Here is a 113,327-nt window from a genome sequence, read left to right as displayed (position 1 = left end):
ATTTGGAACCACTTACACCTAATCTTCTTTGTGGGAAAACCAGCTTTGCCACCTGGAGTGTTTGAGCCTCATGAAATCTATGTAAGGAAAAGGTGGAGAGATGTGCAATACCTCTCTGACTTGTTTTGGAAGAGATGGATACGAGAATATTTGCCTTAACTCCAAGAGAGGCAAAGGTGGAATGAGAAGAGGAGGAGTTTGAAGCCTGGGGACGTGGTTGTTATCATGGATGCCTCAGCTCCTCGTGGTTCGTGGTCACTAGCTAGGGTACTTGAAGTTTGTCCTGATAAACAGGGTTTGGTATGTTCTGTGAAGTTACAGACAAAACCTAACTTTATTGAAAGACCCGTGACCAAGATTTGTTTAGTGTGTGAGGAATAATTCTTGAATGTATTGTTTTGTTTATCACATGGTGTTTTGCAAAATTTGTCTTCTTTTTGTTTAGTTTTTTTGTTTTGAATTGTTGTGTCTTATGGCCATCAACAATTAGGCACCAAATGTTGTTTTGTTAAAGGTTGGAATATCCTAGGTGGAAGACAGGGTGGCACATGCAACTGTTCAGGTATAAAGGTAGCAAATTCTGTTGGCAGGTGTTTGACCTGGAAGGGCAAAGGGTTTTTGACCGCGTACACTACGCCAGCGCTTACGGGACTGCTTGCACGAGAGCTTACACCAACGCTCCCGCAACGCCTAAAGGAGGACTGTTTACTGTGCTGCCTACTGCTGATCTAACTGGTGATATCTGCTATGTGCTGCATAGGAATAAATAGACATTTTGTATTTGACATTCGTTTAATTGCGTAGCGTATATTGGAACCGGAGAGTTTAGCAATGTTACCATCAAGTGCGTAAGCCAGGCCACCTGCGTCAGATACCTCGGTAGTTCAGTAATAGACCAAACTCCTTTAATACAGGTAATCTGAACACCCTGGGCTGGCTAAATGATCCCTCTAAAACATACAAGGCTTGGCGCCCGCCTGCTACACCTGGGTGTATAACAGTAAGAGTCCTACGGGTGATATGTATGGGCACACGAAAGTATCTCCAGCCCGACAAACTGAAAAAACACACAAAACACAAAACTTTGCAAGTACTGAGGAATGTACTGAAAACACATTCTAGACACTGAGGACAACAGACAAGAATGCCAGCTGCCGCCAAAATGATGGTGGAGTCCATAAATAAAAGTATGGAAAGACTTCTGGTAGCTCGAGGGAGACGTCAACCCTCATCATCTGAGCTAGGGGGGAGGAGCCTGGAACACACACAACATCTAGCAGGTGGGGTGGCACGACACATGAAGACTATAAGACATCCAAAAGGATAGGCAAGGTTGGCACAGGTCTCCTGAGGGATTTTGGACCATTCTTCCATTGCAAAGTGTTCTATCTCATCCAAATTGCATGGACATTCACTTGAGTCTCCTCAGACCAAAGCACAGACTTCTAAAACTCATCTTTACTTTTTAAATATTAACAGGCAAACCTGAGTTGACCTCTGATGTACCACTCTTTGAGTAAAGGGGTTCTTCTGGGATGACGAGCCCTGGTAACTGTTTTTCTTGAAACATTGACTTCAAGGACAGCAGCAATCTTCTTGGCTCCAGAGTTCTTGAAGGCAGGTTTGTTTCTTACAGAATTTGTCTCCTTGTACTTGACATTTACAGCAATTGGGGTGGTTCTAGATACTGTGGATGACTAGGAGATGGCAGTGTAGCCTTCCTTCTTGGCATGAATCTTCTTTCTGAGCTCCAGACTGATTTCCTTTGTCTTTGGCATGGTGAGCAACCTCTCATGTGTTCAAGTGCTCTGTTCCTGTGTGGTTTTACAGCTGATTGGTTCATTAGTGTAGGTATTTTATATTACAAAATGTTCCAAAAGCTACTCAATGTCTGATTATATCAAGTTTCATCAATGCTGAAATCATAGGGAAGGAAAATGTCCAATTTTTTTTTTTGGGGGGGGGGTGTGTGTGTGTGTGTGTGTGTGTGTGTGTGTGTGTACAGTACAGGCCAAAGGTTTGGACAAACCTTCTCATTCAATGTGTTTTCTTTATTTTCATGACAATTCACAGTGGTAGATTCTCACCGAAGGCATCAAAACTATGAATGAACACATGTGGAGTTATGCACTTAACAAAAAGTGGAGACCTGGCCTCCACAGTCACCGGACCTGAACCCAATCCAGATGGTTTGGGGTGAGCTGGAGAGTGAAGGCAAAGGAGCCAACAAGTGCTAAACACCTCTGGGAACTCCTTCAAGACTGTTGGAGAACCATTTCAGGTGACGACCTCTTGAAACTCATCGAGAGAATGCCAAGAGTGTGCAAAGCAGTAATCAGAGCAAAGGATTTTAATTTTTTTTTAGAAGAAACAAGAATATATATAATGTTTTCAGTTATTTCACCTTTTTTGTTAAGTACATAACTCCACATGTGTTCATTCATAGTTTTGATGCCTTCATTGAGAATCTACCAATGTAAGTGGTCATGAAAATAATGAAAACACATTGAATGAGAAGGTGTATCCAAACTTTTGGCCTGTACTGTATGTCAATGGATCCTTTGTCAAATAGTTTTGTTAGACTGGTACACGGAGTTACAAGATACATGTGATGGCATTGTGTAATTTAATTAAATAAATAAAACTTATTGAAACATTTATGATTACAATTTTATATATAGATATTTTTAATAATAGTATTTCCATTGCTTTGCACTTTTAAATCTCTTCCATTCAGTTCATTGTTTGGCCAATACCATTACGCTCTAATCCACATGGTGCTGGACGCCTCAGACCTTTATCCATTGCTTTTCATGAAAGTGTGCGTGGCCACACAGAGCTTGAGTTGTAAGTACTCACAAGAACAGCCAGCTAATTACGCAATGCTCTTGAGAGTTAAATATTCAATTTAGTTGTGTTGTTTTTATAAAATGTTTTTATTATGTTATCTTTATTAAACCGATCAATTATAATGATTAATTCATATTTGAAAGGAGTGTGATGGTAGTCAATGTTTAGTACTGCTGCAAAGGTAATGCCCGGTACTTTAAAATGGTTAACAGTTAGGATGAATAATGAATGAAAGATCAAAAAGTAAACAAATGTAATTAGGTTTTATACAGTTACTCTACTTTTATAATTTAAACTGGGAAATTGTAACAAAGGACATCTTCCCAACCCTGCCACTACAAACATATGCTAGAGACCAGAGAACTGTAGTGGATGAAGGCACGTCCAGCCGTAAGCATGCCAATTTGAGTTTTAGGGCTGATTGAAATGCCGAGGCGTCCATTCACTGTCTGTCTCCATCCGGATTGAAGACACCATCCTCTGGAGTGGAAGATCGTGTTCCTGAGAAATATGATGACAGTTTGTTTGTAATCCCACCGTTCCTTCTGTCACCGTAAATAAGATGGAATCATTTTTCAACCGTTAAAGTTGCAATAGTCACTCTCAGGAATCCTCTCAGAATGCATTTGACATTTTGACATCACCTACTTTAAAAAAAAATGTTGAAAATCTGAAAGGTGCAGCAAAAAAAAAAAAAAAAAAAAGGCACAAATGGCAAAACATTTCAGAGCACGAATATGTTTAATATTTAACCACAACAATAAGAGAACAGAGAGAGTAATGGATAACATACAGATCCACAAGGCAAGGAATCCCTCTTATCCACAGCTTCCCTCAGAGCAGCGGTCACCTGCTCTCCACAGAAGAGAGGAGGCTTCCGGAAGCCGTATCAGTTCTTTCTCTGATCTGCCTTTATTCAATCCGCCTCCTTTCATGCTGAGCCACCCGGCTCAGGACCAGTCTTCCCACAATCACTCGCCGTCCCAGCCGCTGCCTGTCACGATCTAGCCATAGATAACCAATGGCCTTGAGACAGAAACCGTTCCATAACTGGGATGCTTTGCCGCTTTCCAGGATTATTTGGATTACGTCTGTGCATCTGTAGGATTTCCCACATCTGGAGTTTTTTGAGAGTAGCAGGATTCAGAGGTGCTTTGGGATTTTTGGCTACATACAGGGAATAAGGACTGGGCGCGCGTAATTAGGGGGTAGTTGCCATGTGAAGAGGCTCTACAAAATGCCCAAATGCAAGTAGTTACAGAGTTTACATTAGGTACAGGAATTTGGGGGTATATTCAGGGCGCATACAGGGTGACTGTTACATGGCATAGTGGGGTCAGTACTGGGCATGGTGGGTGGTACACAAACAGTGCTTCAGGTGTGTTACTCGGGGACAAAGGACACCTGCCATACGATAATGTGGCTCCTCTCAGCTTTAGACAAGGAATTCTTCATCTGAGGAGCGCCACCTTCGCCTTCCTCTGTTTCATCATCCTCTCCATCACCTGGATCGGGGCAGACAAACATTCAACATATCATGATGTGATATGTGTGTGATTCAATATATATTCATATATACATATATATATCAGGTTGGACAAGTACACAGAGTACACACTCAGGAGAGAGAGAGACACAAGTAAAGAGAGTCATACAGTACATGTTAACAAGAAAAAGGAAATAATATGAATAGAGTAAATCTAATGCAGCCAACATGCGTTCAGTTATTTAGTTCAGTCGGTTCAACTTTTAAATACTTGCACTTAATACATTCCCTTTGTTTTGTATAGGGTAAAAATTACACATACAGGCTCAAATATATATACATAACTTTTTACATATGTGGTACAAAAGTTGTACATTGCCTTTAAACTTAAACTTCATTTGACCGGCTGATTACAAGATTGTCAATTCATATACAACTGATTGCAAATATAAGTCATTAAGAGGTGCTGCCACTTTGACTAGGTCAGGAAGATCCAAACTATGAAAAGTAAATTGCTTTTTTTTTTATGTTTGCAAGTGTACAATTATTCCATTGCAAATAATGTGTATGCAGAGATTTGCTTTAATACTTTGAATCAAGATATTTTATTTACATTACAATGCATATGATCTTGTCTAAAATCTTACAGGTACTCAAAGCCTACAAAGCGATCCTTACCAATCCCACAATTTTATTCCTACAGGTGGGCCCTCTGGATGTAGGGCAGTGCGCACTATTGTGGGTTAAATCCCGAACCGCGAAGGTGCCACTGAAGTATCGTCCCCACACACTGCTCTCCAAGGGTGATGGTTTAAATGCAGAGGACACAATTACTCTCACTCTTACCGATGCGAAAATCAATGTAGCCCTCTCCTCCACTCAGGACCAATACATTCTGCATACTCTGAGCTTCCGTCTCCGCCGGAGCCGAGGACCCCTGAGACTCCGAGGGGCTGTCCAACACGCTGCCGTTCAGGGTGGCCAGCACATTGCCTGAGTGGAGGGGAAATGGGTCAGGTCTAGGTGAAAAGTCTAGGTGAAGAGAGGATGGACATGCAGGAGGTCTAAACACACTAACCTGGCACAGACACAAAGAACTTGACAGCATCTCGGTGTCCATGGAAACACAGCTGTGCCTGAGCCATGGAGCAGTACGGAATGAAGCTGCCACTGTTCTTCTCCGAACTCTCGTCTGCGTAAACGTGGATCACGCCTCCAGATGACGTGGGAGACACCTTGTTTGCTGGGAATGCACAGCAATGAATTCCTAATGACAGCCGACAATCGCCATGGTCTTTGTGCATTCTCAAGCTATGCGGCACTCTACTGAATATCACATTTTTACCGCATTTCCGCAAAGAACCATGCTGCACATAGCACTACAGGCTTTACAGATATGTACAGGTTAAAGCTGCATTTGTCTGAAAATAAATCAAAGAAATAAAGGGGAGAAAGGAATTCATGGGCAAAGGGAAAGTGAGAGGGAGAGCTCCAACTTACCCCTCAAACCAAGGAGCTGTCCCCGATGAAGGACTACCGCTAAAGGAGCAAGGGACAGAGGAGGGAGGGAGGAAGCGTGGTGCACGATCAGAGATGAAGCAGGGAAGAGAGAGGTTGGACAATCAGCGTGAGAACAGAACATGAAGTGCGCTCACATTGCCAAATCTAAGCATGGTTCTTACTTTCAGTCAGTGGAATTGAAATAACCACACCATTCCCAGTCCCCACCCACAGCCTGTTTCCTCCAATCAGAAGAGCCGTGATCCGCACAAAGGAGAACCCCAGCTTTCCCGTGCCTGGTGAATTCAATAAAACAAGTAACAGGAGGTTTCTACATGTGTAAGTGCTGTAGACGACACGTAATAGAACATGAATAAAGTATAATAGACTGTAACTACTGCAGTGATAAAGAGTCTAACCCAGCATTTTGCTGACATAAGGCTCAATGTCAACGTCCTGCAGATGCTGATGCGTGAGGGCGTGATAGAGGCGCAAGGTGGAGTCCAGGCGGATGGAAACCCAGACACCATCGCCAATCCAGGCCAGCTGTCGGACCTGACTCTCCCTGCGAGGGTGAGCATCAAAGGATTTCTGTGGGGGCGAGGAAGACGAGGAGCGAATCAGGATGCTGCGATGGAATACCAGTCAGAAGGTTATTTCAGATATGAAGGGGTTACAGACTCGCCTCTATCTGCATGCTCTTTGGCTGAATTACGTGAATCTTGTTCTTGTAGCCACACCAGACCTTATCGTGGACGACAGCCATGCAGCGGATGGAGTGGTGTGGCCGGCCCAGATCCATCAGGTGGTAGTTGGATAAATCCCACTGGCCGTCTGCAACAAGGATAACACACACACACATGCACGGTTTCCAGTTTAACCTGCAATATAAATGTCACCATTTTATTTGGTTCAATTTCTTAGGCCAAAGTTTAGCAGCACCAATGTAACTTTGTGCGTGTTGGTTGTGGAATTTAGCCACAACAGTTTACAACTGGAGACTTAAGCATGTTTCTAAAACCCCGTCCACACGAGATGTCTTTTCTCTGAAACAGGTCTTTCGGTTTCTAAAAAGCTTGTGTCCACACTGGAGCGTTATCTGAAATGTCATCGTCCACACCAAGACACAGAGAACGTCCTGAAGACTGTTTTAACCTCCTCCAGGCCTGTAAGTGGCGCTGTAACTCCCTGCTCTCCTTGTTTGGCGTCTGGTTCTCCTCCATGGTGAGTTAAACATGTCACTGTTCTCCAGCCCCGTCTTTCCGTTAGAAATGTGTGGCGCAGAGAGGATTTCTTGTAGCTGCTCTATCTGGTGTTGTTGCCAGTGTTGTATGTATAACCCGTTTGGGGTTATAAGTCAGGCTAGAGGTTGGGCTAATACTTCAGCGCTTTCACAAAAGAAGCTGTCCTCGCGGATACGTGGAAAAGAGTGAAGTGATTGTGATACACTGCAGCACAGGACACGGTGCACACAACGAAATGTGTCGTCTGCTTTTAACCATCACCCTTGGTGAGCAGTGGGCATGACAGGCGCCCGGGGAGCAGTGTGTGGGGATGATGATTTGCTCAGTGGCACCTTGGCGGATCGGGATTCTAACCAGCAACCTTCTGATTACGGGGCAGCTTCCTTAACCGCTAGGCCACCACATTCACCCTTGAACCTGTTTTAGCAAATAACCGCTGAAACGCCGTTTCCGTGTGGACGCAAAGCCAGATCAGATAGAATGTTCTTGTGTGGACAGGGCCTTCATGTATTTTAATTTGTTAGTATCATGTATTGTAAAATAACAGCAGCAGATGAATGTATTTTTTCAGAAAAGTAAGGTATATGACGCCACTGTTTACAAATCACTCATATTATATGAAATTTCACGTCTTTTTCCCAGTGTACAGAATCATGAAAAAAAGACCACAATAAACTGCTATTTTAATATTGAGGTAACTGAGGCACAATTACGATTATAAATGTTTCTCTCACACACCTTCTGCTCTGTGGAAAATAGCCAGGGTTCCGTCCGCCAGTGCTACCAACACTCTGCCTTTAACGTGCCTACAGAACAGCGAAAGAGACAACACACCAATTTAAACACACACACACCATCAAACAGAGACATGCCATCTCTTCACACAGCACACCACATTCTTACACCAGGCTGAGAACGGAGTCCTTCAGTTTGATGGAATGGAGACACTTCTTCCAGTTGGCCACAGCGGAGTGGACATATAGCCTAAAGGACAGAGGGATCAGAAAATGATGAGAACAGCTTCTCGTGTTCATGAGGGTTTCAGTTGGCTGCATACCACCCACCAGCCATTTTGTGCTCCCAGCCACATTGTGGGGGCAACGCTGGTGGCCGCCCAGTCATCACCGCCCTCTTGAGCATCAGCAGGGGCAGAACTGATCTCCTTTGGTGCGCTGCCCCGGCTATTGGGGGAGAATGAGATATGGATCAGATATGGGTCAGACAGCTCTTGTGTGTTTCAAACTCAAGCAAATGAGATTGTTCTACTGTACCCCCCACCTCCACCCTCCAACCCACCCATCGAACAGCAATCAATCTAAATAAAATGTCTGTTTCAACACATCATATGTACATTAGGGAATTAAGTGCTGGACTTGATCGTGATGATTTATTCGATAAACTGTGACCAATATCACTTTTCCTGACAATTACCTTGTCTACATTGCAGCTTTTCTAACTGCAGAATGGAGGGCATTTCATTAATTCAACTATTGAAAGAAGAGGCCTTGAAGAAGAATAAGCCTTCTGGCCATAGCTTCGGATGTGTTACGAGTTTTCACTGGATTCTACTGTATACTCTTACTGTATAAGAGTAAATAATAAAAAAAAACTGCACTGTTTGTAATGGAACAGTAAATGCTGTCAGGAAATGTGGGATCACCATTGATGTTTCACTGCTGTGCCCCATTGTGTTTATTGTGTGTGTATTACCTCTGAGGGTGGTTGCCTGTGCTGTGTGGATCGGTAAAGACGTGTTCAGTGAACGGCCCTGTAGTAGGTGTCTCCTCCTCTCCTTCGGTTGTCCCTGCCTCTTCTGAGACCTCTGTGGCCTCGGTAGCCTCCTCAGCCGACTGGGACACACCCAACCTGTTGCTGAGCACTGGAGCGGTGGGAGCTGATTCCCACAAACACACAATGCATAGATGGACGTGTTATTCTTACAGCCATTTCTGTCGTTGTAAGATCACATGACCGCTACTACTAGTCTTCTGAGACAGCATTGAACAGCCTTGTTGTAATTGTTGACATGTGTCACAGTGAGGTTTACCTTGACCTTTGTCCAGCACGGGTGTGTCTGTGCGTGAGGAGCAGTTACTGCGCACTACACTGCAGTTGGTGGCACAGCCCACCAGAGTGATGCCCGCTAACATGCCCTCCACCCCGCCGGGCTGCTCCGAGCTGCCGTCCCCTTGCTGCTCCAAAAAGATCTCTCCTGCGGGGTAGTCGCTGTCACTGGCCGCTGTAAACACACACAATCATTAAATACCAATTATTAAATTAAACAGTTTTTTATGTCATTGAGAATGTGTCCCCTACACCCTGTTATGGACAGTGGGCAGCCATGAACCCGCAACCTTCCATAAAGTTGCGTTGTCAGAATTGTAATGTGCATGTATTTATGTACATGTGTGTACCCTGGTAACATGTGAGAGCTTATGACAGACTAACCTGGCACACTGGATATACACAGGACATGGGCGTTGCACACGTTGAACTGGTCAACCAGTGACCCTGGCTGATTGGCGTCGATGATGACCACCTTACTTCCAGAGTGGGTGCTGGTCAGAATCCACACACGGCTGCTCATCGAATCGGTCTCATGCAGCTCCTTGGACTAAGGAGATTATTAGATTGTACTTACTTTACTACTTGTGAGTTAACATAAAGAACCAAATAGGGGATCGCAAAAGGTACAACGAGGCGTACACAGTAAAGAGTGGAGCCCGTAGAGATGACTCCACATACACAGGTCAAAACAAGCACTCATATTTAAAGATAGAAGGTAAAAATCCATAAAGTATTAAGAAATGTATGTGTACAGGAAGATCCTGAAATGAAAATGCATGGTAATGAACTGAACACACAGCAAATTCCATTGGTCACCCCAGTAGACCAGCAGCATAGCTGACTTTTCCAGAGTCCTCCTGCTCTTTGACAGACTGAAATGTCTGATGTGGTCTAACAAGACAACATGGTTTATAAGAATTAGTCCACAAATCCATGAGTATGCATTTAAGAACTAAGTGTACCCTTTAGGCTTGTCAAGATACTGAAAACTCTATACTAATACTAAGAATACAAACAAACAAACAAAAAAAACACATTTTAAATATTTTTTCAAATAAATAAAGAATATTTTTAGATCTTTTTTCATAAAGTTAAAACACCATTTATACACTACATACATTTGATATCCAAAATTCTGTGCAAAGTATGTATTGGCCCTAACAAACACCGTGATAGTACTTAATTGTACTTAATTGAGCTCCAGTGGCCAAGAGTCGATGTAGTTTCATCAGTTCTGGACACTCAGGCGAAGAGAGTCAACTGTCAGCAGGAGGTTGGAGACACAGAGTTTCAATGGACCACAAAAGTGTCTTTGAACATTTTTTACTTGGTAGCTCACATTATTTACCTGAGATGTTACTCTTGCACTGCTTGTGTCCTTTGTTTGCACCTAATGTTGCACACGTGCATTTCATGTCAGTTCGTAACTTTGTTTAAATGTTACATGGGGCAGTGATGGCATAGCAGAAATCCCCAAATGGCCAAGGTACTGCTTTTGTTTTGCAGAGCAACCGTCTACAAGGAGAAATGTGACATTCCTGTGCAAATTGTTGTGCATGAAGATTCAACACCTCTGTTTCACATGCCTGTGTCGGACAGCCTTTTGCCAAGCCGAACGTGTGAAGTGTCGGCCGTCAGGACCGCCCACTCTCTTTGTCTTCCCCAGATGGGAGGCACCGGGGGGCGTGACATCAGAAACAACAGGTTCTGATTGGTCTGTGACAACTTCCTGTAGGCCAGTGACAACTTCCTGTAGACCAGGGGTATAAAGGTCTGCTCACATGTGGGGAAGGGACTTTTTTCTTTACTTTTTCTTTCCCAGCTGTCTTTCCATCGAAACCAGATCTTCTGGTTTTTGAGCCTGCTCTATCTCATTTCTCATGGCTCTGCCTCTTTCTCTCTCTCTCTCCCCCTTTACTCTTTCTTCTCATTTTTGTTTTCTCTGTAACCTTGGTACCTTTTTACATTCAATATTCACATGTAACTACAATAATTATTTACCGGTGTTAATAAATTAGAAACTTCATTTTTAACCTCTATTGTGCCATGCCTCTTTCTGCCAGGTAACATCAAGTTGGAGTGGTTGAATACAGTGCTTTTGTGTGGAGGGAGAAAGAGTTTTTCTACACTCAGTTCTCTTTACTTTACTTTACTTTATTTAGCAGACGCTTTTATCCAAAGCAACTTACAAGAGGAAGACACCAGCAATTCTCGTTCGATTTCTATAGAATATTGAGTTTACAAACTAAGAGCCCTGATAAGGCTCAGACTTGTCAGTGAAGAGCATGCTGTGGGGTGAGAGTTCTCTCACCTCACCCCACAGTCTTTTTTACAGTACCGTCCCCACACACTGCTCCCCGGGCGCCTGTCATGGCTGCCCACTGCTCACTAAGGGTGATGGGTTGAAAGTAGAGGACACGTTTCGTTGTGTGCACCGTGTGCTGTGCTGTGTATCACAATGAAAATCACTTCACTGTCACATGTAGCGCCTGGTTCCACTATGTACTGTCTAACCTGTATGTAGTTAAAATGACTGTAAAGCTGACTATAAAGGCGGCTGCTAAAAGCTGTGGCCAGAAGGCACCTGGTGCCTGTTATGGCGGCAACCCAACGACATGCTGTTGGATTTTCGGAGTGGTGGATAGAATATTTAGAGGAAAGCCGGTTTCAGACAGAATTAGCGAAGAAAAGCGAGTTGTGCTCCACGCACCGCACTTGCCACAGGGCTCAGTACAAAAAATAGGTGTGGTTTTCGAAGCTCCCATTTTCCTTTTTTAGAAATAACTTGCTATATTGCTCCATTTTGTCTCAGTGGGTTTTGTCTTTCCCTTCTTTTGTTTAGCGCCATACCCCTAAACTGGCACATAACACACGCAAAAATGATTCATGTCAAAATGTAAGAAATTTGACATGCAAGCCATAGAAAATAATGGGCTTCAGAGCATAGTGCAGCACTGAAACTCTGGAGTGATAACCATGATAACCATGATAAATGAAACCCTGGAGCCATGATAAACAGCGTAAATGTTAATAACTAGAGGAATGAATACGATGGACATTTACCTTTTTCTTCTCTGGAGAGCTGTGTTCACTCTTGTTCTCTCCTCCCTCCTCCGCTGTCAGGGGATCTGATCCATTGGTTAGAGGCTTCATGCCTGCCGGGTCCTGACCCAGTGCCTTCCAGCCGGTCAGGTCCACCCCTGCGGCACACCACAGCTGGAGGTGGTAGAGGGCGCATGAGTTCGTGAGATGGACGCAGTGATGCGAGTCACAGACCGATCTGAGTGCGAGTTGGGTCAAGTTTACCTTCCTGTTGGGATCTTTCTCCACGAGGGGGCGACAGTACACAGGCACGGGCACATTCTTCATGCGGTTATCATCCTTCTCATTGGCCTGCAAAGGAACACATATGCAGGATCGATTTTTTTCTTCTTCTAGAAAACACTAGAGCCCAGTACAGATGCCCAACCCCACCGCTGGTTCCAGGCAGGGGTCAGGCAGAGAAAGGAGGCGACAGAGAGCATTCATCAGAAAACAGCACTGCAGGGGTTAGAAAGGTTAAAGAAACATGCACAACAACCAGAACACACGAGAACGGCGAGACGTTGAGAATCTCTCTCTGCTATGCGGGCTATGGACAGGCACTCCAGAGCACCGGTGAACAGACAGCGTCATGCTCACAAGCCAAAAGGAACATGGCACTCGGTTAGTCTGACGGACATATGCCTTAATGACATAGCGTCCAACACCAGCCTTTTCTTAAAAGAGTCAGACAGGAGTTAGCCAGCAAGTACTCTTCCTCTCTTATGTTAGGGTTGGGTTTGAGGCGGGGAAAGAAGAGGAGCATGCTGGGAACTCTTTCAGTCTCACTTGCCTGCTGCTTCTTCAGTGGGCTTTCTTGAGTGCCATCCAACTGGGCCGCAGTCTGTGGGAAATCACAGTTAGAGCCACGGCGACCACAGAGTCACCTCGGCAACTGCTACACACACACACACACACACACACACACACACACACACCACACATCCATGTTGCTGCAGCAAAGGCACACCGCTGCATGCACACCACTGCCGGGGCATTCTCTGGACACCATGGCAACAGAAATACTTCGTTTTATATTTTAAGGAAAACCTTTTTCTTCATTGGGGTGATCTTTGCATAAAAGATGCTGGTGCCTATGGAGGCTTGATTTGGTCAGTGAGTGAGAACTGTTCTCACTCAAGCTCTACACACACACACACACACACACACACACACAGTCATGGTCAAAAGTTTTGAGAATGACACTGCAAAAGTTTTCTGCTTCAGTGTTTTTAGATCTTTTTTTCAGTTGTTTCTGTGGTGTATTGAAATATAATTACAAGCATTTATTGACAAGTTTATGCAAATAGTCAATATTTACAGTGTCGGCAATTCTCTGCAATTCGCCCCTGGCAGGCTGTCAATCAACTTCTGGACCAAATCCTGACTGATGCCGACCCGTTCCTTCATAATCACTGCTTGGAGTTTGTCAGAATTTGTGAGTTTATAGTTGTCCACCCCCCTCTTGAGAATTAACCACAAGTTCTAAATTGGATTAAGTTCTCTGGAGTTTCCTGGTGATGGACCCAAAATTTTTATGTTTTGTTCCCTGAACCACTTAGTTCTCACTTTGGCCTCATGCACGATGCTCCATCATGCTGGAAAAGACATCATTCCTCACCAAACTGTTCTTGGTTGGTTGGGATAAGTTGCTGTAGGATGTTTTGGTATTTATGGGTGTGTTTTGGGGTAAAATTGTGAGTGAGCCCACTCCCTTGAATGAGAAGCAGCCCCACACATGAATGGTCTCAGGATGCTTTACTGTTGGCATGAGACAGGACTGATGGTAGCGTCACCTTTTCTTCTCCAGACAATCATTTTTCTAGATGCCCCAAACAGATCAGAACGGGGCTTCATCAGAGAAGATTACCCCGGTCCTCAGCAGTCCAATCCCTACTTTTGCAGAATATCAGTCTGTCCTTGATGTTTTTCTTGGAGAGAAGTGGCTTCTTTGTTGTTCTTCTTGACACCAGGTACTTGACACTTGACACAAACTCTGCACTGGTGGCACCCTGATCCTGCAGCTCAATCATCTTTCTTGGGCGCCCTGAAGCCTTCTTCACAACATTTGAACCCTCCTTGAAGTTTTTGATGATCTGATAAATGGTTGATTTGGGTGCAATCTTAGTAGCAGCAATATCCTTGCCTGAGAAGCCTTTTTATGCAACACAATGATGACTGCATGTGTTTCCTTGCAAGTAACCATGGTTAACAGAGGAAGAACAATGATTTCAAGAATCACCCTCTAAAGCATCCAGTCTGCTATTCTAACTCAGTCAGCATGACAGAATGATCTCCAGCCTTGTGCTCCTCAACGCTCTCACTTGTGTTAACAAGAGGATCACTGAGGATCAGCAGGTCCTTTTGTGACAGGGCTGAAATGCAGTGGAAATGTTTTTTAAGTTCATTTTCATGGCAAAGAGGGACTTCACTTTTCACAACATTCTGTAGTATATGCAAATTGCCATCATAAAAAAGCAAGCAGCAAATATGGTGAAATACAGTATTTGTGTTATTCTCAGAACCTTTGGCCACGCAAATATATATATATACAGTACAGGCCAAAGGTTTGGACACACCTTCTCATTCAGTGTGTTTTCTACATTGGTAGATTCTCACTGAAGGCATCAAAACTATGAATGAACACATGTGGAGTTATGTACTTAACAAAAAGTGGAGACCTGGCCTCCACCTGAACCCAATCCAGATGGTTTGGGGTGAGCTGGACCAACAAGTGCTAAACACCTCTGGGAACTCCTTCAAGACTGTTGGAAAAGCATTTCAGGTGATGACCTCATGAAGCTCATCGAGAGAATGCCAAGAGTGTGCAAAGCAGTAATCAGAGCAAAGAAACTAGAATATAAAACATGTTTTCACTTATTTCACCTTTTTTTGTTAAGTCCATAACTCCACATGTGTTCATTCATAGTTTTCATGCCTTCAGTGAGAATCTACCAATGTAAATGGTCATAAAAATAAAGAAAACACGTTGAATGAGAAGATGTGTCCAAACTTTTGGCCTGTACTGTATATAGGACCATATTAATTCATTAAAATCTGCAGTTTGCAGATAATTAATGCTAATTTTCAGAGATGATCTGTAAAGTTCTGCCATTTTAACAGTGGTGTGTCCACATTTTATTTCCTCTGTATTAGAATGTAGGTGTCACCGGAGAGGAGGATGGAAATGCTGGGATGGAGGAGTGGCAGGTATGCAGTACCTGTTTGAATCTTGGCGGGACACTCCAGCCACACGCCTGCATGAGGCTGTCGTCGCGGCGCATGTGCTCTCTGACCTGCCGGTACTGCTCCCGCCGTTGCTCTCTCCGTACCGACAGGGCTGAGTCGCTGAGGAGAGACGCAACGCCGTTACTGGGCAGTCTGAGAACGGAGAGAGAGAGAGGGGGAAGCGTTAGGACAAAGCAGCCAGTCGTGGCAAAATAACAGAAGTGGGGAATACAGTGAACACAACATCATGGGAAGGGGGGCGTGTCCTCACTCCTCGGGGAAGAACTCGAGCGTGCGATTGGAGGTGGATATCTGGCACATGGTGTGCGAGCGTCTCTGGTTGAAGCCGGCGGGGGAGGGGGATTTGTAGTGGATGTTCACACTGTTGTACGGCCTCTTCACCGGTGGGGGGCTCGAGGAGCTGCTGAAAAGGCGTGCGAAGCTGCAGAAGAGGCAAGAACAGGGGATGAAAAGTTCCATTTCCGAATGGAAAGAAATGAAGAAGAAGCCCCTGCTTTTTCACTCACAACTGCCAGATGGTGGATTTCTTCTTTTCCTGGATCTGAGGGTTTTCCCTAGAAGCTCTACAAAAGAAAAGAGTAAAAGTTGAAGATATTCACTACAGAATCCATTTTCGTGATTATGACTGTATATCCTCTTCACCTGATCATCTCAGTCCAGCGCACAGCTTCCTGCAGCTCCATTAGCCGCTCTTTGTACTGGTTCCTCTCCATGAGCACACGTGCCATTTCCACGCGCGTAAAGCGCCGCCGCTGCGTCATCGCCACATCGTCCTGCAGTGGGGAGGAGTACTGCCACCGTCCAGCACCCATCCACAAAGCCACCAGCAACAGAAGCAGACGCGGGTTAGTTTTTCAAAGTTTTGAAGCAGTGAGAATAGAGCAGATGGCAGGTGACCTGTTCAGGGTTGGTTTTTCTCAACTCGTTACTAATTTTATTTAGTTCAAAACAAACTTTTATCTTCTTTGTGCAACATTTAATACATGACAAGCTCCATCTACATACATACACATACACACAGCGGGGGAAATAATTATTTTATACGTTTGATCATTCTGTAATTTCATTTGCAGGTTTCTTTGAACAGTGTTCAAAGAAGAGACGGAACAATAGCAAAAAACCCTGCAAAAAAAGTATTTCTATATTTTGAAACGGCTTTTTCTGGAATTTTTTTGTTCTTGTTTGTTTATCAAATAAAAAATATTAAATCATTTCTATTGTTGTATTGTTTTTTTTGTATTGGCCTGTCAAATTGATACTTCTGTTTACTTTTGTTGTCTGTGTTTTGAGGGGACAGTAAAGCTACTCTGACTACTTTACAGTGTTTCTCCAGTGTTGTCCCAAGGAAAGATATAATAAAACATTTACATACATATAAATATATTTTTCACTGATAAGCCTTGTTTTCAGTGAAAAATATATTTATAGCCACTACGTGGCTGTGATTAATTCCACTTCAATATGTTCCTGCCCTAGACTTTGTGTTTTATATTGATATTTGAAATTTGGGTCCAGAGGGAATCTGAAGGCTAAAACTAAAGAGACTTTGTGCTTTATAGGAAATATAAACCATTAATGATGAATTTTCAACATAGAGCTTTGTACTCACATCGTCTGCACCTTCATCCTTTGAGTCTTGAGACGCTCCCAGAGCCTCCGCTCTCAGCCTGAAAGCAAGTAGTGCTTTTCATGAACATGACCAGGAGCTGGAACTATCTTCAAGCTCGCTATGACTACAGAAGCTGTACAGTTTAGAGGATGCACTAGAATCCCAAAGTAGCAAAAAGAGGAAAAAAAGTTGCAAATATGGTGTATTGTCATGATCTTCATTCAGGAGAATCTGCTCATTCAACCTTTTTGTGTACACTCTGTCCCTCCTTTTGTAGGTACCTATACTGTATGGTGACCAAACCTGCACTTTAGAATGATGGTTAATGGAACTGTGAAGGAAGGTGGAAAAGATAAACGTATTTACTACACTAAAATAGATTTTTTTATAGAATTTCAGAAAAAAAGCCATTTCACCAATTCGACATTCTTCTATGATGGTAATATGAAAGCATGTTGCCATTTTTCGCTTCTCACCTCTTCAACTCTTCCTCAAGCTCCTTGACCCTGGTATCCACTTTGCTCTTGGACTGTTTGACAGTTTCCAGTTCCTCCCGCAGAACCTCCTGTTCTCCTGATAGTTCATCCACTTTTGCAATGAGGTCATTCTTCACGATGTTCAGTGCATTTCTACACAGGTACAACAGGACAGCGATCCACACAAACGCACACACTCAGAATGTGGAGGGTGACTGTTGACCCCAAAAACATATGCACACCCCTCTCTCCCATTCCTTACTTGGTTTCCAGGAGCTGTTTGTTTTCTGTCAGCAAATGCTCCACCTCCTTCCCCATCCCTGTGTGAGAATGGCATCATTAACACACAAACTGTGGTGTGTGTGTAGTGTAAGAGCCTTGGATGATGAGACTGGTAAACAGAAGTGGGCAAAGATGCAGTAAAATGGAGCAATGCCAAAACAAAGCAGTTCCGAAAATTCAACAGTTATTGGCAGGAACACAAAACAGATCAGCACCATGCAAACATTCAGCTGGCACGTGCTGAGATAGGTGCGGACGCATCTGGTAGGGCTGTGTGATATGACACGTCACAGTAATCGATTGAAAAGATTTCTTTGAACGGTTCCTTTTTTCTGGGGTAGAATGATTTATACACAAGATTTACTTCAGGTCTTTCTAAAACCTAGACAGGGTCAAAATTCTGCATTTAAGCTCAGATGCATACACAGAAAAAGATTAGGTTCAAAGACCATAGCAAGTTGCACCTCAATTATTGGGTAATATTAGTTTAATTCAACCACTTTTTAAGGCAGAATTCTTTTCATGCTTTTAAGCAGCCATAAATTTTAATTAGGGATCAGCTTCCTTAACCGCTAGGCCACCACTGCCCCAATAGGCAGCCACTGCAACCATAGACAGTTCCTTGGCAGACTTGGCTTGGTGCTGAACATCTAAACAATTTCCTTAAAACTGAAGATGACGTCTTCCTTCAGACCATGGCAAAAGTGGGGAGGCCTCCCAAATACCTGTTCTTATACACCATTATTCAAACTGAATAGTGGTATATATGACCTCACTGTGGATTGTAATTCTACAATTAGATCTTTACTGAGCTCCCTGAAGTTCCAAATTAATAAACATTTACACCACATTAAAAACAAATAGTCATTACATACATTTATTACACACACATACATACACACACACACACACACACACACACACATATATATATATATATATATATATATATATATATATGTATGTGTGTGTGTGTGTGTGTGTATATATATATATAATGAATTTCTATAGAATTTATAAAAAACATTCTGCATCATTGTGGTCATATCAGACAGCCTTATATCAGAATGTATAATCTGTATAACATTGGATTAAAAAAAAAATGATAAAAGGTACAGCCAAGCAACCAAGACAAATGGGAGGAAATGACATTCCAGCAGCAGCAGAGGTGATGATGGAGAAGACCGCGGTTCCTTACCAAAGAAATCATCTCGAACTTCAAGGGGGGGGATATAAAAGTGGACACAGAGAAAAGCAGGTGAGACAGAGAAAGAGAGGGAGGAGTGGACAGGGAAGAAGATACTATTGGATACTGATTGGCATCCAGTTTTTCCACATCACAACAGCCATTTTGCACACTTCAGTAAATGGAATCCAGATTGGAGCCTTCTAAAAACGCAGCCGTTATTCAAATTATGCCATCTGTACGATGATTGGTGGAGGCATACTAATTAAAGCTGCTAATTATTATGAAATCTTCTTTTGCTGTGTTTATATGTACAGTGCAGGCCAAAAGTTTGGACACACCTTCTCATTCAATGTGTTTTCTTTATTTTCATGACCATTTACTAGATGTGTGAACCTTCACTGGTTTCACGATTCGATTACAATTAGCAGTGCCTTGATATCGATGCATCGCGATGCATCCCAGCCATTTTCTACATGGTCACATGATGTTCCAAATACCAGAGTTACGGTCTCGTGCGCCTGTGTGGACGCTCTGATTTGCTCCAGAGCAGAAAAACTTGTTACGTCCGCACTCACCTTATAACAGTTGTATATACTGGTAGTTCTCCTTTAAATGCACATGGCACTATGTTGTGGGGGGAGTTAATCGTCTGCCCCGGTCCTGATGCAGATCGACATCTCCACCAAGCAGAGGAACCGAGGTCCTTGTATTATTTCATTTTGTATTACATAAAAGCAGTAATATTTGGTACGTGTAATGTCCAAATTGGTCACGTGAAAATACGTGCAGCGTAAAACTCGGAGTGGCGCTGTTCCCAGATCAGGCTGAAATTTAATTCCACGTCATCATGATATTATTGATTATGTTCTGCACTGCATCGATGCAAAATCTTCCACGTCTGCATCTTGATGCATCGATTATAAGATTAATTTTAACACCCCTACGATGCAATATCGGCCACTTCTGCATCGCGATGCATCGATTATATGATTAATTTCAACACCCCTTCCATTGGTAGATTCTCACTGAAGGCACCAAAACTATGAATGAACACATTTGGAGATATGTACTTACATATAAAACACATTGAATAAGAAGGTGTGTCCGAACTTTTGGCCTGTACTGTATGTGGCAAACATACACTGCCACCCACTGGATATTTATAAGTGGATATTTCCAGAAAAGATTGTTAGTACAGTTAGTATATGGTTTTTAAAAGCCAATTTCGATATGTGTACAGCACAAATGTGTAGAAGCTATAGCAGCTCTCATTTTACACATATACACACACACACACACACACACACACACACACACACAAATATAGTGCACTATGCAAACATTTAAAAAATGTTTGAACGAATCCTGTATACTAAAATTGCTTTCAGAAACCAATTAAGAGTTTTAACAATTTACAAAATGCAGTGAGAAAACAAGTGGAAGATATCCAATCAAACCATTACCCTGCCGGCCTTCAAACCAGCATCATTTCTTATAGGTGCACCTACATAAAGCATGGATTTATATTGGAACTTTGAAGACAAGTCTTGCAGCAGCATTCTGGGTCATATGAAGGGGTTATCCTCAATGCTGAGAAATGAAGGCAGATACTTATTCACCATGACATACAATCAGGTAGGCGTATCATTTGGTGTATTGTTAAAGGTCCACTGACATGATTTATATTTTTATTGGTCTTATATAGGTCTTAGTGGTCCTGTATCTGAAGTCTCGTTTTTTTCCACACGGTCGGTGGATATACTTTTTTAGGGGAGGGGTGGGAAATTCTCTGGGTGGACAAAGCATGAGAAAGGGGACGTTCAGACCCATTTCAGATCTGACCGTCTGAGGTGACGCTCTCTGAACGGCGAAGCAGAATGGCCAAAGCACTCTTTACACCTATGGCCATTTCTAGCCACTGCAGGTCCATAGATGGGCTAGGGGAACTCGTATTAATGTTAAAATCTCACAAAGTGACTTTTTCATGATAGGGGACCTTTAAGAACTATCTCCAGCATAAAGAACAAGGAGTGGAATGGACTGGAAGTGATTGTATGCAGTGTCCCCCTGGTCTAGGATTATATGAAGAGACACAAGGATCTGAAGAAGCCTACAGTGACAAAAGAACTGCAATTAGATCTCAAAGATCTACCAGCATAGTTACTTTGAGGACTGTATGTAAGCGAACCTTGAAGAATTGATACTGCTTTAGAGGAAAAGGATGGTCACACCAAAATACGATATGGTTTAGATTCTTTTTCTGCTCATTTCCTGCATTTTGTATGAAAATGTATGAAAATAAATTAGATATTTTTAAAGCATTTTCTCATAGCTGCCTAAAACCTTTGGACAGTACTGTTTAAATAAAATCATGACCACCAACCTACTGAGTAAATTTACATTTACATAATTTAGCAGACGGCCTTAACCACATACAATCATTAGCTACACTCATCCTTAAATGTAGCAGGCTCCTTTGCAAGATGCACTTATTTTCAGCACAGTGGTCTGCTTGTTCAGCAACAAATGGCATCGCAGGATGCAAGATGCACAAAATCTTTGAGCAATTTGAGCTGCAGTAGCTCTTCTATTGGATAAGGCAATACGGACCAACCTCAACTGCCCATGAGCAAGAGTGAGCCTTTGGCACCCATGACCCTGACACTTTTTGGTAGGTCATGAGCACATCCAACAAGAGCTGCAGTTTTGGAGGTGCTATGACCCAGCCATCTACATTTACATTTACAGCATTTATCAGACGCCCTTATCCAGAGCGACTTACAATCAGTAGTTACAGGGACAGTCACCCCCTGGAGCAACTTAGGGTTAAGTGTCTTGTAGTAAATGGGATTCGAACCCGGGTCTTCTGGTTCATAGGCGAGTGTGTTACCCACTAGGCTACTACCACCCTCCTATTATTCTTGTTTTGCCAAATAATTGTTCTGCAAACAACACATCAACTTAAAGGAACAATGTGCACTTGCTGCCTAATATCACTTCCAATGTTAGTCACTGTACCAGTCAGTGGTCATCATGTTATGGCTGATTGTGGAATGGTCTCTCAATTCTGTTTTGAGCTTGGAAATGGTGCAAAATTCTCACACACTATTATTCCCACACAACTAAGATCATGTGGAGGTTGGGCAGTGTAACAAAAACAAAACTTTAACAAAATCTGAAAATCAAATTAAAAAGGAACAGTGAACAGATACACACCTGAGAACTCCCCTAGGGGTGTGGTCAGCAGAAGCGCAGATAGAAAAAAAAAAGCACATAAAAGTTAAGTCAGTGATGATGAAAGCAAAACAGAGCAGCATCTCCATACTAAAAACACAAATGAAAAGGTATACGTAGTGAAAAGATAAATCAAGTGTCACTTCGGCACTGAACAAAAAAAAAAAACTCCTCCTCAGAAGACTGTGATGGGTGGAAACAACGCAGCTATGTGGCGAGCGTGATGTTCTAAACTGGTGGGAAACGGGCGTGCAAATGCTAGCATGTGTCTCCCTCAAAAAGACTAATTCCAATCAGTCCACTTCAGTTTTATGTCACATACATCCAATAATATCGCAATCAGCTTCTATTAATTTTCTGATTTACTTCATACACATTTCAAACCTTGCGACCAAACCTGGCTTACCGAGCAGTTCTGCCCCTGCGTCTACGTCCCCGATGATGTCAGATTTGGCATCTTTAATCTCGTGATACAGCGAGTCCGTGTTGATGCCAAACGCCTCGTTCACTATGCCATGCGATGGGCTGGTTGGAAAAGAAGAGCTGTGTCATGTTTGCACGTGGATAAAGTACGAGTAAGTGTTTCAAACCCAGAAATTCCCATATGCATTTAATGCATTGATCCCAAGTAGTCAATAAATGAAATATATAGTCATATATAGTCGTGAAAATCCTTGCGTCCACATGGAGACGTTTTTTTGGGGTAAACTATACGGCACACATTTCTAATGAAAAGACGTGGCTGGAGAACAATGACGTGTTTAACTCACCACAGAGAAGAACTAGACGCCAAACAAGGAGAGGGGAGTTACAACACCACTTATAGGTGTGTACGGGAATAAAACGGGGTTCGGGACGTTCTCTGAGTCTCCGTGTGGATGACAAAGTTTCAGATGTTTTCTGGATGCGGGTTTTTTAAAAACCGAAAACCCGTTTTAGGGGAAAACCTTCTCGTGTGGATGGGGTGCCTAGGATGTTTAGTGGTGATTAGGATAGTCGGTCCTGAACACTTACGGAACGGACATTCAACTTACCTGTTTCCATAGATATGTGGGTCAAGGCACATGTCCAACTCTGGGGTGATCTCTGACCACTCATCACTACTACCCATACCTGCAGACACAAAGTGTGGCCAGGGTTTAACCAAATGCACAAATAACACTCTTTAATATGTGTATGATCCTTCTTTACAAATGCAAAGTCACACAACTACTGGGAGTGCATGAAAACCCCACACACACAATGCACGAGCCCAGATACAAGCCCGCGACCTGGAGGGGAGACCTGCTGCGCCACTGTGTGTCAGTTTTACATATCAAGATATCTTGATTTGGGATCTGAGTTGAATATGGCAACCACATGACAACAAGTTTTTTTGTTGCACCCCAACCAATCATTTCAGAGTTTACTGCAGTAGTCATATGGTTCTATGTGTTTTTCTTTTCATCGGTGCAGGAATGACCACAGTCATTATTTGCATACAGTTTGAATCCAGAAGTTACTGCTGCCTGTACAAAACACACATGAACACTAGGGGTAGTGCAAGGACACTCTAAGCTGAAAGTAGAGTCACTCACTCACTCACTTACATACCATAACCGCTTATCCCTGATCCCGCAGGCGAGGGCGGGGACTCACACACACCCACACACAACATTCATTTACACACTCACACCTGCAGACAATTCAGAGCCGCCAATTGACCTAGCGTACATGAATTTGGACCGCGGGAGGAAACCACCGTCCACTGTTGCGAAGAAAAGAAGCAACGTTTCGGTAGAAAGACAATTGTGTGGGGGGACGTGGATAGTTCAGACTCTTACCAATGCTGACATTTCTGGTTTCTTGGGAGACTTGGACCTCAATGTTCCTACTTAGTCGTTTGGCATTCTTCTTGCCTCGCCCACGCTGGTTCTCGAACTCCGCAGATGAGCCCAGCACCTCGATCAGAGGGGTCACTGTTGCCGAGGGAACCGACGAGGTGGGTGTGTTGGACTTGCTGCCCGTGCTGCTGGGTGTGGCCGCCACAGAATCTGACTCTGAGCCATCCTCCTGAGAACATTCCCACAAATCTTAGCCACCGGAAAAAAGGACAGACCCATGCCAATACACAAAGAGACAAAAACCATTGCTGTCCATATTAATACCCACACAGAAAAAACGTAAATCTCTAACGCAAAAGTCTGCTTGAAGAAAGTTGACAAGAAAAAGGTCACAAAAAAGTGATAATATCTGAAAATATTTTATATAGTTAGATATATATAGTTTACCCAGCATTCTGGATCCTAAAATACGGCTAATACTGATAACTGATGTTTGCTTTTGGCTTTAACCAAATCCAGTCCAAAGTGACCCTGCCACCCTAGTGGGTAAGGTGATCAAAAGGTTGTGGGTTCCATGGAGATCACTTTCACTTCACAACTGCTGCTGGTTTGCCTGTACATGTCCAATATGAGAATAGGTCATCGGTCATCAAAAGTTGGAAGAGCAGCGCTTGCTTCTTCAACAGATCAACAGTTCTGAGATTAGGAAAAGATAACAGATAACCTGGATGAGTGTTTAACCCGACGATGTGTTTTCTTACGGTCCTTAAAATACATGCAATTCACACGGACAAAGAAATAAAGTCAATTATGCATAATGGCCTGGTCCTAAAGCTTAAACAGTGGTTCCATATCCATATCCTGGCCCTGGAGTTCAGGCTAAATGTTAAAGAAAACAAATCATTTGAAAAATGCATTTTATATGTATTCTAAAAGCTGTAAAAGAAGAACGTTTCAATGAACACTGGACTAATATTCAGACTATTATTGTTGTGTGCAGCAATAATTAATGTTTATGTTTTTAGTGGTGTCTTTGTAACAACTTATACATAGTGTCATATATTATAGTGTATTTACCAATGCACATATGAATACATTAATACATTTTAATGGGCGATAATATCACCTTCTCTTCTACAAAGTTGTGTAACAGATGCAAATGCCTCGAGCTGAATTCTATAAAACTGAAAGTTTGTCCTAAAGCTCTTAGAAGGAATTTATTGGAATTTTCAGTCGATATTCATGGTACCCCAATCATTATATATCGATCTGTTATGTTTGTAAGACAATCACCGACTGGGCAATGCTTAAAAGCTGATTGGTGCATTTGTAATGCCAATAATCAACAATAACTTTAATATAGCATCGTTTCACCAGTACCCTGCTCTGACAGCAACTGCACACTCCCCCTACCCTGATTCACTCCTTCCCAAGGCATCGTCTGTACGTGTCTGTCCATGTCCGCTGAGACACGCCAGTGGTTCACAGAGAACAGACAAAATAAATCATCTGGCCTGACATGTGACGTCCCCAACCAACCTGCTGGTGTCTTAACAACTTTCACTGCTTCTTGCCAATATCGAAGAAACAAGAGATTGTCTGCAGTTGCGAAGTGAGAGGGTGTGGTCTAGGTGTGATGGTGGCGTGGTACGATCAGGCGTCTCCCCAGGGTGCGAGGGCCTGTGTTTGCCTACCACACCTGATAGCCGGAAGTGTAGACGGGCCGACCGAGGTCACCGCCCTGCCAAATGTCTGGCAGCATCCTCACCACCCCGGACCCCCCACGTACCATCCCATCCCCACCCGGGAACAAACTCAGCGATGGGGGGCGTTCCGCTTTACTGCAAAGACAGGAGAAAGAGAGAGAAAGGGGAGGAGCAAGAAAGAAGGATGGTGAGCGAGTGATGGAGTGAGGGTGAACAGAGGTGGAGAGAGATTTATTAAAAGGGGAATTTCGCAACAGTTTACAGCAATGAAGAAAAGAAAAAAAACAAGGCCACACTGGTCATGCAGTTAGAGAAAATGACAGACACACCCACGCACTGACACATGTAGCTAATTCCCTGACCGGAGAGCTTTTAGCAGTTTGGGGTTAATGGGAGACCAGGAAGGCGTTCCAATAGGGAGGTAGGATCATTTACCTTTTCCTCCATGTGTGGCGTGGACTGCAGAAACACACAAAGCAGCACATACACGGAGATCCAAACGAAAGAGACACGAGTTAGCAACATTACACGTACCTCACGGCATGCCATACAACAACCTACACACAACATACTAGGCCTGTAAAGGTGCCACAGAATGTACTTCAGTACGGTCACTTCTTCTTGGTATCCTGCTAGGAATTACTGAGTGACTTACTGATATAAATCAAATCAGACACATGTATGTAAATCATGATGTGACACTGACGACATCGAAATACTTCTAATTTAGCAATAAAAGTACTACATCTTTTTTAATGGATTCATTAATATCCAGCCTGCAGCATCTGCTGAGGGTATCCTTGTCTGGGTGACATGGTTACATTCACCTGACGCTGTGACCTGAGGTCATGGTGAAGAAGGTCGAGGATTTTAGAACTGTTGTGTTTTACGGACCTCTTTTGCTTCTGTGGGATCTGCATATTGCCAGGCAGGGGAATTACAATTTCCCATTCTATGACACCCTAAAACAATAACGTGAGTGTTTAACCATTAACTAGACCTGCAAACCAATTAATACAACAAACTCTTCACACAGATCATCCTCCAATACATGTCATGTTCTCAAGGTTCTGCCTTTTTGTTGAATTCAAACAGACACTTCATTCAGTGTTCATTCAGTGGCTGCAGTCTGGACCGTGAGGGACGATGTAATTCTTCTGAAATGCAGATGATCACAAAAACATTTTTCAAATGATAGATGGATGATCCGATGTCTTGTGCTCCATGTGGAGCAGCGTGGGGTCTGTGTGAATCTGTGCTAGTTTTTAATGGAATAAATCTGGATTGGGAAACTGGTCCTCTGTATATTCATTTCAGCATGTCCACAGTTGTCCAAACTGTCAAAATGTGTCCGAATTGGCCTTAGAACCATAAACATATGTGACGTTCACTACATTACAATAAATCAGAGCAACATCAGTTGGGAACAATGGGTCAAAAGAGCAGAAAGTGGTAACTGGCCATCAAAAAGGGACATGGGACAAGCTTTTTTTTGTCTTTCAGTAATAATAATAATAAAAAATTAAAAAAAAACTGTGCTTACAGGGCTTGTCACCCTTCGTTTAATTGTTCAGTGTCATAAGCAGCAGTTGTGTGGCTGTATTAGGTAGTGTTTCCTTAAAATATAACTTATATTTTCACAAAAAAATATATGGTTTGAAATGATGCAGAGGAATTAGGACAGCCTAAATCAAAAGAGACATGTGGAATATACAGTTGAAACCAAAAGTTTACACACACTGGAGTAGTGCACATGCCTATAATGTGAACTGTGTCTTTCCCTGAACAGACATGTAGTGGAGAGGTCACTTCAAACACATTTCACAAAGACAACACAGAGCAAAATATTCTAAACAACAGCACATTCACATACAGTACATACGTATGAAAAATGGTCCACAGTCTACTACACACACACACACACACACACACACACACAACGAAACTACACACGAGTCTGACTCGGTGAAAGCCGTACAGGGAGAGACCGAGGGAAGCTGTCAGATCGCGTCAGCCTGCCCCTCCGTCAGATGCCCGCCCGCCCACACACCGCGTACAGGAACCCAACAACCTAGACTGGGGACACGCGCATGTACTCACGTTCGTCCGCAGCCTGTGCCTTCATGCTGGGTGCTTCCTGCCTGCTGCATTTTGGAGCGCTCAATGTGTTCCACGTACGTCTGGATCATCTAAAAAGATCACAGGTCAGATCAGAGGATCCCTGCGCATTCCTGGACTGGGATGGGGAAGTGTGCTGTTCCAGTCACACCATGGAAATCTGGGAACTTGTGCCCACCTCTGTGTGTCGCTGGTGTAGGGCGTTGTACTCTTTCTTCATGTCAGACTCCCTTTCTTCCAGGCGAGATACTAGTTTAGGAAAAAAAAGGAAAATGTGTTGGTTTTCCACGTTGGAAACATCTCCATGTGTTCTGTGTGTTGAAGGCCCAACTCACTTTGATCAGCATAACTCTTGGTTTTCAGCTCTAGTTGCTTGCTCTGTAACTCCAGAGACTCCACCTGACTCTGCAGTTCCTTCTTTTCCGCCTCCAGAGAATCTTCAAATTCCATAAATTTCTGCACCATGCAACGAGAGTTTGTCACATTATTGCCAATTTGGAGTCACCACCAAAAACATCATGAATTACAAGCGAACCAGTAGGTGACCTGCGCCCAGGGTCCTTGGGTGGGCACTGTTGTGTGTGTGTGTGTGTGTGTGTGTGTGTTTATGCATTACTTTCCTGACAGGTTACCAAAAATGTGAAATTTCCTGTCCTCCTGACTCAAAATGCACATGTGCCCTCTCCAACACACACACACACACACACACACAGATGCAGAGCGAGAAACAAACAACCACCATGACTTTAGCTCTGAGCACAAAGGGCCTTTTCTGTGCTGCGTGGAGTTCTTGAGAAATGGCCTGAATCCTGTAATCTGTTGTCACATACACACACACACACACACACACACACACACACACACTCACTCACTCACTCACTCACAGGGCCTAAAAAACCCAGCTCGGGTTTTAAAGGGTCTGTACCGGTTACAAACGGGATGAGCACATGTCCATTACTCCCATAAACCCTTGGGTCATGGTGACCTCCTCCTCGTCCTCCTCCTCCTCTCGCTCTGTCCTGGTGCAGAATCCGGTTACACCTCCAGCCCCTCCCTTCCTCGCACCGATTTCCCATAATTATCCTCTCCGGCCCATCCCCCACACCACAACAAACACATCAAAACTGCGCCGTTAAATCAGCATTTCCATAAAACGTGACATGTACAGTATCCCAATGCATTTTCTGCCACCGTGAGATCATACAGAGATGCTCAAACTAAGAGGAAATTAAAAGAGTTCAGTGGATGAAACCATAATAATTCTATCTAATTACAGGAAAATAAATGATTTTATAATCTTCTGCTGTCTTATACAAAATGTCAACACGAAAGTCAGTGTGCTGCTCAATGAACATGTGACAACCCCCTGGACACAGGGACATGCTCCAGGAGAAGGCCAGTGAACTTGTATCATAATCATGATTATGGACGGGACACGCCTCTGCATATTTATTTTACTGCCAATGTTTGCTGCCATTTGGACTGCGCTTTGCATGAAATTCATGCAAATAAACATGGAGGACGGTAAACGTGGTAAAGAATCCTTCTTAGCAGACTGCAGTGGTAAATGTCATTTTTACACGTCGATTTTTTTTTAATTAGTTTAAACCGATATTCAAAAATTCATGTTCAAATTCACGTCAATAAATTAGTTGTAAAACGCCATTGATACAGCAAAACAAAGTAAACCAGTGTCACAAACGGTGACGTCGACGACCACCCTGGTGTTACTCAACGAAAGAAGATTGGACATATTTTGGCCGTGGCAAGAAGTTTATATGGATATGAGATGACCTACGCATATTTTTAAGGCGGCTACATACAGATGAAACGATCCACGTTTTCGGGAAAATATGAGGCAAACTATGAAAGTATAAGAAAGCCTGGCCTACATCATATTACACGATCTGTTCCCATGATGGTGCCACACGCTGACGTTTCGGTAAAAGCGTTGCGCCTATGCGTGGTCCTGAGTTTCCCTAACCTTCTCACGACCTTGTCACGCGTCCTGTTTTTGGGGTGCTGAATAATGGGGGTGACGGGTGGTCAGCAGCAGGAGCAGCTGTTATGGAGGCCCTGGCGCGTTTAGGCCTCACGGCGTCAGTGTGGAGGTGTTCGGGGGGATGCTGATGGTCCTCCTCCTCCTCCTCCTCCTCACCTCCTCCGCCTGCTTGCGGAGCGCCTTCTCCCGCTCGTACTGCGTGATCAGCTGCTCGTTGTCCTCCTTCAGCAGCTCCAGCTCCACCTCGTGCTCCTGGTTCTCCGTCAGCACGGAGTCCAGGTTCTCCAGCACGTTCACCACCAGCGGCATCAGCTCCTTCACCACCTCCTCGTCGTAGCTGCGGATCAGGCGCTCGAACTCGCGGTAGATGCTGTTGGCGAGGCCCGACACCCGCTCCGACATGACGGACACGGAGCCGTAGTCGTCCTGGTACACCACCTCATCCAGCTGGAGCTCCATCATGCTGCCCGGGTCGGGACCGGACCGGACCGGCCTCCGCTGCTCCGCTACTGCGACGTTACCGGGTTCGCTCGGGGCGGCGGGATCCGTCACGGAGCGGCCGCACCTGCCGCGGCCCGACGGCCATTACAGCCGCATGGAGCGGAGAAGCAGATCCACCCTGCCGCGCGGCTTCCGATGCGGGGAGAGTGCGGGGCGCTGGCGGGGCTCGGTCACGGCGGAGGCGGCAGCTGACGTGATGACGTCACGCGTCCTGACGTCGCGGGGGGGCGCTCTGCGTTCAGCGTTGTTCGTTCCTCCCTGGTTTTATTTGCACTCCCTGCCCAGGGAAGAGGGGCAGCAGGGGTCCGAAAGCGACCCCCGGGATGTGAGATTACTTCATTAAGGCAGGAAGTTGGGAGTAATGGCCGAACAGGGAAATCCGCGGAGAGCCATGATGCCATGTGATCAGTCTGCTCTCCATCATTATTAATGATGAGGGGAGTCTGCCCTTTATAAATAGGTTAATATCAATTTAAATACAAGAACTGAACAGGTTACAAGAACTGGCACAGATTTATATATATATATTAAAAAAAAAAAATTCCTTTCTTCTGTAATTGTGGAACAGAACAAACGAGCACATTGAGTCTTCAAAATAAATCTTTATTGAGATTTTCTTGATTAACATCGCTTGACAACCGCACTGGCCCTCTACCTGCTGGCGTTTTAATTTAAAACATAAGGCGGCGGCGTATCACAACCATCATGAAACACACACTCTTATTTGGCATACATGGTGAAATCAGGGGACACAAGATGCGTTTCAGTCTCTGTGTGTGTAGAATGAATTTTTGGTTCTTTTCTCCAAACAGAGTGTGTGATTAAAAAAAAAAAAACAAAAAAAAAAAAAAACACGCAAGGCAGGAACAGAATGAGAAAAAGAGAAGATGCGATAGATGCTGACTGGTTGTCATGCTCACAGAGACGCAAAAGGAACACTGCAGAATCATATTGGCATGAGACATGATTCAAGAGGGGAAAGAAGCCAGACAAATGACTGGTGGAAAAGAGGAATGTGTAAGAAAGTGCAAGAAGCGAAAGACTGGGAAACGATGTGAAGAATTAAAACAGCAGAGGAGGTCAGTAAAAGACGACGCTGGACTTTCCACCCGGCGGGTTCAGGACTTTTGTCTGAGAGCGTGGGCGGGGCCCAAGGTGCGGCTCATGATTCTTCAGTGGAGTTTCTGTCACCGCGTGCTCCTCCTTGACTGGCGTGGTGGGCGGGGCTTCTTTTACGCGCTCAACTGGAGTCACCTGCTTCGGAGGAGCTGAAATAGCACGTTGGGGTTATGCCGGTTCTCTGCGTGTTGATTTCACACTTCTCATTTCAGATGTTCTTACCTGGAGGTTCTGGTGTAGAGCAGACCCCCACACCAATGTTGTCCTGTTAGAAGAGCAAAAACATGATGCACTGCAGTATGCTCATGAACAAACGACTGTTCGCATTTCAAGCTGGTGAATAAGTAACAGGAGCAATCATTTTCAAAAAAATTTAAAAATGCATGTAAACTCAAACGTTCCAAAATGCCTCAGCAATGAGTGCTGCTCACCTGTGGAAGAAGCCACACCAAATGACAGCAGATGCTTTAAATGAATAATAACGTACATACCTTTGGTTTATTTGGATGGGCCGTAGTTGTAGGTGAGGTGCAAGGGGCCTGTTCAAAAATGCTGCTTGTGATTCCACCAGGAGGACAGGGTTTAACCTGAGCAGGCTGAGCCGCAGCTTCTCCGAAGATTCCACTGCTCTTTCCACCTAAGAGAGATGAGAGCACACACACACACACACACACACACACACACCAGTCTCAATCAAGAAATAATCCATAATGTCGAGTGAAACATTAACCTGGAAGCCTCAATCAATAAAACACTTTATTTGTAATTGTGTTCGGGATGACAGGAGGGGGTTTGTAGTCCCTTTCTGTTCTGTTGTAATGAGCTGGTGGGAGGAGGCGGGGTAAATCACTGTTGCATGTGTATCTTGGCTTTAACATGAGACCCACATCATGATTCAAATATCCACAACAAGCAAATCCTAACATCTCATTTAAAACCAGGCACAGCCCCCTTTCCAGACCCGATTCTGAAATCATAAGGATTGTTAGAGAGTAAGTGCACGTTCACTAAATCCTCTACTCCGCGCCCGGGGAGCAGTGTGTGGGGACGGTGCTTTGCTCAGTGGCACCTTGGCGGATGGGGATTCGAATCGGCAACCTAAAAATCTGGAGCGCTGCACGGATTTGAGTGTCATCCCTTCGCGGGCCCATGCTAACCTTCTCTGTATCAATCCAATATTAGTAATCGCACTCAAGTGCATCAAAACCCCAACGGGTAGTGGAATTAAATCGCGAACTCTGGTGCGGTCGCCTGGTGAGACCACATACCAAACCATGATTTGAGAACAGTGAATTGTGGGTAAATTTCAATCTAGTTCACAGTTCCGTTTGATTAATTCACGCCACATGTGTTTTGTTTTGCGCCTTCAGTGACGTCAGTGCATCAGCATATTGTTTTCAAGATATAACCACGCTACATTTTCAAACTCTGTGGTAAATGAATGTAACAAAAAAAAAAAAAAAAGCAACAGCAAACCTGTGTAAATTTACTTCAATCATGTCACTCCAATTTCACGTAAAAACAGATTTACATCTTACTGAACACACACGTTCAGCTGAGGAGCTGAACTAGGAACCTTTGTGGTGTGAGGGGGAGTGTGTTAAGTGAAGTGTAAGTGAAGTGAGTCATTGTGATACACAGCAGCACAGCACACGGTGCACAGTGAAATTTGTCCTCTGCATTTAACCCATCACCCTTGGTGAGCAGTGGGAAGCCATCCTTAACCCTTAACCGCTAGGCCACCACTGCCTTCCTTAACCGCTGGGTCACTGTAATGCTTGCATAACGTTCCTGTTCATTCAGTCAGCAGTTTAATGTTAAGCCATCTCCCTGGCTTAATGCATTTTTAATGTGTTTGGCTTTCTTTGACTCTTTGTAATGAATGTGTTTGTGGGGTCACATGCAACTGGATAACACTTCAGAGAAAACTGACACAGATCCTGTAATGACGGACATTCAGCCTCATAATATAGGGACAAAATTAGGCAGCATCACCTAGCCCTAACGTATAGAACATGCACATCACCATATTCCATGAACTTTCACCAGAAATAACGTTCATTCATCCGTAGGAGGGTACTGGCAAGCACAATTTTCATTACTTGTACCATCTCTGGTGAGCACAGAGCCATCAGTCGGGGACAGGGCTCTCTTACGACCCGAGGCAGACTTTCTTACCAGGGGGGTTGGAACGTTTTTGGACTCCTTGAGGATCCTGCGCAGGCGAGAAGATTTTGGAGGCCACCTGGTTCGGCCGTCTTGTGGACGGGGAGTCCTCTTCATAGCCACCAAATAAATTGCTAGATCCCCCTCCAGGAGGACGCAGAACCCTACAAACCAGGCACAGCCACTAATGAGGGGCATTCATCTAACCTAGTGACCTCAGCAAATAAACCAGTCAACAGCTTCTGGCGGGGCTGAACAGCGCCCTCTTCAGCACGAGGAGAGAATGGAGTGAAAGTTAGAAGCAATTGTAGAGTTATTTAGTGAAAAATATACTAAATAACCGCGGTTACATAAACATATACATATAAAACCGGACGGCCGCTAACGGGGCTACATAGCAGGCCAAGACAACCTCTTCACCGGGAAGCGGCTCTCGATGGCCGCTTCGGAAACCAAATACAGCAGCGCGGCGCGACGTGGACACCGGCGTACCTGGAGCTGGGTTTGGCGCTGTTATCGAGCCCCTGGAAAGTATTTGTTGAACTCATCGTCTTCCGCCGCCGTTCCCCGCCGCTTCGCAGGAGAAAGAGGAAGTGTGCTCCGGGCACAACCCCGCCCTGCGGAGCCGCTGTAGAAGAAGCCGCAGCCGGCGCCCGATTGGCCCGTTGAGCATCCGCGGCATCTGATTGGATGGTCAGAGAGTCGAGCTGTTTGTTGTCTTGTGATTGGTCAGGATTAATGTCGTTCTTACACCCACTTTACACATTCCCGGTCGGATTTAGGGGCAATAATTCTGTTCATTTTCATCAATGTTTCACACAGGACGTAGGTTCATGGCAGTTTTAGCAGCACCGTGTACTTTTAAACTACATTAAATGGCTGCATTACGTGACGAATCACGTTTCAAACACACCCTGTCTTAAATATTGATTAAAAAGAATCTGAAACGACAGCGTGACGTTTTGTATAGACGTATCCTTCATCTATGCGCGAAACGTCGTTTGTGATTGGCTGTTGGGTGGACGGCGTTATGATTCTTCGCTTTTTATTGGCCAATCATAGTGTCCATCAACTGCTGTCACCCCAGCCAATCACGGCGTTTGTTTTTAGCTGGTTGTGGGCGGTGCTGGGAGACACGAGAATACGGTGGTTAACGTTAGCAGCTGCCGCGGCTTGGTAAAGTGGGTAAGTTGTGGTGGGAATTCTCAGCTTTTACTCGTACCAAATGATACAGAATGATACCGCTGCCACGTCCGGAGAAAGCAGAAGAGAACGGAGCGCAGACCTGGTTTCCCCAGACGGTGGTAACGCATCATGCGGAGAGCGGTAGGTGACACCCGGCCGATTCGGAGGATTCCATGTGGTACCATCACAGTGTAAAGTGCTGGTATTCTTTCTCCTGTAGTACCCAGCTAGTCGGCCAGTTGTTGGTCATAAGCAGTATTCAGGTGGATCACTGAAAGATATTTAGATCATTGAAAAAAAGCAACTTGTTTAACAGTTGCACGTATGACTCCGTCGTACCTGGTATGTAGAGTGTAGGATGAGAGTAACTGGTGAGCAGCTGCGTTCATGGTGAAAGAGGACGTATATGTGCTGTAAATGCTCTTCATCAGCTGTTTGTGGTTCAATTTAGTTGTGTAGTCTGGTGTAGTAGTTACTTTGCTGTTAATCTTTGGTTACTGTGGTTATTTGTAGTGTTGTGTATGTTCCACTTAGTTGAGTAGTCTGAGGTACTAGTTACTTTTTAACGCCCTTATCCAGAGCAACTTACAATCAGTAGTTACAGGGACAGTCCCCCCCTGGAGCAACTTAGGGTTAAGTGTCTTGCTCAGGGACACAATGGTAGTAAGTGGGATTTGAACCTGGGTCTTCTGGTTCATAGGCAAGTGTGTTACCCACTATGCTACTACCACCCCATATCAGTGTGGTTTTTAATCAGTGTGGTTATTTGTATCTGTTACGGCTTAGTTAAGTAGTTATGTGTATAAGTTACTTTATTTGCTGTTAATTGTTGTGGTTATTTGTATCTAGGTTCTATTTAGTTGTCTAGTCTGGTGTACTAGTTACTTTGGTTGCTGTGGTTGTTTTGGATCTAAGTTTTGTTTAATTGTGTAGTTTGAGGTACTAATTACTTTGCTGTTAATTGGTGAGGGTATTTGTATCCAAGTTGTGTAGTCTGGTGTACTAGTTACTTTGGTTGCTGTGGTTATTTGTAACTATGTGCGGCTTAGTTGAGTAGTCTGGTGTACTAGTTACTTTGGTTGCTGTGGTTATTTGTAACTATGTGCGGCTTAGTTGAGTAGTCTGGTGTACTAGTTACTTTGCTTATTAATCTGTGTGGTTAGTTGTAAATAAGAACTGAGTATTTGATTAGTCTGGTGTACCAGTTACCTTGTTAATAACTGTGCCTGTGCTGTGTAGTTGTGTTATTCGTATCCGTGTGTGGCGTAAACTAGTTTTTACACACAGTATTTAAGTGACGTCCCCGACTCAGGCGCTACACCGTGTTACAACGACAGTAAAGATGTAGTAGTTGTGTGTAGTGTGGATGGTAAGTCGCGTCGTGCGGGACGTGTGCGTGTACGTGTGCGCGGTGTAAAGGTGAAGTAGTTGGCGGAGCGGCGCCGAGTTGGGATTCCCGTGTCGGAGCAGGACGGAGGGGAGGACCGGTAGCTGCTCACCCCGATGCTTCACCATTCGGCCGCTTTGTGCCACACCGCCACACCGCCGGGCTCATGGTGAGGAGGAAGAAGACGCCGTCCGCTGCGGAGCCGGAGCCGGAGCCGGACAGCGGGTAAACGCGCCCGGGAAAGAGGCTCTTTTGACGGGCGGTCGGCGGCGCCGCTTCCCGTCGTCGTTTAGCGGCGAGGCGCCGAAGTGTCTCCGTCCGCGTCTCAATTTGGCCAGAAATGGGTTTTCCGCGCGGATCTCGGCCGCGTTTGGGGGAATTGTGTGAGCGGGGTGGAGGGTTCTGGGGCTGTTCGGTGCGGACAGTGAGGGGATTTGAAACAAACAGCGGCGGCGGCGGCGGCGGCCATGTTGAGCGAGGGCGAACGTCGTCTTTCTAACTTCTTGCTTGTTCTGTTTGGGCTGAACCGTGAGGATCGAACCGCGCTTGTGTTTCGACAGCATGACAGTGGGCCACAGCGACGGACTCGGGGTCGAAGGACCGAGGCGAGGCGGCATGAAGGCGGCCGGCTGCGAGGATGAGGAGGGAGAGGAGCCGAGCACAAAGAGGGACGAGGAGGAAATCCCTCACCCGGCGACCAGCGCCGCTCCGTCCTCCACCCCGAACCCCGACCAGCACCACTTCCTCCGCTCCAGCGTCCGGCCTCCCAGCAAGCGGCTCCGGAAGGACTCCCTCCCTCAGGCGCTGAACGGCCACGGCGCGACCAGGGCGAAGGGTGAGGCCGAGCTGTCAGGACGTGGGGGGGCCGCGGCGAAGATGCTGATGCACATTTACAGCATTTATCAGACGCCCTTATCCAGAGCGACTTACAGTCAGTAGTTACAGGGACAGTCCCCCCCTGGAGACACACAGGGTTAAGTGTCTTGCTCAGGGACACAATGGTAGTAAGTGGGGTTTGATCCTGGGTCTTCTGGTTCATAGGCGAGTCTGTTACCCGCTAGGCTACTACCACCCTACAAGTGCATGAATGAAGGAACTCGTCCAGACACCGGAAATGATGCCTAGAGAGGACAAAAAGTTAGTTTTTGTGGACTTTTGTGCATTTAATATGTTTGGCCTTCTCCTTCACACAGGTGGCGAAGCCAGTCCGGCGGTGTCCGCATCGGCTCCGCCCGGCCCCGTGGGGGGGGTCGGGGGCCGGAGGCGGCGCCCGCTCGGGCCCGCGGGGTCAGGGTCCCGGCGAGAAGGAAGAGAGGGGCAGCCAGAAGCGAACCCGGAGACAGTGGGAGTCCTGGAGCACGGAGGACAAGAGCAGCTTCTTCGAGGGCCTTTACGAGGTAGCGGCGACGTGCGCAGATTAAGCTGAATAAGACTTGTGTAGGACCAGGTCGGATGTGAGTGAGTGCAGTTTGTCCGATTAAAAAGTTTAAAAATCAAGAGGTAAGAAGCAAAGCTGCCATGATAGTAAGAATGTCAGTAAGAAACACACCCATGTCACGCCTCTTCTTACCTCTCTCCACTGGCTCCTGGTAGCTGCTCGCTTTGAGTTTAAATCCTTGATGCTACCTATAGGGCTGTAAATGGAAGTGCATCCTCCTATATCAATACACTACTAGCTACACTCCTGCACGCTCTCTCAGATCTGCAAACAAAATGAGACTGAAAATTGCCTCTTCACGGGGTCTCCAATCCCAATCGAATTTGTTGTCCCTGGCTTGTGTAACATCTCGCCCTGCTCCATTCGACTAGTCGAGACTACTACCACCTTTAAGAAGCAGTTGAAAACCCACTTGTTCAAATAGTATTTCAGAAGAGTCTAACACTAACACACACACTGCACAAACCCAAAAATCCGTCTATCACTCAACAATTCCTGAACATGTTCCTTGACAAGTTCGGCCTTATCAGGGCTCTTAGTTTTGTAACTCAAAATCTATAGAAACCGAACGCGAATTGCTGGTGTCTTTCGCTTGTATGTCGCTTTGGATTAAAGAGTCTGCCAAGTAAAGTAAATATTACTAAGAAGATTTATGTAAGGGACGGGCATGGACCTTTCTTTTGGAAACAGCTTTCTGTCATTGTTTTTTAACCTTGTTCTTTATTTGCTGTGTAGCATGGGAAGGACTTTGAGGCCATTCAGAACAATATCGCGTTGAAGTATAAGAAGAAAGGGAAGCCGGCCAGCATGGTGAAGAACAAGGAGCAGGTCCGGCATTTCTACTATCGCACGTGGCACAAGATCTCCAAACACATCGACTTCAACAACGGTGAGGCTCTTCTTGAGCGACCAGGTGCCGTGCGCGGCTGTCAGGTGACGTCCTCTTGTGTCGAGGGCTGTGGGGTGGCAGCGTCGGTCCACCGATGACTTGACCCGTTTGAGCACACTTACACAAAATCCGCCACAAAGACACACCCCGTCAAATCCTCTTTAGAAGCCCAGCTGGTGCAAGGCGACGTAACAGGTTGAAGCAGATTTGGTTGTTTTGAGAGGTTGAGATCTTCTCCTCTTCCCCAGCTTACTCTCGTGTGCTGAAGAAGTCATCCCAGGAGCTGTACGGGCTCATCTGCTATGCAGAGCTGCGCAAGAAAGTTGGAGGCTGTGAGTTACTGCGTCTCCTTTATTCGTCGGTTATTCATGGTGTTAATTTTTTTTACGTTGTAATGCTGTGTTTTTTCTTTATTAGTGATGGATGATAAGAATGTGACTAAGCTCAACGAACTCATTCAGCAAGGGTAAGCGTAACCTTTCGGTGATTCTCAAATCTAGTGCTGTAACGTTCTGTGACTTGCAAAAAAAAAAAATGATCATGTATGAATTTTCAGAGCCACAACGGTGCGATCCAAAGGAAGGAACCTGCGAATCAAGGCCCCAATGTGCAGAGCGCTGAAGAAACTCTGCGACCCCGATGGTCCGTGCTTGAGAACGGGAGAAAAAAAAAAGAAATGAACATTTAGCAGGGTTCCTACAGTCATTAAAAACCTGGAAAAGTTATGGAGTTTGAAAAGAGCATTTTCCAGACTTTAAAAAGTTTTTGAATATAGAATAGACATCTGGAAGTTCTGGAAAAGTCATTGAAATCTGATTGACATATGAATTTATAATTTTATAGTTCTTTTCTAAAAATGTGAAAGAACCCAGATTGTCAGTTGTATTCTGTCTGATGCACATGTTTATTCTTTTTCATTTTGCTTTGTGTGCAGTTATTGCAGATGATGTAGTGAATGATGGGATGAAATGGTTGGTATGTGGGTGTGTGTTCAGGCAGTGGCATCTGTCCAGTGTGTGGGTGGGGTGGTTTCTATAGTTACGGGATGTAACGCCGTCACAGGACAAGAGGATGATACAGACACCTCTGTCTTTTTTTTTTTTTTGCCAGGAGTGAGCGATGAAGAGGACCAGAAGCCCGTTCGGTTACCCTTGAAAGTTGCCGTGGAGCTCCAGCCACGGAACAACCACTCATGGGCTCGGGTTCAGAGCCTGGCGCACAACCCACGTCTTCGGTGAGCTCTGTGGCAACATTGCACCTCTGCCCACTCATATCAAGCACAGACGTTCACAGTGCTGATTGGCTCGGCTCTTTTTCCAGCATGATGGTGGAGCTGCACAGGAAAGTGTCCAGTTTGATTGAGTTCCTGAAGCAGAAGTGGGCGGTGCAGGATGAGCGAATTGTATCCTTCAGCAGAGTGTCTTCTTGCTTGTGTGACAACTGCACTTAACCAGATCAGTTAGACCCGTACAGAAGGATCTGATAAGTTATGTGAATGTGGTGGAATGATTGTGGTAGCTTGATATTAGGTATATTTAGATGGAGAGATATCTGTAGGAGGACAGGAGCTAAATGCTAAGCATTAGCAAATAATTTGTGTGTGTGTGTGTGTGTGTGTGTGTGTGTGTGTAAAATCAGTATCAATGTGTTTTAGGTAGGTGGTAGTAGCCTAGTGGGTAACACACTGTCCTATGTACCAGAAGTCCTGGGTTCGAATCCTTCTTACTACCATTGTGTCCCTGAGCAAGACACTTAACCATAAGTTGCTCCGGGGGGGGGGGACTGTCCCTGTAACTACTGATTGTAAGTCGCTCTGGATAAGGGCGTCTGATAAATGTAAATGTTTTAGTCATTCAGTCTTAAACTTTAATTAACTTTAACTGCTTTATTTAGATATGGGTATAAGTGGTTCTGGTTTAAAACAGACCGTAGGCATGCTTGCTGGTGTTACTGTTAACCAGTACGATTCATTATAATGTGTTTTACATGAAATTAGCAGGAGGATTTTTGGAAAGACTCCTTAACTCGCAGCGTTCAGCGTAAGAGCCTAGTGGAGCGCGAGTCGCTGCAGGGGCTTCCCCAGAGCGCAGCGTCTGAAGAGCTGCTGCTCTTTCCCACAGAGAGCAGCACGGTTATGGCGTTGCCAGGCGTGGCACGGGTAGTGCACTCTAAAGTCTCGTGCACAGTGCACTGGCAGGAGAGCGGGCGGGGCCGGCCAGGCGTGAGGGACCTACCCGCTGTCCATATTCTGGGCATTCAGCCTGGTGGGCGTGGCCCAGGGCGCCCTGGGAAGAGTGCAGGCTCAGTGAAGGCAGATGGACTCGTCGCAGAGAATTCGGACTGTAGCGCCGTAGCAGGAGCCGGCGGGCCTGACGTCCCTCCGGCTCCTCCTCCGGGTTCATCTCCGCCGTCGCTCCAGTTGGGAGGACAGGGCAGTGGGCAGGGCCTGGCCGAGCCTGAGGGGACTCCTTCAGACCCCAACCCTTCCGAACAGAACAAGGAGGATGCGGTACCAGGTGAAGTGGTCTCCCCGGAGAGCGCGCCTCTAGCAGACCCCCCGGTACGCTCCGAGGGGGAGGGGCTGACTGCTACAGGGAGGTCTCCAGAGCAGATCAGAGAGGCTGGCTGGAGCGTTCGAGGATCAGAGAACGTCACACTGGCTGAACTCTACCTAATGCTGGGTAAACCAGGTAAACTACAGCTGGAGTATGATTGGCAGCCTAAAGCCCGCCCTCCAGCTTCAGCCCAGCCCCTTTCACGCAACATTCTCCGCTGCCTCCTCCGACTTGTTTCTACTGAGGTCAACCCCAAGCCTGTGAGTAAAATCTCAGATTGCACTGGAACACCAAAACTTCTCGAGCTTTATTTAAACGTGTGTGTGTGTGTGTGTGTGTGTGTGTGTCTGTCAGGCTCTGGAAGTTTGTTCGGTGGGGACGTCTCCAATAAAGCCGGGTCAAGAGGATCAATCTTCATCTCTGACACCCCCAGGAAAGACCCCAGCAGGAGGAGCGCGAAGCCCCAGCTGTGGACGGCAACAGAGCACAACGCGTACTGCCAAACTGCTGCTGCCGAATGCTGTTACTACAGGTTACTACACACACAACACACTCACGCTACACACATCTCACATGCAGTGACTAGAAATGTGGTTAGTCTGCAGTCTGGCTGACGCCGTTTTCCCCTTAGGTGGGCGCAATCTATCGCGACCCCTGATTGTTTCTGGGTGTGACAGTGACGGCGGGGTGTTCGCGGTGCCAACCACGCTGCCCCCCAACAGCTCCCGCCACTCACGCATGTTCTCCCCTAATAAGGAAGCAGAACTTGCATTCCGCCAGCAGCTCGACTCCATCAGCGTGAGTACAAGACGAAACCAGATGTGTTATTCAGATCTACATTTACAGCAGTTACCAGACGCCCTTATCCAGAGAGACTTGCAGTCAGTATTTACAGGGACAGTCCACCCTGGAGACACTCAGGGTTAAGTGTCTTGCTCAGGGGTAGTAAGTGGGGTTTGAACCTGGGTCTTCTGGTCCGTAGGCGAGTGTGTTTCCCCCTAGGCTACTACCGCCCTACGATGAGGTTCTTTGTTGCGGTGGAGTTCAGGTGAACAAGACCATCTTCTGATCAAATCACTGTTCTGTGTGTGCAGTCCGATATTTTCCTCCCGAAGCAGCGGAAGCTGGGTAGATGTCGGCCTTTGAGGAAGCCACTTGTGGTCCAGGTGGGTCTGGGTGTAAAGGCTCATTTTCCTCACTTTTTCTGCAGAGTGACAATTTATTTGTTCCTTTGTTTTTGAAGAGAACACTGTTGCCCCGGACGACAGGTGACACATCGCCACATGTCTGTTCGTTCTCCATCCTCTCCAATTCTTCAGCCACAGGTGACTCACATGCTTGAACATACACGTGCTGAAAAACTTGCAGTAAATTACTTTATTGGTTATTTTTCTGTTTTTTATTTTTCATAGGAACTGGCTCTTTCCGGCCAATCCAGTCTAGTCTCCCTTTATCTCGCCCCTTCGTGTCCAAAGCCACACCCTCCAGCACCTCCACTCCAGCCTCTTCCACTGAGCTCTCCAGTAAGGCTCTCCTTCTCTTCATATATCACCATGTGCTTTGAGGTCAGGAAATTTAGTGATTTATTTGTTTATTTTTGTTTCTTTCTCCCTTTACTTCCTGCATATTAGGTGCAATTGATTTTGCAGCCAAGTCTGCGGGAATCATCCCAAACAGCCCGTGTAGACAGATTGAAGCCCCTCCTGTTGTGGACGATGTGATGGAGCTTGAGCAAACCACGGACACTGTGCCGGCACCTTCCCAGCCCAGCATTCAGGAAGAACAAACAGATGTAAGATAAAGGGATTCTGTTTTTACTTAATTCTGTTTAAACTGGCTTTAATTATATTCCGCATGAGTTAGATTCAGCCATACACCGCTCTTAATTTTTCAGGAATCGTTCCAAAACAGTCTACCCCCACCGTCTCCCATGGGGGCACCAGATTCCCTGCTGGCTCCTCCCAGTGTCGCATCCCTATTAGACATATCTCTTCCTGGCCCCCCCGAGGAGTCACTCCCGTCTGGAGAACCACACACACAAATTAGCGACTCCATCATAGAGCTCGCCATCAACTCTGCACAGTATGGTAACGTCTAGCTTGTAAGCATGTATACATTGAACTAATTAAGATGTACTTTGTATGAGTAGGTAATATTTCCTCTGTCTGTCCTTTATTTTTTTTACAGGCGATGGGGTGTCCCTCTCCTCTGCTAAACTAAATGGGAATGACACTCCCAAACTCCTTCCCTCCCCCTCAGACAGCCCTGCACGCAGCTGGATCCCATCCCCTACCCACGACCCGCAGTGGTACCCCAGTGACTCCACAGATTCCACACTGGGCTGCCTTCTCTGTGAGTAGCCCACACAACTGCAGGCACACTTCATCAATTCTTTTCCGGAGTTTGGAGGTGTTTTTTTGGAAATTGACCCGCTGTCAATTGGATACCGAGTACTGATACCTAATAGCCAAAATAAACTGTGTAACACTGTACTTATTGTAATCATGTGTACTATATACTGCAGAATCATGGAGCGGTGACTCTCATTCATATGTACACTTTGGAAATCTTATTATTGTTAAATTATTATTATTGAAATCTTATTTTTTTTTTTATTAAATGCCATGTTAAAGGAAGGTGGGGCAGTGGTGGGCTAGTTGGTAAGGAAGCGGATTTGTAATCGGAAGGTTGCTAGTTCAAATCCCAAACCGCCAAGGTGTCAACGAGCAAAGTAGTAAAATCAGAGGACACATTGCGTTGTCACGGTGTGCTGTGCTGCAGTGTTTCATAAGGACAATCATGTCACTTTTCACCTCAGATTGAGGTGTGAATAGCAGCAGGTTGTACTAAGCACAGCGTAGATTCATATCAATCAGCCATAACATTATTATTAATGAGCAGGTCACCATATTGCACACCAAAACAGCCCTGACAAGGCTTCTGGCACCAAATCCTCCAAACAGTTCAGTGATGGGATTAATGAAAGTTTTATTCATCAGTCCTCAACACCTTCTTGTCTTCCGTGGTGGTGTTTCATAGCCCAGGCATGCCTCTTTTGGTCACATCTTTTGAGGTTTGTCCTCAGTGCGCATGACCGAACCAAGAACTGACTACAATCCTGCTGGCACAGTGAGTGACATGGACACTCAGCTTGTTGAGTTGTGTCTGACACACCAAAGCCTTTATTGTCGTGGCCTCGCCCAGCAACAATTCTGCCCACAGGATTTTCAGCATGGCTACTAATGTGGATTCTCTTCGATGTTTCTGCTTTCGGGCACAGGAGTCCGACGTTTTCATATTGCTCCTGTAGAGTGAGCAATCATGTTGCAGCCAAGTATCTGAACATAAATTGTGAACATGTAGTTTTAGTCGTACAGTTTGAGCTGGCCGTTTACCAAAGGACTGTCGACCCTGGACAACCAGTTAACAAACGTGAGCCACTTCTCCACATCTGCAGATCTGTGGTCTGTATCAGTGTTTCCCAACGCTGGTCCTGGAGGAACTTCTGCCAATAAGATTTCATTCCAGCCCACATGTCTTCACAACCTGCCCCACTCATTATTAGACCATTAAGAACCACCTGAGCCTAATAAAGGTGCCACTGAGGTGCCACTGAGCAAAGCACAGTCCCCACACACTGCTCCCCGGGCGCCTGTCATGGCCGCACACTGCTCACCAAGAGTGATGGGTTAAATGCAGAGGACACATTTCGTTGTGTTCTCACTTCACTTTCATACTTGTCTTGTGGACTGTAATGTGATATTAAAACAAGTAACCGCTCAAGAGGAGGAAATAAGTGTAAATATTCTTATGATAAGCATAAAAAGACATGATGTGTGTGTGTGTGTGTGTGTGTGTGTGTGTGTGTGTGATCTATTGAGCCCCCTCATGCACGGCTGACCGTCTTTATCTTGACCGTCCTACAGCGAGTCTGGTGTCTCCTGATAAGGTTCGCAGGGCACAGCTCCCCCCAGTGGGGTCTTCCAGTGGTACAGCACTCCTGGGACCCAGCCTGCTGGACAGTAACTCCCATGATTCCTTTCAGTCCAGGGGCTTGCCTGATGTGACAGAGGTGAGTTGCTTAGATCTTCCAGTCCATGGTTTGTTCAGAATATTTACACGGCATTGGCCTGTAGATATATTATGCATAGCAAATATTAGGGCTGCACAATTATGGCCAAAATGATTATCTTGATTATTTTTAGCAGTATTGTAATCACGATTATTAATCACGATTATTCATTGTTAGGTAAAATGCATTTTTATTGCACTTTCTATTTTAAGCCAACATGCAAAAAGGCACATACTACAAGGAACAGGAACATACTACAGGCCTACAGATTTTTGGCAATAAAAAAACTTTTTCATTTTCTGGCTTAAGAGATGACCGGTCGGGTCACGATCAAAATACTTAATTTTTAATATTAAATGAATACAGATGCTACAGTCAGTAACTTGAAGAACGTTTTTTGTCGAACACAAAATTTCATAAGATACAAGATGATTTAAAAAAAAAAAAAAAAAAAAATTGTATGCATGGAACGTTTGTTTGTGCATTATTACAGCCACTTGTGGTGCATTTTTGCTTGTCATCAGAGAAGAGGGGTTGAACGGGCTTGGAACTAGAGTTGTAATTCTTGGCCCAAGCCAAGAGGTTGCCGCTCATACAGTCTGTGCTTTTGGACGTTGGATTGAGAAAGTGCTTGATTTGAAAAGCAGCAGTGCCCGCTATTTAAAATTTTATATCGCTAACTATCATCTTAATTTAATGGTGGCAGCCAAAATCGTGATTGTAATTTAAAATTTGATTAATTGTGCACCCCTAGCAAATATGTATGATATAGTTCGTTTTGTTCCATTTTTAATTTCATACCAAGACATACCAGTAGCCTTGAATTGGATTTTGCCCTTTATTTATCATAATGCGGTTGTGATGCATGCACCGGGTCTGCACAGATTGCAGCATTCCAACTCCATGGAATTAAATGACGTAGAAGTTGTATTTATGAACCCCCTGACTCTTCTGATTGGTCAATACTTTTGTTCCTGTAGGTGGACAGCCAGTTGGCCTGCATGATGAGTGAGAGCAGCGTGGATTACATCGCCCGCTTCAATGACCTTGCCCAAGAGCTATCGGTCACAGAGTCACCTCTCCCACCCCCTGGAGTCTGATCTGCTCTGTCCCAGCAGTGTGTGTGACAGGCTGGCCAAGTCCGCTAGGAATTATAGACAAAAGGAAGTGCAATAGTCACCTACAACCCCCACCAATTCAGGATCAGATTGTCTGTGTGTCGTTCTGAGACTGTACACTGTACAGACATGCTCCCCCTCTGCCATATTTGATCAAAGTCATCCTTGACTCATTGTGTGGGTGATGCAGTGATGTTTGCCGTTTTTAGTCTTAAATGTTTCTCGTGTTGGTCAGCCAATTCTGTTTTGCCTTTTCTGTTTGTCTGGTATCGATTCTCAGTTCATTTCCTGTCCTAAATAAAGGGATGGAGCTTCACCGTAGGGTTTCAGCAATATGCAGGACACATTTGTAGTTCTATGTCTGTTGATGTGTCAGCGATTCCCTTTACCATTCAGTAATGTGACGTTTTGGTAGAACCAGAGTGTTCTGTAAAATGCAGAAAAGCCATATGAGTGTGTGTGTGTGTATCTGGTCCCTAGCCCCACATGTTCCCCGTGGCTTCATATCTGAAATTCCTGTCTGCGGTTGCTGCTCTGTGGAATGTCTACCACTTTTGCCACATGTTGAACTGGATGGATTGATGGACTGATGGACTTTAATTGTGAAATTTCCTTCAGTGACACTATCAGGCCGCGCACCACACTCAGGAAGTGGAATGGACTGGTGCCTGCAAACACTAAACAGCCATATGCATACCATGTACACGTGGCTCATGGAAATCCTCAGGAAGGTGCGCTTCAGCCCGGCCGCCGGTCATTTCTGAAGCATCATCTGGAGACCAAGGATGGAAGAAGAGAGGACCTTCCTTCTGGTCATTTTCTGCTCCCTGGACTGGTCACACTAAGTTTGGTGTGAGGCTGGCAGATCTGAAGCTGATCGTGCTGGAGAGCACATGTGTACAGAAAACAAATTCCAATATTCCTTACGCTTATGATTTAACATGCTGTAAATTATTGTTTGGATTATTTATTAATAACCATTTGTTGTTTCTTATTTAAGGACGAGACCTCTAAAATAGATACAAATGAAACGTGGCTTTGTGTGTGTGTGTGTGTGTGTGTGTGTTCATGATGATCCCGGCCGGAACTGTGGCTCCGCCCACTTCATATCTGATTGGATGGTGCGACATGTTGTGACGCCAAGTATTGGCCAATCAATTTTCTTGCGCACTTCCGGGTGTCGACGGGTGTTTCCGGTAAGAACCGCGATCTGTTGGTATGTTTCGCTTGTCTCTTAGTTGATTGATCGTCATGTAGGAATATGAAGCATGTGCTGTATGAACGTGGTGGTGGATGATGATGATGATGATGACCTCGACCACGTGCAGGAAAATGGAGGGCGCGCTGGCTGCTCTGACCCCGCTGCTCCTGGGCGGATTCGGGCTCATGGCGCTCTGTCGGCTCGTCCAGAGGCTGCGACTGAAGAACCGAGTCCGGGACCGAGTGGTGGTCATCACCGGGGCCAGCTCCGGACTGGGCCGAGGTGAGCAGCCCGGACACACCGCAGTCCGTCCCCGCGGCCGCAGCTCAGCCTCTCCCCCGTCTGCTGCCTTGCAGAGTGCGCCCGGCTCTTCCACCAGGCTGGAGCGCGGCTGGTTCTCTGCGGCCGAGAGCGATCCAGCCTGCAGGAGCTGGCTCAGGAGCTGACAGAGTCGGCTCACGGAGAGCTGAAGGTGACACCACTTTTATTCACGTCTAAACAGTGTATTTGGAGAATAATTCTTATGTTCTATATTATCTCACCGGCCTATATACATACATAGTCGGGGAAACTATTTTAACCCCTGCTGAAGTCTGCAGTCATAAAGAAATTATCGTTGAAATATTTTTAAAATGGTACGTTTATTTGAACAGAGAAATAGAACAATAACAACAATAAAAAGTGATTAATTTGCAATTTAATGAATTAAGTATTTGATCTCATGTCAATCAGCAAGATTTCTTGTATGTGGCCACAGGGATTGGACATTGGGACATTTTGTCCCACTTTGAAGATCCTCTGAAGATTGTTCATGTTTTGTGGCATATTTGGGAACTCGAACCTTCAGCTTCCTCCACAGATTTTCTATCGGATTGAAGTCTGGAGACTGACAGGCAGCATTCCTTCTCCTCCAAACACATCGAGTTCAGTTGAGCTTTAGGCCTTATCTGACCACAATACTTTCAGCCAGTCCTCCTCTGAATCAATCAGATGTTTAGTGGTGAACCAGTACATTGCTTCCTTGAGCAGGGGGACCTTGCGGGCTGCAGGATTTCAGTCTTGTTTTCTTGGTGAACATGGTCCCAGCTGCCTTGAGATCATTAACAAGTTCCTCCCGAGTAGTTCTGAGCTGGTTCCACACCGTTCTCATTATCACTGAAACTCCACAAGGTGAGAATTTGCGTGGAGATCCAGATGGTCATGTAGCCCATTCCAGCCTTGTGTAGGTCCACAATCTTGTCTCTTTGGCCTTGGCCATGGTGCAGAGTTTAGAAGCTTCTAATGGTGTCTTATACAGGTGATTAGTTGAGAAGCTCCCAATCACCAAAATACAACTGCATAGTTTTTCAGATGTTATTGTTCTGCGTTTCGCTCTTCAAATAAACCTACCATTGAAATTATCGACTTATTTGGTTAGTGGGTAACTTACTAAATCAGCAGGGGATCAAATATCAAATGTATCTGTGTGTGCACACATATATTTGTGTATTTTAAAAGAAAGTTTTTGTTATGAATCATTATAAAAGGCCTATCTCTAATATTAATTTTTTTTCAGCTTAAGGTTTGTATCTTTTTTTCTAAGTCATGCTCACAAAATTGTATTTTATTATAACGAAGCATGAAGCAAGAGATTCATTGGATGTTGTATTAGAAACGGGGTTTCTAGAAGGAAACTTTATTATTTTATGATGTAAATAAATACCATTTTTATAATAAATGTTTTACTATTTCTATATATGATGCAATTTGCAAAGGATACCCAGCCACTGGGGACGCATGTGATCGTGCGTTCCTTGGTGACTGTCCCATGCTCGGGTAAATGGGGCGGGTTGCATCAGGAAGGGCATCCTGCGTAAATAAGGTGCATGTATGTACAATACAGGCCAAAATTTGACACACCTTCTCATTTTATGTGTTTTCTTTATTTTCATGACCATTTACGTTGGTAGATTCTCACTGAAGGCATCAAAACTATGACTGAACACGTGGAATTATGAAAATAAAGAGAACACATTGAATGAGAACTTTTGGCCTCTACTGTATTTGAATGCACTGAGTGCTATATTATGTTTTCTCCTAGACATACACTCCGTGCATCGTCACCTTTGACCTCTCTGATGTGGACAAGGTTGCTATGGCAGGGTCGGAGATTCTAAGACAGTGTGGCCATGTGGACATCCTCATCAACAATGCTGGTGTCAGTTACCGTGGAAACATCATGGACACACACGTATCTGTGCAGAAGCAAATCATGGAGACCAATTATTTTGGGCCTGTTGCATTAACCCAGGGTAAGAAAGTAAGGAAATGTGGTCAGCAGGTCCCTCAGCCAGTCTAAACTTCATAAGACGTTTGCTCTAATCTAAATCTGTATCTCTAGCGGGTAAGGAAGGCGACTTGTAACTGAAAGGTTGTGGGTTCAAATCCCAAACCGCCGAGGTGCACTGAGCAAAGCACCGTCCCCACACACTGCTCCCCGGGCGCCTGTCATGGCTGCCCACTGCTCACCAAGGGCGATGGTTAAAAGCAGAGGACACATGTCACCGTGCATCACATTGCTAAAAAATATTTTTCATCCGGAACTGTGTATTGTCTGTCATTTATTATTCCTGATCCATTTCATGTAGCCATCCTCCAGTCCATGGTGAGTCGGCACAGTGGCCACATTGTTGCAATCAGCAGCATCCAGGGAAAAATCTCCATTCCCTACAGATCAGCCTGTAAGTACGGAACACGGTTAAAGGATTTGATCACGCGTCCCACATCTTTTAATAATCGGCATTTTCTAAATGACAGATTCGGCATCTAAGCATGCCATGCAGGCGTACTTCGACTGCCTCAGGGCAGAGGTGGAACGGTTTGGGCTGCAGGTAACCGTCGTCAGTCCTGGATACATCAGAACAAACCTTTCGATCAATGCAATCACTGGGGATGGATCGAAATATGGAGGTGAGTGACAATCGCGAGAAAAGCCGCAACAAAGCAAAAGACCTCTGAGGATGGGAATCTTCTTTAGAGGGCCAGTTGTGGGTTTGTATAAATGTTAGAAATGGAATTGATCGGTGTCTACGTTTCTCCTGTTAGTGATGGATAAGACCACGGCCACAGGATGGGATCCAGCAGAGGTGGCCCGAGCCGTCCTGACAGCTGTCAATCACAGACAGAAAGAGGTCGTCCTGGCTGGGCTGCTGCCCATCTTGGCCACGTACATTCGCCTCCTTTGCCCCAGTCTCTTTTTCAGGCTGATGGCGGCTCGCGCCCGCAAAGAGCCGGCCGTGAAAGCCGAGTGAAAATGGACAGGAAGTGATGAGTGAAAGGAAGTCCTTCGTCCATTTCCGCGCTGCATCGCTGTTTAAGACCCAGTTCACATTGATGGTCGCTCCATTTTTGATTGTGTGAAGCGTTGAACTGCTGATGAACTGTTATGAATTCTACTGAATTCCATTCAAAAATCTGTGTATGTAAGACCAGAATAGACTTGAACTGCTTTTATATTTCCTCCATACTAGTGATTTAATGTATTTTGGAAGTTCTAATTCGAGGCATTTTCAGTCTAGGAGCCCAGTGCAAAAAAACAAGCTTCTTGATGGAGAAAATCTGCATCTTCCATTTGCTCTTAATTAAATCTGACTAACACCAAATGCTTGTAATTCACTTCACCAGTAAGTGCTGCATAGCAACGTGGTTGAAATGGGCACAGTGAGAGAAGCAACCAGGAAGCCCAATCCCGCTTTCATTAAAAAAAGAGAAGAATGGGGGAAAAAAAATCACACACGCTGGAATAATTCCAGAAGAATCATGTAAAGGGTTGAAATATTTAAAAAAAAAAAAAGTCAAACTATACGTCAGCGTAGCTCCTTTCAAACGCATCACAGTAAATGGCAACAATAGAAAGACCATCCCAAAGCATCCTGGGAAATGTCCGCAGAATAAAACGAAGCAGCAGGATGTGGTAAGGTTTGAAAACTCCTACGGTTTAATGAGTCAAGGTACAGTACAACTACACATGGGTCAAAGGTCAGAGATCAGTAATACTTCAAAGCGGTCGGTCCACATCCCCGCTGAACACCGCTCCAGGCTTGCCCTTTCTCGCGAGCGTAGCGTGTCGGTGTGGGTGTGTGTGTGTGTTGGTGTCTGGGGACGAGTGTACTGGTGACGTTGCTTTAAGTTGGGGCAGGGGGGCGTGGTCTGTTCCCCACGACCTGCTGGCGACAGACGTCTGTGGTCCACCTGCTTGGCAAATTTTCAGTCACTGTGTCTGTGTGGGATCTGCTCTAACCCGCCTCCCTGTGTGTGTGTGTGTGTGTGTGTGTGTGTGTGTGTGTGTGTGATGTAACGTGTGTGTCGTTTTCCCATTTCTTTATTTTTTGGAAGGGGTGTGTGTGTGCACCAGCGCTCGCTCGCTCATACGGCGTAGAGTTCGTAGATCTTCTTGATGCAGTAGGCCAGCGCGGCGAGCGCTATCGTGTTGTGGAGTCTCTTTCTGTGGACGTCGTCCCGCCTCACCAGGACCACCGGCGAGGACGAGGTGAGCGTGTGCAGAGGCAGGCGGGAGAGTTTTTGGCTGTCGTACTCCACCTGGTACTTGCAGCAGGGGTCAAACTGCCAGGAGATGCCGTAGAGGGCGGCGCAGGCCAGGCTGAGGGCGCCGGCGGGGAGCGCCACGTACCGGGAGTATTCGACGGGCAGCGCCAGCGGCGTCAGCAGGCACGCCGCCCCCGACAGCACGGCCGTCTTGTGCAGGCAGTTGCCCACGGCCACCCAGCGGGCCGTCTCGTCGCCGATGCGCGTGGGCTCGATCACGATGTAGCGGTACTGCGCCTCCAGGGCCTGCTCCAGCTCGTACTCGAACTGCTCCTGCGCGTTCTCGCCGTTGTAGATCTCGTGCACGATGTAGCACTCCGCCGCCGCCATCACTGCCCTGTCCACACGGGAACACACCACAGCAGGCCATGAGCTCCAGTACCGGAAAATATAGTAATATACTCGTTAAAATCAGAGTTCATGTTACTGTAATTATTAGCTGTAAACGGAATGGGCGGCCGGTGCCGGTCTCCCCACCACTCTCTTAACACTCCAGGGGGTCGCACTGCGTTTGCAAAGAAGGCGTGGCTATCTAAACACCTGGTACGGTGGGGAAGTGGTGGCCTAGCGGTTAAGGAAGTGGCCCCGTAATCAGAAGGTTGCCGGTTTGAATCCCGATCTGCCAAGTTGCCACTGAGCAAAGCACCATCCCCACACACTCCTCCCCGGGCACCTGTCATGGCTGCCCACTGCTCACCAAGGGTGATGGTTAAATAAAGGGGACACATTTCACCGTGTGCTGTGCTGCTGTGTATCACTTTACTGATAATGTCGGTGTTGTAGACACTGACAACACCTGCTCCCTCCATTCCTGCCGCGTGTGTTTCGAAGCGGAAGAACGAACACAGTCCGATTCGACGTTTTGATTCTTTGACCATGGCGTGCGCACAAGGCCGCCAAACGATGCGCCGTGTGACACCCTCACTGTTCCACTTGCATGCACAGAACCAATCAGACTAATTCGGTGCTGCACACGCCATAGAAAATAATGGGTTTCAGAGCAGAGTGCAGCGCTTCCTGTGTTTGGTGTAAAAATGGCTGTAGCCCCGAGGGCGCACGTGTCCCCCCCACCATGTCCAATCACGTTGCAATGATGTCCCCGAGTAATACAGTCATGCTCACCAATCAGATGTGACCCATGTTAAAGCCACGCCCACTTAAATGCAAGTAATGGTGCACGCTCTCTACTCGTGGTACACTAGTTACAGTGCAGATCATATTTTGATGTATGGTTATGCTTAAGTTTATAATACACATAATATAGTAAATAATTGTGATGTGTCAAATCCCGATTAGATTTTTTCATAAAATTCCACACGTATTCCACACCGCTACCTCCTCATCAGAGAGGAAACCAGCCAATTCAAGAAGGTTATTAGAAGATTCTCAGCAGAGCTTCACCACCGTTATCTGAAACAACCTAGACCGAGCTCATCAAAATATTCCTAAAGGCCACGACGGGACACCCCATATTCCCCAGTTTTCACCAGGCAGTGCAGGAAGTGTCCAGGCCCTGACTGGTTCCCTGCTACAATCTTTGCAATCCCCTCTATTATGCCCAGATTTTTCAGAATCCTGCAAACCCAGTTCCCTCTCGCTCATTCACTGAGGCCTGTACGACTAACTGTTAATAAAAGAAAGTCAAAGTGTCACTTGTGATACACAGCAGCACAGCACACGGTGCACACAGTGAAATTTGTCCTCAGCATTTAACCCATCACCCTTGGGTGAGTAGTGGGCAGCCATGACAGGCGCCCAGGGATCAGTGTGTGGGGACGGTGCTTTGCTCAGTGGCGCCTCGGTGGATCAGGATTCGAACCGGCAACCTTCTGATTACTGGGCCGCTTCCTTCACCGCTAGGCCACCACAGCCCCACTATTTGCTGCCCATGACTAATTTGGTTTTCACTTCATGGTTCCAATGGAGTCCTATGCTTTTTAAACTGGACAGTGAACCATCTTGCTCTATCCCTTCGTAGCTGTGAGGAGATTTTGGCCATTCGGAAAAATAACATCTGACAAATTAATTTTCCAGGAAAGTTAACTCTTCCCTACTGACATTAAAGCACAACGCTTGAACCTTTACCCATTTTCCTCCCAGACTTGTAAAGGACAAGTTATCTCAGTGGGGCAGCGGTGGCCTAGCAGGTCTGCTATCACCTTAATAAACCAGAATTGACAAAGATGTGCGCACCGGTCACATCTCTTGTTGGACGTAAAATTAAAACACCGATTTCAACACAATCTTGGGTGTGGCATCCATGCAGGTGAATTGAGGTCTATAAAAACATATAGAAGTATGCCTGTCAGGGAAATCGATCATCTTTCACTGAACGGAACAATACCTTTTGTAAGAAATATTACTAATAAAATGTAAGGATTTATGCGCTAAAAGTTAAGAGTAATTAAAAGTTTTGAACTGTATTTTACCACGAAGCATTTGAAAACCACTGGTGTTGAGTTTGAAACGAGTGCGAGGATGAAGGCGCCGTCCACTGCTCCCGTGTTAAAACGCGCTCGCCGTCAGCGGCGCGACATTTCCGCCGGCCGCCTCGCCGCCCTCCCGGTAACAGACCCAGCTGGTGCGCGGCCGCGAACCTCCAGCCAAGGACGGGCCGGCTAGCGTTAGCCGGCTAGTTCCGAGCGCAAGTAAGTCAAGCTAAGTAAGCGACCACAACACCATCCGAGCAGAAAACACGCAGAGTTCGGCGGCCGCAGCAGCAGGCGGCCCCGCGGCGAGGACTTCCGGGACGCGGGAGGCGGACATACACGTACACAAGCCGCGCTTCGCTCATTAATAAACCAAACTTTCATTCGCGCGAATGTTTCGGTATTACTGACCTCTCCCTGTTGACTGGGACACCGCGCCTCCTTCCCAACGCCGCCATCTTGAGGAATCACCGATCGTGGTGATGTCAAGAGTGCTGCAGTGGATCATGGGAAATGTAGTGCAGTTGTGAAGTTGTACCAGGTCAGGGAATCGTTTTGTACTACATTTCCCACCACGACGTTGGAAGGGCACGTTCCACTTATTAATAAGCGCGTGTAATTTTGTAAAGCCAGATTCTGTTGACTGATAAATCTATAAAACATTTTTACATCAACGCGGTTTCATGTAAATTGAATGAATGCGGGAGTATTTACTCCTTTATGAGAAAAATCCAATGAGGCCAACCGAGGACAGTTGTCAGCAGGACAAACCTTTTATGAAAGTAATTTTTTTACACAACGCAAAAACGTACTCTAAAAGTGATATAATTTAGGGCACAGCAAAAACAAATGTAGCTGCACGAATGACTTACCCATTCTGTTGGCCGGTCCCGTCCTCAGCCTGTCCAGGACAGTGGGGACCCGCTCGTGCGCATGGCTCATTCTTCCGCTGGCCCGATTTGCAAGACACGTATGGAAATTCTGTATATTATTAATTGTGAACTGTTAAATTTCAATAAAGCTCTCAACCCGGCTCACACGAGATACAATAATTTTTCTAACATAATATTGCACGTATGATTGGCAGTCAAAATTAGCGTGTTAATAGCTGGGAACAATTTCTAAATGTTAATCCATTAAAGTCAATGAACAGCAGCAATTTACTTTCTGTGTGGGATCTGACCCGTAACATGGATGTGAAATTCATTCTAGTCAGAGATGGTCCCTACATACAGATGGAGACGGACAGTTGAGGAGTTTTTGAGGGCATTCAGATTATGCATTTATTTAAGTATTGGACTTGTATTCTTTTCAGGGTTCAAACACGGGAGTAACGTGCTTGTGGTATCGGAATCAGGATGAAAATAGATAAAGACACAATGCTTTGCAATAGACAACCCATGAGGTATGCGGAAATGTATATATGATGTGTGTGTAGTGGGCTCCCCTGTATACAAAAAATGCACACACTATACTTTTTTTGTTGGTTCACCTTTAGCCTTGGTTATGGCATGCATTCGCTATGCCGTTGTTTCGATCAGCTTCTGGAATGTCACAACATTCATTTCCATCTTGCATTCATGTTTCACCAAGATATAGTAGAGATGATGGTACAGTGGGACCGCTGGGCAAATTCTTCTCCACCACATCTCAACGATTCTCAATGGGGTTAAGGTCTGGACTCTGTAGTGGTCAGTCCATGTGTTCATTTACGGCACCTAGCAATCAGTAATCAGAGGGACAGTCAGGCCCAAGTGTCTTGTTCAGGGACACAATCGTAGTAAGAGGAGTTTAAACATGGGAATTTGTGGTCGTCTGGTCCATAGGTTAGCGTGTTACTCACTACGCTTCCACCACTGCATGCCACCCCCATGATGCCTCATGCTCCCTGAGCCACTCTTTCACAGTTCATCCTGATGAATCCTGGCATTGACATCTTGGGAAATGGATTAGGGAAGAAGAAATTTCCTGTTGGAATAACCTGGTCACTCAGTATATAGTCAGCTGTCTTCATTTTTTGGGGACATAATGTTGCTGAACCTCGACCTGACCAACTGCAGCAACCCCAGATTACATTGTACTGCAGGAAGTAACTACAAGATCTGTGTTTCTTGTCATCAAACTATGAGGAAAAACTCCCTAAATCTGCATGCAGTCTTTTGTTCAGGGGGAGATAGTTTGTTTTTTGCAAGCAGGTAGATCGATACTACAGAGCCCCTTAATTACCATGAAATTGAAGAAAATTATCCTCTGTCACAGGTTATCCGTGTACCATGTTCTGTGGGCTTAGGTTTTCTTGTTGAGCCTCTTATCTTTCAATATGGAGAGAAAATGAGTCCGGCTGATTGTAATCCCGTGTCTATGTGCAAGAGTTTTTATATATCTTAAGTTTTTATATATGTAAATGCATTTCCACTTCCACTACTTTAGGGTCGCCGTACTCTCTACCCTTTATAGTGTACTAACTGTAGATCAGTGAACAAGCACTGTCTTGCTAATATTAATTTGATAAATTCACTAGAAGAAAATGTGTTTAAGAGTATAAGTGAACATTTGAGAGCCAAATGTCCATTGTCTTCAATTCACAGCAAGGGATCATTACACGTTCATAGCTTACCAGAGACCTCTGTCCCTGGTATAAGAGACTTTCTGCTACATCCAATGTCTTTCCCTTGATGAAGTCTGACCAATCTGGAAGATTTTAAATTGGAGACATGTGGACAATATAATTAAAAAGATAACTTGAATTTGATTAAACAAGTAATGACACTTTTTCTCTACAGTTGATCTAAGTAATGTGAGGTCAAATCTAGCCCTAGTCTGTTTTCGGTCTTGGTCTTGGTCTCGGTAACCTCAAGTCTTTGCAGTGTCTTGGTCTTGATATCCTCTGGTCTTGGCAATGTCTTGATCTCTTGACTGCGACTATAATACAATTTAACACAATATAATACAAGTAAACACAATTTAAATTCATGGTAATGCAAATGTTAAAATGACAGCAGGAAAGCAGTTCATTTATGACTAAGCCCTAAAAGTGGGAGGTGTGCTGAGCACAAATTTAGCATGGTTATCATTTAAAAAAAAAGACACTTTTGCATTTTGGTTGCAGACGCTTCAACCAAAATGCACAAAAACTAGGATCCCTCTATTGATTTTCATTCATTTTTTCCCATTCCCAAAAGGGCCAACATTTGCAGTCTTTCCTCTGAGTGAACCAAGGAATAAAAGCTTTCATTTCGGACCCGCACTAATTTTTCCTGTTTTTACAGTATCAGTCCATCTTTATTGACTCCCATTTAATATGGCCCAGTTTTTTTTCATTTGTCCTGCTCACACATGTTTAACACCATGCAAACAGCCTGAATAGAGGGTGTTTGGTGGCAGTGGCCACACACTGCTCCCCGGGCGCCTGTCATGGCTGCCCACTGCTCACTCAGGGTGATAGGTTAAATACAGAGGACAAATTTCACTGTGTGCACCGTGTGCACCGTGTGCTGTGCTGCTGTGTATCACTTCACTTCATACTTTTCACTTTAAACTTTAGAATAAGTAAATGGGGCCGTTTTGAACCTGCACTCATTTTTCTCACATCCACATCAGTTTTTTGCCATTCACTCCCATTCATTTTGGCTGCAACATTCCATTTAATTTCTTTCTCACTCGACTGAAATACCCATAATTTTGCATGGACACTCATGCAGACCCCTTAATGCATTTAGTTAACGCGTTAATGGTCCAACATTCCCTTTTGTCTCATTCACATATGGGTTAACTGAAATACCCAGCATAGATTAACTTGGTTTAGACCTTTTTCTATTTTTTTGGAATCTCCTTTTCCTCATTGACTTCAATTCAGTTTGCTTCATATATTTAGTCTCACTCGCACACGCCATTGAAGCCAGCAATACTGGTTTCGGGCCAGGCCAAATTTTTGCACTTAGCCAGTGAAACGCACAGAGCCAAATTCAAGGTGAGGTCATAGGCCACATAGGTGAGTTCAAGGCATTATTAAGAAATTTGAGTTAGAGTCATGATACTACTTGTGATAAGGATCACTTAGGATCCTGCACTTCAAGACCCACAAGATCTTCCGCCATCCCTGTGGCCACCTGATTTCCCAGAAGCAGAAGACCTACAACAAGTAACAGACAACATGGATGCCTTACTTTGACACACCCTAGATTAGGTCACGGCACTAAAAAAGAAATGCATTAATGTTCAAAAGAAGGCTCCATGGTACAACAACCACACCCATCAACTCAAACAGGACTCATGCAGATTGGAACAGAAATGGCCTTCCTCAAGAACAATCCTTGATTTTTATTTGACCCCATTGACTAACAATAGCTAATGATAATTCCATAGAGCCAACAACTGCAATAAGCAGCATCAATCTTATGGATTGCTTTGACAATAAGATCAACCAGACGAGATATCTTAGGTAATGTCATGTGGATGATCATGTGGAAGTTATACGGATCTTCCTGAGGACCTCATGGATCAGTCTGTACCAAAGCTTGATTTCTTTGCCCCAATTACACTCCCTCAACTTGTTACCTTGGTCCCCTCAACTAAGCCACCAACCTGTATCCTTGGCCCAATATTTTCATTGTACAGGCTGCCAGTCGATCAGTTAATCGAGAGAAATGGGGTAAATTGAAATGTTTACGCAGTCGACACCTTAGTGTACATCTCCGTAAAACTGGATAAAGTTCACCATCTCCCAAACTAGTAAATTGTCTGAGGGACATCAGAGCCTGCAATTTCCTCATGCTCAACACAGATAAGAATGTCCGAGACATGGATTGATGGAATATAGATTGGTGTGTGCTGGTTTATTTAAGTGGTCTTAGTAGATTTGTAAAAAATTTGGGTATGACTTTTGATGCTGATAGCCAGGGTTCTTGCGCACACTAAAAGGTATGATCAAATTACACCTGTTTTGTCTTCTTTGCATTGACTTCAAGTTTCTACTTATCACCTATAAAGCTTTGCATGCTTTTGCTCCAGTTTATCTTAGTAACCTTCTAGTCCCTCATAACCCACTTACCTTGGTAAGCCTCTGGGAGAAGGCTGGCTGTACCCTGTGTACACAAAGTAACTGCCAGAAATAGAGCATTTGCTTATAGAGCATTTGCATATATAAGCATTTGCTTATAGAAAATGATTTTGCAATTTGAAACATGAAAGCACGTTGTAAGTCACTCTGGATAAGGGCGTCTGCCAAATGTAAATGTAAGAGGACATCTCCACTCCCCACCCAAGGCAAAGTGATGTGCAGAACTGAGCACTTAGTCCTTCTAGTGAAACTGATTTCTAAATAAAGAACTATTTGAGTTATGATGTTTGGTGTGTGTTTGTTTCATCAGCCAGTACTTATTTTGAAAATGAACTTTTATGAATTATATGATTGTGTGGCATAAATTGTATGGGGTTCAAATAATATAGTGTACTGAGGATAGTGATTATTAAAGTGATTGCATGAGGCTTTATTTGAAAATACAATAATCATCAAATCCCTGCTATTAAAAATATGAATACTTCTGTATGCCTATTAGCAGAATAATTACATGAATAGGCTAGTCAATCTGGAATCTGGAAAATGTAATCTATGCATACTATGTTCTGTGTGGGAAAATAAAACCCTTAAAATAAAGCATGAATATCTAAAGTAGTATGTCATTGCAACCTCACTATTACAAAGTTATTTGCATTGCATGACCATTAGCAGGATGTTTAATTTATAAATGAATGGATGATCTCCCGGGCATTCTCCATCTGAGCCTTTAAATTTGCAAGCTTTACGCTTAATCAGCAACCCTAATCTTTATATACTAAATATACTAAATATATTAAAGTTTTAACTTACACAGAATACAGGAACTCTTGCATTTCAGCAAGACACTAAAAGTTTGGGTTTTAGATAAAGATTTATTTTTTAAAAAGTTCAGAAAACGGCAATAGAAATGTACACTATTAGATATAAATTACATTGTTTATAGAATGGCTTTACTGAAAAGAGACTGCTGAACCACCAATGCAGCGAGAATGGAACGGATTTGCCCTCCCTTTCACACTCACAAATACAAGCACCTTCATTTACAAACTGATATTCCACACATATATTGTTCCCGCTTTGGCATGTTTCCTTCCTTCTAACCCTGAACCACACATATTTATGGTACTAATCATGTTCGTGGTATAAAAGTTTCTAAATCTTTGTGGTTTTGTGTATCCTGAATGTTCGATTGTCTCAGTAGTTGCAGCTACCGGCTCCTTGTAGGCCCTACTGAACACTGCAGATATCAATACACGATACAGACTAGCTGTCCCTGCACCAGACTGTAATTGCTAAACTTGACTGGTGTGAAACCCAACAACCAGGACTACATCTCCAGTGGAGAAGAAGGAAACTAGAAACCTTCTTCTGCCAAATAAAAGCACATGCCATAAACCACACGTCTAATGAAGCCATGTGACTTCACCACTGCGCCGCCGCTGATATACTCCTCTGTGTCCTCCTTGTTAAATCCTGAGTGATTTATAAGATGAGGTGGGTCAGAAGATCCACAGCCTAGCACAGAATCTTCATTCTTCCTGCTCTCCTAGATGTTTCTCAGGTGAAAAAACAGGGTATGGAAACAAGTCCTTCTCCATCCGCCTTTCCTCTACTTGCTCTTTCAGTGGATGATGTGCTCCAGGTATTGTGGGTGGGGGTTTTCTTTTACATATTTCTGGATGTACCAGCAAGTCAAGTGTGCCTTTAAGTCTTCCTCCACCACAAAATCCATTGCTGCCTGAAATATGAAATACATGCTTAGTCCAATCATAAAGTTTCCAACTAGCAGCATTTGATATAAAAATAATACCAATTTGCACAACTTTTCTATATTTCTAACGCAACCAAATCAAACACCAATATATTGACATTTATAGCATTTGGCAGATCCTCTTATCAAGAGCGACATCCTGGATTCATACTGGTAGCACGAAAGCTGTTAAGAAAGTCAAACGTTTCTCCCTTCCGAACACACACCTGATTAGCATGTTTTCCATCCCTGTGATATGGAGGGGTATTCGGGGTTCCTTTCACACCACAGGTGCAAGAACCCAAGCACAATGCAATCTGCGCTCACAAACATTCACGATAGACAGGGACACTCGGAAGAGTTCGGTCATCAGATAATGAATTTTCTGCCCTGCTGCTGAATGTGTGCTTTCATCTTACAGTGTAAGCATTTTGGAAACAGGAAGTGTCAGACCCCATAAAGACGCTGACTTTTAAGAACGACAGAGATGTAAGTCTCCAAAGCTCTGTTCACTCAACAACTGCAGAGTTCCAGGCTTCTTCTGGCATTATCAAATGGGTTTCCATGGCAGAGCAGATGGACGCAAGCCTGGATGGGGTGGTGTATGAGGCTGTTAAGTGCTGCCAGTATCACACTTCTCTGTTTGAATGACAGAAGAACATTACCTGCCTGATGCCATTGTGCCAACTGCAAGGTAGCTGAGAAGCAGCATTCAGGGAATGCTGGATCCATTTTGACTTTGAAACGAACAGACACAGTCCGGCATTTATAAAGCGTCTCGAAGGTACACTACCAAGGGTGTATCTCACCGTTTTTATTTATATGCAAGACTTAAACATCCCTAATTGCATTCTACACTGTTTAGTAGGGGCCATTCACCTTAGCGAGATGTTTGGCAATGCCACGTCCTCTGAATGCATCAGGAACCTCTGTGTGCTGCAGGTCCACAGTCTTCTTCCCGACATACTCATACAGCAGAACCGCCCGATCATGTGAACCTGCAATATGAAAACAAACATTATCAGCACACAACATAAAGTCCATTTTCCATCAAGTCCTTTCATTTCATTAAGCTCTTAAACAGTCAGTGCCTCAGCACAACTTCGGTCGTCCAATCAGCTGCTCTTGAACATCCGTAGGACTAGGCCAAAGACTTCCCTGCTCAGACTTTGTATTTTGTATTGAGTGAGGCATCATGTCTTTTAGAAGTTTTGTTCCTTTTATTGTTTTATGTTATGAAAGTGAAGCGATTGTGATACACTGCAGCACAGCACATGGTGACACCACGAAATGTGTCCTCTGCTTTTAACCATCACCCTTGGTGAGCAGTGGGCAGCCATGACAGGCGCCCGGGGAGCAGCGTGTAGGGGCGGTGCTTTGCTCAGTGGCATCTTGGCAGATCGGGATTCGAACCGGCGACATTTCCTTAACCACTTGGCCACCACTGCCCTTCACTGATGTCTAAAAAGAGTATAACTCAGTTTCATGTATACAGTCTCTTCTACAGCACCTTTGCCAACTAGTTGTTTAAAGGTGCATTATAAATAAAGTTATGCGACTTTTTGTGACATTTTGTAACAAGTAAACGGTTGTTAAAAGGGTGAACACAATGTTAAAGTGATTAGTTAAATATAAATCACATGCAGAGGTGTTCAGTCTTTATAAGCAACATTTAAAGAGGGGACATTGACGTCACCACGCCTGCGACGGGTAAACAAGGAAGTGGGTGTAAAACCCAGGAAATGTCGGTCGGGAGCCTAGTTTCGGGGTCCGGGGGGGGGGGCGGTGGTGTGGACCGGCAGCAGCCGGAGCGCAGCGGCGTGTTTGGGGGGGGGGTTAATGACGGGTTAACACGCACGCTTTACCGTTCAGCCTGATGGAGAACTGGCGTCGCTTCCTGTCGTGCTCCACCCGGAGCTGGGCGTCCGTCTCGCCGACGTCCGTCCCCGCAGCCTGGGCCATGGCGGCCACGGAGGACCGAGCGCAGGAGCTCCATCCGCGGAAACCAGCCGCGAGGTCACGTGTGCGGGCGGAGCCAATCACCGGCGAGCCGTGCGCAACGTTTTCCTGCGCGTTCAATATTCTTCATATTCCTACTAACTACTAAACACCAACATCCTTCAATTTACCTTCATGTAGATTCAGGAAAGAACCAAAGTCGTTTTTATTTTGATTTATAAATCCGATTTCAGAGAGTAAGCAACACATTTTGGACATTTTACATTTTCTGATACGGTTTAAACTTTTTACACAGACCGAATTTATTCCTCAAGGGCAAGTAACCGAACAAAGAACCAAACTGCACATATTATATAAAAACATTTATATATCCTCCCATGCAGCAGCGTTACAAATCACAAATATTCATGTAACAATATGATAACATTACACTTCGGATTAAAATACAACACCAAGGTTTGACCCCAGCCTTTTGAGTGTTCAGCTCTAATAAGAAATTCCATTTAATACCATTTAGGATGAATAAACTTCATTTAAAGGATTTCTGACCAGTTCTCCCATCCCACTAACTCAGTCCACACAGAGAGACAGGGCAGTGCGGTGGGACGTGTCTACCCTCTCTCTCCCACTATCTTCCTGAGGGCACTGATCACGTCCTCCCCACTGGACCAGGGAACCACATTTGCTTGGAAGCGGCCTGGTTGTGCCTCGGACATCTCTTGAATCAGCTTGTGCATGGGGAAATCTCGTCTGGGAAACGCCGTGTCCTGTGGTGACAGGGTCAGGGACGGGCAGAAGTCATTCGCTCCATCGCCAACGTAGAGAACGCGCTCGAACGGCCTGCCTCCCCGCTGTCTTGTCCGATGTGCCACGTAGTCGCGGACGATTTCTGCCTTGCACATGTTGCTCGGGCATCGAGGGCACCCATGGGAGTGGTACGGAAGAAGCTGCAGCTGGCCGTCAGGGTCAAAGTGGGCGGGGTTGGTGAAGATTCGCAGGAAGAGGGGGCGGAAGCCAGCATGCTGCAGCCAGGACTCGATAAAGAATGTGTTGGCATCAGACACACAGACAATCTCAAAATCACGTGGTGGCCTAGACTGTAGGTAAGAGAGGAGGGCAGGTATGCCAGGGCATGCTGGGATTTGCTCAATGATGGACCGAATGGTTGCCTGGGTGATGCCATGCTCTGAGAGGTACGCCAGCACGCGCTGCATGTACTGATTGTACTGACCAGCGCGATATGTGTCCTTCAGCCAGCCAGGAAGAGAGCCACCAGGAGCGGCCTGCACAACCATGTCATCGCTGGTCTCATCCACCAGCGTCTCATCAAAGTCAAAGAAGATTAGAAATCGGCGGTCACCAGGGGGTGGAGCTTCAGGCATGTTTGTCCGAAGCTGATGGTAAGGTGGCACCTCGTCCTCTCCTGCTGGGCCATGGGGTGGGACAAAGCAGCAGTTGAACACGGAATCTCGCATGATTGGCTGAGACATGGATTGTTGCTCTACTTATCACTAATCTCTTCCAACTGCAACCACACCAGGTCCAGTAAGCATTCTGCGGGAAAAGAATGCACAAAATAGCTTACAGTTATGGACTTTATACATGAATTCTGTAACTGGAGCGGATCAACAATGATTAAGGGAGCACTGGGCAGCCATGAAATGTGCCTGAGGAGCAGTGGGTAGAGACAGAACCTTGATCTGTGGCACCTTGGTGGTTCTGAATTTGAACCCACAACTTTCCAATTATGGGTCCGCTTCCTTACACACACACACAAGGCCAACCACTGTCCCGAAAAGAGCTACGTTCTTACAGCTTGCCTGCCGAACCCACAGCATTTCTATAATGATATTTCCCATTTGTTACAGTGACAGAAATAGGACAAACATAAAAATTGTTTAAAGTAAATGGAGTTACAAATCAAGGTCCATTCCAAAATGATATTTATCCCCTCCACAAAAAAACTAAAGTTGTAGAATTTTGTAGATGTCACAGATTAATGCTGGTTCTCACACTTTGCATGCATCAACATAGCAACTCATATACACACATGTAACATCTTAAGCCATTACACCATTCATTGTAGTACTGAATCATGACACAAAGCATTATGTAAAAATAATATTATGGGCCACACCCTGTCTCTTAGTACACATTCATTTCATTGAATAGTACAGGAAAGTGTCTTTCTTACCGGATTTCTCTGGCACCCAGTCCGAACAGCCGCCTTTCTGCCTCTCTTCCTCCCTCTGTTGACCTTTTAAAGTCTCTCTAGGCCCCACCCCTTCAGAAGAGCGCAGAGCGCGAGGCATTTTTAAAGGAGAACCGTGCATGTTGGCTGTCCTATTTGTAGGCTGGTTAATATTTTATTCAACATGTACATTACACTGAGTTGTAGAAACATGTAGAACATGTATGAAAGTTATGGGCATTGTAAAAATTTCTTATTTAAGTACAGTGCAATGTAGTTTTGGCACTTACACACTTTACCAGACACTTGTGTTTGAAATTGTGGATATCTGTTTTTACAAATGGCATGTTACAGTTTATTAATGCAACACTTTCCAGACGTTAAACAAGTTAAGATGGTAAATTAGTTAAAAAACTTTGTCTAAACAGTGGCCCAAGAGCCCATGTACCTCAGTATCAGTCTGAATGCGGATTATAAAGAAAGAAAAGATGTTGTTTCCTTTCCTTTCCTTTACTTTACTTAGCAGACGCTTTTATCCAAAGCGACTTACAAGAGGAAGACACCAGCAATTCTCGTTCGATTTCTATAGAATTTTGAGTTCACAAAACTAAGAGCCCTGATAAAGTTTCCTTATGAAAAGTGTGCTAAAAAAAAAAAACTATACCCTCTAATTAAAAGTGGGCTGGACTGACATGGAGGTGGGTTTACATAAGCTCCACCCCCCGCTGGAACTTTATGCCACCCTAAGAAAAAAAATCTCTAGATCCTCCGCTGTTAAAATGGACTTTACTGCTAAATTTCTGTAAGCAAACGGGATGTTGAGTTGGTACCATTAAGCCAGCACTCTTACCATTAACAAAACCATACAAACTTCTACAGAACATAGAAAACTAATATAACGCAAGACTAGTAAACCAGTGTTGAAATATATAACTCAGATTTTGTATGCTTTTAATTTAAATTTTAAATCTAGTTCAGAATGACACATTTCCGAACAGGATTTGAAGCCATGTGCTTTCCCATACCTCCCTTCACCTTTCCCTTCCTCCATCCTCTCTTCTATTAACAGATGGAGAGTTATGCCGATTTTAGCCTAGAGGTTTTTTCAAGATAAACAGCAATCTGAACACACACTAGCATTTATAGGGGGTAAAAAGAAAACAAAAAACCAAATGGAACGATGGCACCAGAATCCCATAGCAACGACCACCATTTACCCCTGACCTGTCACTGGTGGGGTTGTGGTTGCTGCCAGATCCACATGAGACAACAGTCTAGTGAAGCGGTGTTATATATGGCATATAGTTTGCACGTAAGCACTGAAGGAGTCAGTGTAGGCGTTCTCCATTCACTTTGAATGGTGTTGAAATTTTGTCCACTTTCCGTAGATAATACAATTCAGTAGTAATAAATATAAAATGTAATTTATACTGCAAGACACTCATAATGCGTAATTCTGAAAGAAACAAAAGAAACAAGTATAAAAAGGGCATGAAATGTAATTAAAAAAATTTTTTTTGGTTAGAAATTAATTTCTAAAAAGTTATATAAATAAGCTATTTATAAAGTTTTTATTCTGCTTTTTATTTCCTTAATTTCTAAACTTGGCCTGGACATTTAAAAATGTTTGGTTATGCATATAAATAATGAAATAATCCACTTAATTTAAGATTTATGAGCATAATGTCACCTCCAGCTCTGGTGAATATTCAAAATAAGAATTAGTGATGGAATAAAATATTTAAATGTACTTTTAGAAGGGATACAAAAACACATGTGATTCAATATAATTTCCTGAATTTAACAAGAAATTAGAAAGCTTACCAGTGCTCGAGCGACATCTTTCATAATTACTAATAATGAGTTTTTAACTGCTGTAGTTAACCAAACCTAAACCTTAGACTTAGCATCTAAATTTTCACAGGATATGTAATGAACGATGAAAGTGCACACAAAAAAAAAAAAAAAGACCAGAACACAGTAACAAGACTTAAAACAGTACTATTATTATGGCTACTGATTTTACTGCTGAAACTTAGCCGAGTGTTAAATGTACATTATCAAAAAAGGCCATTGTTACATCATAAACACATCATCTTTGACAATCTCTTATAAACAATCAAAACAAAAACAATGGAGAATGTGGAATAGTAGGACAGGTCTGTACTTACTTACTGCTACAGTTCAGTGGTTAAAATGCAGGGGAAATTATATTAATACAAAAAACATCTTTAAAGAATATACATCATTGTTGGAGGTCATATTAAACTAGCGTGGTTTTAGTAGAAAGTGCATTCTATATACCAACAAAAAGAGGAGGAGAATCAGAAAGCTTTCACTCACACACATAACCATGCCGATTATGGTAAAGGCTTCTAATAATGAGAGGGTCTCCAATAGCAGCCCCCCATAGGCGGGCCGCATGTTTAGCACGAAAAATCTGTTGGGGGAGGAGAGAAAGAAAACAAGCATCCATCTTTGAAATAAACGATATCATTGCTCCATGTACACTATTAAAAACCTGGGCCATTACTGGAGAATTTACGATAACGGGAAGCTGGGGGACCGTTATACGGAAAAATAGAGTGATTCTACACCTCTTCTGTCACCATCCCTCTTAGACGCACTCACTCTCGCTCACATATAAGCAACCATTTACATGACATTTACATGTTTTTACCCACAATGCTTTGTCAGTCTCCTGCTCTAACTTGCCCCCCCTTACACAGCAGTAAAGTGCAGAGGAATAAACAACCAAACAGATTCAGAACGCTCACGAGGCAACTCACTCGCTACACAGTACATTCCGTGACGGGAAAACGGCGCGCTGGGCAACTGGGAATGTGGCCGATATCTACAGCAACGCTGACCACAAGCACCGCTCCCGCGGCCTCGCACGGTGGCCCTGACACAAACACAACACGAGGGACGCACCTCCGGCCACCTACTGTCACACAGGCTGAGACAGAGAGAGAGAGGGGGAGAGAGAGAGCGTTCAGTAGCACCATAAAGGGAATCTTTACTGCTGCAGTGTCTACACACACACCCTCACTGATTGATATACAATCACACACACACCAAGGTACATTCTAGTTAGAGTAAACTCTACTCTGCCAGCATGGTAGCAAATCTCTTTTAATCAAACTAGCATAGAAACTTCACACTCTCTCTTTCTCTCTCTCTGGCTCACACACACACACACACACACAACCCACAACCCACTCACTCACAGTTTAATGCTTACATGAAAAATAAGATTTTCTTTCTGAAAACACAAGTACAGTTAAGTCCATACAAATAATCAATGAGTATTAGAATATAAATCTATACATTTAATTTTCTAATAAGCCCTCCTCCATTTTAACTGGTGGGGTAAACACAAGAAAAAAAAAAAAAAAAAAAGCACGAACAATAACGTCAGTTTGATCCGGGGTCTGATCAGGGCCACATTCCGAGGATCTGTGTGTGTGTGTGTGTGTGCTGAAGTGCCCAGTGTGTGCAGGATGTCCTCGGTTTCTGATACCGTCGCCCTCCTCGCTGTACGTGCAGGAGAGGGCTTCGATGAGGAATAACAAGGCTTGAACTTCAACCTTCTGCTGGTCAACGTTCAGACGAGCGACCCGTACGACCTTTTCGGTGGCAGCAGCAGCTGGGGAGATAAGTTTATCCGACAGAGAGGTAATGTTTCGCTAGTTTAATGCAACCGGTTTAATGTGTGATGTGACGTAACAACAGACCATGAGTGTGGGATGTGTGTGTGTGTGTAGTTAAGTGCATGAAATGTTTAACAGTCTCCAAAAAGTCCAGTTTGACCAAAACTGGCCTGAAGCTTTAGTAAAGCTACGTGTCACATGCGCGCGCACACACAGCGCCTGGGTATTACTGCGTCGTTTTCATCTTCTCTGCCCGAGTGACGGTCCGAGGCAGTCCATCTGGGATGTAAGTGTACGTGCGTGTGCGTGCGTGCGTATGGGAGTCGGGGCTCAGTGGTGCTGCTGCTGCCCCGCCCCGGTGCTCTTGGCAGGCTGGGCCAGGTGTCGCAGGAAACCGTCCTCCTGGCCACAGTGGTTGATTGGCTCGCTTTTGAAAAGGGCTGGAGGCGGGGGAAGCAGGGCGGGGCTGATTGGCATATGATGCTGGGCGTGGCCAGCGTGGGGGTTGTGGCCCGTGTGGATCGAAGTGTGAGATTGTGGGTGGTGTTGAGTGGGAGGAGCCTGAAGGTGCAAGTGAGAGAATGTGTGGCCAAACCCGCCCCTCTGTGTCAGGGGACCTGCGCCGGAGCCAATCATATCCAGAGAGGCAGAACTAGTGGGCGGGGCCATCGCTGGAGGAACGGGGCTGGGGGTGTGGCCCACCGTGGGAACGGCGGGCCCGGCGATGTGCAGAGGCGCGGCGAGTCCGGCCGGCTGGAGGCTCACGGGACTGGTCACGCGGAAGCACTTCTCCTTGTGGGCTTTGAGCATGTTGGAGAAGCGGAAGCGCTGACCGCACACCTCGCAGGGGTACGGCTTCTCCCCCGTGTGCGTCCGCCGGTGGCGCTTCATGTTGGGCCGACTGGTGAAACTCTTCCCACAGATCTCGCAAATGAACGGCTTCTCTCCTACAGCAGGGAACGAGAGGCGGAATGAGTTCGAGAGGATTTTACAGGAAATAATCACACTTTCATTAGAGCTGTTAATAAAACGTCTACACCATGACAATGTTTAATGACTTGCACTTTTTGTTGCTATATTCTTACATTTTAAAAACATTCATATTTACATTCATGTCATTGTGCTAGGTCACATGATCCATTACGATCAGCATTGAAATCGAACCGAAATCGCGATTGGACTAAACACGATTTTACTAGTTACTTTGCAACCCCGGACTCTGCTCCAGCGGTTAATGTCCGCGTCACGTTGAGCGAGAGGCTGGGGCGCTGGTGACGCCGGCAGAAGAGAGGCAGCGGAGAACGGAACCGGGCGAATGCTGCCCAATGGGCAGAGCCTGGGCAGGCGGCGCGGTGTCCATCCGAGGGGCGTGTGCGGTTCTCTAAACTCCTGGTAAGATGGTAACGTGGAGGTGTGGATCTCTGGAGACTCAGACGCTGATAATCGGCTTCCTCCATTCACGCTTTGTGTGTGTGTGTGTGTGTGTGTGTGTTTGTTTCGAAGGGGAGGACCAAACACTGCCCGCTTCCACGATCTGATTCTGTTGGTCGCACGAAAATGCGTCACACAGCGCAGCGGTCAAAGTTCACCAAACTCACTCGTCCTCATGAGATACGGGTCACGTCCAACGTATTTATTAATGAATTGCCTGTCTCGCTATCTAGACACTGGGTCTAAATACGAACAGACACTCTGCAACGCTTTCCTACAAAGACGTATTCCCCATTTTCTGTACCCGTCCTCCGTTACAAATCCGCGCCGCAAAACCGGAACCGTTGCCCATAGAAAACAATGTTTCTCAGAGCAAAGCGAGCGCTTGGACAGCTGATGGACACACCCACTGTCCAATCACATTGTGCTGATGTCCCTGTGCGATGCGGTCATGCTCACCAATCAGACGTGTCCCAGACGTTAAAGCCACACCCACTTAAACGCAAGCACTAGTTACAGCGCAGTTCATATTTTGATGTGGGGTTATGATCCAGTTTATAATACACATAATATGGTGAATATTCAGAAATCGTTCAGCCCTTACAATCAGTATGTTATAATAATCAGAAAAAGTGTATTTCAACATCATGAAAGATATCAAATGGCTCGACCAAGACCACATGTACAAAAGGCGGTGAACAGACTGCAACAGTTCAAGTCTGGAGTGGATTGGTGATTTAGAGGCAGTCTGGTGGTGAACCTGGTTCAAAATCAGCATGCAAGCAAGACAGAGAAACACACACAAGCACACTGAAAATGATGTCTTCGAAATGTTTAAATTCAACTCAAGTCAGTGGTGACCAACTGGGCAGTGTGTGTTGGGTGTGTCTCTTGCCACAGAATTCTAAATCTGGCAGTTTGGCGGCGGACGAAGGGAGTGGAGGACAGAGGGGAAAAGGACTGCATGGCATGTGACCTGTGTGAGTCTTCATGTGCTCGTCGAAGTACTGCTTCATGTTGAAGTCCTTCCCGCACCACTGGCACATGAACTGCTTGTGGCCGATATGAATGCTCATGTGAGAACGGAGCTGGTACTTGTACTGGAAACGCTCGTCACAGTTCTGCAACACAGGCAAGCACACACATACATACATACAGTTATCACGGGGGCCGCCATCATAATACATTATTAATGCAGAAATACCTCCCAGGACAACAGGACATCCGTAAATAAAGCAATAATAAGAAAAATAAGACACAGCGTGTGAATGCAAAGATTTAGGAAATAAAGGCGGCCTTAAAGGAACTTTCCAGGAAACCTCTGAGGAGATGGTAAGGGAGAGAAACCAGTAGAGCGAGAAGGTGGGGCTGAAAGCCAATGACAGAGCGGGCCGGAGTCAGACATGTAGTCTGTAATGACGACCCAGTCCTGCTGCTTTCTGTAATTACCGCTCTATTTAAAACGCACGCCCAGACCACACCCACCTTCATAACAACGTACCTTACGATAAGTGTTTCCAGATTAGGCGGTTCTTTCTGACTTCCATATTTTGGGTGAAACAGCTTGTTGAGAATATGGACCACGTAAATAATAAAAAAAAAAAAGAAAAACACTTTTGCAATAAAAACACCGTGCTGATGTACAACTAATAAATTGAAGTGAAAGTGATTGTCATTGGGAAACACTGCAGCACAATGAAATGAGTCCTCTGCATTGAACCCCCGCCCTTAGTGAGCAGTGGGCGGCCATGAAAGGCGCCCGGGGAGCAGTGTGTATAGAGGTGCCATCGGAGGTGTTTCCTTCAGCCCAGGCATGGAGTGACAGAGCAGGATTTTCAGAATTCTTTAATACCTGCATCCTATTTAAACTGGTTTACTGCGCCTGCAGATGTTCTCCATACTACAGGTCACACCCCACACATGTTCTCCTCTCCCTTCCAGTCTCCTTCTGGTCACATGTCATTAAGCTGACATGGTCACGTGACCATCAGTCCATCCACGTGCTAAAATGACTTTGAAATGTGTCAGCCTGTGTGTGGAAGACCCTTTACCTCACAGCGGAAAGGTTTCTCTCCAGAGTGCTGCAGCGAATGAACCTTCAGAGACATGCTGCGTTTGAAGGACTTCCCACAGGTCTCACACGTGAACGGCATGTCCTTCGTGTGAGCTGTGGAAACAGGAAATGGGAATTTTACTCACATGACATTAAGCTGTGGCATCAAGGTGTCCAGCTGCTCATGGAATTGTCATCAAAAATGTCAACACCCCTTTCTTCAATTTCCATCCATATTAAGTGTTGTCAGTCCTAACTTAAAATAATAGTAAGATGAAAATCCCTTTCTATTCATAAAACTAATCAAAAACTAGTTGGACATAGTAGGGACAGACGGCTTGTGTACATACCAACCATGTGTTTGCGGACATGAGCCATGGTGTAGAATTTCTTCTCACAGATCTCACAGGCAAACTTCTTTTCGGCATAACCGTGGACAATTTTTATATGCTCATGCAGAGACCACAGCTTCTTAAAGGACTTATTACAGGAGACGCACTGTGGCAGACAAGAGACAGAGGAGTCAAATCCAAACAATCCCATGGTTGTAGACCATGATCAATCACAATCTACTTATCAAATTATCAAATGAAGATGGCGGGTCGATGATACAATCAGTGATAAAATTCAGGCCAAATTCACTCAATCACACGTGGCAGAAACTGGAAATTTGCAGAACGTGAAGTGACTGTCGTTTTGACAAATCACTCGGCTTTGAGTCCTCTGCTTTTAACCCACAAAGCCTTGGTGAGCAGTGGGCGGCCATGAAAGGCGCCCGGGGAGCAGTGTGTGGGGACGGAACCTTCATCAAGGGGACCTCAGTGGCACCTTGACGGATCAGGATTCGAACCCGCTAGGCCACCACCATCTGCCATTTCTGTTCAACTCCCAGGTACATGTTGCTTCTGGTCAGTGCTGTGGGCACGTCTGCAGCAACCAGTCGTGGGTTTAACCTGACTGGCGTGTTTCTGCCGTACGCGACAGAACTGGCAGCATCAAAAGAAATGTAACGGGAGATGACAATATGAGAAAATGGTAACGATGGGAATTTACAGGGTTCCCAAGGGGCTGTCCAGTCACACTGGACAAATAAAATACAAATAAAAGGAACACAGAGCACAGAGACAGCAAAATCAAATGGTTTACTCTCTGCCTGTTACAAGCATAGAAATTCAGTTTTTTCCTTTTCGAAAAGTCACACAAATGGAACAATGGCCACAGAGACACTGTTCTAATGTGAGGTCCACTGTTTTAATGGCATTCACTGCTAAATACAATATTTAATATTTCAATAAACTCTCAGGTCTGGATATCCTCGAGTACAAGCCTAGTGGTGGCAGCCTAGCAGGTAACACACTCTCCTATGAACCAGAAGTCCCAGCTTCAAAACCCACTTACTACCATTGTGTCCCTGAGCAGGACACTTAACCCTGAGTGTCTCCAGGGGGGGACTGTCCCTGTAACTACTGGGTGGTAGTAGCCTAGTGGCCTAGTGGCCTAGTAGCCTAGTGGGTAACACACTCGCCTATGAACCAGAAGACCCGGGTTCGAATCCCACTTACTACCATTGTGTCCCTGAGCAAGACACTTAACCCTAAATTGCTCCAGGGAGACTGTCCCTGTAATACTGATTGTAAGTCGCTCTGGATAAGGGCGTCTGATAAATGCTGTAAATGTAAATGTAAATGTAAACTACTGATTGTAAGTGGCTCTGGATAAGGGTGTCTGGTAAATGCCGTAAATGTAAATAATAATTTTTCATAAAAGGATCATCAGATCGCCCACCCCTCAGTCATCAATCATTCCGGTCATCAGCTATACTTACTGTGACACCAGCTTACACTGTCACTACAATCACACGTGCACGGCAATATTAGTAAAAGATAGAATTACCATCGCCAGTGTGGTAATAAATGACACTAGTCCTAAGCACAGCAGAATAAATGCGTGTACCACCGGTGAAGGTGGCACTCTGTCTCCCCCTGGTGGCAGCACAAGATCTCAGCAGCTTCAGCCCGGGACCCTTTTCCACCCCCTGGTTCTGCTGCACTACTACCCATCACCCTCGGTGAGCAGTGAGCAGCCCGGGCAGCAGCGCGTGGGGACGGTGCTCTGATCGAGGGGACCTCAGTGGCACCTCGGCGGTTCGGGATTGGAACCCGCAACCTTCTGATTACGGGTCCGTCCTTACCCGCCATGCCACCGCTGCCCCAGCATAAGCCTGTAGTTGGTCAGTGATGTGATTGTGCGGTTTTTCTTTCGTGACGGTCTCCCCCTCACCTGGATGTTCTTCTCGCAGTCCGTCTGCTGGTGCAGCGACAGCTCGCTCTCCAGCACGAACTTCTTGCCGCACTTGTCACAGATCTGCATGCGGCGGTGGGTGACGTTCATGTGCTTCTCCAGGTACCAGCGCGTGTTGAACACCCGAGGGCACTTCTCGCACGCCAGCGTCTCCCGCCCTTCGCCCGCTTCCGGGCCGGCGTCACCCCGGTTACCGGCCGTGGCGGTGGACTGCGGCGCGGAGCTCTTGCCCTCGCGGGCGGGGCGCCGCTTTCTGGGCTCCGCCTCGGTGTTTTTTCTCCGCCCCCTGGTGGTCATGCCCGTCATCAGGGTGACGTTTCCGGCCGTTGAGGTCACGCGGCGACTTTTCCGGCGCTGCTGGACTGCCAGGACCACGCCTCTTCTCGTCCGTTTCCTCACCTGCACACTTTCATTTTCTTCTTCCAAACTTTCCTCTTCATCGTCCTCCTCCTCTTCTTCTTCTTCCTCCTCCTCCTCTTCCTCCTCCTCATCACTGCCGGCCTTCCCTCCATCAGTAGGGTTGGAGGGGATGCTGCTCTTGTCCCCCTTGGACACATTGAGCGTCTGATTGTTCAAGTTGACCTCTACAATGATCTGCTGTCGTTTAAATGCCGCCTCCTCCTCTTCCTCCTCCTCCTCCTCCTCCTCTCCTACTTCATCCTCCTCTTCATCCTCCTCTGACGAGTCCCCATTTTGGCTGTGGCAGCCCTGTCCCATGGCCTTGTCCCCTTCCCTGTAGAACTGCTGTGGCTGGGGGGCTCCAGGGTTCAGCTGAGGCTTGGTAGCCATTTTGTTGTCCACAAGCACCGAGTAGGGCTTCCCCCCCGTCTCCCGCTTGTACGGCTTTCCCGAGACGTCGGCGTCTGCTGAAGGGGCGTGGTAAAAGGTCTGGGAGGGGTGTGTCCTGGCGACTTGGTCTTGGGACATTACGTCAGACGCCTCGATAGCCACGCCCTCTTTTACTGCCTGGCAGGACTTCATCAGGGCAGAGAGACCACCGACAGAAGACAGAACTTGCTTTTAAACTCTGGTCCCTGAAATGTCCACGTGACTTATCCCCCGCCCCTCCTCCTACAGACAGAGGAGAAAGGAGGGGGCGGAACCCCCAGCCGGTTTTAGCACGACCCCACAGCGAGGTGCATGACCTCCGGCCCAAAACGACAACTGTGAAGTTCGTGTGGACTGCTCGTGTCTTCCAACGCGCTCGTCACTCAGCAGCCGCTCCGCCCGCAGGACACGCCCTCTTCGCGCGCCCGTCCTGTTCCAGCGTCCAGCCGCCGAGCCCCAGCTGCAGGAGAGACACAGAGGACGTGAAACGAAACTGCTGTCTGGTTAAGGTGCCGCGACCTAAATCTCGCTACGATACACACTTCCTCCCCGGAGCACGAACGCAGAAAACCACACGCACGCCATCTCGCCGTTTTCACATCACAATAACACGGCGCGTAGTTCTGCTCGAACTGGGACAGAGATTTCCCACGCCTGCGGTCAGGACCAAACACGCCGGGCTACCTGTCTCGAAAAGGAGCAAAAAGCACGACAAACGTGACCGCTCACCGCCAGATCGGTTTAAATTCTTAAAGTAGAAAAACTCAAAGACATAAAAACTCCTTCAACTGCAAAAAAAAACAATAATATTACATATTAAAGCGATGAATCCCTGTTAAAACCGCAGAAGGAGGTACAGAGACTACAGGCACCGTTCTTCCTCTCCATCAGGAGGAGGAAGGAGGGACGATAGACGCAGGCCGGCCTGCCTGCAGCACCGGGACGTTCCGAGCTGTGAGACGCCGCTGGTCGCTACACAACGCAGCAGCCCGAGTTAGTTAGTAGTTATGATGATGATGGGTGGTAGTAGCCTAGTGGGTAAGACACTCGCCTATGAACCAAATCCCACTTACTACCATTGTGTCCCTGAGCAAGACACTTAACCCTATGTTGCTCCAGGGGGGGGACTGTCCCTGTAAATACTGATTGTAAGTCGCTCTGGATAAGGGCGTCTGGTAAATGCTCTAAATGTAAATGTACAACGCAGCAGCCCGAGTTAGTTAGTAGTTATGATGATGATGGGTGGTAGTAGCCTAGTGGGTAACACCAGAAGACCCAGGTTCAAACCCCACTTACTACCATTGTGTCCCTGAGCATGACACTTAACCCTGAGTGTCTCCAGGGGGGGACTGTCCCTGTCACTACTGATTGTAAATCTGGATAAGGGCGCCTAATAAATGCTGTAAATGTAAGATGTAAATATATCTAAATGGTGATGATGACGGTGTTATTATGAGGAGACACGTTTTATCCACGTTAAACTCTCCTCAGCTGGGAATTGTGGAGAAGGACCAGGGGGGCGGGAAGAGCCCGCTTTTTATCGGGGGGGGCAGAAGGCCGCGCGGCGGGCGAACTTTCTTCCCCGACACGGCGCACGGAGAGGGTTAACCACCCCAGCTAGCCGCCGGCTAGTTAGCCGCTAGCCGCTACCGGGGGGCTGCGGCGAGACGCCGCCGCGCTGGAAACGGAGCCAACGACGACAAAAGCTGCTTCCCGGGCAGGCGTGCGGGCACCTGGCGGCCCGCCCCGCGGTTCCCCCCACTTTCACTTCTTAATCCCCCGAAACCTGGCCGGCCTGCAGGGGAAAAGCTGCAGTGATTTCTCCGCACGCACACGCACAACTCCCACCCTGCACAAAAGCCTCTCCATTACGGCGGCGTCCTGCCTGCAGAGCCGCCCGCCGTCGCTGCAACTCCGGCGGCGATCGTGCCGTTTCCCTGCCCGAAACGAACTTCTGCTCGGCGGACCTACTCACCCAGTACGCGGGCGCCCTGCCCGCCATGTCGCGCGTCGCGGCGCAGTACGCAGGAACACCAGCCGAACCCCGGGCCGGGCGCGGGTCTGACCGAGCCCAGCGCCCTCGTACTCATCAGAATTAAGGTCCGAGGCTGACGCTATTCATCTGGCCGCCGCCGAAAGGCCTTCATCGTTCCCTACGTGGCTGCCTGTCGCTGCGCGCCGCTGTTGCCAAGTCGAGTGTTTTTTACGCGACGTTCATCAGACCGCTCGTTGTGCCGAATGTCTTGGTTTGGCTGATGTTGTGACTGCTTATAAATTCTAGTCAGGTTAGTCTGAGGTCCCAGGTCCAGAGCCATGCCTCCGCCACTGGATACGCTTCGGGGTTCTTCCGAATTTATTTTGGAAGAATTCTATTTGTCCAGATCTGGCAACGTTAGCGCGCGCTTGCGCTTATTATATGTTGCCAAATGCGCTTATTTAAATAACTATTTATTTTTCAACAGAGCAAAGTGCTTTACTAATCTATTTTCAAATCGATTTACAACGTTTTTGGTGATTTTGAGCGAATTCCACCATTGTTAAAATCTTTACAAAAAAAAACAAAATTTTCTGCTTTTCTCCAGACTGACTTGTTACAGGACAGTCCCTCTTGAACAACTCAGGGTTGAAAGCTGTAACTTTCAGACCTTCTGGTTCATAGGCGAGTGTGTTACTTAGTAGGCCACTGCACCACTTCTTTAAAATGTAGGTTGGATGTACAGTTTCCTCCACTACAACATTTATTACTTATTCGGCTCTAAATCATATACAATATATCTAAATGGACTTTGACAGGCCCTACAGTCCACCACACATGGACCCTTTCTGCATTCAATGCAAAACAGAAAGTGATCATCTTCCAGTTGTTTGCAATGGTGGCCGGTTCGAACCCCGATCCACCAAGGTGCCACTGAGCAAAGCACCGTCCCCACACACTGCTCCCCGGGCGCCTGTCATGGCTGCCCACTGCTCACCAAGGGTGATGGTTAAAAGCAGAGGACACATTTCACTGTGTGCTGTGCATCTGTGTATCACAATGACAATCACTTCACTTTCCAGGGTAAATGGTATTAAAATTGTAAAACATTGTGCATTGGAAAGGGATCTGTACATGTTACTACACAGTGCAGAGTAGGTTCAGCCAGTCCTGGCTGGTAACCCTCTGGTACATCTCATGCTGGGTTGTCTCAGCAGCAGCTCAATGTCCAGAACCAGAATCTAGTTTAACTCAGACAGATTAGACTCGGTGGTTGTGGTAGATGCCTGTGTACATGTCGAGTACAACTTTGGCCCCAGCCAAGGTGTGATGAGCATTATAGTATATCTGGGTTTGGCTGTTATGGAATGCTTGGCTAAAAATTGGCACACCTTGTGAAAATGAACTCAGCACTAAACTTGAAATTTAGTAGTGATATGAAACTATTTTCAATATATTTATATATTATATAAAAATTCACACCCTTATTACTGGACTTTCAAGTGCCAGTTTTGGCTAAATGAGCACAAATCCACAGGCTCTAATATGACTGAAAGGATCAATGCAAAAAACACAAGGAACATAGATAATTCTCTCAATAGAAATAAGATTTTATTTAGTTTCGTTAACATCAATATGGAATGGGGGCTTCCTTCAAAAATACAAAAGCGGTCACCATAAAACAGAACCTGGTGGAAACGACGTGCATAAACAGCAACCTGCTCTTAAAACTCTTTTGTTTTGTGGATCAGCACAAAAGCTCATGAAAAGCCAATTTTTGAATTTCACACTTCTAATCTAATGGTGTTTTCTGCATTTATCTTTCAGCAAGAATGTTCATTTATGCACAACAGGGTTCATTGTTCCATGTGATCGGGATATTTCACTGTTGGTTTTGTTTATTGAATTTTGAAGAATCACGTATTTAATACAGAAATTCTGGTTCCAAACAGAACAAACTTCAGCTTGAACAACACATTCAGACTGGGCCTTAGTATTAGTAAGGCAGAGTAACTGCCCTTCCAACAGCAGTGGTGTGTGCACGCACATGTTGACAGGACGGACACACACACCTTGTACTAAAGCCTTATCTAGAAAGTATGAAGGTAAAAGCAAAATACTAACTTAGAATTTATAGAACTGGTCAGAAGCCACATGAAATGTCAGTGTAAGTGTGTGTGTGTCACTGTGGCAACTGGAGAAGGGTGCTCTGGCCAGAGGGCAGATAGGTGACATTGCGAGAGCGACTGAGCTGAAAGGCAATGTCCTCTGCTGCCTCCAGCTTCCTGAGCTCCACCAGCCCGTCACCTGCCTCTGCCAGGGAGTTGGCAATCAGCAGTGCAGCCTGGGAGTCTCCTGCCGCTGAGATGATCGCTGCCTGCTTCTGCTGCTCTGCCTGGAGGAAACAGAAGACAGAAAATCTGTCAATAAACCATCAGCAGAGGACATCAGTGGAACTTAATATGAAAAAATCTTCAAAAAAAAAAAAAAAAAAAAAAAAAAAAAAAGTACATGAACGCTATAAACCCTAGATTGTGTCTGTGCCTTTAATAGGATAAAGCACTCATTTGAAGCAGTTTGTTGACCAGATATACATTGACTGCAAACACAAACCTGACACTAGTTCTGCTATTGAGCTTCAGAACCTTGTTCTCCCCAAGCCAAATACTTGATTAATTATATACTGCACCAGTTGAAAATTATACATTCTGAGTGTTAGCATTCATTTATCTTTTTTTCTTGCTTTGCTACATCATGCAATGATACATGATTCTGTCTGCCTTAAAAAATGTGAAGAACCAGAAGCCCTCAAATGGCCTTGAAGGAAAGGTTCAAGTGAACTTTGTCATTTCAGCTATATGCTTGTAAGACAGTACATAGTGAAAACCAAACAATGTGGTGTGTGGTGAGAAAAGTTGTGCAAGATGGAGAGATCAGATCGGTCCTCTGTTTTTGTGTCAGGGGTGACAAACTCACGGCCCGCGGGCCACATCCTGCTAGATCACTTTATAAAGCAGCTGAAAGAATCATCGGTGTCCCTCTCCCCTCCAAGACATCTACAGTACACGCCTCACCAAGAAAGCCCTCGGCATAGCAGCTGATCCCACCCACCCAATGCAAACCTTCTTCAGCCTGCTGCAATCAGGGAGCAGACTGCGGCGTCTCCAGGCCAGGACCAGCAGACTGAAGGACAGCTTTACCCATCAGGCTGTCAGGAAGCTTAACTCTCTGCCGGCTCTGCCCCCACTCCCCTCTCTCCCGCCCCACAAACTTTTTGAATTCTACCCACACACACACACACACACACACACACACACACACACACACACACACACACACTTTACAAGCTCTGTTGCACTACATTGTTCACATTGTTTACATGGTTTGCACTCTCCACCATGTGCCCTTATTTGTATATTGTGTTTTTAAATTTTATATATTATGCTTATTTTTATACCCTTGTATTTAATGTTACTTGTATGCACCATGGGTCTGAGAGTAACACAATTTCAATTCTCTGTATGTCCTCTTTGACAATAATTTTACTAATTACTTTGACTAAAGATCTATAATTTAGGCCCAGCAACATGAAGCTGAAAACACACAAACTGAAAACACACAAACTATAGATCCCACAATGCAGTGCTTCAGTTGCCTTGCCAAACGCTTGAAATTCTTTTTTGTCCTTCAAAGTCACCAAAGCGCTTTGCATTGGGAGCTCAGTTTATCAGCAAAGTATGCACTGCATTATGGGATCTGTAGTTCGTGTTATCAGGATGGGACTGCATTTGAAATCAGTCTTTAAAGCACCTTCAGTTTCACACTCACCTTTTCTACAATAAACCTTGCTCTCTCTGCCTCCTGCTGGGCCACCTGCTTCATCTCCACAGCCTCAGTGAACTCCTTACCAAAGGTCAAGTGTGTCTGAGGACAGAAATGGAACTCAGTTAAGGTACACAGCCATAAACACATCAAACAATGTTGCTTGATGCCAATACACTACAGCTATACTACAATACACTATAAAACAATAAAAGAACAAGTGAAGACAAAGGAATCCATACCAGCGAAACATCATCAAGGATGAGACCAAACGTGGATGCCCGCTCAGTCAAATCCTCACTGACTTGCCTGGACACCAGTTCTCTCTGCGTGATCAGTTCACCTGCGTCAAACCGGGCCTGAACGGACACATGGACACACACAGCATGGTTAACTCAACGAGGGCACAGAAGAGCATTAGTACTGGTTTATTTAAACTATATGTTTACACTTCTTTCAATCACTGCCCAGAAACACATTTTTACTTTAATTTCACCCTACCTGTTACACATATTTTATGTTAAAATCATAAGTGTAATATTTGGTTAGGTTTGCAATATTTGCATATTGGTTCACGGTATACATGCAATATTTGCATTATTGAGGTCAATAGCAGTCGCTAAATCATTTCACTGCATATACTCTACTTTGCAGATGTTTTTATCCAAAGCAACTTACAAGAGGAAGACACTAGCAATTCTTGTTCAATTTATATAGATTTTGAGTTTATAAAACTAAGAGCCCTGATAAGGCCTAACTTGTCAGAAACGAACATGCTCGGAAGTGCTAGACGAAGAAAATACGCATATAATACCGTGTTTAATTGTATGTGACAAATAACATTTTCATTTGAAGATTGAATTACACCGATATTAGTTACATTTATTAATCATAGCAACTGACTATATAATAAAATGGAATACTCTTCACTTAACAATATTGATGTATTGAAAACTTCAGAAGACTTCGGTTTGTGTCCCCTATTATGAAAATGTCCTCCTTGTGAGATTATTTAACATAATACGAGTCTACGGTCCTGCAGTGGCTAGAAAGGGCCATATGTGTAAAGAGAGAGTCAGTCGGATCTGGAATTTGTCTTCTTATGTTGTCTCATACATACATACACACACACACACACACATATATATATATATATACATACACACATATATATATATAAATATATATACACACACACACATATACATATATATATACATACACACATACATACATATATATATATGAGATCACACTATGAGAGTTTGTATACTGTTGTACTGACAATGAATCTTGAAAGGTTACCTCCTGTTCCTCATGCTTATTTCGCCCAGAGAATTTCCCACCCCTCCCCTAAAACATTATCTCCACAGACCTCCATATCTTCCAAACATGCAAAGCATTGCAGTTTATCTTTGATTAGATGTAAAATGAGCAAATATTTATTTTTTAGTTCGGCACACTGAAGAATCGGTTAATTATTTTTTCCTGGAAAAACAGCAACATGACTTCCTGTCTGCACCAAACATTGTATTGGTGAATGGTGTTAAATTATGTGAATCATTTTCGTGAATCCCCCCTCAACTTCTATAGGCTGCTCTCCTCCTCATTAGCATTTAAAGCTACAGACAACGAAACTGCTCGTCCTGGCAAATGTCACTGTGGGACCGGATCAAGGTGGCTGCAATTCTGAAACAAGGCTGAATTTTGGAAAGAGACTTCAGATACAGAATTAGGGGACCAACAAGACTGATATAAAATTTTTCGTGTCATGGGACCTCTAACACTTGAGCTCACCACTACAGACTTCAGCACTTCAGTGGTGATTGAGGGCAGAACCCTTTCATCGTAGTCCTCCCCGATGCTGGTAAAGATCCGTGGAAGCTGCGTAGCCACTGGGCGGAACAGGATTCTCAGGGTGATGTTGACATTCTGCAAATCTGCGAGGGCGAAACATCCAGCTCTTATACACACCCACACACTGGCATCATGGGAGGAGTGAAGCGCTACACCAGGCAGCTCTGTACCTTTACTCCCGGTGATGACCGGTACGTTGCGAGGGCGAGACCTGCAGTCAAAGATGATGGGCTTCTGGACCCAGGGGATGAGGAAGTGGGTTCCCTCTCCCATTACTTCCTCCTGCACCCCGCGGAATCGGTCAAAGATCACAGCCCTGTGCCCAGCGTCCACTGCAACACAAAAAAGCCATTAAACCCGCATCCTGACCACATATTACACAGAGCTGAGCAGTTACCATTAAAAAGGGCGGAGTTCACCACCCCTCCACCAACAGCCAGGGCCAGTCCCAACTTCCCAAGGGACTCGAACAACTTAGCCATGATGCTGAAGAGACGAGCCCTGCAAGATCAGGAGTAGAACTATTACAATCCACAGACATGAGCATAACCTCTCACCTATCAGAGGGTCGTGAAGAGCCTTCCTTTACCGACAAGCCTCATCTAAAACTACGGAACCGACTCGGACCAGCCGGCTTACTTCACACGGAACGTACACGGAGCCCTCTTCGTTTCTACTCCGTACTTACCTGACGCGCTACGAATTCTGCTTGACCTCCACCGGCCTCGCAACGCGCAGGACGCGTGAACCGTGGCGCTGAGAGCGCATGCGCCTGCCTGCGAATAAAACCCTCAGTGATTGGCCGAACCCGGGTAGATCGAGAAACGCGATTGGTTTATATCAACCGTCACAGCAGACGTCAGCTGGGGGGTGAAACTGGGTGTAATAACGCGGTGAATCATATTTTAGCGACACGAAGAAGTGTGATGATGGCTGATCTTTTATTGTCGTTCACAGGTTTCCAAAGGGCTTTATTTACGTTGACAGTTACATGACAGCACAAAATATTGAAGCTGGTTAAGATAATTCATTGAGCAAAATGTTATAATGAAGGTTCTTAACAAATATAATAAATAAATGTATTGTCATAGATAACTAAATCCGTTTAACTAAAATATTTAGACTATTACTAATTTACTCGTTTGCTATGACTCACTGTTGATCTCTTGGAAGGATGGACTGATTTTACGTAGAATACCACATATATATATATACCAATATATATAATACCATATATATATATATATATATATATATATATATATATATATATATATATATATATATATATATATATATATATATATATATATATGTATGTATATATGTATGTATGTATGTGTGTGTATGTATATATATATATATATATATATATATATATATATATATATATATATATATATATATATATATATAAAAGAAATTAATCACACGGTCTCGGACTGGCTTATGCAAAAGCAAAAACAAGTGCATAGAAAGATTGCAGGTGTTCAGAGTCAGACAGAGTCTTCACTTTACTTTACTTTATTTTGCAGACGCTTTTATCCAAAACGACTTACAGGAGGAAGACACCAGCAATTCTCGAGACTTACTTGAAACTTGTAGGGTGAGATAGCAAATTCAACTCATCTGCAATAAAGGTGATAATAAAATTGAAGAAGCGCTGTTTTAGCAAGCTGCAATTCTGCACGAACATAATGCAAGAGGGAAACTGCTGTCACTCAAACTCTTCATCTGATATCGTGATATAAATGGCATGTTTTAAAGACCCATGGCAATTTATGCAAATATCATTGGACCGCATACATAGACTTATTAATCGCTTGCCAAAGTGACACCCTATTCATACCCATGCGGGCAATATTCATATTTCTTAATTGCTATGTTTTTCTCAGACATCCTTCACAGAGTGCAAGAGATGCCAGTGGGCCATTCTGCAGTGTTTATTACTTGTTTTCCAACCTGTAAGGAGAACAGTGTGATTTTCTTCCCCGTATTCGCTTCTCCAGATATGATATAAGAAGAGGAACCGTCTGCCTCGCATCTTTTGAGACGTTCACTCTCCCTGTTTATGAAGAGGTCAGCACCCAAGCAGGTCGCTGATGTGGCCGATAAGCTTATGCCTTATGGAAACTCTTTTCATGATTTGTATTCATAGGTTTTTTAGAACAGCATATGTCTGTCCACCAGATGGCACATTGTTCGGGGTAAACTCCTCGTGCATTCCCTACAAAATGACATCCTTCAAAGTCACCAAGTGTGACTGGATCTGGTCTAATCACCGCACGTGGCGTGTTGGTGACATGGTTGTGCGAGACTGTGCATGTGTGTATGTGTGTCTGTGATATGGGCTGAAGGAAGTGGAAGGATAGTGGGGGTTGGTAGAAGCCTATAAACCAGGAGGTTCAAACCCCACTTACTACTGAGACAGCTTGATCACCAACCGAGGGCTCGAAAGGGTACTCACTGCTGCTGTGCAGAAAATCCAGAGCTTTTTAAACCAGGACCAAGCTAATGTCTAGTGAAGGAAGTCAGACGGATTTTTCACATTTCCCCCTCTGCCGACTTTGACTGATTCACCTGCCCCACATTCATTCTTTAAGGCCTACCGGGTAAGGAAGCAAACCCATTATAAAAAGGTTGTTGGTTCAAATCCCGAACCACCAAGCCCGAGCAGTCCCCTTGATGAAGGTACCGTCCCCACACGCTGCTCCCTGGGCGGCTTTCATGGCTGCCCACTGCTCACCAAGGGTGATGGTTAAAAGCAGAGGACAGATTTCACGGTCATTGAAACAATGCAGCACAGCATATGGTGACACAACAATATATTCTCTGCTTTTAACCCATCACCCTTAGTTCAGTTCAAGTTCAAGTTGAGCTTTATTACATTTAAATTACATACTGTGCAAAATGGAATAGTGTATATTACTCAATATAACAGAGGTAGAGTTTGTGTTTGTCAGTTCAGAGCGGAAAGTTCCTGAGTGTTCAGGCCTGATGGCCTGTGGAAAGAATCTATTGCACAGTCTGGCAGTGAGGGCCCGAATGCACATTTTCTAAGCATCTTCTAGGGATGTTGTCTGGTCCAGCAGGATTTCGTGAGTTAACTTTGTGAAGAGTTTTCCTCACGTCCGCCGTGGTTAGACACAGCACCTGATCACTGGAAGGAGGGTCACGTTGTTCTGTGTGTCGAATCGTGCGTATAAGTAATTCAGCGCATCTGGTAGGGAGGGGTCACTGTCACAGGCAGAGGTTTTAGTCCTGTAGTTTGTGATGGCCTGGATGCCCTGCCACATGCACCCTGTGTCACCGCTGTCCTGGAAGTGGCTGTGGCTTTTCTGCCTGTGTGCATGACAGGTGACCGGGGAGCAGTGTGTGGGGACCTCAGTGACCTCTTGGTGGTTCGGATTCTTCCTTACCTGCAAGTCTTTATGATGAACAGCCTGTTTGAATTTAGGGTGGTGGGAGCAGCCTACTGGTTAAGACACTCGCCTATGAACCAGAAGACCACAAAGTACCCCACTTACTGCCATTGTGTCCTTGAGCAAGACCCTGAGTGTCTCCTTGGGACTGTCCCTGTAATCTCTGGATAATGGTGTTGTAAATCTCTGGATACGGGCTGTAAATGTTCAATACCTTTCTATCTCAAATTTTCTTCTTGGCTTTAAGTGTCTTGCAGTGGTAGTAAGTGGTCTTACTGACTGCAGTGCAGATGATGCAAAGTGACTATGGAATTATGAGTATTTTAATGTAATAATTTGGGCACAAGATGGTGCCAGAATCAGCGTTTCACTTTGGCACAAACAGAGGATTACAGTGAAGATAATATTTAAAATATGTGTAAATAATTGTGATGTGTAAATAATTACACATGACATGGCAATTGATCAGTGCAAGATATTTTGATATTTTCAAAGAGCAGCCTTTTAAAATCTTTCTGGTGTGTATCAGCACTGCTTGTGGATGTTTAAGAAGTTCACACTCTAAACAAGTAATCTAACTAATTAAAAACTGTTGCTCTTTTTTTTTTAAATGTATAAATGTTCACTCGCAGTCTCTCCTGGAGGCGTGGGTTCGAATCCCACTTCTGACAGATAATCCTGTTTTAGGGGGCAGTGGTGGCCTAGCGGTTAAAGAAGCGGCCCTGTAATCAGAAGGTTGTTGGCTCGAATCCCGAAGCCACTGGGCAAAGCACCGTCCCCACACACCGCTCCCCGGGCGCCTGTCATGGCTGCCCACCCCTACCAAGGGTGATGGGTTAAATGCAGAGGACACATTTTGTTGAGTCACCGTGTGCTGTGCTGTGTATTACAGTCACTACAATCATTACTTTCACTTTAGTATTTTTTTTTTCATTTTATTACTTTTAGTTCCTTTTCCACGTCCTGTAAACAGATTCTGAACTTCGAACTTCCCTATTAGGGAAAATTAGAGTAAAATATAAAATCAGGATTTGCATCTTTCTTGTCTGCTCACTGGCAAGCAAAAGTGTGAACACATTTCCCTGATTCTGGCCTCACTTTATTGGTTACCAGTGAAGTTTAGGATAAAGTTTAAGTTGTTGCTAATTGTTTTTAAAGCTCTCACTGGGTCAGTGCATCAGTACCTCTGTGACCTTCTCCACACCTACAGTCCAACTCACCTTTTCTCTGTGGCTTTTTTGTTAGAACTGGGTAAGGAGGGAACATTAGTAGTTTTGGTACTTTGGTCTTATGTCATGTGGTCATGTTTTATTGATTTATGTTTTTATTATTTTAAGTTGTAAATGTTTTATGTGTTCGTTCTTAGCGGTCAATGTTATGCACACGTTACCTTGTAAAGGACCTTAGTCAACTGCTTTTTTCTTTTTAAAAAGGTGCTCTAAATAAACTGAACTTGACTCACTTCACTTTCAAGCGTTAAGCCCTTGAAATTAGGGCCCACTTTTTCTCCAATTATTATATTATATAATAATAGTCCTGTGACATTCTGAAATGTCATACTACAAGAAATAATTTTTTTTACATGTACCTGTGCTTGTTGCAAAATTTATATACATTTTCCAAAAAATATATTTTAGACAAAGCACAGTTGTATTCATATTAAATAATATAATATTAAATAATAATCCTATTTTAACAAGAATTCGCATTTCCATTACACTACTAAACTGTTAAAATCATTCTATTTGCGAGAACATGAGATGAAATATCTGCTTTTGAATGTGCATGTTTTGTATGCATGTGAATAACTACAGAGTCTGTGTACATGATTTTGTTATGCTCATTTATTAGTCCTGGAAAACATGTAAGGCATATGGTAACATCACACACAAAAGCGTTACGGGCTTTATGGTCTGAAAGACCACATGCGGTCCAACCCAGAGACAAGCACAGGAAGCAGCAGCACTTCAGAGGATTCAAAAACAAACGAAGAAAAGAAAAGTCAGAAAAGCTGTCAAACAAACTGTTGATACTCTGACGTGTGTGGAAAATAGTCAGCTGAATATCAATCCTGATTCAGGTTCGGAATGAACTCGTGTAACAGTTCCTAGTGTGCTGAGTGGTCGGGTCGACGGTCAGTCATTGGAAAGAAACATGGCAGTAATTGGCACCGTGACTGAAACCCGAGAAAATGACGAAAACCACAGTTCTACTAAGAGCGAGCCAGGCAGAAATGGAGCATAAAGCACACAAACGTTCTCACAGCATTTCCTATACATTGAGCTAATATTACCACAGCCAGACACATCACTGGGGCATTGGTAAAAAGAAGTTTAGTATACAGTGCACAGTGATTGACAAGCAATACTGAATCCTGACGTAAGATGTCGATGTGACTTTTAGTGGTTAAGTGTGCTGAAGAGGAAAAAGGTACACCAACGCCAAAGAACTACCATCATCTGCATACACACACCCCTGAAACGTGTTCTAAAACCCAAATCCATGTGCAGCGTTTGTTAGGAGACTGTTAAATTTCTTTTGCAGGATTCAGTGCATTTTTATTAGGGATCGTAATGATCGGAATACAGAGCCTGGCTCAGAACAGGCCTTAGAGCTGAGAAGAACACCACAGGACCTCTGTCCTGGAGAAGCCATCAGTAGTTTGGCTCAGTCCAGCTTCCCCTGCCCCACCCACTGGAGACACATGCACCTACCATAGAGGATAGCACTTCACCATACTGGCTGCAACCTCTGGTAATATAATACATTATACAATTTTCAATGCATTCAACATGTGTGTGCAAACCTCAAACCAACAATGGTATGCACTTCCAATGCAGACGCTGATATCAGAGCTGAGGTCACCATGAACCAAGGGCAGATGAAGACTTTAACACATGGTGTCTGGGCTCGAGACAGAGATGGACATTTCGTGTTCAGAAAGCAACGTTCCACACCAGGTTTTTGTTTCATCAAACCAGTTGACTGGGTTCTAGAATGGCCAAGATCAGCCCAGTTTTCACTGCATGGCGTGAATGTCTGACGTGAACTTTTTTAAATGTTTTATAAAACCAGGTAGCTTTGACAAAAAACACACAAACACATTAATGTGCACGTCTGCACATTAAAATAAAAAGTCTAAAAACAAATGGCAAAATGGCATACTAGTGTACTACTGAGTTATGCAAGCTGGACAAACTGAGGCACAGTCCGAGGTGTGGGACAGGGAACAAGCCGGGATTCTGAAGGTCATCGTAGCACAGCAGCAACCGGCACATGCCGACCACTGTGGTCAGTGCTGGGGAATGGCGAATCACGCATATCCACACACGCCAGGAACTACTTGTCGTGGAGGGCGTGGTCAGAGGTTAAACACAGTTTGGCACATTCAGTCAAAACCCAAACAATGACTACGCACATTTCAGAAACTGACCTCTGAAGCCCAAACACACCAAAAACACCAGAACGAACACCCAACAAAAAAAAAAAAAACGGCCAACAGTTTAGAGAGAAAAATCCAAATGCGTTAGGGAGTATGACTTCTTCACCACACGTGGCTCTGGACACAGGAACCAGGAACAGAGCGTTCCGGGTCCGAGCACTGCCAATGTCCAGAGATAGACAGCTGAGCCTTGCTGGTCTCCAGACGCATGTATGTAAACTGGGACTGACTGGAATGGGAAGTGTGTCTGTGTTCAATTTAAACAGAAGGACACGGCCCATCGTTATCACATTATGAACGTAACGTTCGACTGCAGAGGCACCTGATGAATTCGTTTGCATGTTTGTGTGGGATTTAAAACCCGGACCGGATCTCCAGTCCACTGGACCAGGGAACAGCTGCTATCTCATGGAAAAGCATGAAGACCAACAAGCTGAGAACAGAGGAGTAATAGAGGTGATAGAAGAACTGACATTTTTTCTCAAAACCTGACAGATGACCTGAGGATGGACAGATACTTCCTCCCCTTACTAGTCACATATTCTCTCGCTTTCTCTCTCTCTCTCTCACACACACACACACACACACACCAAAGTAGGTCTCACTAAAAAGTGTTTTATCACAGAACTTGAGCGATGTAAAAATGGACCAGGCTTACAGAGACTAGATGGAGTTTAGGGGGGTGTGGCCAGAAAGCCATTACATGTGGGGAGGCATCGGCGCTACTCGCACCCGCTCAGTACAGAATCGGAGGAGGGGGTGGTGTCATCTCTGAACCTCCTGGTCATCTCTGGCTAGGCCTGCTGCTATGCTGAGCGGACAGTGAGGAGGGAGGGAGGAAGAGAGAGGAGGAGGAGGTGTGGGCATGTTCCACTCTCTCGTGCAGACGTCATTCTAGTTCTCCTCTCCGGTGGGTCGTGTGGGAATCAGGTGACCAGCGCACACCATCCTCTCATGTTCACTCTGATTACCAATGTGTGTGTTTCTGTGTGTGTGTGTGTGTGTGTGTGTTGGGGTTGTGGAGGGCAACAGTGGGGACACCCTAATTGAATTCCCTCTTAATTGCTGCTGCTTGCCAACAGTTGGCTCATTAAAAAGTGCTTCCCTTGCTGAACTCAACAGGACAGAACAAATTTCTATTCAGATAACTCCAGACCACGGCAGAACAGGATTATGGGTATTTTATTAATACTATGGACAACCAGATGAAACCAACTGCTTCAAAGTTCCACTCCACTGAGATGTCACTGCAGCAGGATCCAATCAAAATGTAGCACCCAGACCACCTGGTAACCGACACACAGTGGAAATATCGAGTGGAGTTGGGGTTTGTATTTTATTTCCCCCTGGTCCATGGATAGGGGACTCTGCGAGTCTGGTCCAGTAATGGGGGTGCATGAGACATGAAAATCCGACCATAATGTTCTCAAAAAGAAAAAAAAAAAGTTTATGATGGGGGAAGGGCAGACAGCAAGAGAGGTGGAGCATGACTGGATGGAATCACAGTTGTCACGGCAACAACAATCAACCCCAGGCCAGGCCACTACCCAGAATCCTACATGTGACTGGTCAGCATGTCCAGGGTTGTCTTTGAAAGACACAATATCATATGAAATGGAGAACAGAGCAGAGTCCACTCTACTGCTGATCTACACTCTCAGGGTGGAGAAACCAGATACTTCTACACCGCGGTGGTGGCATAGAGAGCTACGGTGTTCAGATTAGTTGGCATGTGAACATGTGAGTGAGCAGCCGTTGATCGGTACACTGAGGACAAAGGGTAAGAAGAGTGACCAGGCTGCAGCTGAAGAGTAGCAGGAGGCCTGGTGCAGAGGGCTGAACGCTGGGCAGTGCACTGTAAAACATACACACACACACACACAAGCACGCTCACACACACACACACACACACACACACACACACACACTCATATTCATGAAAACACACACACACACACACACACAAAGTAGACCCTCCCAAAAGATGTCTGCCTAAACATCCACCCTGTTCTCCCACACTCCTCAGTTCTCAACCTTCTCAACCTCTTTCTTCTCATCCTTCTTCTCTTCTTTTTTTTCCTCCTTCTTCTTCTCTTCCTTCTTCTCCTCTTTCTTGGTGTCCTCCTTCTTCTTGTCGTCCTTTTTCTTGTCTTCTTTTTTCTTCTCCTCCTTCTTGTCATCTTTCTTGGCCTCCTCTTTTTTCTCCTCCTCTTTCATGGGTTCAGTAGTGAGGATTATTTTGCCGATGTTGTTCCGCTCCTGCATCCTACGCATGGCATCACCCACCTGAGAGAGAGAGAGAGAGAGAGAGATGGAGAGAGGGAGGGGCAGGGGGTGGAGAGAGGGAGAGACCAGCTTGATTGTCCATCTGTCATATAAAATATGTACATACATATACACACACACACACACACTCGCATCTTCTTCCAGTGTTAATTAACAGATTTTCTGAGCCCTGATCAGATCAATCTCTGGTCATTAGGAGCCTATCGATCAGGCAAAAACAGTGAAGACCACTGTCCAGGCAGAGGCTCTCATCAGTCTCATCTCTCCACTCTCCCCTCCCACACCAAACCACCTAACAACCAGTGCCACGGCAACAGAGGGCCATCTCCTAGCAACAATAGAGAAGACAGGAGGGGGTGGGGAGAGCAACTGGTGCTCGAGATCATAAAGAAGGCGGAGAAAATGTTTTCCCCCTCTCCGTACATAGGCATGTGTACGCCAGCTTACGTACACGTGTATACACTTTAAACTGAAAGACCCCCCCGGTTGCCATGACAACAATCCCAAAAAAACAGTGCTGATGAGCGAGACGCAGGAAACACAGCAACAAGGAATTTATTGGTCAGCTGGTCTGCATTCATAAGAAGAGTTAGCAGAAGATCATCATGTAATCATGGGATACGCACAAGGTACCTCCTGATAAATGAACCCCATTCCTCACCATATAAAGACCACAGCTTGTCACCATAGTAACAGGGAGCGAAAGTTGGATGATGGGCGAGTAACGAACAGCTCAGAAACAAGAGAGACAGGATAAAAGGCAAATGAAGGAGGGGACAATAAATGGAGAGACTGGGAGAGACGAAATTTCTACACACACACACAAACCTGCTCCAGGTGGTAGGTGGAGTCAATGCGCGGCTTGATCTTGCCCTGACGGTACAGCTGCAAGATCACCTCCATGGCCTGAGCGATGAGCTCCGTCTCCGAGTCCAGGTAACCCAGGTGGAAGCCACAGACGCCGCGGTTTCCCTGAATCAGGCTGAGCGAGTGCACGGAGAACTGGTGGTACCAGGTCTTCGCCACCGCAATCAGGTTCTTCTTCTGCCCGGACAGCATGTTGGCGGCACCTGGACAACGGGACAAAAGGGAGTGCATGTACATGCACGATCTCGTTACGCATTTAAAATCTATTTATTGATCTGAAATATTTTTAAACAGTTTCCTTCTTTCTTTGGAAGTAGTTAAAAGCTGAACTGCATTATGGGATACGGTATGATAAGGTATATTGCCTTACACTGATGTAGAGAGAGGCCATTTCTCAAGGCATAACCCAGTTTCCATTAGCTGAAAGTTTGTAGCATTGTATGTATTCAACTTTCTTATATCTTCTCGTTCTATAAAATACTATGTAACAACCATAGGCAAAATACACCCACAGTGCAAAAGTTTTAGGCAGTTGTGGAAAACTTGCTATAGATGAAGCATGTTTTCAGAAATGAGTTTTTCCAAATTAATTTGTGAGCACAAAAGACATGATTAATGCAAACCTCAAACTCCATTAGCTGAAATGCAGCCCCAGACTGCAAACAAAGAAGCTTCCACCATGCTTACCGGTTATCTTCACACTCATTATTGTACTACCATCAAACTGCCTTCTGCTAAATATTTCAAAGTCCAGAGCACCTGCACCCCAGTTATTATGTTTTTGAGCTTAGCTGAGTCATTTGGCCTTGGGTCCCACTGGTTTCTGCCAGTTCTGAGGTGATGCCGCTGCTAGACAGCTTCTGCTTTTGAAAGGAAATGACAATCCTCAACATTGCTTTGAGATCTTTGTCTTGCTGTACCTATATTGATGCAGTAATCACTTCCTGGTGCTTTGTTGCTGTGTTCAGTCTTGCCATGGTGTCTTCCACAACCTCGCCTTTGTAAAGGACTGTTTAAACGTATATATAAATAACCGATCATTAGTAATAGTTTAGTATAGTTATGTTTAGGTTTATGATCAGTGAATCCAACAAAATCCCTGACTTTGTGCAGGTGTATCTACAAGAACTGATGCTGGTTTGAAAGCAAAGGGTTGTGAAACCATGTAATGGTTTGATTTAGATTTTCCTTTTGTTTACTCACTTTAGATTTGTAAAAGGTTAAAAACCATCAATTATCATTTTGATTATTGAACGCAACATTCACACTTTTGCACTTTACTGTATTTCTGTCACCCTACATTTTTGCAAATACATAGTGGTGCAGCGATGTTTCAAATAGAAATGTTCAGAATACAAGACATGCTGCTCCTCCTCCTTCTCCCTTGCTCCCACACTTCTCTTTGACCCTTTCTCTACACAGCCCCATGTTGTCTACTGTTGCCACTCCCGATCAGTCTGATGTCCTGCACACATCACCTTAATCCAACCAATCCCTTCGCGCTCACACATCTTTTTCAACAGGACCTTTTAAAAACCATCTTCTCGTCATCCTACCCATTCATCACTATTCCCCTCTGCTCTGTGCTACCACACTGCTCGAACCCTGACAGAAACCCACCATGAAAATCTCACTCTTTCGCTCTCTCTCTGCCCCCAAAACAAAGCTGTCTCTGACCAGAGTGTCGAGTTGGACTGGGCCCAGTACGCTACATTTCGACACATTCCGGGGTCTGTGCAGATAGAGGCGTCATTGTTTCGCTGGACATACTTCTGATAAGCTGATTCAGCGAGGGGAGGGTGAATGTGTGTGGGTGTGTATATGTCTTTTGTGTACGTATGTTATGTGGGGTTCCTTGTGAGTGAATTGATGAAGGCAGTGTGTGAGCTGTTTCAGGAGAAAGATGTCTGTCCGGCTTACCATAGCTGATGAGTCTACCCATGGGCTTAAGAAGATTGTAGCCCTTATGGGTGTCAGAGCCTCCAAGGGGATCCAGAACTATATCCAATCCTAAAAGAGATAGAGGACTGATGAGAAGTGACAGAGGGGGTTAAAACAATAGCTTTCAACAAGTTAAGGGACTTAATAGAAAAACCAAAAAGAGGCCCAGTCGACGTGAGAATGTTTTTCTCCAAAACAGGGAAATTCCGTCCACACGGAAACAGCATTTCAGGGGACCCAGGATGATCATTTTCTAAAATGGGTTCCAGAGTGAACTTGGCAAGAAAAGTGGCTTTTTTGTGAAGATGCCAAATCTCCAACCTGACCTATAACCAAAAAACACATCCTATGGTGCACATTGAAAAGACAAGGCTGGAGAACGACAACGTGTTTAACTCTAACTCTAACTTATTGTTTTAGGTCAACAAAATATATAATAATATAATGAACAAAGATTTATAATATGGCTTAAAGCTGAGAAGCAAATGCTGGTCATGTGAAATATATCATATAATATTGTTGACAAATAAAAACAAGACTAAATGTTTTTTGCAAAATAAAAATTATACAACAATATTGACTAAACTGAGAGGTTATTTCCTGTGTCTCCCGTTCAGTCTGACAGATACGGATGTTACTTTAATTTCAGAATGCTTGTGGTCACTGGGTTAAATAAAACTGCATTGCTAAAAATGATCACGGATAATTACTAAAATGCTCAATGGTCACCTGAAACATGACTAAACTAAAATGAGTCTGGATGTGACTAAGACTAATAAAAACTGAAGTGACAAGTAGAGCGGAGAGTTACAGCACCACTCAGAAAACCCGTTTTAGATAAAAGTGTTCTTGTGTTCAAATGGGCTATCTGGACAGCAGAAGCCAGCAATGCTAATTTTCACAGCCGAGTTACGAAACCATGTTGTTTTTTGCATATACTAACCAGCTATGAATAACCCCCCACCTAATATCGAGACTAATCAAGACATGAACTCTACTATACCTACACAGGCATCCATCTCCCTGTATTCCATGAAAACATGAAATGAGCTTGAATAGTAAAATATACAAAATGAATAAAAAAAAGTTTAAAAGTCCAAACACAGTTCTGCTCATTTCACTAGATACTCTAATAGTGTGGATTTGGACAGCTTTATTGCTTCTTTAAATCAGCAACTATATTCAGCTGTACTAAGACCATTTAAAAAGGTTTTCTAATAAATCTATGCCTTTTTATGCCTGTGTAGGATTAAAACGGCCATGTCTCCACACGAGAGGTACAGGTACAAGAGGTTCCTCCTGTAAGTCACTTTGGATAAAAGCATCGGCAAAATAAAGTAAAGTAAAGTAAAGGTACATTGCACAAAATGAGTTATGTAATATAGTGTCATTGGGTACATCTATATGCCCCACCACATGCATTAATACGCCGTTAGATAAAGGCTCAATCACATGCAATTTTTCGCATTATTCTGTTACTTCTCAAGGCAGAGAACATGTGACTGCTGACAGTATCCTCTTGAATGGATAACATTTTATTCCACTTTTAAATCCTTCTATTATTGTATTGCTATATAAGCATGCTCAGTGTGGAGAACTGAAGTGGTGACCCATTATTTTGGTTTCCTTTTTTTAATGTCACGTTTAATGTCTCTACAATGTGATGCATGTTCCAACTCTGCTGAGAAAGAATCAAGCAACGGATTAAGAGGGCGGATCCAACACCGATTCCTGCGTCTTTCACCCTCACGTATATTCATTCTGACGGGTCATCTCCCTGGATGTGGAAGCCCCGCTAGTCGAGAGGTCACACAAACGAAGTGCAGTTTGCATAGCGGATTTGGTTAATGCGACAGCCATTCAAGAAAAGACCCGTGATTTGAGTAATGAGGGGCCTGTGGCCCTGTATAGCTTCACGTCTGGCACTGCCTCAGGCTGCAGTTAAATTGATTCAATTATCACCTTACAATAAAATCAGGCAAAACACTAGCACCTATACACAACTGCTGGGCAATGTAGCGGTTCATAGAAAAGCACAGCAAAAAAAACAACACACAAATCAGATGCATAACAAATCAGCCTGGATCTCATATTTTTGACACTGTGACCACTTTTGCAAGACAAACACATTTATGGTCTACAGCAACTTTAATATGTTGAGAACTGTTGTTGCTTTTCTTGCATAATGGTCATTTTATGACAAATTCTTCATTCCACTGAAATGAGTTTTTTACTATATTGATATTAGTATATATGGGCTGATATTTGTGCCAGCAGACTCTCAATTTGAATGGAATATATTTAAATCTGAATTGCACAGACTGAATTTTCACACTCCTAAAATGTAAAGCAAATTAGCTTCTCCCAACAGAGCTCATTTCCACGTTTTACGACAGCTCTGCAGGTTGCAGTCAAGTGGAATTTCCTATGAGAAAACGTGCCAGCCTGCGTAACACATCAACTGGTGACTTGTGCTGGACAATACAGTCCCTGACAAAGTCTTTCGCTTGTCTATTTTGTAGAAAAACACCTGCTATTAACCTGATTAAGCAATTGGTGTTAGAATGAACTGAAAAATGTATAATTTAATCAAGACAGAAACGTCAAATTTTGGAAAGACAAAAGTTGTCGCTTATACAGAAATTGACCAAATTTACTGCAAATACAAAAATATGTCAGCAAATAAAGTAGTGGTGCTGTGAGATCCAAATTTAATATCTTGTATGACTTCTATCAGCTTGAAGGACTGCATCCATGCAGTTCGGCAAGGATTCATACAATTTATTGATTAAGTCATCAGTAATAGCAAACAAAGCAATCTTGCATGCCACCCAGAGTCCATCAATATTCTTTGGTCTCGTCTTCCATGCTTCCTCCTTCATCCTACCCCACACATGCTCAATGATGTTCATGTCTGGTGAGTGGGCTGGCCAATCCTAGAGCATCTTGATCTTCTTCGCCTTGAGGAACTTTGATGTGGAGATGGAAATCTAGTGTACTGGGGTTCTTTTTATACACACCTGAGACCTGATCCATTATTTGTCACAGGTGAAGCTCATATGACAAGGCAACAACACTTATGTCTTTGCAAATATTGACTTAATGGGCTTTACCAAGCTTTTAATATTAGAATACTTTGACAGTTTCAATTTGCACTGAAACATTATTACAAAAGCTGTTGGGAATAAAATGAGCCATTTCTTGTAAAACAATCTTTATTAGAAATAGATTTCAGTGGCACTTGAGCTCAATTTGTACACAAGCAACAAGACTAGTCAGGGACTGTCGTCCAATAAAACTAAACAAATATACATAGGGCGGGGCGGGGCAGAGCTTCCGGTCCTCTTTCCCAGTAGAGGCTAGAGGGGTTTTAACCCTTATCAATAAATATATATCTATTGAATCACAGGGGCAACTTCAGATAGATTTGGTTAAATAATTTTATCTGTGAAAATTACATATTAACAAGGTGGTACTTCTGGCTAACATGTACTCGCCTTTTCAAATTGCTTTTTTCAGTGATACCAGATCTTAGAACATATTCTCTTTTTCTTGGTGGAGATTTCAACAGCTGGTTTGACAAAGATCGATCATCTGACGGACAATAAAAAAATAAATAAATATCTTATTTGGGCAGGATCTTATTATGGGAAGTGTGATGTGGGGTGTACTTTACACCCAAATGATAAAAATGATTAAATTTCCCCCACGTCCACAATCATATTCCAGAATTTATTCCTCATTGATGATCAGTTCAGTTCCTCATAGTATGATTATTTCTGATCATGCTCATTGGCAGTAAGTTTCCGTGACCTCCACCAAAAGAGCAGACATGTTTTAGGGTCAGGTCAAATCTTTACAGCGATTCAAACATACAGGACCACTCAGTCTGATCAAAAGCCTTCTGTGCATCAAGTGATAGAATAGCTGCTCCACTTGGTCATTTTTGCTTGGTGTACATAATATTAAGAAAGTGAAAGTGAAGTTTTTGTGACACTGGATGGTACCTTGATCAAGAGGACCTCAGTGGCACACCTTGGCGGTTTGTGATTCAAACCTGCAACCTTCCTATTACAAATCCACTTCCTTACCGGCTAGGCCACAGCCCCACTAGATGCCTCATGTTTGAGAAGGAAAATCTGATTGGTACGAGTGAATAATGAAATCAAAGGCAATTATTTAACAGATCCGGAAGATAACCAAAATAGAGATTCTCAATTGTTAAGAAAGTGGGTGGAGGATGTCACAGAATTCCTTGTAAATGTGACAGTAGCCTAGTGAGTAAATGAACCAGAACCAGAAAACTACAAAGTCTCAGGTTCAAACCCCACTTACTACCATTGTGTCGCGAAGGAAGACACTTAACCCTGAGTGTCTCCAGGGGGACTGTCCGTGTTACTACTGATTGTAAGGTTGTAAAGGTAAAATCTGGAAGAGGTGCCTTCCCAGATGTAAAATATTTAAAAAGGTCCGATGACATTAAATATTTATTGATTTTATATAGGTCTGGTGCAGATTTACAGCAATTTTGAGCAAGTCCCACAATGAGATTTCCCCAGGATGCGCGGTTTCGGTGTCTGTAGTTTTAAATCATAGAACAACTGCAATGCTTTGCTCATTTGCAGACCATGACTGTCGATGGAGGGGCTTTTTTTAGGGGGGGGGGTGGGAAAAGCATGAGAAAGGGGAGGAAACCTTTGATGACATAAAGGGATCAATTCCAGATCAGTCCGTCTGAGATGCCGCTTTCTGAACGGTGAAGCAGAATGACCAAACACTCTTTACACCTATTGCCATTTCTAGCCACTTCAGGACCATAGACAGGCTGGGGGAACTCATATTAATGTTAAATAATCTCACAAAGTGACATGTTCATGTCAAGGACCTCTAAAGGCAGTCATCTCTTCAAGTGTAGGCAGTGGTGGCCTAGCATGTATGGAAGCGCACTCGTAATCAAAAGGTTGCCGAACCGCTAAGGTACCACTGAGCAAAGTACCGCTTCATTATCTTAATATATCTTACAAATGTTCTGCAGACTATAGTATCAATCTCCAAAGTTTTCACTCTCCCTCTTAATTTCTTCTGAATCTGATGCTATCAAAACCCAAATAACTAGTGTATTCCAGAGTGTTGCATCAGACCCTTCACCATTATCATTGATATCATGTTGTTGTTCATTTCTGCAAGTAAGGAAGGCTCATTTGCATAGGAAGGGGCATTAGGGATTTTGGGAAATTATAAAGGGACTTTGAGGAATCAGGACATTATGGTATTTTGTCAGTAATGTGAGGAATTTAATGAAAATCTGTGACATAGTTTAATAAAATTGTTCAGGACCTGCAATGACGTGAGGTGGAAAACAGTATGTATTGATGTAAATTTATGTGAAGTAGTCACCAGAAATTATTTCTGGGTTGCTGGCATTTATTTATCATATATCATGGGTCTTGGGTAATGGAGGGAAGTGTCTCCCTGTGTCTTATTTTTATAGAAAGAAAGAAAAGGAGCTGGCAGGGAAGCAGCTTAAACAATGTTATGAAAATTCCATTTTGTGAGATTTAACATTAATAAGAGTTCCCCTGGGTCAGGGGCGGCCCCCTGAACACTGGTATTGAATTGCAGAAATAGTCATAATTATAACAGCTTTCATTTGAACTCCTCCTGTAATGCCTGCCGTTCCACGAGGTGGCACATTAGGCGCAGATGGAGCTGAAGAGCAAAAGGTTTTTAAACTGGCTTGCATTGTAAATGAGCGGTCAGGTGATGCGTTTCAACTAGCGAGAAAGATGCGAAAATGGTGAGGAGGTGTAGAGTTGAAATGGACTTGAGCCTCTGGCGATTACGTTTTGAATAATATGTTTTGAAATTATTTGAATAAGGTTGCGAGCTTTCGCTCAGTACTCATTCCGGAACGAAGTCAACAGCACAACATGCCAATTTTTTACTTACTGACTTCCGAGAACGTGGCTGCTCTTATTCTCTGAGTTAAAAAAAAAAAAAAAAAAAAAAAGCCTGTCTATGGTCCTGCAGTCCCTAGAAATGGCGTATGGTGTAAAGAGTGTTTTAGCCATTTTGCTTCACCGTTCAGAGAGTGGCAGCTCAGACGGTCGGATCTGGAATTTGTCCCCTTATGACATCCTAAGGGGAAAGGTTAACTCCCCTTTTTCATACTTTGTCCTTGCAGAGAATTTCCCACCCCTAAAAAAAGTAACTGCAATGAACATGATTGCTTGAAAGCATTGCAGTTGCTTGGTGACTATGTAAAAATGAGCACAAACGCTTTTCATCATGCAAGGACAAGTGGGTTAATTACATTTTTTCCAGAAAAACATGACTGTGGTTGTGGTTGGTGAATGGTGTTGATGACGTCATTTCCGCAAATTCCCCCTCAACTTGTATAGTCCCGCCTCTCTCCTCCTCATTAGCATTTAAAGTTACAGACACTGTAACTGCACATCCTGGGGAAATCTCATTGTGGAACTGGACCAAAGTCCCAGGCTGAATTTAAGAAAGAGACTTCAGACACAGTATTAGGGGACAACTAAGACCGATATAATAAACCTAGCCTGCTAGTGTCACACCATTTCAAGCAGTTAACCGAAATGTCAAATAAATAACCAAACAACTTTATGAGTTGAGAGAAATGCTCAAATGGTCATTAAATCGAAGAGTGACCTTTGTAACAAGAAATACATAGAAAAAAAAAAAAAAAAGTCACAGCGCAGTAAATAGCACTATAAACTAAAACATACAGCAGTTAGACATGACAGACAGACATAGCATTCCCATTTTCTCAGGAAGCTGTTCTACCATGGTGGGAGAGCTGCTCTCACTCCCGGTATTAACAACTTTGCAATCAGCAGGCCTACCTTTACTTGACACGCCTAGCTTCAGAATTTTCTATCGCTTTAAGTAAACAAAATTAACATCCACTACTGACGTGACTAAATAAATGGAATAATTATTAAATAAAAGGTGTTTTTTTTTTTTTTTTAATGCACATCTATTTGTCTTCATGTCTCCAAACCTTTAGGTCGTGTTGAGGGGAAATACTTTTTTTTTTGCTTCCTTTGACCATTTTGGTTTTGGTCTCTATTTTCGTTTTAGTAAGGCCCACCTTCAGCTTCAGGTGGATTGGCTCTTCCAGATTTCCTTAATTCCTTTATATTTCCTATATACACACACACACAGACAGGCTTAAAACTGAAGAGGACAAGAGGCCAAAGCTACAAATGCACTCACCCTTAGGACTGATCTTGCGGATTTCCTCAACATAGTCCTTAGTTCGGTAGTCAATGGCATGAGTGACTCCACCTTCGGTGATTACTTCATGCTTAGCTGCTGACGCGGTGCCAAACACTGTGACTTCTTTCACTGTACGGCACAGCTGAGTGGCAGCTATCCCCACACCACCTGTCAAGAAATCCACATAATATCCACTGTTATGTACGTTGACATATGGTTTGATGAAATCTGTTCATAACTTTTTAAATTTTTTATTAATTTATACAGAAGCCAGAATGCAGTTGATTCTATTAACAGTGTTACACCAGTTCTAACATTTAAAAAAAAAAAATCAATAAAATAACAAAATGTATTGAAATTGGACCCTTTTGATCTAACTAATAATTGTTGTTACAAATTTACAAAATTAACAAATAAATCAAATTATTTACTGTTACTACCTTTCAAACCAGCATCCCAAGGGCAGGGATCAAGATCATATTCAGTTGTATAAATCAAAATTCTCCAGTTAAGTTGAGGTTGTGGAAGACTCTTTCATGATACAGAGCATATTCCGTGGCAAGATGGAACACAGCAAGGTAGTGACGCTTCTGCAAAACCAATCAAGCTTATTTTCCTCAAAACCATCAGCTGAACTGGAAGAAAATCAGTGGTACCCAGGTACATCCATCTACAGTCCAGAGAAGTCTGTCCAGAAGTGGTCTTCACCTCCAACATGGAAACAAGGCCAGAAAAACGGCACCAGGTCTGGACTAACAAAAATGTGAAATATTGCCAGCCTTGAACATATGGTTTTATTTTCTAATATCAGAACTTTTTTATAAAACATGCTAATATAAAAGAAAAACAAAAGTAAACTGTAAGCAATAAATCCCGATAGTGGAAACCATTCGGAACTGGAGTCTGGATCTGTTATCAAAGCTTAACTCAACCCTCTAGTTAAATCAGTCCTCTTTCATACCAATATACTGAAGTGGCCTAATAACTGGACAAGAAGGAGGCTAGAGCTTCTAGCAAGCCCCAAGAATATAGTCTCTCTCAGATCACATAAATGAGCTTGAAAACAGAGGACACCGCAAGAACATACAAATCTTCAATTTGCCTCAAAACGTGGAGGGAAGGGACGCGTTGGCTTCTATATTTTCTTGACATGGAGGCAAAGGCAGGTCAGTGACCATGCATGTCCTGATAAAAGAAGGTGATGGCGGTGGTGGGGCGTAAAGTGATGAAGGGAGCAGTCACCTTGGAAGGAAGAATAATTTCCTTTTTCCCCCCCCATCATGACCAACATTGAGAATTAAGAAAAAATTATTCACAAGTGGAGTCAGCCAATCCTGTGCCTGTATGCAAATTAGCCATGTGCACACCAATCAGAAGGAACTGGCTACCACAACAGAATATAATCTCCCACCCAGTAATGAAGCAAGTGGACAAATGGAACTCTGGGTTTGACATTAAGGCAGGGAAATTGAGGTGAAATGCAAAAATTTTTTTTTTTACTATGCTCAGAAATAAGTCCGGATTTACAGTTTGCAGACAAATGGATCAACAGAGATAGTTACTAGTTATTTTAACTTGAATTGAATAACTACACAAAGCAAATTATTTATGTGATCATATTTGCTGTAGATGGACGGTTAAACAATGTCACACGATAGGCTATATCTGACATTTACTCAACCTATTTCTCTTGTAAGTGCACCAGATTGGTACCAATTGTTTTCATGTTTGCGTTGTAATGCACAACTTTGCCTCTCCTTGTTTTAAAATAACATGCATCCATACAACTGTAGCCAACGCAACCTCCCATGTCAGTGTTGCTTTACAAATACTATAGCTATTTGGATTATAGAAAAAAGAAATCTTAATTGTGTGTGTTCAATGTAGGCTATAAGCCAATTGTCTTGGCTTTCCTCCATGAAATATTCTAAGGTTATAGGCCAAAATAAACAATATTTTGCAACATTAGGGAGATGAGGAAAGATCGGGACAGTTCTCTGTCTTTTTATACATTGCATGTGAACTTCTGGTTTCAACTGTTAAAATCAAACATTGTGCTTTCAGGCTTCAATACAGATGCTCTCAAATTGTGGGGAAATAAAAAATGGGAACATTGATTGCGATATTGCCCAGCCTTACTATTTTGCATAATCTGAAACTAGTTCTTTTTCCAGTGTAAACTGGCACTCACAATGTTCAATAGCCGAAGCTCAACTTAGGTGATCTAGTAAAAGAGAAGTGAATATGTATACACACACACACGCACAAGAAAGAAAGAGTATGACTGTGTTAGTCCCAGAGGTGAATCATCAAGTTTGTGTTGCCATAGAAACCTGAGGCAGGGTGAGATGTGTGGCAGCCATTTTATATCAATACTTTTTATAGTTATTGACACAATAAAGGAAAACTGATAGACAAACAATACAATGGTGAGATGTGTGCAAGTTGAGGGGTTTAAAATCACATGACTGGCCTTGTGTCAACACCAGAAGATCAGCTGTAATACGGCCAAACACACACCACACAGAATCAAAATGTATCCACTGGCTCCTCAATCCTTTCTCTCTCAGGATGAAGAGACCAATAGTAACACTCTCCAGGAGACAACACCACACACAGGCTCTGACTGGATGTCTGCTGATATTTGCATCTCCGTTTACTCTCCCCTGACTCTGCCTGATCAGTATACACTACAGATGACATTTCCTTAAAACCCAGTGTCTTGGTTATGTGGGGTAACCCAGCATTGGCCATATTTTGGATATGGTGTGTAGATGGAATCAGAGAATTCGGATAAAATACTAGCATGCGAGCAAAATGGCCCATTTCATTCTCACGTTGCGCTAACACCAATAAGCTGGAGCCGTCTGCACCACTCAGAAACCAGGACAAGATGTAAACTTGCACACAACACGCAGTGAATATGAGCGAGAGAGAAGAATCTCAGCAGAATTCAGGCGATATAAGCAGATTCCTGTGGCTAATTCCATTTGTTCCACCCCAGGACTGTTTGTATGAGAAGACGAACATTGACGGTCATCTAATTAGGGCTTCGGTTCGTGCAGGACGGTTAGGACAACAGCTCATAGTGTGAACACCGATGATAGCTCCACACCCAAAACACACAGACAGAACTGCGTGACCCTTCCAAAATGTAAAGGAATTTCCCCCCAAAACTCTGAGGAATTCAGCGTCCACACCCTGAACACAACATCGGGACTGGGCAGGCGAGGAGCACAGAGAGGGAGTAGAGGGCCGATCATGAGAACTCAAAAACTTTTAGTACAAATGACCTACAATCATTTCTTTTCTGAAAAGTTGGATTTTCTTCTAGCAAGAATTCCAAAAATCACCTCTGAAGGTACACTGTGGTTCATCACCAGCAGACCCACAGCACATTCACCAGATGCTCTGTGGGACTGAGATCTAGACTGTTTGAAGGCAGGCAGCAGCTTTGTTATGTTCCTCAAACAGATTTCTACAGTAAAATAATGCAGTACGGCGCACGACATTATCCTGCTGAAATCAGACACTGCCGTGCGGTAAAATTGCCATGAAGAGATTTATTTATTTAGGTAGGTGTTACACGTCCACATGAATGCAGAACATTGACCAAAGCAGCACACCACCTCCACTGGCAAACCGAGAATGAGCACAGCGAGAACTCCAAATGAAAATGATCTCTGTGGTTATGGATAGAATTTCTGTGTAGTGTGGTGTGTGTGGTAACCCTCCTGGTTGAGAGGGTGAAATGAGGGATAGTTGTGAATCTGAGTGCATTAGGACGGACTCCTAGATCGGGTCACAGTTTTCATCTGTATATTTACTCCTCTAAAGGAAACACATTTTAGTTTTGAGAGAACAAGAGCAGAAATCCCTTCTGCTTCCTGAGTAGGAACTCACAAATCACACGCTCATGCATAAATACACATAATTGGCAGAAATTCCACAGATTACATTACATTACATTTGATACGGGTGGAAATTCACTAGATGACTGAAAAAGCTCCAGCAAACCGCATGAAGACAAGACAAGCAAAATAAAATCAGCACCGACCCTCTGCTGCTGAACAATTTTCAGCTGGAGATGATGACACATTGGAACAATAAGTATATTATATATAGATTATATTATAGTTGATAAATGTATGCACTTTTTAAATGTGTATACTATCTGGAAAAATTTTCAAAGAAAGACATTTTGACATGTGTAATGTGTAGTTGTGTTTGATAGGGTTGTATAAAATACTTGGGTATAATATGAATTATTATACAGATGTGGGTATATGTGTGTCCAAGCGAAGATTTGTTACTTCAGCCTGAACAGCCAGTATAAACATACACCCAATTCCATTAAAACATCTCCCACCCTTTATATCCCAAAATGCTTTGTGCACTTTTATTTTTCACTTGTACTTCATCCACCGTCTCCTCTCCCCATTTCCTCGCTCTTATTTGGGTGGGGTAGTTCAGGGGCGGGTTATGAAAGACTTTTTGGCTTCACACAACTCCAGATGGATCAGACCGTAAGAGAGCTTCCTTTACACTCACACACAGGGGAACAAAACACACATGCACGCGCACACACACATTTTTGTAAGGGGCCGTCTGCATGCATAGAGCAATGACACATGCTTAAGGCGTGCTGCACAACGAACTGAACAGAGGATGCAGAGAGCAAGAGGAAGAGCAAAAGCGTGAGGGAGGGAGTGGTTGAGCGGGAGTTGGACACGAGCAAAACAATACTCTGTTGTTTGGTGCAAATTTGCATCTGCAGGGTCAAAGCTGGGTCTGAACAAACCAATTGTCTCATATATTCCAAAATTAACACTGGGGGAAAAAAATTAAAAAGTTTTCCATCCCCCAACTAGTTCATCTTTTGGGTCTGGTTTTGAAAATGTAATTTTTTGAACAATTTCCAGAGAATGGAACACAAATCGTGGTGTTCCATAGAAACCTCATTCCGCTGTATGTGGGTAAGCAATGGTATCTGAAGAATGCTGTGACCCTCTGACTCCATCTGCACAGCCACTGATGCAAAGCAGTGTCTACAGCTGGATAAACCAAATACTGTTCAAATAAAAGGCAAATAAATGTGCCATCAAAACATTTTGGACAATTTGACACTCCAAACTAAAGTTCATTAAATGTGTGTGTGTGAAGGCAGGCATACCAATGCCATTGGAAATACAGTGTATGATGACACTAAATTGTTCATTAAATTCTTGACATTAAAAGGAACATTACTACAGTCCTGGTTTTGAAGAATTGTTTTGCGGGAATAACGCAACCACTCCTTTTCAAGGTAGATCCTGAGAAGCTGGTGCAGGCTTTTATCTCCAGCAAGCATGATTGCTGTGACACCGTAGAAAACAGGAACTGCAGCACCAGGTCACCTTTTCTGTGTGTTAGCTGCAGAACAGAAGCTGTTTTTTGGTTTGTAAAACCATTAAGTGGCCAGTGCCGGAATACACAGTTTACACCATCTAGGTCACTCAGATCCTCTGGCACCGGCCTCCTAATTATTCCTAAAGGAACAATGGGAGGCAAAACCTTAAACCTTTGTGTGCTATTCATTCCTTTTGTGTTTTATTTATTTGAATTAAATGTATTTATTACAATGTCTTAAGAGTCTGCCATGATTAACTTTTAAAAGAAAAAAGAAAAAAAGTCAGACACAACACACACAGTACCTGCAGCCATGTGGATAAGCACGCTCTGGTTGGGCCTGAGGTGGCCGAAGTCAAACAGCATCAGGTAGGCCGTGAGGTAATTGACGGGCAGAGCCGCCGCCTCCTCGAAGCTCATCCCCTCTGGGATCAGGAAGGTGTGTGTGGCCGGAACCACGGCAACCTCCTGCCACAAGCCATTCCGATTGATGACCAGAACCTTGTCACCCACCTGCAGAGTGAACAGGGAAGGACGGTTTTCACACAGACATCAAGTCAGGATCACTGCATCTCATCGTTCTCGGGGAATTGTGTCATACATCAATCCAGAACATGTGAACATTTTTAGTGTTAAGCTATTTAAAAGGTGATCAGATAAGGTGGCACATAATTATGACCTGATGACAGTTCATATAAATAAATGACCTCCATGCCACCAGGAAGTACAGCTTTCACTAAGACACTAACTCACACCACTCACGGGGACAGAACACCCACAATTCAGTCACAGAGTGTACATTCATTTGTTGGAAACCAGAGGACCCGGAGGAAACCCACGCTGACGTGGGGAGAGCAGGCAAACTCCATGCACACAAGGTCTGGGCCGGGATTCTAACTCCCAACCTTGTGTCCTTGTCGAGAGGACTTCTAGTTTCTGCAGCACAGCCATGAGCGGGTTATCCGCCATTGTTGTATGTATGAAGCGTTTGGGGTTATAGGTCAGGTTCTGGGGAACCCGCCCAATATTTGTGTTCTACAGCTGCATTCAGATTAATATCTTTTACTAGCTGAGATTAATATTATTTTAGCTGAGATTAATATTATTTTAGCTGAGATTAATATTATTTTAATCAGTAGGCTGCAGTAGTATTGATTGCAGACGTTGTACATTAAATGACCATTTAATAAAGACAGCAAAGCAACTACATGTGTTGTACATCCAAAAATCTAAATAAAATCACTGTCCACAGAACACAAAACCTTTCATTTATTAATAAGCTCAAAATTAATAAATTGCAATTAGTCCACAAATCAGTCCAAATAGTCCAAAAAATAAATTTAGTTGTTCTTTTGAATGTGTGTGTGGCTCTCTGACCTTCTCTCTAACCCCAGGGCCATGTCTCATACACAGGAAAAGCTACGCAGGAACCGCACTTCCTAAACTTTACGCCTCCCCTCAACCCCCCGTACACAACGCAGCTTTTCCTGTTTCGGAGAGGACGTTTTTTTACATCTAGACATGGAACATATAAATTCTGCAACAGAACTTTCTTATTTCAAATAAGTTCAAATCAGGACACAGAAATTTGACACCTGACATTTTTCGGTCATATTGTCCAAAACAAGTGAACTTTTAGCTGGACCAGTGAATTTTACCAAATTTTTCCCCACACATGAGACCAAATCCTCAGACGGTCCAATCTGCCTACAAATAAGTAGTTTCTCACTCTGTCTGTCATTCTCCAGCTCACATTCCTGCCCCGCCCCGCCCTCTTTTGGCCCATGTCCCGCCATCAATCAGCAAGATAACAGGCTTGTCTCTTCTCCTAAGGGACCCAGATTCTTCCCCCTGATTGAGCAGGACACGAGCATAGTCCTCTCAGGCAAACACACACAATTAGATATGGATGAAAAATGGCAGTTTTGCCGTTCCATTTTCGTCCTGAAGACACGTGGTACATTTTTAAACAAAGAATCCCACAGACTGGACACACACACACACACACACACACACACACACACAGAGCTCCCCATTCTCCCTTCATGCCCAACTTTGCGGTCCCCACATCACACGGCCAGTTTTTCTGAAGACAGAGTTAGATGGAAGAAGAGGGGAGAAGATGGTCATAAACGGGGGCCTTGAGGTGACGGTGACACTGTCACTCCATGTTAGAGGTCTATTATACCATCGTCATGGAAACCAGATGTTCAAATCCACTAAACGGAACACTGGTCTGTATCTTCTATACCAGAGAGATGAAACACCAAAAAGCTGGATTACGAATCACGTGGTTGGAACAGTGTTAGTATTGTTCTTATTATGATGTGTGCTGATGCTGATGCTGAGGAGGAGGATGACAGGAGAGCGTGGTCTGGAGCCTCGCCCTTTTTCGCGTGTCGCGTTCCAAAACAAAAGGAACCGGGTGACAGCGCGACACGCGACACTCCCTGTACCGGGAGACGACATAAAAAAAGAGGCTCTTACTTTTCTCTCCGACACTTCTTCCCCCACCGCCTCGATCAGCCCGGAGCACTCCATCCCGGGCGTGACGGGCGGGGACGGCAGGCGGTCGTACAGCCCCTGGCGGGCCATCAGGTCGGCGAAGTTGAGGCCGCACATCTTCACTCGCACCAGCACCTCCCCCGGCTTCAGCTCGGGCTTCTTGCCCTTCTTCACCTGCAGCTTGACTTTATCGTAGCCGCCGTAGCCGGTCAGGACGAGGGAGCGGTAGCTGAACACCTCCTCGACCTCCTCCTCCACCGCCTTCTCCTCCTCGGGGGCTTTCTCGGCTGCCGGCGGAGCCGCGGGCTCCGTGGCGGGCGGGGAGTCCGCCTTGGTCTCGGCTTTGGGCTCCTCGGCGCCTTTCTTGGCGTCCTGCTTCTTCTGCTCCTCGGCGTTCTGCTGCTGGGCTGGCGCGTCTTCTCCAGACATGTTGCTGATCTACCGGGGCCTGGCTTCACAGAACCACACACGAGCCGGAGAACTGAGGGGATGCGAGTCTGGAGCCCAACTCCGCTCCTTTATATACCGGAGGGGGTGGCAGAGAGACGGAGAGAGAGCACGGGCACGACGCAAACTGCGGAAAGCGGACTTCCACAGGAACCGGCATCTGAATGGGAGTTTTTGGAACTTGTAGATATTTTGGTCCCTGTTTACCACAGGCACGCTGAGAACAAGTAAAAAGAAAATAATTGCGTTCTTCATTTCGATGTAAGTAAATGTTGCTTATACACCTGATACTTCATTTTTTCTTTACGTATGCCATGAATGTTAAACTGATGTTGGCTGCAGAAAATGCGACTTCAAACAAGCATGCAGTACTTTACAGTACTTCACTTTGAAAGAAAAAAAAATTACAGTTACAGTTATGGCATAATCGGTGAAGAAATATATTTCACTACCACATTTGTGAATGCCGGCAAAAATGATGTTTTCACCCTTACGGTCGACACTCTAAGCTGACTGATACATTACTTTCACATTAGAATTTAAATAAAGTAGAAAACATACACTATAGCGTTTCTTAGTTGTAATAATTTTTTTTTTGTTTTTAACATCACAGTTCACAATCACAAGAGAGATGATCCTTTATTAGTCATGGGTTTGTGTGCATTTGTTTGACCATTTTGTCCTCTATTTCACTGTCTACTATCGGATATTCAGTTCAGTATTATATGACTGTATTGTGACTTAAAGTTTACAATATATTTGCCAACAGGTATTATTACATTTATTTTGGGTAATCCATATTGTATACAAATCACATACAGTGGTGGAAGTGGACATGTAATCAGAAGGATGCCAGTTTGAATCCCAAACTGCCAGGGTGCCACTAAGAGGACACATCTCACTGAATAGTAGTTTACACTTGCACACACACACATACTTTCAGCTATGTTCAGTCTGACAGAGCAGAAGGAAGACCGTACTGGTGATGAAGCTACCCACGGTCCAATTTCACATCACAACAGCACAACATTACCAGTAGCAAATGAGAACGCTGTCAAACTCCACTCAAAATGTTGTTCAGATTGAGTAACATAAGGTTATTATTGCTCTGTCTGCCCAAAATGTGTTTTTTACTCAGTTCAGTTACTGTGGTGAGATTTTGTAACAGTTTTTTATCACTGCAAAAAGAAACATAAATTAGTTAGGAGAAAACATAGTAGTGGCCTAGCGGTTAAGGAAGCGGCCCTGTAATCAGAAGGTTGCTGGTTCGAATCCCAATCCGCCAAAGGTTCCACTGAGCTGCCACTGAGCAAAGCACCGTCCCCACACACTGCTCCCCGGACGCCTGTCATGGCTGCCCACTACTCACCAAGGGTGATGGGTTAAAAGCAGAGGACACATTTCGTTGTGTGCACGTGTGCTGTGCTGCTGTGTATCACAAGTGACAATCACTTTACTATACCATATATATATATTACTATATATTACATAATTGCATTTTGTGTGAATAGCTACGAATTGCTCAAAGTTGCTACTTACATTGTTGTAGGGAACAGTAAGAGGATCGTTTCAACAAACAATCTCAGTCTATCTGCTAATAGACAAGACAAGTAATATATGTGAGGAAAGGAAAACTTGAAATAAAGCATTTTTTATATTTTGCTTTTCCTCTTTTAAAGTTGCAAGACTGTTTGTCTCTTTCAAGAAAGCATGCTGCGGTATTTACAACACACTTGCAACACAGATTATCATATGTCAGACAGTGCCAGCCAAAGCAGTCAAGTTTGACTGCTCTGCAGCCAGCAATTGTGTGCCAACGCTAAATATCCAGCACGATTGCAAATCTTCATTCAACAGAGGAATTCCTATAAGATTTTCTGCACAACAATTTAATATTACAGCAACTTTCAACAAAGAATTTCCAACATATCCAGAAAGAGCCAAGGATAAATGTATGATTTTTTTAGCTTTTATGAAGACACCGGAGAACGAATAACAATATTGTAATTGATGTTAAAGAATCAGCCAATAGGCGTGCAGGTCCAACCCACTGGCCCTAAAATAAGTCAAATTAGAAATGAATAAGCCATTCAGTGTTTTAAAATAGTAACAGATTAAAACAAAAGCCTCTACAATAATCTGTTATTAAGAAAAATAATGATCATTAAAAATATTTCACAAAAAGTACATTTTGATGGTTGGGGGAACATTTTGCACCCCTGCTGATTTTGTAAGTGGCCCCACTAACAAAAAATGGTCTGTGTATAAATTTAATGGTAGATTTATTTGAACAGTCAGGGTCTTTTGCCTGTGGATGTCTTGCTCAGCACCTGAACCTGAACTTC

The 113,327-nt window shown here is 44.4% G+C and overlaps 10 protein-coding genes and 1 pseudogene across 20 annotated transcripts; 2 read left to right on the top strand and 9 right to left on the bottom strand.

Annotated features, from left to right (window-relative positions):
* Positions 1–3,572: 3,572 nt before the first annotated feature.
* mapk8ip3 (mitogen-activated protein kinase 8 interacting protein 3) lies at positions 3,573–30,619 on the bottom strand. 9 transcript variants are annotated; one of them, XM_028987345.1, is made up of 34 exons: positions 30,073–30,619; positions 28,250–28,370; positions 28,093–28,163; positions 27,897–27,985; positions 26,232–26,255; positions 25,790–25,931; positions 24,091–24,319; positions 23,302–23,380; positions 22,674–22,792; positions 22,250–22,261; positions 19,043–19,060; positions 17,825–17,882; positions 17,563–17,715; positions 17,087–17,144; positions 16,120–16,289; positions 15,984–16,040; positions 15,728–15,898; positions 15,450–15,609; positions 13,022–13,072; positions 12,454–12,540; positions 12,211–12,363; positions 9,529–9,694; positions 9,128–9,319; positions 8,791–8,974; positions 8,145–8,261; positions 7,984–8,064; positions 7,819–7,886; positions 6,522–6,670; positions 6,256–6,427; positions 6,019–6,132; positions 5,837–5,875; positions 5,415–5,579; positions 5,183–5,329; positions 3,573–4,355 (listed from the first exon to the last, which is right to left on the bottom strand). In XM_028987345.1, the coding sequence occupies exons 1-34, from the start codon at positions 30,376–30,378 to the stop codon at positions 4,234–4,236; spliced, it is 4,044 nt and encodes a 1,347-aa protein (XP_028843178.1). In that variant the 5' UTR covers positions 30,379–30,619; the 3' UTR covers positions 3,573–4,233. The 9 variants fall into 9 exon arrangements, with proteins under 9 accessions (XP_028843178.1, XP_028843183.1, XP_028843184.1 ...); XM_028987350.1 differs by having other exon boundaries at positions 25,880–25,931; positions 30,073–30,618; XM_028987351.1 differs by having other exon boundaries at positions 16,120–16,268; positions 25,880–25,931; positions 30,073–30,618.
* A 380-nt stretch (positions 30,620–30,999) lies between these two features.
* jpt2 (Jupiter microtubule associated homolog 2) lies at positions 31,000–34,336 on the bottom strand. The gene is made up of 5 exons (XM_028987390.1): positions 34,195–34,336; positions 33,715–33,866; positions 32,028–32,173; positions 31,759–31,801; positions 31,000–31,685 (listed from the first exon to the last, which is right to left on the bottom strand). Exons 1-5 carry the CDS (start codon positions 34,248–34,250, stop codon positions 31,498–31,500), a joined length of 585 nt encoding a protein of 194 aa, XP_028843223.1. The 5' UTR covers positions 34,251–34,336; the 3' UTR covers positions 31,000–31,497.
* Positions 32,637–32,735, bottom strand: LOC114795025 (uncharacterized; annotated as a pseudogene).
* Positions 34,337–35,066: 730 nt separating the features above from the next.
* Positions 35,067–47,381, top strand: cramp1 (cramped chromatin regulator homolog 1). The gene is given in 21 exon segments (XM_028987354.1): positions 35,067–36,499; positions 36,835–37,109; positions 37,468–37,511; positions 37,513–37,671; positions 38,448–38,601; positions 38,850–38,933; positions 39,019–39,067; positions 39,158–39,243; positions 39,712–39,835; positions 39,922–40,003; positions 40,640–41,416; positions 41,511–41,688; positions 41,788–41,954; positions 42,251–42,322; positions 42,400–42,481; positions 42,569–42,679; positions 42,788–42,948; positions 43,051–43,243; positions 43,344–43,508; positions 45,083–45,228; positions 46,209–47,381. Coding segments are annotated over 21 exon segments (3,288 nt in total). The 5' UTR covers positions 35,067–36,440; the 3' UTR covers positions 46,329–47,381.
* A 148-nt stretch (positions 47,382–47,529) lies between these two features.
* On the top strand, positions 47,530–51,188 carry dhrs7b (dehydrogenase/reductase (SDR family) member 7B). Of its 2 annotated transcripts, none has more exons than XM_028987383.1 (7): positions 47,530–47,542; positions 47,675–47,829; positions 47,904–48,019; positions 49,628–49,838; positions 50,175–50,267; positions 50,344–50,496; positions 50,632–51,188. In XM_028987383.1, the coding sequence occupies exons 2-7, from the start codon at positions 47,679–47,681 to the stop codon at positions 50,835–50,837; spliced, it is 930 nt and encodes a 309-aa protein (XP_028843216.1). In that variant the 5' UTR covers positions 47,530–47,542; positions 47,675–47,678; the 3' UTR covers positions 50,838–51,188. The 2 variants fall into 2 exon arrangements, with proteins under 2 accessions (XP_028843216.1, XP_028843215.1); XM_028987382.1 differs by having other exon boundaries at positions 47,532–47,562.
* A 307-nt stretch (positions 51,189–51,495) lies between these two features.
* Positions 51,496–56,510, bottom strand: tmem11 (transmembrane protein 11). Of its 2 annotated transcripts, XM_028987388.1 has the most exons (4): positions 56,404–56,510; positions 56,053–56,278; positions 55,433–55,541; positions 51,496–52,468 (listed from the first exon to the last, which is right to left on the bottom strand). In XM_028987388.1, the coding sequence occupies exons 2-4, from the start codon at positions 56,075–56,077 to the stop codon at positions 51,952–51,954; spliced, it is 651 nt and encodes a 216-aa protein (XP_028843221.1). In that variant the 5' UTR covers positions 56,078–56,278; positions 56,404–56,510; the 3' UTR covers positions 51,496–51,951. The 2 variants fall into 2 exon arrangements, with proteins under 2 accessions (XP_028843221.1, XP_028843222.1); XM_028987389.1 differs by lacking the exons at positions 55,433–55,541; positions 56,053–56,278; positions 56,404–56,510 and adding an exon at positions 54,972–55,054.
* A 3,961-nt stretch (positions 56,511–60,471) lies between these two features.
* On the bottom strand, positions 60,472–63,384 carry natd1 (protein NATD1). Its single transcript, XM_028987398.1, has 3 exons — positions 63,235–63,384; positions 62,249–62,367; positions 60,472–61,357 (listed from the first exon to the last, which is right to left on the bottom strand). Exons 1-3 carry the CDS (start codon positions 63,329–63,331, stop codon positions 61,241–61,243), a joined length of 333 nt encoding a protein of 110 aa, XP_028843231.1. The 5' UTR covers positions 63,332–63,384; the 3' UTR covers positions 60,472–61,240.
* A 125-nt stretch (positions 63,385–63,509) lies between these two features.
* Positions 63,510–65,589, bottom strand: phospho1 (phosphoethanolamine/phosphocholine phosphatase 1). The gene is made up of 2 exons (XM_028987384.1): positions 65,523–65,589; positions 63,510–64,882 (listed from the first exon to the last, which is right to left on the bottom strand). Exon 2 carries the CDS (start codon positions 64,816–64,818, stop codon positions 63,940–63,942), a length of 879 nt encoding a protein of 292 aa, XP_028843217.1. The 5' UTR covers positions 64,819–64,882; positions 65,523–65,589; the 3' UTR covers positions 63,510–63,939.
* A 1,920-nt stretch (positions 65,590–67,509) lies between these two features.
* Positions 67,510–77,996, bottom strand: znf652 (zinc finger protein 652). The gene is made up of 6 exons (XM_028987362.1): positions 77,761–77,996; positions 74,937–76,245; positions 73,007–73,154; positions 72,655–72,770; positions 71,580–71,724; positions 67,510–70,119 (listed from the first exon to the last, which is right to left on the bottom strand). The coding sequence occupies exons 2-6, from the start codon at positions 75,936–75,938 to the stop codon at positions 69,503–69,505; spliced, it is 2,028 nt and encodes a 675-aa protein (XP_028843195.1). The 5' UTR covers positions 75,939–76,245; positions 77,761–77,996; the 3' UTR covers positions 67,510–69,502.
* A 1,356-nt stretch (positions 77,997–79,352) lies between these two features.
* phb (prohibitin) lies at positions 79,353–84,243 on the bottom strand. The gene is made up of 7 exons (XM_028987385.1): positions 84,128–84,243; positions 83,837–83,940; positions 83,610–83,771; positions 83,380–83,522; positions 81,825–81,941; positions 81,589–81,684; positions 79,353–80,155 (listed from the first exon to the last, which is right to left on the bottom strand). Exons 2-7 carry the CDS (start codon positions 83,919–83,921, stop codon positions 79,943–79,945), a joined length of 816 nt encoding a protein of 271 aa, XP_028843218.1. The 5' UTR covers positions 83,922–83,940; positions 84,128–84,243; the 3' UTR covers positions 79,353–79,942.
* A 4,443-nt stretch (positions 84,244–88,686) lies between these two features.
* On the bottom strand, positions 88,687–111,033 carry vat1 (vesicle amine transport 1). The gene is made up of 6 exons (XM_028987369.1): positions 110,518–111,033; positions 108,336–108,543; positions 102,640–102,810; positions 95,377–95,466; positions 93,418–93,659; positions 88,687–92,589 (listed from the first exon to the last, which is right to left on the bottom strand). The coding sequence occupies exons 1-6, from the start codon at positions 110,962–110,964 to the stop codon at positions 92,326–92,328; spliced, it is 1,422 nt and encodes a 473-aa protein (XP_028843202.1). The 5' UTR covers positions 110,965–111,033; the 3' UTR covers positions 88,687–92,325.
* Positions 111,034–113,327: the final 2,294 nt, after the last annotated feature.

Source organism: Denticeps clupeoides, chromosome 7, assembly GCF_900700375.1.
Source record: "Denticeps clupeoides chromosome 7, fDenClu1.1, whole genome shotgun sequence".
Taxonomy (NCBI): domain Eukaryota; kingdom Metazoa; phylum Chordata; class Actinopteri; order Clupeiformes; family Denticipitidae; genus Denticeps; species Denticeps clupeoides.
The sequence above is the reverse complement of the archived record's forward strand: the minus strand, read 5'-3'. Positions and strand labels throughout refer to the sequence as shown.

Excerpts from the sequence above, each read along its gene's own strand:
- mapk8ip3 (XM_028987345.1), bottom strand. The coding sequence starts at position 30,378 with ATGATGGAGCTCCAGCTGGATGAGGTGGTGTACCAGGACGACTACGGC. Across the intron at positions 15,899-15,983 it reads AAATCCACCATCTGGCAGTT|CTTCGCACGCCTTTTCAGCA; the intron begins GTGAGTGAAAAA and ends CCTCTTCTGCAG. Across the intron at positions 9,695-12,210 it reads GCTCTCCAGAGAAGAAAAAG|TCCAAGGAGCTGCATGAGAC; the intron begins GTAAATGTCCAT and ends TAATCTCCTTAG.
- jpt2 (XM_028987390.1), bottom strand. The coding sequence starts at position 34,250 with ATGAGTTCAACAAATACTTTCCAGGGGCTCGATAACAGCGCCAAACCC. Across the intron at positions 32,174-33,714 it reads AAAACGTTCCAACCCCCCTG|GTGGAAAGAGCAGTGGAATC; the intron begins GTAAGAAAGTCT and ends CATCTCTCTTAG. Across the intron at positions 31,686-31,758 it reads CTCTACACCAGAACCTCCAG|CTCCTCCGAAGCAGGTGACT; the intron begins GTAAGAACATCT and ends GTGCTATTTCAG.
- dhrs7b (XM_028987383.1), top strand. The coding sequence starts at position 47,679 with ATGGAGGGCGCGCTGGCTGCTCTGACCCCGCTGCTCCTGGGCGGATTC. Across the intron at positions 47,830-47,903 it reads CAGCTCCGGACTGGGCCGAG|AGTGCGCCCGGCTCTTCCAC; the intron begins GTGAGCAGCCCG and ends GCTGCCTTGCAG. Across the intron at positions 49,839-50,174 it reads GCCTGTTGCATTAACCCAGG|CCATCCTCCAGTCCATGGTG; the intron begins GTAAGAAAGTAA and ends CATTTCATGTAG.
- tmem11 (XM_028987388.1), bottom strand. The coding sequence starts at position 56,077 with ATGCATGCCATAACCAAGGCTAAAG. Across the intron at positions 55,542-56,052 it reads TGCCATAACCAAGGCTAAAG|AATTTCCATACGTGTCTTGC; the intron begins GTGAACCAACAA and ends AATAATATACAG. Across the intron at positions 52,469-55,432 it reads GGGACCGGCCAACAGAATGG|GGCAGTGATGGCGGCGGCGG; the intron begins GTAAGTCATTCG and ends CCGTGTGGACAG.
- natd1 (XM_028987398.1), bottom strand. The coding sequence starts at position 63,331 with ATGGCCCAGGCTGCGGGGACGGACGTCGGCGAGACGGACGCCCAGCTC. Across the intron at positions 62,368-63,234 it reads GTTCTCCATCAGGCTGAACG|GTTCACATGATCGGGCGGTT; the intron begins GTAAAGCGTGCG and ends TTCATATTGCAG. Across the intron at positions 61,358-62,248 it reads TTGCCAAACATCTCGCTAAG|GCAGCAATGGATTTTGTGGT; the intron begins GTGAATGGCCCC and ends TTCATATTTCAG.
- phospho1 (XM_028987384.1), bottom strand. The coding sequence starts at position 64,818 with ATGTCTCAGCCAATCATGCGAGATTCCGTGTTCAACTGCTGCTTTGTC.
- znf652 (XM_028987362.1), bottom strand. The coding sequence starts at position 75,938 with ATGAAGTCCTGCCAGGCAGTAAAAGAGGGCGTGGCTATCGAGGCGTCT. Across the intron at positions 72,771-73,006 it reads TGTCCGCAAACACATGGTTG|CTCACACGAAGGACATGCCG; the intron begins GTATGTACACAA and ends CTGTTTCCACAG. Across the intron at positions 70,120-71,579 it reads GCACATGAAGACTCACACAG|GAGAGAAGCCGTTCATTTGC; the intron begins GTCACATGCCAT and ends TCCCTGCTGTAG.
- phb (XM_028987385.1), bottom strand. The coding sequence starts at position 83,921 with ATGGCTAAGTTGTTCGAGTCCCTTGGGAAGTTGGGACTGGCCCTGGCT. Across the intron at positions 83,772-83,836 it reads GAACTCCGCCCTTTTTAATG|TGGACGCTGGGCACAGGGCT; the intron begins GTAACTGCTCAG and ends TTTGTGTTGCAG. Across the intron at positions 81,685-81,824 it reads TCCTTGATGATGTTTCGCTG|ACACACTTGACCTTTGGTAA; the intron begins GTATGGATTCCT and ends TTCTGTCCTCAG.
- vat1 (XM_028987369.1), bottom strand. The coding sequence starts at position 110,964 with ATGTCTGGAGAAGACGCGCCAGCCCAGCAGCAGAACGCCGAGGAGCAG. Across the intron at positions 108,544-110,517 it reads AAGAAGTGTCGGAGAGAAAA|GTGGGTGACAAGGTTCTGGT; the intron begins GTAAGAGCCTCT and ends TTCACTCTGCAG. Across the intron at positions 95,467-102,639 it reads CCGCAAGATCAGTCCTAAGG|GATTGGATATAGTTCTGGAT; the intron begins GTGAGTGCATTT and ends TATCTCTTTTAG.